The 103297-nt window shown below is 50.0% G+C and overlaps 2 protein-coding genes and 1 long non-coding RNA gene across 3 annotated transcripts; all 3 read left to right on the top strand.

Annotated features, from left to right (window-relative positions):
* The first annotated feature begins 11775 nt into the window (after positions 1-11775).
* LOC133523867 (uncharacterized) lies at positions 11776-14169 on the top strand. The gene has a single exon (XM_061859619.1). It carries the CDS (start codon positions 11776-11778, stop codon positions 14167-14169), a length of 2394 nt encoding a protein of 797 aa, XP_061715603.1.
* Positions 14170-17924: 3755 nt separating this feature from the next.
* On the top strand, positions 17925-93502 carry LOC133523182 (uncharacterized). The gene is made up of 2 exons (XR_009800199.1): positions 17925-18086; positions 93000-93502. It is a non-coding gene; the product is annotated as an uncharacterized LOC133523182 (long non-coding RNA).
* Positions 58446-64418, top strand: LOC133523181 (uncharacterized). Its single transcript, XM_061858657.1, is given in 3 exon segments — positions 58446-60977; positions 61067-61742; positions 61745-64418. Coding segments are annotated over 3 exon segments (5778 nt in total). The 3' UTR covers positions 64315-64418.
* Positions 93503-103297: the final 9795 nt, after the last annotated feature.

The raw sequence follows: 103297 nt of genomic DNA, 5'->3' as shown, positions 1-103297 counted from the left end.
TCCCTGGCAAGGCCCCCCTCGCACTGCTCTGAGTACAAAAAAAAATATATATATTTAAGCCGTAGCCATTTAGGTGGTGGGCACGCAGTGTATGTGTGCATTAAAAGTGTATGTGTGAATTTTAAGCATATTTTTAACTTTTTAGGGATGTGGACTTGTCGATTTTAATCATGTGATATGTCGATAATCACTCTCTCAAGATTACATATACTTTTTTTTTTTTTTTTTTTTTTTTTTCTTTTTTGATATAAGTATCTAGCAGTGATCTACGTATCTAGATTACCTATAGGGAGCGTGCATGAACTGTAGGAGGCAGCACAGGAGCCGTCAAATTTTTGGCGCGAGGCGTAAATGTGACGTTTATTGTTCCGATGTAGCCCACAAGATGGCAGAACCTACTATGCACAAGAAAACACGTGACGTGTAAATGTACATGTTTATGGTTCCGATTCAGGCCACAAGATGGCAGACCCTCCAACGCGCACGGTCCCTATGCTCCCCGGAAACACGAAATTGCTGTCAATTGACACAATTCGAGAATCAGTTGTAATCGTCCGTTAGGCTCAATAGATGTATTTAGCTATCAAAATATTTTCTGCATTACAAAAGACAGACCACAAATATAATAGATACATATTCGTCGTCAACGTCGAGGTTGGCCGTCGCTACTAAAAGTCCATTCGCGTCAGTTGTTGCAGCCCACGTCTGCAAAAACTTAAATAATGCTGAGGCGTGATAACTTAACTTCGACAGCCCAAAAATTGCAGCTCAGAATCGCGACTAATGAAAATTCTTCTGTAAGGCCTATGTCCTTAATGAGAGGATAACAGGATTTTACATCATCATCATCATCACATGATGGAGCCGTAGGTAAAAGAAAAATGGATTGCAGCCACGGACCGGAAAGACTAGTTCCCAACTAAAAACAGTACCATATATTTGTTCCGATGGATTTATTTGAAATATATATTTGCAACGAAGTTAAATAAGTAATAATGATGACCGGTAGATGGCATTTTTTATTCAGTGAAATCGAGATAGAACACGCTATTAAGATTTTCCCAAGAAATACCTGGACATTTGACATTTATAGAGGTTAGGTGAGGTTCGGAGTTAGGTTAGGTTTTGAGTTAGGTTAGGTTTTGAGTTAGGTTAGGTTTTGAGTTAGGTTAGGTTTTGAGTTAGGTTAGGTTTTGAGTTAGGTTAGGTTTTGAGTTAGGTTAGGTTTTGAGTTAGGTTAGGTTTTGAGTTAGGTTAGGTTTTGAGTTAGGTTAGGTTTTGAGTTAGGTTAGGTTTTGAGTTAGGTTAGGTTTTGAGTTAGGTTAGGTTTTGAGTTAGGTTAGGTTTTGAGTTAGGTTAGGTTTTGAGTTAGGTTAGGTTTTGAGTTAGGTTAGGTTTTGAGTTAGGTTAGGTTTTGAGTTAGGTTAGGTTTTGAGTTAGGTTAGGTTTTGAGTTAGGTTAGGTTTTGAGTTAGGTTAGGTTTTGAGTTAGGTTAGGTTTTGAGTTAGGTTAGGTTTTGAGTTAGGTTAGGTTTTGAGTTAGGTTAGGTTTTGAGTTAGGTTAGGTTTTGAGTTAGGTTAGGTTTTGAGTTAGGTTAGGTTTTGAGTTAGGTTAGGTTTTGAGTTAGGTTAGGTTTTGAGTTAGGTTAGGTTTTGAGTTAGGTTAGGTTTTGAGTTAGGTTAGGTTTTGAGTTAGGTTAGGTTTTGAGTTAGGTTAGGTTTTGAGTTAGGTTAGGTTTTGAGTTAGGTTAGGTTTTGAGTTAGGTTAGGTTTTGAGTTAGGTTAGGTTTTGAGTTAGGTTAGGTTTTGAGTTAGGTTAGGTTTTGAGTTAGGTTAGGTTTTGAGTTAGGTTAGGTTTTGAGTTAGGTTAGGTTTTGAGTTAGGTTAGGTTTTGAGTTAGGTTAGGTTTTGAGTTAGGTTAGGTTTTGAGTTAGGTTAGGTTTTGAGTTAGGTTAGGTTTTGAGTTAGGTTAGGTTTTGAGTTAGGTTAGGTTTTGAGTTAGGTTAGGTTTTGAGTTAGGTTAGGTTTTGAGTTAGGTTAGGTTTTGAGTTAGGTTAGGTTTTGAGTTAGGTTAGGTTTTGAGTTAGGTTAGGTTTTGAGTTAGGTTAGGTTTTGAGTTAGGTTAGGTTTTGAGTTAGGTTAGGTTTTGAGTTAGGTTAGGTTTTGAGTTAGGTTAGGTTTTGAGTTAGGTTAGGTTTTGAGTTAGGTTAGGTTTTGAGTTAGGTTAGGTTTTGAGTTAGGTTAGGTTTTGAGTTAGGTTAGGTTTTGAGTTAGGTTAGGTTTTGAGTTAGGTTAGGTTTTGAGTTAGGTTAGGTTAGGTTAGGTTAGGTTAGGTTAGGTTAGGTTTTTTTTTTTTTTTTTTTTTTTTTTTTTTTTAAAGGTTTTTAGTGTCAGTTGTAGACACAGGGCCCTCGCTATTGATACGGGCGACCCTGTGCCCGTAATGACGTTTGTGACAAGTTTGGTGTGGTTTATGCGATGCCGGGTCCGGCATCACCATCAGACGAACAATGGTGATGCTCAGTTTTTGAGACCCGGCGTTGTTGATGTGTTTGAGCTTTTATGGACCCATGGTCCCCGCATTGGGTACGGGCGACCATGGGCCCGGGTTGAGTTTTGTAAATTTTAGTTGTGATTTTATTATGGTAAGGTTGAGATTTGAGAGGTTTTTAGTTGTTGTGATTTTATTATTGATTTAGAAGTTTTTGATTTAGTTAGTAGTTTTAGGTTTTTTGTGAGTTGTTGTGATTATTAGTTTGTCATAATTGATTTAGGTTGGAGGGACCGCAGTAGAGATTAATAGATGCTCACAACGGACGCTGCTGCCCGTCCGTCGGTATTCCCTTAGTCGCCTTTTACGACACCCACGGGACGAGATGGGGTGGTGCTATTCTAACGCCGGCACCACACGGCGAGTTTGAGATGATGGGGGTTTGTTTTTTAAATGGGGGTTGGTTTTGAATAGTAAGTTGATTGGACGAATTGGGACCGCAGTAGGTATTGATGACAATACTCGACGGACGCTGCTGCCCATCCGTCGGTTTTCCCTCAGTCGCCTTTTACGACACCCACGGGACGAGATGGGGTGGTGCTATTCTAACGCCGGCACCACACGGCGGGTTTTTTTTTTTTTTTTTTTTTTTTTTTTTTTTTTTTTTTTTTTTTTTTTTTTTTTTTTGAAAGGTTCGTTGCGTCATTTATAGACACAGGGCCCTCGCTAGGGATACGGGCGACCCTGTGTCCGAGGTGACATTTTCGAAAGTTATAATTGTTTATACGATGCCGGGTCCGGCATCATCATCAGGCAGAGCAATGCTGATGCACGAGTTGAAGACCCGGCGTTGTTGTTTTGGTTGAGCTAATATGGATCCATGGTCCCCGCATAGGGTACGGGCGGCCATGTATCCGGGTTGATTTTTGAGTTGTGATGTGTGATTAAGTTATGATTTTCATGTTGTTTGAGAAACGTTAAATGTTGGTTTGAGTAGTAAATATGGTTTGAAATTTTGTTGTTGATTTTTGATTGTTGTTGTTGTTGATTTTTAAATTGGCACAATTGGTTTAGGTTGGAGGGACCGCAGTAGATATAAATAAATAGAGGCTCTCAACGGACGCTGCTGCCCGTCCGTCGGTTTTCCCTTAGTCGCCTTTTACGACACCCACGGGACGAGATGGGGTGGTGCTATTCTAAACGCCGGCACCACACGGCGGGTTAGAGATGATAGAGATGATAGGGGGTTGGTTTTTAGATGGGGGTTAGTATTCGAGTTTTAAGTTGTTTGAACGAAATGGGACCGCAGTAGATGTTGATGACAATACTCGACGGACGCTGCTGCCCATCCGTCGGTTTTCCCTTAGTCGCCTTTTACGACACCCACGGGACGAGATGGGGTGGTGCTATTCTAACGCCGGCACCCCACACGGCGGGTTAGGTTAGGTTAGGTTAGGTTAGGTTAGGTTAGGTTAGGTTAGGTTAGGTTAGGTTAGGTTGACTCCGAGGTCCCGGCGGAGACGAGCGCCCCGAAGGTGCACACAGAGAAGTCTGTTGCGATAACAGTGCGAGAGTGTCGGGTTTCACTGGAGCGCATCGACAAAGTGAATCCGAGTCCCCACGCGAGCACAACAGTCGGACCCCTTCGTTTACTGGAGTCCGACTCTTCTGTGGCTAGCGTAGAAACGGGGACATCTAAAGGAGGCCACCCCGCCGGTAAGTATTGGCGCAAAAGGGGGAAAAAACGAGCGGCTGGCGAGAGGACCCCAAGCTCCGAGAGCGACCGCGAGTCCCAAAACGGGTCTAGCACACCCACGCGACTTGGGGCTAGGAAATTCCTCAAGGCTGAGCTCCGGGCTGAAAAAGCGCAAGCCAAGCAGCTCGAGTCGGAGAAGGCGCTGATGTCCTTCCTTGCGTCATCCGAAGAGGCGGCGAAGGAGAGAGCTGACCGCCGTGAAAGTGGGCAACTACCTGGCCACGGCCAGGATGCACAAACAATGGTGGCGACCGAATCCAAGGTTAAGGATGCTCTGAGTGCAGTAAAACACGTGATCGCTACGTCAGGTCACCTGAAGGGCACGCACCAGAAGCTCCTGAATCAATCTGTAGCGACCATCAGTGACGCCTTCGAAGTGCTGAGAGCACGCACTGCGACGGAAGAGGTTGCGCGCTTGGAGGCGGCAAACGCACAGCTTACCTGCCAGCTGGCGGAGCTGCGTAGGCAGGTGCAAGAAATACGCAGCCAGCCAGCCGTGGCCACTGACACGGAAATTAAACAGATCGTGACAGAAGCGCTGCGTACGAGCCAGGCTCAATTTGGGGAAATGCTCAACGCTCGACTGGCAGGCATCGAAAGTCGCCTTCTTCCCGAGCCAAGGATGCGACCATCACTGGCCTCTGACCGGTGGGTCGAACAGACGACACCTACGGGAACAAGTGGCCAAGATTTGATTTCCACCCCTGTTCCACTAGGTCCAGCGACGGCAACGAAGACGACACTGGGAACTGAGTCTCAGGCCGCCCACCGTGAAGGAGCACAGAGCGCAAAAACAAAAAACAAGCGCAAAAAAGTTAGCCTGGCTGCCAAGGAGGCAGCTAGAAAAATACCGCAGGCTTCTACTGCACCTACTGCGCCCACTCCTCCTCTGCAGGATGGTTGGAAGAAGGCGATAGGGAGAAAGGCCAAAAAGACGGCCGGGGGCCAAGCAGCTGACGCTCCCAAAGCTCCACGGAAGACTAAACCAGCCGCGACCAAAAAAAGTGAGCCGCAAGGTCCAGTGCCAGCGCGACCGAAGGGTCAAGCAGCGCGCAAGCGCAAGCTACGGCCACCTCGCTCCACAGCCGTTGTCATATCCTTGCAGCCTAAGGCTGAGGAGAAGGGTATGACCTATAAGAGCCTGATCGCAGAGGCAAAAGAAAAGGTGAACCTTGCTGAGCTGGAGATTCAGTCAGTCCGGTTCAAGGTGGCGGCCACCGGTGCACGGATGCTTGAGGTGCCGGGTGCAGAGAGCGGACCCAAGGCAGACAGATTGGCTGAAAAGCTTAGCCTTCTATTTAGCCCGGAGGAGGTTCGGGTGACGAGGCCCACAAAATGCACCGAACTTCGGATATCTGGGCTAGATGACTCGGTGGCAGCCGAAGACATCGCCGCAGCTATAGCTCAAGCCGGAGGTTGTCCAGACCGGGACGTCAAAGTGGGCGAAATTAAGGCGGACCCCTGGAGCTTAGGCACGGTTTGGGTTCGCTGCCCAGTGGCAGCCGCCAAAAAAGTAGCTGTAGCGGGTAGACTGCTGGTGGGCTGGGTATCAGCGCAGGTCAAAGTACTTGATGCTCGCCCTCAAAGGTGCTACAGGTGCTTGGAAGCAGGCCATGTGAAGGCGAAATGCCCTTCCGCCGTAGATAGGTCTGATCAATGTTTCAGATGTGGTCAGACAGGACATAAGGCGAAGGAGTGCTCAGCGACGCCTCACTGCACCATCTGTGCGGCTGCCAACAAAGACGCTGGTCACGTGGTAGGGAGCAAAAGCTGCTCCGCCCCACCTAAAAGGCGGAAGGCCACGGCTAGTGATGGCTCCCGAGCCCCCTCGCAGCCGACCCACCCACCCACTGCCATCGTGGACGCGGTACAGGAGGAGCCAACATTGACTGAGGACTAAGATGGCCACAAGGATACTTCAGGCGAATCTCAACAGGTCCGCCAAAGCCCAGGACTTGCTGGCCCAAAGCCTGGCGGAATGGCAGATTGGGGTTGGGATCATTGCCGAGCCCTATTCCGTCCCACCCAGGGACAACTGGGCCGGTGACCTGGATAGGCTGGCGGCCATTGTCACCAACTCATCCGCCGGTCCTCTGCCTCTTCATAGAGTGGAAAAGGGCCACGGTTATGTCGCGGCATGGATTGGCGACACAATGGTGGTGGGGGCGTATTTCTCACCGAACCGATCCCTGGCCGAATTCGAACAGTTTCTGGTAGAGGTCGGATCGGTGATCGGCAGAAATCGCCCTGGCAAGCTGCTTGTGGCTGGCGACCTTAACGCCAAGTCCAAATCCTGGGGATCGCCGGCGACAGACGTCTTTGGGGCTGAACTGGAGGAGTGGGCTACTTCGACTGGGCTGATTGTCCTAAACCGAGGGTCATCCAACACGTGCGTGCGGCAACAGGGCGGCTCCATTGTGGATGTCACATTCGCCAACGCTACCCTGGCGCGCTGTGTTCGAGACTGGGAGGTGCTGGAGGATGTGGAGACGCTGTCGGATCACCGATACATCCGGTTCGAGATCTCCACTCTTCCGGCCAACCCGAGCGGCCTGGGGCGACCCTGGCGAGAAAATGGCCCTCGCTGGGCAATCAAACGACTGGACCGGGATGTATTTGAAGAGGCAGCCATGGTGAAAGCCTGGCTGCCGATTCCCGAGGACCCTGTTGAGGTAGACGCGGAAGCGGAGGCCATAGGGAGTGCAATGGTGGAGGTGTGTGACGCGGCCATGCCGCGTGTCGGCCCGATTCTCCCAAGGCGAAAAGTGTACTGGTGGTCCGCTGAACTTGCGCAGCTACGCGAGTCCTGCGTATCCGCGAGACGCCGGTACACACACTGCCGGAGGCGGCGCATACGAGACGTGCCCGAGGAGGAGCGCCTATACGCCGCATACTCGGTGGCCACCAAGTTGCTGCAGGGGGCAATCGCCAGGGCAAAAGACCAAGCCGAGGAGGAGATGCTGGAGACTCTAAACAGCGACCCGTGGGGGAGGCCGTATAAGATGGTGAGGCGCAAGCTTCGCCCCTGGGCACCACCACTCACGCAAAGTCTGCAGCCTCAACTCCTCGAGCAAGTGGTCAACGCCCTGTTTCCGACGAGGGAACGTCATACACCTCCGCATATGCCACCCCCCACAGGTAGGGTAGCAGATACAAATGGCGCCCCGGAAGTAACGGAAGGGGAACTGGGGGCTGCGGTGTTAAGGCTTCGAGCCAAAAACACTGCTCCTGGCCCTGACGGAATTCCCGGTCGAGCCTGGGTTCTGGCCCTGGGCCCACTCGAACCGCGCATGAGAGCGCTCTTCAGCGCATGCCTGGCGCAGGGGCGGTTTCCTCGGCCGTGGAAGTCGGGGAAACTCGTCCTACTGCGAAAGGAGGGGCGACCAGCAGCCTCGCCCTCGGCCTATAGACCCATAGTGCTGTTGGACGAGGCCAGCAAGCTGTTTGAGCGCGTGGCGGCTGCTCGACTCGTTCGGCACCTCGTCGGAGTAGGACCGGACCTCAGTGACCACCAGTTCGGGTTCCGTCAGGGCAGGTCAACCATTGACGCTATTGCGCAGGTGAGGACCCTGGCGGACAGAGCAGTGTCCCGGGGTAAGGTGGTGTTGGCGGTGTCTTTGGACATCGCAAACGCGTTCAACTCCTTACCCTGGGCCACTATCAAGGAGGCACTACGGCACCATGCTGTGCCTGAGTACCTGCGGAAGACAGTAGAGGATTACCTTTCTGATAGAGCCGTCAGGTACCCAGCAATCGGCGAGTGGAAGGAGAAGGAGCTGGCGTGCGGTGTTCCACAGGGGTCGGTCTTGGGACCCCTCCTGTGGAACATCGGATATGACTGGGTGCTACGGGGGGGCAACCTGCCGGGGGTCAGCGTGGTATGCTACGCTGACGACACCCTGGTGATGACCCGTGGCAGCACCTTCAAGGAGGCATCGATCCGGGCCACGGCTGGAGTGGCGTCAGTCGTCGCTCGTATCAGGAGGTTAGGGCTAGAGGTGGCCCTGAACAAGTCCGAGGCCCTGTGCTTCCACGGGCCCCGAAAGGGCCCTCCGAGGGGTTCCATCCTACAAGTGGGGGGAGCGGCCATCGCTGTCAAACCGACAATGCGCTACCTAGGCGTAGTCCTTGACAGCCGATGGACGTTCCGGGAGCACTTCAAAGCCCTTGCTCCCAAACTGACTGGAGCAGCGTCGGCGCTCAGTCAGCTCCTGCCCAACGTTGGGGGGCCAAACGTGGGCTGTCGGCGGCTGTACGCGGGAGTGGTGAGGTCGATGGCTCTGTACGGGGCGCCTATCTGGGCCGACTGCCTGACTGCCGAAAACCAAGCCCAATTGCGGAGGCCGCAGCGGGTCATGGCAGTCAGGTTAGCGAGGGCATACCGCTCCGTCTCCCATGGTGCAGCCTGCGTGCTGGCGGGGACTCCACCCTGGCACCTAGACGCTGAGGTTCTGGCCGACGTTTATTGGCGTGTCGCCGAGGCGCGGGCCAGGGGAATTCAACCACTTCTGGAGGAGGTAAGGCAGTGGAGGCTTGACTCCTGCCTACTGCTCCTTCAGAAGTGGAAGGAGAGTTTGGAGGCCCCGAGTGCGGGCCACTGGACCATTGAGGCCATCCGGCCCGTCTTGGAGAGGTGGGTCGGACGAAAGGAGGGGTTCCTCTCCTTCCACCTTACACAGGTCCTCTCGGGGCATGGCTGCTTTGGGAGGTACCTGTCTAGGAGGGCAGGACGGGAACCGACGGCAGAATGCCACGAGTGCGGCGACGCCGAAGATACGGCGCTACACACGCTGGCGGTGTGTCCCGCGTGGGCTGAGCAGCGGGCCGCACTCGTGGCCGTAGTCGGAAATGATCTCTCTCTGCCAGCTGTGGTGGAAGCCATGGTAGGCGGTGAGAGATCGTGGAAGGCGGTAGCCTCCTTCTGCGAGGTCGTGATGACGCAGAAGGAGGCGGCCGAGCGCGGTAGGGAGGAAGATCCGGCCTCCCAGCCAATGCGCCGCAAACGCGTGGGGCGGCGGCGGTTGGCTTACGACCGTCGGCTTCCCCCATAGGGGTACCTGCGGGCGGCAGGCTCGGGTCGCCTGTCGCCTACACAATGGTCCCTGCGCGGATGGGTGCATCATAGGACGCACCCACTGAGGAGGACAGAGAGGCCTACACAACTCTCCTGAGCCGGGTCCGGAGTCCGGATGACCGCTGGCGAGGTCGCGGAAGCGTGCTCTGGCGTCCCTGGGGCCTCGCCCTATAGCGTGGAGGCGGCAAATAGAGGGGTTTTTAGTGGGTAAACCATGGGTAGGGAGTCCCACATAACCACCGGGGCCCGTCCCAACGCCTCGGTGGTATGCGTAATGCATTTTCCCCTCTTAAAAAAAAAAAAAAAAAAAAAAAAAAAAAGGTTAGGTTAGGTTAGGTTTTTTTTTTTATGAAGTTAAATAGTGTCAAGTTTGGCCTCAGGGCCCTCGCTATTGATACGGGCGACCCTGAGGCTGTAGTGACTTTTGAGGGATTTTAATTATTTATACGATGACAGATTTGACATCAAAATACCGAAGTATCGCGATGTTCGATTTGAAAATCTGTTTTTGCTGTTGTGTTTTGTTATGAGACATAGGGTCCCCGCTGTGATACGGGCGGCCATATGCCCAGTGATTTTAGTTTAATTTATGATAATTTATAATAGATATTATAGCTTTTCTCGGAATCACAGAATTACAAAATTTTAAATATGAAGAAACCATTTTCTTGATGAGAAGTTGTTGAGGAGTTGAAAGATGCGTATTTATTATATGTATTTTATGTATTTGTTTAATGTGTGTTTAAGTTAGTCATAGGAGATTCTACTCTCAATGTTGGATTTCGCTGCGATGAGTCTGGGGCAGGTGTGACTTACGGCGGTGTGGTTGGTATCATGCTGTTTGTTGAATTTTTGATTGTGGCTATGGCAGTTGTAGCACTTGGCTATGGTATTCCGATTGGGGCAGTTTTTATACGAATGGGTTTGATCCGCACAGTGAGAACACGGTTTGATTGTTGCCTTGCAGTGGACCCGGGTATGTCCGAACTGCAGGCAACTGAGGCACTGCCGAAATGGAGAGTGCTCCGTAGCGTGCACACGCTGATGTTCGACGTTGAGCCTTCCCTGTTCCATGATGGCTCTCCAGGTGGCAGGCGGGCACTTGAAAACGGCGTTATACAGATTCCCGTTCCGATTGGTGGTGACGAAACACAATTGGAGCGCTTGGTCGTCACACAGGGTTGCCCTCACCGATGGGTTTTGAGAGGCAATTATGTCTACAAGTTGGTCCTTGAGGGTATCCTTGTAGATGCCTTTCAAAATCACCATCGGTGAAAGGGTCCTGGCAGGCTCGGCTTTTATATTTGTGGTGTTAAGCCTCTGAAGTGTTTCGTCACGTTGGTTGGTGTTGTCGAATTCTATGCGTATTTTGTTGTTGGTGGTTAGGTTAGGTTAGGTTAGGTTAGGTTAGGTTAGGTTAGGTTAGGTTAGGTTAGGTTAGGTTAGGTTAGGTTAGGTTAGGTTAGGTTAGGTTAGGTTAGGTTAGGTTAGGTTAGGTTAGGTTAGGTTAGGTTAGGTTAGGTTAGGTTAGGTTAGGTTAGGTTAGGTTAGGTTAGGTTAGGTTAGGTTAGGTTAGGTTAGGTTAGGTTAGGTTAGGTTAGGTTAGGTTAGGTTAGGTTAGGTTAGGTTAGGTTAGGTTAGGTTAGGTTAGGTTAGGTTAGGTTAGGTTAGGTTAGGTTAGGTTAGGTTAGGTTAGGTTAGGTTAGGTTAGGTTAGGTTAGGTTAGGTTGGGGTGCTACGGACAGGAAACCTCCCAGAGTGCCAAGTCCCTTCTCATTCCTCTTGATCCGTGTGATCCGGGGGTAAGGGAAGGGCTCTTGGACGGTGCGCCCCGGGGGCAACGGTAAGTAATCTCTTGTTTCAAGTTATTGCTTACCGGTGCTGCCAATGTCCTGTCATGGGGGGGAACGGGGGGTCTCTCCGCAGGTCCTCTGTCTAGCAGAGGTCCTTGCGGATGGGGCCAGGGGGGGTGGGGTAACCTCTTTAGAGGGACCGTTTTCGGTCAAGAGGGCGGCGGCTGACAAAGCTGTCTTAGTCCTGTTTTTAGTGTTGGGCTTACTTCTTTTGAAGAGCTTGTCGACCTATTGGTCTGGGGAGGGTCTGGGTGGTCATTTTCGGCCATCCAAAATAAGGCCGTACAGAGTTACGTGACGGTCAGTAGTTTCTAACGAAACTACATAGGGGAGTCTACGCCAGCTCGCCTTGAATCCCGCAACCCGCAGCACCTTCCCAACGACCCCCATCACTGGCGGTATGGGGTACGGGTAGTGTTCGCGGCGCGGAGGGCTTGCCTTAATTGGCCGGCCCGCGGGAAGGAAAACCCTTTAACACCCGACAGCGAAGTCGTTAAAACCTCTAGATATCAGGCGCCCTCTAGAGTATATAGCCCACTGCGTTTCGGGATGAGCGTTACCCGCCAGTGAACTGTATTTCGTCTCCTACTCGTGGGAATCCAATGGCAATTTCAAATAAAAAACAAAACCTAAACGGCCCTTCTCAGGGCCACACTGAAAACGGTCCTTCTCAGGACCAAACCGAAAACGGCTCTTCTCAGAGCCAGCCAAAGCGGGACATTGGCAAAGGGATGCTGGTCAAGGGCATCCTAAGATTGAGGGGTGGCGGTTCGCCGTCACGAGACTCGAAGGGTCGATCTACCCGAGGACCAACACCAACAAGACGGGAGATCGGGGAAACTTCGACGGTGCCTGGTGGAAGTACAGGCGACCCCGCGATAGGGTCGAAACCAGGAAGGGCCCCAACTAGGGGATCCCACAAAGGAGTTTTAGAGGCGCAGTCTCCAATCTCGACGGACTGGGAGGATGCTATGGAGGGCCAGGACACGAACGAGGCCCCTTCCATCCCCTCCAACAAGAGGCCCTATGAGGAAGACCAAGACCAGGAGGACCTGGACTATGAGGCTCAACTTAGGAGCGGGCCTAAAATCAGCACCGGTCTGAGAGGTAGGGCCAAGACCAGGGCCAAGGCCGTGGGGAAGAAAGCCCCCAAAGGCCACTCTACCGGCCTGGCCGCAGCCAAAGCCAAACTGAAGGCTCATAAGGAGGACCTTCTCTTAGAGGTTCTGGACAGCGGGGAAGTGAAGGGAACGGTCCTCCCCTTCCCCCCTCTCCAGACAAGGTCTCAGAGGGACAGCAAGAAGAAGGGAGAAAAGGACATGCGGATGCGGACCCCGTCCCCACCCACAAGTTTACAAAGCCGAGTCAGCCCGCCCCCCTACACAGGGTCGGACTACATAGATATAGTGCGGGAGGCGACCAACACGGTTTTGGAGGCCGCCGGAAAATCTGGCAACCTTAATGGGCAAGTCTGGGGGAAGATGAACCAGGCCTGCCGCGACATCTTGGCGGCGGCGGACTGCCTGGCAGATAGGCAAGAGAGTGACGAGTTGCGAGCCTTAAAGGCCGATAATAAAAGAATGCGGGAGCAACTTGCCCAATGCCAGAACGAGATGAAGGCCCTTCGTAGAGCCTTCTCGGAGAGGGAGACCCGGCCCCTAGCACAGGCCCCGGTGGCTCAATTTGACCAGCTCCCGGCGGGCTTTGCCGAGGCCCTCAAAGAACTGAAGGAGGATCTGAAGCGGGACCTCACAATTACCATGGGGAACATGATATCGGCCCGCGTGGGTTATTCCCCAGAGCCGGTACCCCGTCCCCCACTCGCGGCGGACAGGAAGAAGGTGACTGCGAGCCAGCCCGCAACCCAGCCGGAACCTCTGCCTAGGGCGCCCCCAAGGTCAGAGACACGTGCGCCGCCCACCAAACAGCCTAGGGCCCCTGCGGCTAAGCCCTCGGCACCAGCGGCACCAATAGCCAAGAAGAGGGCTAATTCTGCTCCCAGGCAGAAGACGACGAAGGGGCCCAGCGTAACCCCCTCCTCACAGCCGGCATCTACAACTCAACAGCCTGCCGAATCTTGGACGCAGGTTGTCAGGAAGGGCAAATCACGCAAATCCGCCAAGCCTTCCCCCCATCCCGCCGCTCCGACCCGGAAACCGGCACCGGCACCTAGGGGCCCGCGGAAGTTGGTGGCGCCCTCCACGGCCGCAATCGTGGTGGCCCTGAAGCCGGAGTCTGAGGCGACATACGCCTCAATCATGTCTAGGACCACCACATCAGTGAACCTTGCTGACGTGGGTCTTAACCACGTCAAGGTCCGCAAAACAGCTGCCGGAGCCAGGATCATTGAGGTGTCAGGGTCGGACAACGGCAGAGCGGCAGATGAACTCTGTCGAAGAATGACGGAGGTGATTGGAGAGGAAGCCCGTGTATACAGGCCCACCAAATCAGCGGACCTACGTATTTCGGGCCTAGATGAGGCGGCCACTCAGGAGGCGATCGCGGGTGCAATCGCCAAATTGGGCGAATGCACATCTGAGGAAATAAAGGTGGGGAAAATTAGGGCCCAAAATAACGGGGCAGGGTCGGCACTGGCACAATGCCCCATAACAGCAGCCAAGAAGGTCATCGCAGCGGGTCGACTACTAATAGGATGGTCCTCGGCACGGGTAGTGGCGCTGGATCCGACACCAATGAGGTGCTACAGGTGCATGGGCAGGGGGCACACCAGAGCATTGTGCCCATCGCCAGTAGACAGAAGTAGCCTCTGCTTCCGATGCAGCAGGCCGGACCACAGGATAGCGGACTGCAAGGCGGAGTCTGCCTTCTGCTCAGTGTGTCATGCGGCCAAACGTTCAGCGGGGCACATAATGGGTGGCCTTTCCTGCGCACCCCCGCCGGCAAAAGGTAAGGAGGCTCTTCTGAAGACCCATAGAGCCCCCCCAACGCGGAACGCCGACCAACCGGCATGTGAGGGACAAAATATGGAAACGTAATGCCAGTACACCCATATCTAGACATTGTGCAGTGTAACATCAACCACTCCCCTCGTGCTCAAGACTTACTAATGCAGTTCACGGCGGAGCGGGGCGTGTCCATAGCGGTGGTGGCAGAGCCATATTTTGTTCCTCCCCAGACAAACTGGGTTGGGGCCACAGACAGCAGGGTAGCCATATTGGTGCCAGCGGTGGGCGATTTTCCGCCCCTTACGCCAATAGACCGTGGGCGGGGATATGCGGCGGCAAAATGGGGGGAAACCGTAGTCGTGGCGTGCTACTTTTCTCCCAATGAACCGCTTCGTGACCTCGAGCAGTACCTTCAGGAGATTGGGAATATTGTGAGGAGAGCGAGCCCCAGCCAGGTGCTCGTATTGGGCGATTTCAACGCCAAAAGTGAGGCTTGGGGCTCGCCCCGTACAAACCCAAAGGGAGCTGCCCTAAGGGACTGGGCGGTGGCGACGGAATTGGTGGTCCTCAACCAGGGCACCGTAAATACATGCGTGCGACGGCAGGGGGGGTCTATTGTCGACATCTCGTTTGCAACCCCTGCCATCGCCGAGCGTATCACCAACTGGCGGGTCCTGGAGGATGTAGAGACCCTCTCCGACCACCTCTACATCCAAATGAGGGTTCACAACACACCAGTGGCCCCACCGATGCCCGGCCGCAGAAGAATGGTGTTCCCTAAATGGACCATCTCCAAGTTGGACCGCGAGATGGCGGACGAAGCTGCAATGGTAGAGGCGTGGAACAACCCTCCTCCAATCGCGCTAGAAGTGGACGAGCGGGCCTTACGCCTACGCGAGGGTCTCCAGTCGATATGCGACGCAGCAATGCCACGCGCCAGACGACCAACGGCAAAGAGGAGTGTGTACTGGTGGTCGGAGGAAATTGCGGCCCTCCGTATCACCAGTAACGCGTGCCGCCGCGCATTTAACCGGTGTCGACGGAGGAGACACACTGAAGAGGAAGAAGAGGCAGCATATCAGGCCCTCAAAACGGCAAAAGATGCCCTTAACCGGGCAATAGCCAAAAGAAAGGATGAAGCGCGGGAGGAGTTCCTGGCCACACTAGACCGGGATCCATGGGGGCGACCGTACAAGCTAGTACGTAACAAGATGAAGCACGCCCCCCCCATGGACTCTCTGGAGCCGGAACTCCTCACGCGAGTCGTGGAGGGCCTCTTCCCGCCGGCGCCGAACTTTGTGCCGCCAGTAATGTCGGTCCCCCAGGCGGAACCGGACGAACCGACGGAGATCCCCGGAGTCTCTGACGATGAAATGATGAGGACCGACATCCGCCTAAGGGGATGTAAAAAGGCTCCAGGGCCTGACGGGGTACATGGGAAAGTCCTCCCTATCGTCCTAAAGCATCTCGGAAACCGGATTAGGGAACTATTTGATGATTGCCTGAAAGAGGGCCGGTTTCCGAGATGCTGGAAAGAGGGTAGGCTATGCCTCCTCCGGAAGGAGGGCCGCCCGCTGGACAGTCCCGCTGGATATCGGCCTATAGTACTCCTGGACGAGGTCGGAAAGATGTTGGAGCGCATCATTGCTGGCCGCATTCTCCGACATCTCAAAAATACCGGACCGGATGTTAGTGACAGGCAGTTTGGGTTTCGGGCGGGGCTGTCCACGATGGACGCACTTTCCTCTCTGAGGAATTTTTGTGAGGATGCGGCGGGTAGAGGTGAGGGTGTCGTGGCGGTATCACTCGATATCGCCAACGCCTTCGGCACCCTCCCGTATACTGTGATCAAGGAGGCACTTCGGTATCACGAAGTGCCTCCCTATTTGAGGAAAATCGTGGAGCACTACCTATCCCAGAGAGTAGTGCTCTACGAAATGAGAGGGGGCCGTAACGAACGCGAAATGGCCTGCGGTGTTCCACAGGGGTCGGTTCTAGGACCTCTCCTGTGGAACATCGGCTATGATTGGGTAATAAGGGGGGCACAACTTCCCCGCATGTCCACCATATGTTACGCGGACGACACGATGGTGGCTGTGCGGGGAAGAGAACTGGGAGAGACCCTGAGGAGGGCGGCGGTTGCCACCGAAATGACAATCGGCCGCATACGCCTGCTTGGGCTAAGGGTGGCCCTCCCCAAAACAGAGGGAATAGTCTTCGGGGGTAAAGGATGGGTTGTACCCGACGACCTGACCATCCAGGTGGAGAGAGAACCTGTCCAGGTCAAGGCCAACATTAAATATCTTGGCCTGGTCCTGGACAGGAAGTGGGATTTCAGGGAGCATTTTGTCCGACTTGCTCCCCGAATTGTAGGCGCGGCTTCCGCTCTGGGCAGGCTCCTGCCTAACGTGGGTGGACCGAGAGCCCCATGCCGCCGCCTTTTCGCGGGGGTTATAAGGAGTATGGCCCTATATGGGGCCCCGATCTGGGCGGACCGGCTGTCGAGCGACAATAAATCCCTGCTCCGGCGGCCGCAAAGGGTGGTGGCCCTACGAATAATTAGGGCCTATTCTACAGTATCCCATGCGGCGGCATGTCTTCTTGCCTGCACCCCACCGTGGGAGCTCGACGCCAAGATCCTGGCGGAGAGATATGTGTTGAGGGTGGAGGCAAGGGCTCGAGGAGAGCACCTAGACCCAGAAGCGGCAGAGCGGGCAGACCGGGAGGCTAGGGTCAGACTCCGGGAGCTATGGGAGGCCAGCCTGGAGGACTCCCCCTATGGAACACGCACCATAGGGGCAGTCCTCCCTCATATAGAGGAATGGTTGAAGAGGAAAACACGGGGCCCTGTCATACAGGGCAACGCAGGTGGTGACCGGACACGGCTGTTTCGGTCACTACCTGCACCTAATCCAGAGGGAACTAGGGCCCCAGTGTCACGAGTGCGGCGATCCTGATGACTCGGCCCAACACACCTTAGAAATGTGCAGTCGTTGGGAGGAGGAGCGCCGCACTCTAATGAGAGCCATAAGGACGACGGATCTCTCGCTGCACAGTGTCGTTGCAGCCATGCTGGGCAGCGAGAGAAAATGGAAGGCAGTAGTCTCCTTCTGCGAGGAGGTCATCTCGCAGAAGGAGGCAGCGGAGCGGGAGCGCGAAGACGCGGCCGACGCGCCCCCGCTCCGGCACAGACGAAGAGGGAGGGCACGCGCGCAGTACGCTGCCGCGAATCGTGCCCTCCCTCGGTAGGGCCAGTGGGTTGGGGCCCACATAGCACGGCCCTACACGTCTGGGGGGGGAATCAGAAGCGTCCCTGATTCTCCCCTCCATTGGTGCGGGTTCCCCGGCCTAATGCCGGGAAGAGACGGGGGGCATGGTGGTAGAATGAATGCGCGAGCCCATCATGCCCCCACTAAACGTTTGAGAGGGTGTGACGCCGGAGTGAGGTTTAGTGGGTATTCTCTCTCGCCCCTCCCTCGCTAGGAGAGAGGGCCGAGAGAGCGAGTCCCACATACCCTCCCCATATGGCCTTCCCACGGTCGGGGAGAAATGCGTAAAGGCATTCCTCACTCCGTCAACAAAAAAAAAAAAAAAAAAAAAAAAAAAAAAAAAAAAAAAAAAAAAAAAAAAAAAAAAAAAAAAAAAAAAAAAAAAAAAAAAAAAAAAAAAAAAAAAAAAGGTTAGGTTAGGTTAGGTTAGGTTAGGTTAGGTTAGGTTAGGTTAGGTTAGGTTAGGTTAGGTTAGGTTAGGTTAGGTTAGGTTAGGTTAGGTTAGGTTAGGTTAGGTTAGGTTAGGTTAGGTTAGGTTAGGTTAGGTTAGGTTAGGTTAGGTTAGGTTAGGTTAGGTTAGGTTAGGTTAGGTTAGGTTAGGTTAGGTTAGGTTAGGTTAGGTTAGGTTAGGTTAGGTTAGGTTAGGTTAGGTTAGGTTAGGTTAGGTTAGGTTAGGTTAGGTTAGGTTAGGTTAGGTTAGGTTAGGTTAGGTTAGGTTTTTTTTTTTTTTTTTTTAAGGTTTTCTGCGTCGTTTGTAGACGCAGGGCCCTCGCTAGTAATACGGGCGACCCTGAGTCCGCGGTGACATTTGTGATTGTTATTGGTGGTTTTTAGATATCGAATTTGGCATCACTATCTTGGTAATAGTGATGCTCGTCATTTAAACTCGATTTTCTTTTTGTGTTCAAGCTATGGATATAAGGTCCCCGCAGATATACGGGCGACAATATATCCGATGATGATTGTTGATTTAACAAAGATAGTTTTGTTGAATAATCATTACTCGGAATTTACTATTATTATTATTATTAAAACAATTTAAAGAAGATTTAGTGAATTTACAAGGATGTTGTATCAAAGGCGCATTTTTTAACTGTGTTGTTTTATTTTAATGTTTAATCATACTGGATTCTATTGTCTATGGTTGCTTTGACTGCTGTAATACGTGGGCATTTGTGGTCTATTGCGGTATGGTTCATTTCATGCTTAGTGTTGTATTTTTTGTTGTGTTGCTGGCAGTTGTAACATGTTGGGTTATTTTGTTTGTTTGGGCAATTCTTATAAGTGTGTGATTGGTCGGCGCAATGTGAGCATGGTTTTGTGGTTGCCTTACAGTGGACACGTGTGTGGCCGAACTGCAGACAACTGAGGCACTGCTTAAAAGGTGAATGTTCGGTAGCATGAACACGCTGGTGCTCGATGTTAAGCCTGCCCAGTGCCATAATGGCTTTCCACGTCGCAGGCTGGCACCTAAAGACCGCGTTGTACAAATTTCCATTCCTGTTGTTTGTGACGAAACACAACTGGAGCGCATGTTCGTTGCACAGGGTTTCCTTCACCGATGGGTTCTGGGAGGAGATGATGTGTATAAGTTCTTCCTTGACGGTATCCTTATATATCCCCTTCAGAATCACCATCGGTGAGAGGGTCCTGGCCGGCTCAGCTTTAATTGTTGTGTTGGTCAGCCGGTTGATTGTTTCGTCACGTTGTTTCTCGTCTTCAAATTCGATGCGGATCTTGTTGTTGGTGATGGGTTTGACATTCATGGGAGCATAGCTGAGGTTTTTGAACGAAAGTTTGCTACGCAAGGTGCCCATGGCCTCGGTAGTTGTTTTGGAGTTTTCCACCGTAGCTATGAGAGCAGGGTGGGTTTTAGGTTTGTTAAGTGCAGGCGCTGGCGTTTTTAGCTTTTCACTATATGTAGGGCGACTTTGTTCGACAGTGCAGCCCGACTCTGTCCTGCCGATTGTATTCTTGACCAGATCGCTAAGAATCTTTTGTTCCTCGCGAATCTGGTCAAGTTGCACTTGTACAGAATTTATAATGTCCTGATGCACTGGCTCAGGAGGTCTGTCATCAGGGTCGGTTTGGACCCCTTTTGACGACTGGTCTGTGGGGGTAGGTGTCTGCAGCAAAATGTTCCGGATCTGCGCACGCATCTGATTAGCGTAACTCGCGAATATTGCCGGGACATTTTGTGCAGAGATTTTAATTTGCCGCTTATTCTCGACAGTTATGCTGCGATGAGTTTTGGTAGTCTCCAGGTTTTCGAGGATCTGTTTACACTCGAACTCTAGATCGCCGGCTAACTCGTCGATCAGCTCCAACACCGGGTGAATGTTGTCGCGCGCTGGCGACGGAGGACGTGCTTGCTGGGCAGGTGGGCCCGGCAGTGTGGTGGTGAAGAGATCTCCGAAGTTTTCCGAAAGATCCAGGTTGGTTAGACTTTCAGAGCTCATTTTTAGTGATTATTGTAGCTACGGTGAGGTTAAAAACAAATAATGTCGAGTTTTGAGAAACTGAAAATTACAGAAATTCAGCAACAGCACGTCGCTAAGAAAAAACTAATAATGAGAAAAGATAGCTCTTAAAAGGCACTATAAGGAATAGTAAACAACAGGAATTTACAATAAGCCAAAATGAAGTTATGAATTTTAAAGTCAAAAATTTTAAAGAGCCAGAAAGTGTTTTTTGAAAATTTTATAAGAAGAAGATATTGGAAATGACAAAAACTGTTAAGAACTATAAAGGAACAATTAAAAGGAAACGATGGACACTAAAAAGAAGAAAATCGGACAATTAGGAGAAAAGATATGAATTTTCAAAGTTTGGGAATTTTTGAAGATAGTGTGAAAAAGGGGAAAATGGAGATATCTCCGGAACCAGAAGGGTCCCGAAGGTCGGGATAGTCTTAAATGATAGAGAAAAATTAGGAGAGCATATATTCCGAAAATCAGGTAAATGCGGGTATATTAAGTGTATTTGCGAAGGCTTGGTTAGGTTGGTTAGGTTAGGTTAGGTTAGGTTAGGTTAGGTTAGGTTAGGTTAGGTTAGGTTAGGTTAGGTTAGGTTAGGTTAGGTTAGGTTAGGTTAGGTTAGGTTCTGAGGTGACATGCTTGCGAGCCCCCAGCACCCCCCTTAACGGCATGGACGGAAACGCCGCAGGGGAGGTTAGTGGGTATTCTCCTCCTCTCCCTCTGAATAGCAGAGGGGGTTACGGAAGGAGCGAGTCCCACATACCGCCCCCCCAATGGGCTTCCCTCGCCCGGGGGGCGATGATGCGTAAATGCATTCACCCCTGCGATACCAAAAAAAAAAAAAAAAAAAAAAAGGTTAGGTTAGGTTAGGTTAGGTTAGGTTAGGTTAGGTTAGGTTAGGTTAGGTTAGGTTAGGTTAGGTTAGGTTAGGTTAGGTTAGGTTAGGTTAGGTTAGGTTAGGTTAGGTTAGGTTAGGTTAGGTTAGGTTAGGTTAGGTTAGGTTAGGTTAGGTTAGGTTAGGTTAGGTTAGGTTAGGTTAGGTTAGGTTAGGTTAGGTTAGGTTAGGTTAGGTTAGGTTAGGTTAGGTTAGGTTAGGTTAGGTTAGGTTAGGTTAGGTTAGGTTAGGTTAGGTTAGGTTAGGTTAGGTTAGGTTAGGTTAGGTTAGGTTAGGTTAGGTTAGGTTAGGTTAGGTTAGGTTAGGTTAGGTTAGGTTAGGTTAGGTTAGGTTAGGTTAGGTTAGGTTAGGTTAGGTTAGGTTAGGTTAGGTTAGGTTAGGTTAGGTTAGGTTAGGTTAGGTTAGGTTAGGTTAGGTTAGGTTAGGTTAGGTTAGGTTAGGTTAGGTTAGGTTAGGTTAGGTTAGGTTAGGTTAGGTTAGGTTAGGTTAGGTTAGGTTAGGTTAGGTTAGGTTAGGTTAGGTTAGGTTAGGTTAGGTTAGGTTAGGTTAGGTTAGGTTAGGTTAGGTTAGGTTAGGTTAGGTTAGGTTAGGTTAGGTTAGGTTAGGTTAGGTTAGGTTAGGTTAGGTTAGGTTAGGTTAGGTTAGGTTAGGTTAGGTTAGGTTAGGTTAGGTTAGGTTAGGTTAGGTTAGGTTAGGTTAGGTTAGGTTAGGTTAGGTTAGGTTAGGTTAGGTTAGGTTAGGTTAGGTTAGGTTAGGTTAGGTTAGGTTAGGTTAGGTTAGGTTAGGTTAGGTTAGGTTAGGTTAGGTTAGGTTAGGTTAGGTTAGGTTAGGTTAGGTTAGGTTAGGTTAGGTTAGGTTAGGTTAGGTTAGGTTAGGTTAGGTTAGGTTAGGTTAGGTTAGGTTAGGTTAGGTTAGGTTAGGTTAGGTTAGGTTAGGTTAGGTTAGGTTAGGTTAGGTTAGGTTAGGTTAGGTTAGGTTAGGTTAGGTTAGGTTAGGTTAGGTTAGGTTAGGTTAGGTTAGGTTAGGTTAGGTTAGGTTAGGTTAGGTTAGGTTAGGTTAGGTTAGGTTAGGTTAGGTTAGGTTAGGTTAGGTTAGGTTAGGTTAGGTTAGGTTAGGTTAGGTTAGGTTAGGTTAGGTTAGGTTAGGTTAGGTTAGGTTAGGTTAGGTTAGGTTAGGTTAGGTTAGGTTAGGTTAGGTTAGGTTAGGTTAGGTTAGGTTAGGTTAGGTTAGGTTAGGTTAGGTTAGGTTAGGTTAGGTTAGGTTAGGTTAGGTTAGGTTAGGTTAGGTTAGGTTAGGTTAGGTTAGGTTAGGTTAGGTTAGGTTAGGTTAGGTTAGGTTAGGTTAGGTTAGGTTAGGTTAGGTTAGGTTAGGTTAGGTTAGGTTAGGTTAGGTTAGGTTAGGTTAGGTTAGGTTAGGTTAGGTTAGGTTAGGTTAGGTTAGGTTAGGTTAGGTTAGGTTAGGTTAGGTTAGGTTAGGTTAGGTTAGGTTAGGTTAGGTTAGGTTAGGTTAGGTTAGGTTAGGTTAGGTTAGGTTAGGTTAGGTTAGGTTAGGTTAGGTTAGGTTAGGTTAGGTTAGGTTAGGTTAGGTTAGGTTAGGTTAGGTTAGGTTAGGTTAGGTTAGGTTAGGTTAGGTTAGGTTAGGTTATAGGGTTGATTCTCGGTAGATTTTGTTCAAATTTGGTACAGGGGCTTATTTTGACCTTATCTTTCTATGGTATTTCGCGCTTGCTCAGAATCGTCCTGGGTCTGGGACCTCCCATACATTTTTTTTGAAAATTTTCAGTTTTTTGTTTTTTGCGAAAAATGTATTATATTTAGGCACTTGGTTTCCTAGCTACCCCAAAATTTCTCTAATTCTGCATCGAATGACACTTTTTTCAAGAAAATCGGTTAATAAATAAAGATTTTAGACCCGGGTTAGATTATTTTCGCACATTTTTTTGAAAAAAAAAAGTTGTCCAAAAATTCTGAAAAAAATTCTATCTATACATTTGCTTAAATTCTGATATTACTAACGTAATATCTGACTGGTCGAATCTGAAGTCCATTTTGCTCTATCTCTTACCGTTTCCGAGATATAGCGTCCTAAAGTTGCGAAATTTCTTAAAACATTGCTATTCCTGTTTATGCGGCGTCGTTGAATTATTTGTATGGAAATAGTGAAATCCGACTCACACTTGACCCTTTTTCATAGAAATTGGATTTTATGTAATTATGGGTGAGTTTTTAGAGTTTGTATGTTCATATTTGGTACATAGTGACATGGCATAGTCTATATTGACATGATCTGTCAAACTGTTAAATTTGACAGTTTTTGAGAAAAAGTTTCACATTTTGTCATAGTTAAATAGAAATTGTCATTGTTAAGTATTTTTGACCAAAAGTGTCATAGTTGATGTATTTTGACAGTTTATGTAAAAATCTCGAAATTTGACAGTTTTAACAAAAATGTTTACTTGGAATAGCTATACAGCTGTATAAGATGACATGACCAAGTGCAAATTGACAAATTTTATCAAAACTATCATTTTTACAGTTTTTGAGATTTATATTGAAATAAAGTTATTTTTGAGTATAAGATGATATGATCAAGTGCAATTAAAGTGATTGGGGCAAGATTGAAAATATTGACAGTTTTTTGCCAGATTTGGTTCGTGCTTAGAAAAATAGTCATATTATTGTATGAGATGACATGGCCAAGTGCAAATTGACAGATTTAGACAAAATTGTCATTTTGACAGATTTTGTTCTAAAATGACATTTTGACAGTTTTTGACCCAAAATGTCATTTTGAGTTTTTGACACAAAATGACATTTTGACAGTTTTTAACCCAAAATGACATTTTGACAGTTTTTGACCCAAAAAGACATTTTGACAGTTTTTGACACAAAATGACATTTTGACAGTTTTTAACCCAAAATGACATTTTGACAGTTTTTGACCCAAAAAGACATTTTGACAGTTTTTGACACAAAATGACATTTTGACAGTTTTTGACACAAAATGACATTTTGACAGTTTTTGACACAAAATGATATTTTGACAGTTTTTAACCCAAAATGTCATCTTGACAGTTTTTGACCCAAAATGACATTTTGACAGTTTTTGACACAAAATGACATTTTGACAGTTTTTGACCCAAAATGACATTTTGACAGTTTTTGACACAAAATGACATTTTGACAGTTTTTGACACAAAATGACATTTTGTCATTTTTTGACACAAAATGACATTTTGACAGTTTTTGACCCAGAATGACATTTTGACACTAAATGACATTTTGACAGTTTTTGACACAAAATGACATTTTGAGTTTTTGACCAAAAATGTCATTTTGACAGTTTTTGACAAAAAATGTCATTTTGACAGTTTTTGACACAAAATGACATTTTGACAGATATTGACTGACAATGACACTTTGACATGCTGACAATCTGACATTCTGACATACTGACAGTTTCACAGTAAACTCGGTTATGGTGAAAATTTCAAAACTATTTTACACAAAAAGTAAGCATCACAAGTTTACAGAAATAACTATAATACTATTTTTTAGGGACTATAAGTACTATACAAACAAAAAACTATGGAAAAGTTGGCTAGGAAAAATTTCAATTTTGCAATGATAATTACGTCGATTACGTCGATCGCGGTGCTCCCGCGTTACCGTTATAGGGTTAATTCTCGGTAGATTTTGTTCAAATTTGGTATAGGGGCTTTTTTGACCTTATCTTTCTATAGTATTTCGCGCTTGCTCAGAATCGCCCTGGGTCTGGGACCTCCCATACATTTTTTTTGAAAATTTTCAGTTTTTTGTTTTTTGCGAAAAATGTATTATATTTAGGCACTTGGTTTCTTAGCCACCCCAAAATTTCTCTAATTCTGCATCGAATGACACTTTTTTCAAGAAAATCGGTTAATAAATAAAGATTTTAGACCCGGGTTAGATTATTTTCGCAAATTTTTTTAAAAAAAAAAGTTGTCCAAAAATTCTGAAAAAAATTCTATCTATACATTTGCTTAAATTTCGATATTACTAACGTAATATCTGACTGCCCGAATCTGAAGTCCATTTTGCTCTATCTCTTACCGTTTCCGAGATATAGCGTCCTAAATTTGCGAGATTTCATAAAACATTGCTATTCCTGTTTATGCGGCGTCGATGAATTATTTGTATGGAAATAGTGAAATCCGACTCACACTTGACCCTTTTTTCATAGAAATTCGATTTTACGTAATTATGGGTGAGTTTATAGTTTGTATGTTCATATTTGGTACATAGTGACATGGCATTTTTGACACAAAATGTCATTTTGACAGTTTTTGACACAAAATGACATTTTGACAGTTTTTAACCCAAAATGTCATTTTGACAGTTTTAGACCCAAAATGTCATTTTGACAGTTTTTGACATAAAATGACAATTTGACAGTTTTTGACACAAAATGACATTCTGACAGTTTTTAACCCAAAATGACATTTTGACAGTTTTTGACACAAAATGACATTTTGACAGTTTTTGACCCAAAATGACATTTTGACAGTTTTTGACACAAAATGACAATTTGACAGTTTTTGACACAAAATGACATTCTGACAGTTTTTAACCCAAAATGACATTTTGACAGTTTTTGACACAAAATGACATTTTGACAGTTTTTAACCCAAAATGACATTTTGACAGTTTTTGACCCAAAAAGACATTTTGACAGTTTTTGACACAAAATGACATTTTGACAGTTTTTGACACAAAATGACATTTTGACAGTTTTTGACACAAAATGATATTTTGACAGTTTTTAACCCAAAATGTCATCTTGACAGTTTTTGACCCAAAATGACATTTTGACAGTTTTTGACACAAAATGACATTTTGACAGTTTTTGACCCAAAATGACATTTTGACAGTTTTTGACACAAAATGACATTTTGACAGTTTTTGACACAAAATGACATTTTGTCATTTTTTGACACAAAATGACATTTTGACAGTTTTTGACCCAGAATGACATTTTGACACTAAATGACATTTTGACAGTTTTTGACACAAAATGACATTTTGACAGTTTTTGACACAAAATGACATTTCGACAGTTTTTGACAAAATGACATTTTGACAGTTTTTGACCCAAAATGACATTTTGACAGTTTTTGACACTAAATGTTATTTTGACAGTTTTTGACAAAAATGTCATTTTGACAGTTTTTTGACACAAAATGACATTTTGACAATCTGACAATCTGACATTCTGACAGTTCCACAGTTAGGTTAGGTTAGGTTAGGTTACTGACATTTTGACATTTAGGTTAGGTTAGGTTAGGTTAGGTTAGGTTAGGTTAGGTTAGGTTAGGTTAGGTTAGGTTAGGTTAGGTTAGGTTAGGTTAGGTTAGGTTAGGTTAGGTTAGGTTAGGTTAGGTTAGGTTAGGTTAGGTTAGGTTAGGTTAGGTTAGGTTAGGTTAGGTTAGGTTAGGTTAGGTTAGGTTAGGTTAGGTTAGGTTAGGTTAGGTTAGGTTAGGTTAGGTTAGGTTAGGTTAGGTTAGGTTAGGTTAGGTTAGGTTAGGTTAGGTTAGGTTAGGTTAGGTTAGGTTAGGTTAGGTTAGGTTAGGTTAGGTTAGGTTAGGTTAGGTTAGGTTAGGTTAGGTTAGGTTAGGTTAGGTTAGGTTAGGTTAGGTTAGGTTAGGTTAGGTTAGGTTAGGTTAGGTTAGGTTAGGTTAGGTTAGGTTAGGTTAGGTTAGGTTAGGTTAGGTTAGGTTAGGTTAGGTTAGGTTAGGTTAGGTTAGGTTAGGTTAGGTTAGGTTAGGTTAGGTTAGGTTAGGTTAGGTTAGGTTAGGTTAGGTTAGGTTAGGTTAGGTTAGGTTAGGTTAGGTTAGGTTAGGTTAGGTTAGGTTAGGTTAGGTTAGGTTAGGTTAGGTTAGGTTAGGTTAGGTTAGGTTAGGTTTTTTTTTTTTTTTTTTTTGAAAGGTTAGAGAGTGTCGAGTGAAGACACAGGGCCCTCGCTAGGGATACGGGCGACCCTGTGCCCGCGGTGACATTTGTGAAGATTTCTTATGTTTTATGCGATGCCGGGTCCGGCATCACCATCAGTCAAGAACAATGGTGATGCTCAGTTTAGAGACCCGGCTTTACTTTTTTGATTGGGCTTTGTTGTTGGACCCATGGTCCCCGCATTGGGTACGGGCAGCCATGGGCCCTGGTTGATATTCGTGAATAGTTGGTTGATATTTGTGTAGCTAAAATTGTTATTTGATAAGATTATTTTGAAATTTGTTGAAGTTGTAAAGATTTTATTTTTAAAGGTAGGTTTATTGATTTGGGTTGTTACGATATGTTTGTTTAATATTAGTTGGTTATTCGAAAGGGGACCGCAGTAGTTGTTGATAAAATTCTCGTCGGACGCTGCTGCCCATCCGTCGGTTTTCCCTTAGTCGCCTTTTACGACACCCACGGGACGAGATGGGGTGGTGCTATTCTAACGCCGGCACCACACGGCGGGGTTAGGTTAGGTTAGGTTAGGTTAGGTTAGGTTAGGTTAGGTTAGGTTAGGTTAGGTTAGGTTAGGTTAGGTTAGGTTAGGTTAGGTTAGGTTAGGTTAGGTTAGGTTAGGTTAGGTTAGGTTAGGTTAGGTTAGGTTAGGTTAGGTTAGGTTAGGTTAGGTTAGGTTAGGTTAGGTTAGGTTAGGTTAGGTTAGGTTAGGTTAGGTTAGGTTAGGTTATAGGGTTGATTCTCGGTAGATTTTGTTCAAATTTGGTACAGGGGCTTATTTTGACCTTATCTTTCTATGGTATTTCGCGCTTGCTCAGAATCGTCCTGGGTCTGGGACCTCCCATACATTTTTTTTGAAAATTTTCAGTTTTTTGTTTTTTGCGAAAAATGTATTATATTTAGGCACTTGGTTTCCTAGCTACCCCAAAATTTCTCTAATTCTGCATCGAATGACACTTTTTTCAAGAAAATCGGTTAATAAATAAAGATTTTAGACCCGGGTTAGATTATTTTCGCACATTTTTTTGAAAAAAAAAGTTGTCCAAAAATTCTGAAAAAAATTCTATCTATACATTTGCTTAAATTCTGATATTACTAACGTAATATCTGACTGGTCGAATCTGAAGTCCATTTTGCTCTATCTCTTACCGTTTCCGAGATATAGCGTCCTAAAGTTGCGAAATTTCTTAAAACATTGCTATTCCTGTTTATGCGGCGTCGTTGAATTATTTGTATGGAAATAGTGAAATCCGACTCACACTTGACCCTTTTTTCATAGAAATTGGATTTTATGTAATTATGGGTGAGTTTTTAGAGTTTGTATGTTCATATTTGGTACATAGTGACATGGCATAGTCTATATTGACATGATCTGTCAAACTGTTAAATTTGACAGTTTTTGAGAAAAAGTTTCACATTTTGTCATAGTTAAATAGAAATTGTCATTGTTAAGTATTTTTGACCAAAAGTGTCATAGTTGATGTATTTTGACAGTTTATGTAAAAATCTCGAAATTTGACAGTTTTAACAAAAATGTTTACTTGGAATAGCTATACAGCTGTATAAGATGACATGACCAAGTGCAAATTGACAAATTTTATCAAAACTATCATTTTTACAGTTTTTGAGATTTATATTGAAATAAAGTTATTTTTGAGTATAAGATGATATGATCAAGTGCAATTAAAGTGATTGGGGCAAGATTGAAAATATTGACAGTTTTTTGCCAGATTTGGTTCGTGCTTAGAAAAATAGTCATATTATTGTATGAGATGACATGGCCAAGTGCAAATTGACAGATTTAGACAAAATTGTCATTTTGACAGATTTTGTTCTAAAATGACATTTTGACAGTTTTTGACCCAAAATGTCATTTTGACAGTTTTTGACACAAAATGACATTTTGACAGTTTTTAACCCAAAATGACATTTTGACAGTTTTTGACCCAAAAAGACATTTTGACAGTTTTTGACACAAAATGACATTTTGACAGTTTTTGACACAAAATGACATTTTGACAGTTTATGACACAAAATGACATTTTGACAGTTTTTGACACAAAATGACATTTTGACAGTTTTTAACCCAAAATGTCATTTTGACAGTTTTTGACACAAAATGACATTTTGACAGTTTTTGACCCAAAATGTCATTTTGACAGTTTTTGACCCAAAATGACATTTTGACAGTTTTTGACACAAAATGACATTTTGACAGTTTTTGACCCAAAATGACATTTTGACAGTTTTTGACACAAAATGACATTTTGACAGTTTTTGACACAAAATGACATTTTGTCATTTTTTGACACAAAATGACATTTTGACAGTTTTTGACCCAGAATGACATTTTGACACTAAATGACATTTTGACAGTTTTTGACACAAAATGACATTTTGACAGTTTTTGACCAAAAATGTCATTTTGACAGTTTTTGACAAAAAAAATGTCATTTTGACAGTTTTTGACACAAAATGACATTTTGACAGATATTGACTGACAATGACACTTTGACATGCTGACAATCTGACATTCTGACATACTGACAGTTTCACAGTAAACTCGGTTATGGTGAAAATTTCAAAACTATTTTACACAAAAAGTAAGCATCACACGTTTACAGAGATAACTATAATACTATTTTTTAGGGACTATAAGTACTATACAAACAAAAAACTATGGAAAAGTTGGCTAGGAAAAATTTCAATTTTGCAATGATAATTACGTCGATTACGTCGATCGCGGTGCTCCCGCGTTACCGTTATAGGGTTAATTCTCGGTAGATTTTGTTCAAATTTGATATAGGGGCTTTTTTTGACCTTATCTTTCTATAGTATTTCGCGCTTGCTCAGAATCGCCCTGGGTCTGGGACCTCCCATACATTTTTTTTGAAAATTTTCAGTTTTTTGTTTTTTGCGAAAAATGTATTATATTTAGGCACTTGGTTTCCTAGCTACCCCAAAATTTCTCTAATTCTGCATCGAATGACACTTTTTTGAAGAAAATCGGTTAATAAATAAAGATTTTAGACCCGGGTTAGATTATTTTCGCAAATTTTTTTGAAAAAAAAAAGTTGTCCAAAAATTCTGAAAAAAATTCTATCTATACATTTGCTTAAATTTCGATATTACTAACGTAATATCTGACTGCCCGAATCTGAAGTCCATTTTGCTCTATCTCTTACCGTTTCCGAGATATAGCGTCCTAAATTTGCGAGATTTCATAAAACATTGCTATTCCTGTTTATGCGGCGTCGATGAATTATTTGTATGGAAATAGTGAAATCCGACTCACACTTGACCCTTTTTTCATAGAAATTCGATTTTACGTAATTATGGGTGAGTTTATAGAGTTTGTATGTTCATATTTGGTACATAGTGACATGGCATTTTTGACACAAAATGACATTTTGACAGTTTTTGACACAAAATGACATTTTGAAAGTTTTTGAGACAAAATGACATTTTGACAGTTTTTGACCCAAAATGTAATTTTGACAGTTTTTGACACAAAATGACATTTTGACAGTTTTTGACACAAAATGACATTTTGACAGTTTTTGACACAAAATGACATTTTGACAGTTTTTGACACAAAATGACATTTTGACAGTTTTTGACCCAAAATGACATTTTGACAGTTTTTGACCCAAAATGACATTTTGACAGTTTTTGACACAAAATGACATTTTGAGTTTTTGACAAAAAATGACATTTTGACAGTTTTTGACACAAAATGACATTTTGACAGTTTTGACCCAAAATGACATTTTGACAGTTTTTGACACAAAATGTCATTTTGACAGTTTTAGACACAAAATGACATTTTGACAGTTTTTGACAAAAAATGACATTTTGACAGTTTTTGACAAAAAATGACATTTTGACAGTTTTTGACACAAAATGAGATTTTGTCAGTTTTTGACCCAAAATGACATTTTGTCAGTTTTTGACCCAAAATGACATTTTGACAGTTTTTGACACAAAATGACATTTTGACAGTTTTTGACACAAAATGACATTTTGACAGTTTTTGACACAAAATGACATTTTGACCGTTTTTGACACAAAATGACATTTTGACAGTTTGTGACACAAAAATGACATTTTGACAATCTGACAATCGGACATTCTGACATTCTGACAGTTTCACAGTTAGGTTAGGTTAGGTTAGGTTAGGTTACTGACATTTAGACATTTTGACATTTAGGTTAGGTTAGGTTAGGTTAGGTTAGGTTTTTTTTTTTTTTTTATGAAGTTAAATAGTGTCAAGTTTGGCCTCAGGGCCCTCGCTAATGATACGGGCGACCCTGAGGCTGTAGTGACTTTTGAGGGGTTGTGATTATTTATCCGATGACAGATTTGACATCAAAATACCGAAGTATCGCGATGTTCAATTTGAAAATCTGTTTTTGTTATTGTGATTTTAGCTATGAGACATAGGGTCCCCGCTGTGATACGGGCGGCCATATGCCCAGGAATTTTAGTTTAGTTTAAGATAAATGATAATAGTTATTATAGCTTTTCTCGGAATTACAGAATTACAAAATTTAAATATGAAGAAACCATTTATTGATGAGAAGTTGATGAGGAGTTGAAAATTGTGAATTTATTATATGTATGTTCTGTATTTGTTTAATGTGTGTTTTAATTAGTCATAGGAAATTCTGCTCTCAATGTTGGTTTTCGCTGCGATGAGTCTGGGGCAGGTGTGACTTACGGCGGTGTGGTTGGTATCATGCTGTTTGTTAAATTTTTGATTATGGTTATGGCAGTTGTAGCACTTGGCTATTGTATTACGATTGGGGCAGTTTTTATACGAATGGGTTTGATCCGCACAGTGAGAGCACGGTTTGACTGTTGCCTTGCAGTGGACCCGGGTATGCCCAAACTGCAAGCAACTGAGGCACTGCCGAAATGGAGAGTGCTCCGTAGCGTGTACACGCTGGTGTTCGACGTTGAGCCTTCCCTGTTCCATGATGGCTCTCCAGGTGGCAGGCGGGCACTTGAATACGGCATTGTATAGATTCCCGTTCCGGTTGGTGGTGACGAAACACAATTGGAGCGCTTGGTCATCACACAGGGTTGCCCTCACCGATGGGTTTTGAGAGGCAATTATGTCTACAAGTTGGTCCTTGAGGGTATCCTTATAGATACCTTTCAAAATCACCATCGGTGAAAGGGTCCTGGCAGGCTCGGCTTTTATGTTTGTGGTGTTCAGCCTTTGTAGTGTTTCATCACGTTGGGTTGTATTATCGAATTCAATTCGTATCTTGTTGTTAGTTAACGGTTTAATTTTATTGGGTGCGAAATGTTTCTCTCTGAATGATATTTGGCTTCTGAATGCGCCCATTGCCTCTGCTGATGATTTTGCACTATCCACCGTCGCTACTAGAGCGGGGTGGTTTTTATTTTTGTTAAGAGCTGGTTTCTTGACTTGGTCGCTGTACGAAGGGCGACTTTGTTGGACAGAGCAGCCCGACTCCACTCTGCCGATTGTGTTCTTGACCAATTCGCCAAGGGCTATCTGCTCTTGGCGAATCTGGTCAAGTTGTTGCTGGACCGTCTCAACGACGTCTCGAGCCTGTGTTCCCTGCAGTCCGTCATCGGGGTCCGTCTGCACTCCTTTCGACGACGAATCTGCTGGGGTAGGGGTTTGGTTTAAAATATCCCGTATTTGTGCACGCATTTGCTTGGCGTAGCTATCAAATAGGGATGTAACATTTTTCGCTGCAGTTTTAATTTGGCGTTTGTTTTCTATTGTTACGCTGCGGTGGTTATGCGAAGTTTCGAGATTTTCAAATATTATTTTGCATTCTGCGTCTAAGTCTCCAGCGAGTTCATCTATCAAATCCAACACCGGGTGGATATTTGTGGCGTCGTGGATAGGCGACGGTGCACGTTCTTGCAAAGTAGGTGGACCTTGCTGTGCGGTGTATAGATTATCAAGATTATCTAGATTTAAGTCCAATAAACTATCCATACTCATCTTTACAAATGTTATTTTTCAAATTTTTGAAGTTAAAAACAATAAAATGTGAAATTTTAAAAACTAAAAATTACTGAAATTCAGCAACGACACGTCACTAAGATAAACTAATAATGAGGAAAGATAGCGCCTAAATAGCACTATTAGGAATAGTAAGCAACAGAAATTTAAAATAAGCCAAAATGAAGTTATGAATTTTGAAAGCAAAAATTTTAAAGAGCCAAAAAGTGATTTTAGAAAATTTTATAAGAAGAAGATATTGGAAATGACAAAAACTATTATAGGTTATAAAGAAACAGTTAAAAGGAAACGATAGACACTAAAAAGAAGAAGATCGGACAAATAGGAGAAAAGATATAAATTTTTAAAGATTGAAGATTTTTGAAGATAGTCAGAAAAAGAGGAAAATGGGAATATCTCCGGAACTAGAAGAGTCCCGGAGGTCGGGATAGGTGCAAAAGATGGGGAAAAATTAGGAGATCTTATGTTCCGAAAATGGGGTAAATGCGGGTATATTAAGGTAGTTTGCGAAAGCTTGGTTAGGTTCGGTTAGGTTAGGTTAGGTTAGGTTAGGTTAGGTTAGGTTAGGTTAGGTTAGGTTAGGTTAGGTTAGGTTAGGTTAGGTTAGGTTAGGTTAGGTTAGGTTAGGTTAGGTTAGGTTAGGTTAGGTTAGGTTAGGTTAGGTTAGGTTAGGTTAGGTTAGGTTAGGTTAGGTTAGGTTAGGTTAGGTTAGGTTAGGTTAGGTTAGGTTAGGTTAGGTTAGGTTAGGTTAGGTTAGGTTAGGTTAGGTTAGGTTAGGTTAGGTTAGGTTAGGTTAGGTTAGGTTAGGTTAGGTTAGGTTAGGTTAGGTTAGGTTAGGTTAGGTTAGGTTAGGTTAGGTTAGGTTAGGTTAGGTTAGGTTAGGTTAGGTTAGGTTAGGTTAGGTTAGGTTAGGTTAGGTTAGGTTAGGTTAGGTTAGGTTTTTTTTTTTTTTTTTTAGAAGGTTTGTCCGTGTCTGTTGTAGACACAGGGCCCTCGCTAATGATACGGGCGACCCTGTGCCCGCGGTGACATTTGTGAGGAGCATATATGGTTTTATGATTTCAGATTTGGCATCACTATCTTTGTGGTAAATAGAGATGCTCATTTTAAAAATCTGATTTTGATTTATGATTAAGCTTGTGGACATATGGTCCCCGCATAGATACGGGCGGCCATATGACCATAAATGGATGTTGATTTTCCAATTAACATTTTTACATTTGTATATAAAATAGGAATCATATGACGAAGAAAATGACAGAAAATTATTATTAATTAAGTTAAAATTTCAAAACGGAATTTTGTGCAGTAATTTACTTTATTAAGAAAAAATATATTTTTATTACTAAAATGATGAAATTGACGAGGAGATTGAGAGGGAATACTTGTTAACAGTTAGTTATTTAGATTAGAATGACGCTGTGATTGGTGTAAGACATTATTCGTATTTGACTCGGTTGTCAATATTGGTTTTAGCTGCAGTTAATCGAGGGCATTTTTGGTCTATTGCAGTGTGAGTTGTGTCGTGCTTAGTGTTGTATTTGGTATTGTGGGTTTGGCAATTAAAGCATTTGGGGTTGTCAGACTTGTTAGGGCAGGTTTTGTATGTGTGCGTTTTGTCAGCACAGTGTGAGCAGGGTTTTACCGCCGCCTTGCAGTGGACACGAGTGTGTCCGAACTGCAGGCAGCAAAGGCACTGCTTGAATGGAGATTGCTCCGAGACTTGCACACGCTGGTGCTCGATGTTGAGCCGGCCGAGTTCCATGATGGCTCTCCATGTAGCAGGTTGGCACCTGAAGACAGCATTATACAAATTGTTATTCCTGTTGTTGGTGACAAAGCATAGGTGCAGCGTTTCTCCTACGCCGAGGGTAGCCTTCACCGATGGGTTCTGAGAGAGTATAATCTCTGAAAGTTCGTCCCTTAAGGTCTCCTTATGGATCCCCTTCAGAATCACCATCGGTGATAGGGTCCTGGCAGGCTCCGCTTTGATATTCGTGGTGTTTAGCTTGTTTATTGTAGCGTTTCTTTGGTCCTCGGTTTCAAATTCGAGTCTAATTTTTGTGTTGGTGAGTGGTTTTATCTTTGTGGGGGCAAAGTTTTCGTTTTTGAATGAGACTTTAGATCGTAGGGTGCCCATTGCCTCAGCAGTGTTATTTGCGGACTCAATCGTCGCGACAAGCGCGGGATGAGATTTTGGTTTGGGAGCAGCAGTCTTTTTGAGTTGTTCGCTGTAAGTTGGGCGTCTTATCTCAGCGGTACAGCCCGTCACTGCACCGTCAAGGGAGTTCCTGACCAGTTCGCCGAGAGCCCTCTGCTCCTCGCGAATCTGGTCAAGTTGGCTCTGGACCGTCTCAACGACATCCCGTGCCCGGTCCTGTAAACCGTCGTCAGGGTCAGTCTGTACGCCCATGGACGTGATATTGTTGGGTGGAAGCGCCTCTTTTCTCAGAATGCCATGGATTTCCTTGGTGTAGACCTTGAAAATGGCCATGGCATTCTGAGCGGCGACCTTTATGCATCGTTTGTTTTCCACGGTAATGCTTTTGTGAGTTTTGGACGTTTCAATGTTTTCGAAGATCTGTTTCATCTCGTGTTCCAGGTCGCCGCTGTACTCTTCGAGGAGATCCATAATGGGGTGATTGTTAGCGTTGCGCGCCGGCAACGCTTCCACTGCATGGTCTCGCTGGGCAGATGTGCCCTGCGGTGTGGAATATAGATTCTCGAGTCGCACAGAATCGAGGTCGATTAAATTTAAGTTTTCGGCACTCATTATGAGATCAAATTACTATATTTAACTTAAGACAAATATTTTTGAGCGAGGATCAGAAGATTAAATTAACAATACAATATAAACAATTTAAAGACTAAATCAACCTTAAATAGTGTTTTATAATCAGAAAAAGCAAAAATGTTAGAAATTTAAAACTAAAATGTGCAATTCCGGGTCAACGGGTCAATCGTAAGATGAACCAGATATATGGAGAATTAGCGGTGAAGAAGCACTATAAGAGACAGTTGTCAAAAGAAATTTAGATAAGACCAGTTTCAAACTATAAATTTTTAAGACGAAATTTCTAAGTGGCAAAAAGTGATTTTTGAAAATTTTCCAAGAGAAAGTTGTCCAAATGTGCAAAAACTATTAGAAACTATAAAGAAACAATTAAAAGGAAACGATAGACACCAAAAAGAAGAAGATCGAACAGTTGGGAGAGAAGATATGAATTTCTAAAGATAGAAGATTTTTGAAGATTGTCTGAAAAAGAGGAAAATGGGAATATCTCCGGAACCAGAAGAGTCCCGGAGGTCGGGATAGGTGCAAAAGAAGGGGAAAAATTGCTAGATCATATGTTCCAAGAATGGGTTAAATGCGGGTATATTAAGGGTATTTGCGAAAGCTTGGTTAGGTTAGGTTAGGTTAGGTTAGGTTAGGTTAGGTTAGGTTAGGTTAGGTTAGGTTAGGTTAGGTTAGGTTAGGTTAGGTTAGGTTAGGTTAGGTTAGGTTAGGTTAGGTTCCCCTTCGATTGCTGTCACCTTGCCGTGGTGAAGGGGCTTGCGTGCTCCAACGACCCTCAGGGCTATGCCGGATAGGGCCTCCCAAGCCGGACAGGCCTGAGGAGAGGGGCCAGACTAAGAGCAGCACACGGGGGGCGGCTCCGCGTGTCCCTCTGAAACTAGCAGAGGGCACAGTGCGAGACGTCAGGTCCCAGTGGGACGGAGTTGGCGCTCATAACCAAGAGCTGCCATATGTGGCTTAGTCCACCTGGCGCGATGTTGTGGCTACGGCCACCGTCGGGCAACTCGTAACCCGCACTGAGCGGACCGAGGACCTTTCTCACTGAGAGGAGGGTCACGTGGAGTTAACCACTATAAAAAAACCCCAATCCTAAGGTGTGGCTGGCGTGCCGATGGGATGCATGGCTGGGGGGAGCCCAGTCCCAAACGTCAGAAGGGGAGCATACCCCTTTAAAAATAGCAAACAAAATGAGTGGCCAGAAATGGAATAAACTACCCCAGGAGGTTCCAATCCTCTGTGTCACCACAGAACGGGCAAGTGCCCGCGCTGTGGTGACATGCCGCCCACCGTATTCTGGGGGGGCACACCACTCTAGGACGGACTCAAACGACCATGGCAAATGTTTACTGGACATCGATGCATACGGATTGGTTTTAAGATTGCGCGGAGGAGGGGACGAGGATGATGCGACAACATCTCCAAACCCCCCACCGGTGGAATTCCGCCCTGTCCGGGACAACCGAGGGCGTTTTATAAGCCATGCCGTCCCCGATGGCGAGGACGGAGAGGAGCTGGCACCCGTGGGACCGCTAGAATACGTGCGGACTCCCACACCAATCCCCACGAGGGTGTTCTGTGGGAGGAGAGCTCGTGCCGCGGAGGCCATCCTCTCACCTGGGAGGGAGGAGTTCTTCTCCCCCACAAGGGTGGACAGCCGTGACCTGCCCAGTGGGGGAGAATTCTTCTCCCCCCGAGAATCGGACGCCGACATCGGTGACTCCGAGGTCCCGGCGGAGACGAGCGCCCCGAAGGTGCACACAGAGAAGTCTGTTGCGATAACAGTGCGAGAGTGTCGGGTTTCACTGGAGCGCATCGACAAAGTGAATCCGAGTCCCCACGCGAGCACAACAGTCGGACCCCTTCGTTTACTGGAGTCCGACTCTTCTGTGGCTAGCGTAGAAACGGGGACATCTAAAGGAGGCCACCCCGCCGGTAAGTATTGGCGCAAAAGGGGGAAAAAACGAGCGGCTGGCGAGAGGACCCCAAGCTCCGAGAGCGACCGCGAGTCCCAAAACGGGTCTAGCACACCCACGCGACTTGGGGCTAGGAAATTCCTCAAGGCTGAGCTCCGGGCTGAAAAAGCGCAAGCCAAGCAGCTCGAGTCGGAGAAGGCGCTGATGTCCTTCCTTGCGTCATCCGAAGAGGCGGCGAAGGAGAGAGCTGACCGCCGTGAAAGTGGGCAACTACCTGGCCACGGCCAGGATGCACAAACAATGGTGGCGACCGAATCCAAGGTTAAGGATGCTCTGAGTGCAGTAAAACACGTGATCGCTACGTCAGGTCACCTGAAGGGCACGCACCAGAAGCTCCTGAATCAATCTGTAGCGACCATCAGTGACGCCTTCGAAGTGCTGAGAGCACGCACTGCGACGGAAGAGGTTGCGCGCTTGGAGGCGGCAAACGCACAGCTTACCTGCCAGCTGGCGGAGCTGCGTAGGCAGGTGCAAGAAATACGCAGCCAGCCAGCCGTGGCCACTGACACGGAAATTAAACAGATCGTGACAGAAGCGCTGCGTACGAGCCAGGCTCAATTTGGGGAAATGCTCAACGCTCGACTGGCAGGCATCGAAAGTCGCCTTCTTCCCGAGCCAAGGATGCGACCATCACTGGCCTCTGACCGGTGGGTCGAACAGACGACACCTACGGGAACAAGTGGCCAAGATTTGATTTCCACCCCTGTTCCACTAGGTCCAGCGACGGCAACGAAGACGACACTGGGAACTGAGTCTCAGGCCGCCCACCGTGAAGGAGCACAGAGCGCAAAAAACAAAAAACAAGCGCAAAAAAGTTAGCCTGGCTGCCAAGGAGGCAGCTAGAAAAATACCGCAGGCTTCTACTGCACCTACTGCGCCCACTCCTCCTCTGCAGGATGGTTGGAAGAAGGCGATAGGGAGAAAGGCCAAAAAGACGGCCGGGGGCCAAGCAGCTGACGCTCCCAAAGCTCCACGGAAGACTAAACCAGCCGCGACCAAAAAAAGTGAGCCGCAAGGTCCAGTGCCAGCGCGACCGAAGGGTCAAGCAGCGCGCAAGCGCAAGCTACGGCCACCTCGCTCCACAGCCGTTGTCATATCCTTGCAGCCTAAGGCTGAGGAGAAGGGTATGACCTATAAGAGCCTGATCGCAGAGGCAAAAGAAAAGGTGAACCTTGCTGAGCTGGAGATTCAGTCAGTCCGGTTCAAGGTGGCGGCCACCGGTGCACGGATGCTTGAGGTGCCGGGTGCAGAGAGCGGACCCAAGGCAGACAGATTGGCTGAAAAGCTTAGCCTTCTATTTAGCCCGGAGGAGGTTCGGGTGACGAGGCCCACAAAATGCACCGAACTTCGGATATCTGGGCTAGATGACTCGGTGGCAGCCGAAGACATCGCCGCAGCTATAGCTCAAGCCGGAGGTTGTCCAGACCGGGACGTCAAAGTGGGCGAAATTAAGGCGGACCCCTGGAGCTTAGGCACGGTTTGGGTTCGCTGCCCAGTGGCAGCCGCCAAAAAAGTAGCTGTAGCGGGTAGACTGCTGGTGGGCTGGGTATCAGCGCAGGTCAAAGTACTTGATGCTCGCCCTCAAAGGTGCTACAGGTGCTTGGAAGCAGGCCATGTGAAGGCGAAATGCCCTTCCGCCGTAGATAGGTCTGATCAATGTTTCAGATGTGGTCAGACAGGACATAAGGCGAAGGAGTGCTCAGCGACGCCTCACTGCACCATCTGTGCGGCTGCCAACAAAGACGCTGGTCACGTGGTAGGGAGCAAAAGCTGCTCCGCCCCACCTAAAAGGCGGAAGGCCACGGCTAGTGATGGCTCCCGAGCCCCCTCGCAGCCGACCCACCCACCCACTGCCATCGTGGACGCGGTACAGGAGGAGCCAACATTGACTGAGGACTAAGATGGCCACAAGGATACTTCAGGCGAATCTCAACAGGTCCGCCAAAGCCCAGGACTTGCTGGCCCAAAGCCTGGCGGAATGGCAGATTGGGGTTGGGATCATTGCCGAGCCCTATTCCGTCCCACCCAGGGACAACTGGGCCGGTGACCTGGATAGGCTGGCGGCCATTGTCACCAACTCATCCGCCGGTCCTCTGCCTCTTCATAGAGTGGAAAGGGGCCACGGTTATGTCGCGGCATGGATTGGCGACACAATGGTGGTGGGGGCGTATTTCTCACCGAACCGATCCCTGGCCGAATTCGAACAGTTTCTGGTAGAGGTCGGATCGGTGATCGGCAGAAATCGCCCTGGCAAGCTGCTTGTGGCTGGCGACCTTAACGCCAAGTCCAAATCCTGGGGATCGCCGGCGACAGACGTCTTTGGGGCTGAACTGGAGGAGTGGGCTACTTCGACTGGGCTGATTGTCCTAAACCGAGGGTCATCCAACACGTGCGTGCGGCAACAGGGCGGCTCCATTGTGGATGTCACATTCGCCAACGCTACCCTGGCGCGCTGTGTTCGAGGACTGGGAGGTGCTGGAGGATGTGGAGACGCTGTCGGATCACCGATACATCCGGTTCGAGATCTCCACTCTTCCGGCCAACCCGAGCGGCCTGGGGCGACCCTGGCGAGAAAATGGCCCTCGCTGGGCAATCAAACGACTGGACCGGGATGTATTTGAAGAGGCAGCCATGGTGAAAGCCTGGCTGCCGATTCCCGAGGACCCTGTTGAGGTAGACGCGGAAGCGGAGGCCATAGGGAGTGCAATGGTGGAGGTGTGTGACGCGGCCATGCCGCGTGTCGGCCCGATTCTCCCAAGGCGAAAAGTGTACTGGTGGTCCGCTGAACTTGCGCAGCTACGCGAGTCCTGCGTATCCGCGAGACGCCGGTACACACACTGCCGGAGGCGGCGCATACGAGACGTGCCCGAGGAGGAGCGCCTATACGCCGCATACTCGGTGGCCACCAAGTTGCTGCAGGGGGCAATCGCCAGGGCAAAAGACCAAGCCGAGGAGGAGATGCTGGAGACTCTAAACAGCGACCCGTGGGGGAGGCCGTATAAGATGGTGAGGCGCAAGCTTCGCCCCTGGGCACCACCACTCACGCAAAGTCTGCAGCCTCAACTCCTCGAGCAAGTGGTCAACGCCCTGTTTCCGACGAGGGAACGTCATACACCTCCGCATATGCCACCCCCCACAGGTAGGGTAGCAGATACAAATGGCGCCCCGGAAGTAACGGAAGGGGAACTGGGGGCTGCGGTGTTAAGGCTTCGAGCCAAAAACACTGCTCCTGGCCCTGACGGAATTCCCGGTCGAGCCTGGGTTCTGGCCCTGGGCCCACTCGAACCGCGCATGAGAGCGCTCTTCAGCGCATGCCTGGCGCAGGGGCGGTTTCCTCGGCCGTGGAAGTCGGGGAAACTCGTCCTACTGCGAAAGGAGGGGCGACCAGCAGCCTCGCCCTCGGCCTATAGACCCATAGTGCTGTTGGACGAGGCCAGCAAGCTGTTTGAGCGCGTGGCGGCTGCTCGACTCGTTCGGCACCTCGTCGGAGTAGGACCGGACCTCAGTGACCACCAGTTCGGGTTCCGTCAGGGCAGGTCAACCATTGACGCTATTGCGCAGGTGAGGACCCTGGCGGACAGAGCAGTGTCCCGGGGTAAGGTGGTGTTGGCGGTGTCTTTGGACATCGCAAACGCGTTCAACTCCTTACCCTGGGCCACTATCAAGGAGGCACTACGGCACCATGCTGTGCCTGAGTACCTGCGGAAGACAGTAGAGGATTACCTTTCTGATAGAGCCGTCAGGTACCCAGCAATCGGCGAGTGGAAGGAGAAGGAGCTGGCGTGCGGTGTTCCACAGGGGTCGGTCTTGGGACCCCTCCTGTGGAACATCGGATATGACTGGGTGCTACGGGGGGGCAACCTGCCGGGGGTCAGCGTGGTATGCTACGCTGACGACACCCTGGTGATGACCCGTGGCAGCACCTTCAAGGAGGCATCGATCCGGGCCACGGCTGGAGTGGCGTCAGTCGTCGCTCGTATCAGGAGGTTAGGGCTAGAGGTGGCCCTGAACAAGTCCGAGGCCCTGTGCTTCCACGGGCCCCGAAAGGGCCCTCCGAGGGGTTCCATCCTACAAGTGGGGGGAGCGGCCATCGCTGTCAAACCGACAATGCGCTACCTAGGCGTAGTACTTGACAGCCGATGGACGTTCCGGGAGCACTTCAAAGCCCTTGCTCCCAAACTGACTGGAGCAGCGTCGGCGCTCAGTCAGCTCCTGCCCAACGTTGGGGGGCCAAACGTGGGCTGTCGGCGGCTGTACGCGGGAGTGGTGAGGTCGATGGCTCTGTACGGGGCGCCTATCTGGGCCGACTGCCTGACTGCCGAAAACCAAGCCCAATTGCGGAGGCCGCAGCGGGTCATGGCAGTCAGGTTAGCGAGGGCATACCGCTCCGTCTCCCATGGTGCAGCCTGCGTGCTGGCGGGGACTCCACCCTGGCACCTAGACGCTGAGGTTCTGGCCGACGTTTATTGGCGTGTCGCCGAGGCGCGGGCCAGGGGAATTCAACCACTTCTGGAGGAGGTAAGGCAGTGGAGGCTTGACTCCTGCCTACTGCTCCTTCAGAAGTGGAAGGAGAGTTTGGAGGCCCCGAGTGCGGGCCACTGGACCATTGAGGCCATCCGGCCCGTCTTGGAGAGGTGGGTCGGACGAAAGGAGGGGTTCCTCTCCTTCCACCTTACACAGGTCCTCTCGGGGCATGGCTGCTTTGGGAGGTACCTGTCTAGGAGGGCAGGACGGGAACCGACGGCAGAATGCCACGAGTGCGGCGACGCCGAAGATACGGCGCTACACACGCTGGCGGTGTGTCCCGCGTGGGCTGAGCAGCGGGCCGCACTCGTGGCCGTAGTCGGAAATGATCTCTCTCTGCCAGCTGTGGTGGAAGCCATGGTAGGCGGTGAGAGATCGTGGAAGGCGGTAGCCTCCTTCTGCGAGGTCGTGATGACGCAGAAGGAGGCGGCCGAGCGCGGTAGGGAGGAAGATCCGGCCTCCCAGCCAATGCGCCGCAAACGCGTGGGGCGGCGGCGGTTGGCTTACGACCGTCGGCTTCCCCCATAGGGGTACCTGCGGGCGGCAGGCTCGGGTCGCCTGTCGCCTACACAATGGTCCCTGCGCGGATGGGTGCATCATAGGACGCACCCACTGAGGAGGACAGAGAGGCCTACACAACTCTCCTGAGCCGGGTCCGGAGTCCGGATGACCGCTGGCGAGGTCGCGGAAGCGTGCTCTGGCGTCCCTGGGGCCTCGCCCTATAGCGTGGAGGCGGCAAATAGAGGGGTTTTTAGTGGGTAAACCATGGGTAGGGAGTCCCACATAACCACCGGGGCCCGTCCCAACGCCTCGGTGGTATGCGTAATGCATTTTCCCCTCTTAAAAAAAAAAAAAAAAAAAAAAAAAAAAAAGGTTAGGTGGGGTGCTACGGACAGGAAACCTCCCAGTGTGCCAAGTCCCTTCTCATTCCTCTTGATCCTAGTGATCCGGGGGTAAGGGAAGGGCTCTTGGACGGTGCACCCCGGGGGCAACGGTAAGTAATATCTTGTTTCAAGTTATTGCTTACCGGTGCTGCCAATGTCCTGTCATGGGGGGGACCGGGGGGTCTCTCCGTAGGTCCTCTGTCAAGCAGAGGTCCTTGCGGATGGGGCCAGGGGGGGTGGGGTTACCTCTTTAGAGGGACCGTTTTCGGTCAAGAGGGCGGCGGCTGACAAAGCTGCTATGGGTACGGCGGTCTTTTGGGCTGCCCGTGCCAATTCTGGGGCTTGCTTCGTTTGAAGAATTTTGTCGACCTATTGGTCTGGGGGGGGACTGGGTGGTCTTTTTGGGCCATCCGAAATCTGTAGAGGAGGGTCGCTCCAGAAATGGTTGCGACGGGTGCGGCGATGTGCCAAGCGCACTCGACATATAGTCGACGCCGGACCAACCGTTGCTCGTCTCGGGGTCGTAGTCATGTTTTGCGGCTTCGGACAGGCACCGGGGGCCTTGCCTTAACTGGCCGGGCCGCGAGGAAGACAACCTCAATAAAAAATCACCCCTAATCCTAAGCGGCGGAGCACCGCGAGAGGATGCATGGCTGTAGTGGAGTCAGTCGTTAGTGCTTTCCCCCGTTAGTGTACCGGCCGACACTCTAACGGGATACGCTCAGGCTTATCCAGGTGCAAGGGGCACCGCTTGGATGGACCATTTATCCCCCATACTCGTGGGAACTATATGGAAACTGTATTATTAAAAAAACAAAAAACAAAAAATGGAGAGGGAAAACCCAAAATAAAGGGTACAAAAGTGGAGAAGCGCAGCCGGAAGATGAAGGAGAGCGGCGCTGAAAAAATGGCGGAAAGCGTGGCAGACATGCTCGCAGCTGCTGACGAGAGTGAGGATTCAGACTGCACTCTGGTAACCGTCAGATCGAGGTCGAACTCGAGCTCATCCGCGGGCTCTAATATAGGGCGGTTCTGGGCTAACAGTGGCTCAAGAAGAGCCAGCGAAGAGGCTTCCGAGCCATTCTTGGATGACTGGGAGACAGGGGACCCCCCTGAGCCAGCAGCGCACGAAGGTCAAGAGGAAAAGACCAAGCGCTCAAGGGGCCGTCCACCTACGACAGGCCAGTATGTTGGCCTAGCAGCGGCGCAGAGAGCCCTCAACGAGGCAAAACGGGAGGCTCTCGAGATAGAGGCAGAGTTGGCCATTTCAAGTCAGACGAAGGTGGCAAAACAGCTGCGGGACAGACAATTCTCCAAGTCGCCCGCAGTCAGTGAAGACTTGGACCTAAAATCTGCTGAAGACCTTTCCAAGTCAGTGGCGGACCACGTGAAAATTATTGAGAACGTGGCTAAAACTTCAAAGCATCTGAAGGGTACCTATGTGCGTGCCCTTAAACAGGCGGCGCAAACTATCGCGAAAGCTTTTGATAGTTTAAGCGAGCGCACGATCTCGGACGAGACCCGCCAACTGCAGGCGGCAAATAGTCGCCTGCAAGCGGAGATGGCCAGCCTTCGTGTGGAACTGGCCCAACTAAAGGCACAAGTAGAGCGAACGAAGCGGAGGGAGAGTCCTGTGCCGGAGGTTCTGCCTTCCGGACCAGGTGAGGACGCAGATATGTCAGACACAACGATAGACATGCTGCCTGCCCCGAAGGAAAAGTCACCGTCACGCGTGAGCCAACCGACGATCGACCTTTCGCCCGCTTCCTTAGATGAGGAATTAAGGCGTGCAGTTGCTCTCCAAGTGGGAGCGATAGTAAGCGCGCGTCTGGACGGACTAGAAGCCGAGGGTCGTCTGCTGCCGGCTAAACAATTACGACCGACATTAGCAGCAGACAATAAGAAGCAGGCTGCAACGTCCATGGCTTCTTCTGCGGCGAGAGCGACTGCTGGCTCCAGTGGGAAAAAAGTCATAGATGCCACCAAAAAGCCACAGTCTGCTCCAGCTCCTGGAGCTACGAAAAAGGCCAACAAAGCGGCTAAAAAGAAGAGAGGTGGGACTCTGACCCAGTCAGCAAAGGAATCACCCACACCCCGCTCACTTCCACCTGCCCCCGCCACCATGAAAGAGGGCTGGAACGTGGTGGCGAGCAAGGGAACCAAACGGAGGACTGCTCAGCGTGCTGCCCCACCACAGCCCACAGAGAAGGCAAAAGCCGCAAAGCTGAAAGCCCCACGATCAGCAGCCGTTGTGCTTACCCTACAACCGGAAGCCGTGGAGAAAGGTGTCACCTACAAAGAGGTGATTGCCGAGGCTAGGACCAAGGTCCAACTCACGGACATGGACATCCCTGGTGGACTGCGTTTCCGGCGGGCTGCTACCGGAGCGTGCATTCTTGAGGTCCCTGGAGCATCTAGTGGGGAGAAAGCTGACAAACTAGCTGATGCGATCCGGCAGCAGATCGGCACGGAGAAGGTACGGGTGTCTAGGCCATCAAAAACCGTCGACATTCGCGTCACTGGCTTGGACGAGTCGGTTTCTGCAGAAGAGGTGGTCGCTGCAGTGGCTCGAACCGGAGGCTGTGCCATTGACACGGTGAAGGCCGGAGAAATACGTCAGGGTTTCTCAGGGCTCGGCACAGTGTGGCTTCAATGCCCCATCGTGGCTGCAAAAAGGTGGTGGCTGGAGGTCGCCTACTAGTAGGATGGGTCTCTGCACAGGTGAAGCTACTAGAGAAGAGGCCTCTACGATGCTTCCGTTGCTTCAGGAATGGGCACGTAAGGGCGCAATGTCAGGCGGAAACCGACCGGTCTGAAAGCTGCTTTCAGTGCGGCAAAGAGGGTCACAAAGCGGCTCAATGCAATGCCGAGCCGCACTGTGCTGAATGTGCGGCAGCTGGCAAGCCAGCGGGGCACAGAATAAGCAGCAAGGCGTGCACTGCGCCCAAAACGGCCAGAAAAAACAAGAAGACCAACGTTGCCGACGGCCCCCGGGCCCACTCGCAATCGGTTGAGTCGCCCGCCATGGAACAGGTCGCGACCGAGGAGGCTCAAAATATGGCCGTCGATTAAATGGCGACCATCGAATTCTTACAGGGGAACCTCAACCGCGATGCCAAGGCTCAGGACCTCTTCCACCAGAGCATGGCACAGTGGTCGATTCACATTGCAGTGGTGGCGGAGCCCAATAGGGTGCCTGACAGATTCGATTGGGCCGGAGACCTGGACGGAACTGTGGCAATAACAACGCGGAGCGCTGCCGGCTCCAACCCATTCAAAAGCGTTACTAAAGGCCACGGGTGCGTCGCGGCGGTCTGCGGGGATATGGCGGTGATTGGAGTATACTTCTCTCCAAACAGAACCCTTGCTGAATTTGAGACCTTCCTGGTTGAGGTCGGTGCTCTTGTCGGTCGGCTGCATCCTATCCCGGCCATCGTAGCCGGCGATTTTAATGCGAAGCATGCGGCGTGGGGATCCCCAGTGACAGATCCAAAAGGACGTACTCTTTTAGAGTGGGCCATAGCCGCCAACCTAGCTGTGATGAACAAAGGAACGGCGAACACGTGCGTGCGCCAACAGGGCGGCTCCGTTGTAGACATCACGTTTGCGAACACTGCCCTGGCACGCCGTGTTCAGGGATGGGAGGTCCTGGTGGATGTTGAGACCCTGTCAGATCACCGTTACATCCGGTTTGGTGTCTCTGCACCCCCCAGGCTCTCTCTCCCAAGACGGAACGATCCTGTCGAAAACAGCCCACGCTGGGTGCTCAAAAAACTCGACAGAGAAACCCTAGAGTTGGCGGCCATGGTCCAAACATGGACAACGGAACCGGAAGAGGTGGTGGATGTCGAGGCTGAGGCTGAATGGTTCCGCAACTGCATGACGGAGGTCTGCGACGCGGCTATGCCTCGAGTCAAGGCCTTCTCTCCCCGACGCTCCGTGTACTGGTGGTCTCCAGATCTTGCGCAGTTGCGCGAGGAGTGCGTGCTCACGAGGCGCCAGTACACGCGACAACGAAGTCGACAGCACAGAGATGAAGTGACAGAAGCGGCTCTGTACACTAAATATAAAGAGGCAAAAGTGGCACTAAAAGCCGCCATCGCACGAGCCATTGATCGGTCACGAGAGGAGTTTCTGGAGACTCTGAATAGGGATCCATGGGGGAGGCCGTACAAGCTTGTCAGGCAAAAGCTTCGACCTTGGGCACCCCCGCTGACGCAGAGTCTCCAGCCTCAGCTGCTGGACGACGTAGTTGCGGCTCTATTTCCGCACAGGCCTCTGCAACGTCCACCGCCTATGGCTCCACCTAGGGCAGCCGAGAGGCAACGGGAAGGAGAAGCAGAAATGCCGCCTGTCACCGAGGGCGAGCTGGGAGCAGCGGTTTTGAAATTACGGGCCAAGAATACGGCACCCGGATTGGATGGTATCCCGGGTCGAGCCTGGGTCCTAGCCATGGAGGCCCTTGAGCCAAGATTACGTCGGTTTTTCAGCGCATGTCTCGAGCAGGGTCGCTTTCCTGACGCCTGGAAAATTGGTCGGCTGGTTCTGTTGAGGAAAGACGGTCGTCCTGCGGAGTCACCGTCGGCCTATCGGCCCATCGTGTTGCTTGATGAGGTTGGCAAGCTTTTTGAGCGGATTATTGCGAGCCGCCTTATCAAGCACTTAATGACGAGAGGGCCGGATCTGGCCGATTGCCAGTATGGATTCCGCAGGGGTCGCTCAACAGTCCACGCGATCCTGCGGGTGAAAAAACTAGCGGAGGAGGCAGTGTCCCAGGGAGAGGTCGTCTTGGCAGTGTCGTTAGACATTGCCAACGCCTTTAACACTCTCCCCTGGGATTGCATAAATGAGGCGCTGTTGTACCACCAAGTGCCCCACCATCTTAGCCGAATAGTGAAGGCTTACCTGCTACGGCGGTTCGTGGCCTTCCCCGGGCAGCATGAGTGGGGGCGTCGGGAAATGGTGTGCGGTGTTCCACAGGGGTCGGTGTTGGGGCCACTCCTGTGGAACATCGGATATGATTGGGTGTTACGGGGAGCCCTTCTGCGTGGAGTCAATCTTGTGTGCTACGCGGACGACACCCTTGTGACCGCGCGGGGGAAAACTTTCAGAGAAGCCGCTATTCTGGCCACGGCGGCCGTAGCACACACTGTGGTTAAGATACGACGGTTAGGTTTGGAAGTCGCCCTGAACAAGTCGGAGGCTATCTGTTTCCACGGGCCCAGACGGGCGCCCCAGGCCGGGGCTCACATAATTGTGGGGGGTGTCCAGATTGCCGTCCAACCATCGATGCGGTATCTGGGCATCACACTAGACAGCCGCTGGTCCTTTGAGGCCCACTTTGAGCGGCTGACGCCGAAGCTGTTGGGCGCGGCTGCTGCGCTCGGGCGCCTGCTCCCGAATATTGGGGGGCCAAAAGCGTCTTGCCGGCGTTTATACACGGGAGTTGTACGTTCCATAGCCCTGTACGGAGCCCCAGTGTGGGCTGGTGGCCTCAGCAGTAAGAACGTCACCCAACTGCGTCAAGCGCAACGGGTGATGTCTATTAGGTCAATACGGGGCTACGGGACAATTTCCGGAGAGGCCGCATGTGTGCTGGCCGGATCCCTGCCATGGGATTTAGACGCGAGAGCCCTTGCGTCAGTTTTCTTTTGGCGTGAGGAGGCGCGGGCCAGAGATTTCTGGCCAGCACCGCGCGAGATCGAGGCCAAACGCGAAGAGCTCTCTCGCGAGGCGATTGATGAGTGGGTGGACCGGCTGGAGCGGCCGAGCGCGGGTGTCCGGACAATTACGGCGATTCGTCCAGTCATGTCCCAGTGGCTGGAACGACAACACGGCGCTCTCACCTTCCGGCTCGTGCAGATTCTCTCGGGGCACGGCTGCTTCGGGAGATATCTGCACAAAATTGCCGGCAGAGAGCCAACGGAGGAGTGCCACGAATGCGGCGCAGCAGTCGATACCGCACAACACACCCTAGAGGAGTGCCCAGCGTGGGGGCCAGAGCGTGCTGACCTGATTGCCATAGTGGGGCCGGATCTGTCGCTGCCGGCCGTGGTTAAGTCCATGGTCGATAGCGACAGATCGTGGCAAGCAATAAAGACCTTCTGCGAAGACGTCCTCCAGCAGAAGGAAACGGCGGAACGCGCCAGGGAGATCGACCCAACGGCCGACCAACGGCGCCGCAAGCGTGCTCGACGCAGACGGGTCGCACACGACGGCCGCCTGCCTCCGTAGGTAGACCGCAGGATGACAGGCATGGGGACGCCTGCCATCCATAACACCCGCGGTCCCTGAGAGGGCGACCGTACTGGATACGGTCAAAAAGAAAACGAGGCCATCAAGGGCCTCCGGAGGCGGTGCTCCGCGAAGCGGACTGGTGCTGGTGACGCTGTAGAAGTAAAGCGCGAGCGTTCCTACAGCTCACCGCTACAGCACAATGGCGGCAGACGGGGGGGTTGTTTAGTGGGTAGACTTGGGGTCTCATCAGCCCAAAACAAGGAGTCCCACATAACCACTCGGGTACGTCCCCGCACCCGAGTGGTATGCGTAATTGCATTTTTCCCCTCCACAACAAAAAAAAAAAAAAAAAAAAAAAAAAAAAAAAAAAAGGTTAGGTTAGGTTTTTTTTTTTTTTTTTTTTTTTTTTTTTTTTTTTTTTTTTTTTTTTTTTTTTTTTTTTTTTGCGGTGAAGGAGAGAATACTCATGTATACCGCCGGCCCGTACCGACGGTTATGTCCGACTCAGCTGGGAATGGTGCCCAGCCGCCTACGGACTAAAAACTCCTCCACTTCGTGTAGAGTGTAGTATGTTTTTATTAGGTGTGTGTTGAGTGTTACTGGAGTGTTTGTTTGAGTTGAATTTATGGATAGCTGGCCCTCGCTATGGGTACGGGCGACCAGCTATCCTAAAATAGTTGAAAAGGGGGTGCTAAGTGCCGCCCGACCGCCCGCCTCACCCGCCCCTCAACAATGTCAGTGAGTGCGGGCGGCCGCCCGGCCACCGCCCCCTTGCAAGAGAGTTGCGATTTTACAGAGAGATTTGAAATGTTGTTTAGGGACTCTTGTGCCTGCAGCATTCCCCGGAATACCAGTTAATCCTGCAGGCCGCAGATTAAAGTACAGTGAGCATAAACAGTTATAATAAAGCCCTTTTATTTCCATGCAAATTTACATATAGTTTTTATAAAGTAATTAAATTTAGTGTTTTTTTTTTTCTTTACATGGCCCCGCTTTGGGTAAAGCATAAACAGTTACAGTTACAAAATTAAATTATACATACATTAAACTATTGAATTAGCAATAAATAATAGACAGAAACTATATTTACTAAGATATCAAATTAAGATTAGATGAGATATAATTGGTATTGGAATGTAATGGTTAATTATATAATTGTTGTTAGAGCATTAGTCCCCGCTAAATATACGGGCGACTAACGATCCATGAATTAGTAATAGTATGCAGGTGCGGGCACGGCCGCCCGGCCGCCCGTCTCGCGACTCACATGAGTGTACGAGTGCGGGCGGCCGCCCGGCCGCCTATCCGTAGTCACCTAGTAGTAGATATTAATCTTAATTTGATTAAGGCAAGTTACAATGAATTTTTTATTTAATCTTAATGTTATATATTTGAATCGAATGAAGTGTTACATATTTATGAGTTGTCATATTCTATACGAGATTTTATCTTCTTGATCATAGATTGCATTCTGGGGCAGGTGGATGAGGTGGCGCTGTGTGATGTATTATGTTTATTTTTATCTTCAGATTGTTGTTTGTTGTGTGTTTCGCAATTGTGACACTTAGTTTTTGTTCTATCTTCTCGGTGTGGGCAGCATTTAAAATCGTGATCAGGTGAGGCGCAATGAGAGCAGGTGGTGGTTTCGGATTTGCAATGTTTCCTAGTGTGCCCAAATTGCAAGCACTTGAAGCAGTGCAAGAGTGGCACGTGTTCCTCCACGTGTACCCTTTGATGGTCAACGTTAATTTTATTTAATTTAATTATGGCGTTGTAAGTGGATGGTGTAGTCATCAGTACAGCGTTATAGAGCTTAGGATTTTTGTTACCTTTCTTGAAATGTAATTTAATTCTGTTGTTTTCATTGATGGATTCTTTAATTGATTGATTTTGGTTGGTGATGATGTCCACAAGTTCTTCGGCTGGTACGTCCACAGAGACGCCCTTAAGGACGACCATTGGTTTCAGCGAACGAGATACCTCAGCAGTAACTCCAGCATCTACTTCGTTTGTTTTGGAGAGTGCTACATCGCGCTCCTGTCTATTCTTAAACTCAACTCGAACCTTTCCGTTAGAGATGAATTTGGTTGCTACGGGAGCGAAGTCTGTGTCGCGGAAGGTAACACTCTTTCGCCAAGTCTGTAGAGTCTCAGGTGCGCCCTCGCCAGCCTTAGAGGATGTTATTATAATAGCCGGCTTTGAAGTTGGTTTAGGCGGAATGGGTGGCATGGTCGAATCAGTGCTAAGCGACAGCTGGGCAGACCCCGCAACCGCATGGGCATAGGTATTTCGGTTAGGTTAGGTTAGGTTAGGTTTTTTTTTTTTTTTTTATTTAACTGTTTTGTTAATGGGCAGATGGCCCTCGCTTACACACGGGCGACCGTCTACCCTGAAACTATTTGGTGGTGAAATTTTACTGGCTGGGTGTATATGGTCCTCTGATCATGAGGTACTACCGATACCCAGCCATGAGCTATTGCCATGGAGTCGTGCCCCCGCAAATAGGTACGGGCGACATGTTTCCATGTGTATAATTTACTGCTTATGTATTATTAAACTTTTTTAGGCTGTTGACTATTTTGTTGATGAGTGCTGTGAAAGATTCTATTGTTGATTCTTTAGAAATGATTTGGTCTATAGTATAGGGATCAATTTGGAAATTATTGCAAATTATTTCGTGATTGATGCGAGCATAGTCGAATTTTGGACAATGTTTTAGTAGGTGATCTATAGTTTGACAGGTGACGTTATCACAGGGGCATGTATCGTCAGTTGTTATTTTGAAGCGATATAGATATGATTTGTTATAACCATGCCCAGTCAGAACTTGCGTCAATTGGAAACTAATTGGCATGGAGCCGCGTAGTTTCCTAATCGATTCTATATTTGGCAGGTATTGTTTTACATGTCTCCCTGTCAGACTGTCTTTATAGAGTTCGTTATAAATTATGTCGGTATGTCGTCTGTGGTGCAATTTATGGAACGATAATGGGAAGAAGTCATAGTCAGGAGACCTATCTAAAGCCGCTGCGATTTTGGCTGCATGGTCGGCTCGCTCGTTACCTCCCAAGCCGACATGCGCTTTAATCCAGCAGAACTCAATTGTTGTCTTCCCGGACTCTTTGATGTTGTGCAGTATTTTATGTATCCTATTGACGATCCGATTGGTGCTACTTCTATTAGAGATTTCCAGCAAGGCGGACTTAGAGTCCGAGAAGACAGCAACTTTGGGGAATTCCTGTGTCTGAATTTCGTGGCAGGCGTGTTCGAGAGCGAAGCACTCCGCCTGGAAAACCGTGCAGCTGCCATGTAGTTTGAGTTTCTTCGTGAAACTCCTACCGTCGGGGTAGTCGATTATAACAGCTGCACCGACCAGGCCATCGTACTTGCTCCCATCTGTAAACACACGATGCATTTCTCCTTCATAGAATGTGTCCAACTGTGCTTGATTGTTAACCTCTGTAATTGTTATGTCAATTCTGTTAGCCGGGTGTAAAAGCTCCGTTACCGGCACACGCTTATCATATAATATGTCCGCTGATAGGTAGTCAGTTATCTGACAGCGCTTCACATTTTCGGTAGATGCTACTTCCCTGACTTTTAGATGTAGTGGCATAAGACCTGCGAGCGCAATCGATGCTACAGTTGGTAACGTTCTGAAGCCATGTATTATTTTTATGGCGAATCCACGCTGAAGACTTAATAACAGATTAGCCACTTTCTTATAGTTTGTGGCAGTATGCCAGACTTCTGCAGCATAAGTAACAATTGGCTCTATCACTTGTCTGTATATGGTGTTGACGTTTTCAGCGTGGATACCCCATGTTGGCTTTATATACATCGATAGTTTACGGTATATAGCTTGGGCCTTTTTCACTATATACCTACTGTGTTCAATGAAATTCAAACGCTCATCAATGATCACTCCTAGCAGTTTTAACTGGCTGTCGAATTGTATATCCACACCATTCATTTGTATCCGCACAGCCTTGGCCTTTGGGGTAGGAGTGATCATTTTGGTCTTTTGAGGACCGAATTTTAGTTTGTTGATAGCACCCCAGCTGTATACATCATGGAGTATTTTGTTGGTGTTATATTCTAGTTCTGCTAGATTCTTGCCTGAGCATATGAGTAAGACATCGTCCGCGTAGGCCTGGATGTAGTTGCCTGTTGGCAATGTCAGGCTTAATAGTGAGTCCATGATAACATTCCAGAAGATGGGCCCGAGGACTGATCCCTGGACACACCCCCTGGACTGTGTTTTGGAGACTTTTGCGTCGGCATAACTTAGGACCACAGTGCGATTGGTCAGGTAGTTATTTATAATTTTATAAATATTTTTAGGGCATTGTATGTCATGAAGTCTCTCAAGCAGTGCTGGCCACCAGGCATGGTCAAAGGCGCCTTCGATGTCTAATGAGATGGCCAACACTAGTTTACGACTTTCTTTAGCCTGTTTTATGATGTTAATGGCTTTGACTAATGCATCTGTCGATGACCTTTGTTCCCTGAATCCATACTGGTGGTCACTGCATGATGATGTTTTTTGTAAGAAAAAGGTGAGTCGTTTTGCGATTAATTTCTCCAGGACTTTGCCAAACACATTAATAAGACCTATCGGTCGGTATGAAGATATACTGTTATAATTGTCTTTGCTAGGTTTAGGTAGGGTTTTAATGTATGCGCACTTCCAAGAAGTGGGGAAGTGGCTCAGAGTGAGGCAGCGGTTGAATATGTTTGTTGTTAGATCGGGGTAACAGTCTATAAAATGTCTACATATGTCCGCAGTTAAATGGTCGTTACCGGGTGCTTTTTTGGGAGACATATATTTAATGGCCTCCTTAACCTCTGCTGTGGTAAAAGGAGGTTCATTATCGGTTTCTATTGCTTGACAGGTTGTATGAACAAAATTTCTGATTTGTGTGTGATGATTTGTATCTTCATTAGTGCAATCATCAGGGAAGAATTTAGCTATGAGTTTCTCCGCTGTGTCCATTGAAGATGTAGTGTAACAGAATTCGCTTACTTTTAGTGTGGCAGGTGGCTGTGGTTGTGGTTTACTCTTGAGTAACCTGTTTGTTATGGACCACACATCCTCCTTCCCCTGATTATTGCAGAAATCTCTGAAACCCTGGGTCGACGTTTCGCGCATCTTTGCGGTGTATTCGTCCCGGGCATCATTGAGTTCCACAATGATATTGGTGAGATCCTTGTTACCTCTCTTGAGATCTCGTAAACGGTGATGTAAGAACGTAACTTTCTTTTTCAGGGCAGTTAACTCCTCGGTCCACCATGGGATACGCAGGTAAGGTGTTTTAGTTCTTAGAGTCGAGTTGCATGTCTGTATGATTATATTTGTGATATTATTTACGTATGTGTCTAGTTCCGTGTGATTAAGGTTATTGATGTCGATATTCTCATATTCCGATGCCGTCATATTTTCTTGCAGTGTTGTTTTGAATTCTTCCCAATTTGCATTGTTAGTATTATATTTATAGGTGGATGTAGGCGTTTTCTTTTTAACAGTATTACTATGGAGGTTAATTTTAAATTGAATAGCATGGTGGTCCGAGGAAGGCATAATGTCGTAACGTATTTGCCAGGTTTCGATATTATCTATAAAATTTAGGGAAGCCAATGTCAGGTCAATTATGGATGTTCTGATTCTTCCGTGAGTGAAAGTCTCGAAGGTTGGTTCATTGCCAGTGTTACAGGTGACCATATCGTTGTTCAATGCTATTTCATAAATGAGGTTGCCTCGATCATTATTCTTGTTTGAACCCCATGACGTATGCCATCCATTCAGATCACCGCATATAATGTGTGTTTCTTGTCTGTATGTCCTGACGATATTCTCGAGGTGTGATAATGTGTTTGCGGGATCGACTCTGGGTTCTACGTATACAGAAGTTAAATATATTTTCTTATTGTTTCTCAGGACTAATTGGATGGTGACTAGGTTTGCTGTGGTGTGCTGCATCATGCCCAGGCATACACCCAGATTGCGTTTAACTGCGATGCATGCCTTGGTAGGTGTCGTAGTATTCAGGTCAGTCTGTTGGTATATATCATAGTCGGTCATTGGCTTCATTTTAGTACCATTACCTACGTATGGCTCGGTGATGAGAAGTATGTCAAATTTATCATCCATGGCACACTTTTTTAGTTCGTCAGTGGCATGTTGATTTCGGCCAAGATTCCCTTGAACTACAGTGAGTAGGTTATTTTCAAGTGTGGCTGTTTTAGGTGTTCTGAGTCTTTGAGCATTGTGGTATCTGTGTGGTTGCATCTGGCTGCCCTTAGCAATATTGGACCGATAGTCGTGCTATCCGGTCCCATTTTTGCCATTCAGGGCAGCCAGAGTGATAAGCGGGGTGTTCATGGGCCATGCCTAGTTTTTTGCAATTGGCGCAGCAAGGTGCAGTGCTCTCCCTGTGCGAGCAACTGCGTGTGTCGTGTTCCATGGTGCAGTACCCGCATACATTTTTGTTAGTGCAATTGGGAGCTCTATGTCCGTACTCTTGACACCGGAAGCACTGTATTATCGGCGACTGGTCGTAGACTGGCACAATTTGGTAGCCGATTCTTACCTTATTGTCTTTCAGTACGGACCACATTGTTGGGCTAACCTCTATGACCACGTTGTTCGTCGCATTCGTTCTTCCCCTAGAGCGTCGAACGACCCTGATCTGTCTATCAGCCTGAGATATGTTACCAGTGAGGTTCTCATTTTGTTTAATGATTGCCTCTGCGACTTTCTCGTTAGTGACGTCAGGTGTAACGCCAACGAGACGCAGGAGAGGTTTTCTTAGCTGCGGTGTGGTTACCGTAAGGCGCTCCGTGTTCTTCTTAACGGCATCAGCGTACATTTTGCGGTCTTTCTCTGAGTTGCAGACGACGGCGACTTTCTGCTGTTTTGTGACTCGAACGTTGTTAACCGCGATTCCCATTTCAACAACGTCGACCTTCTGCTTTATCTCCTTAGCAATCTCATCACCGTTATGCCTGGGGTCGATGGACTCGATAAGGACTGTGTATCTGGGTTTCGTATTTTGCCCAGTTGCTGTATCAACTTGTTGCCTTTGCGCGAGCCTTTTCTTTTCTCTCCTAGAAAGTACCGGAATGAACTCTCCATCTCCTTCCCCTTCTTCAGTCTCTCCAGGTGAGCCAGCTGAAACAGGGCGCGTCGACTGGGTAGTTAAACGAGCCACCTGGCTTGTTTCTACTCTTTCACATCTTTGGAGATTATAGAGTATTGTTTTTATGTCTCCAAGTTCATTGCGGATGGTGTCTTTTATAAGTTGTGCTGTTTCGATCATTCTTGGTAACTCTTCGATCTTCTGTGTGAGTCCCTTAAGATGCTCTGTAACGCCAGTCAAGGTTGTCCCACTTGGCCCCTCATTTGTTTCTAATCTGAATGCGGGTGCGTGTAGGTTCGACAACCCAGTCTGGGTCCGTGTAGAGGTTGGGCTTCTAGCGTCCTCGAGTGTTTGTCTGATCTCTCTAACTTTCGACGGCTGCATATCATATTTCATGATGTGCTTTGCTTTGTCCAAGGCCTTCCTTATCTCAAACGACGCTCTTGTTATGGCATCCTTGTTTGCCTTATTTACGCTCTTGTCCACGTTGACGGCCTTTTCAGTAAATTTGGCCAGGTGACTGACAACAGAGAAGAAGCTGTCAATGTCGGTGACATCGGACGCAGATGCACCGATGTCAACATGCTCTTCAGGTCTGAGCTTTTTAGTGGTCTTTGTTTTTGGTTTGCTAGGCAGGGCCTGGTTCTGAGACAGCTCTGACAACTGTTGAATCTGTGACAGCTGTGACAACTGTTGGATCTGCGACAGCTGTGACAGCTGTGACAACTGTTGTATCTGCGATTGTGCCTGTGATTCTGACGGCAGTTGTGGTGGTGGCTGTGATGATGGCGGCAATTGCAGCCGCGGCTGCCGCTGCGGTTGTGGCTGCATTTGCAAAGAGTCGATGGGAGGATCGGTTTTCGACGTTTTAGTCTGTGTCACAGTCTCTATGTTTGGTATTGTTGAGTCCTGGCTAAGCAAGAGTGGTTCCATCTCACTCGAACTGTCGATGCCGAATCCACCCTCAGGCCCAGGGGTGCCGGCAGGCTCCGTCTCGGTCTCTGCCTCTTCAGCACGTCCGAGCGTGAAGGTTGTGTTCGTGCTGCAATTCTCCAGCACGTCCGAGACCACATCGATGAGGCTCGCTTCAGTAGGATTTGTTGCTGCGGTATTTAGATCCTCGATACGGTCCAGAACGACTATTGGTTGCTCCTGGGGATCATTTGGTAGGTTTGGAGGAGTGTTTTGAGACTCCTGAGGAGCTTCCTGCGACCCTTGCCTAGCAGATCGAAGACGACTTCTTACAGGTGAGCGAAAAAACCATTTTGAAAACTGTAAGTATGAGGTAAAAATTGGGGGGGGGGGGAAGGTAAGGAAAAATTGAACTGTACAACAAAAGAATTAATTTTTTGACACAAGAAACTGAAAAAACGGTAAGAATCGACTGGTGGGATAATAAGTTATGAAGATTTATATGTAAGTTTATAAGTGAAACAAAGAAAAATTGAAGAAAATTAAAAGTTTTGTTAAAGAAAAGTAAACGGAAAATAATGAGTTATATATCAAAAGATGCGGCTTAGCAAAAGGATTGTTACAAAGAGAAAACGACGTTGATATCTAGTACAGAAAAGAAGTAATGAATTTTTAAAGAAGTAAAATTTTGAGAAAATAGAAAAAATTGAATATCTCGAGAACGGAAGGGGGTAGAAAAGTGGGGATAGTACCAAAAGATAGGGAAAAATTTACTGAATCTATGTTCTAAATTTCAAAATTCTAGGTGGAAGTATAGTCACTTTTAAAAAGGTTGGTTAGGTTAGGTTAGGTTAGGTTAGGTTAGGTTAGGTTGACAGTGTGGTCATGGCAGTCGAGTCTTCTCCTGCGCTGGCTTAGTGCCGTGTTTGTTGTGGCTGGCTGCTCCCGACATGCCTCAGCTAATCTGAGGTGTCAGGGGATGCAGCCGTCTTAGAGGTGGTGCGTTATGCATCGTTGGATGTCGGGCGCTTTGGCGCGACGGCCGCTTTGGCGGCGTGGGATGGCGAGCCTTCAAGGCTTGCGGCGCGGCGGGTCTGGCGGTCACGGTCATGTGGCTGCTGGGTGGGTTTCGGCCTCCCGTTGGGCAACCCGTAACCCGCACTGAGCGGGCCGGGGGCGCTGCTCACTGAGAGTAGCGCTGCGTGGAGTAAACCACTATAATAAATCCCCAATCCCAAGGTGAGCGGATCGTGCCGATGGGATGCATGGCTGGAGGGAGTCCAGTGCCTAGCGTGCGGGGGAGCTCACCCCCGAAAAAAGAGACAACGATGTGGAGCATTGATAATAGAATGAAGGTAGATTGCGAAAATATTCCCCTGGCGGGTCTCCGAAAGGAGGAAGCCCGTCCGCTCACTTCGGTGGGCGGCTGCCCTCCGTATGCAGGGGTGGGCAACAATCGCCTCGTAGGCCGGCACGGTGCCGGTCTCCGTGAACACAACCTTGGCGCAACGAAAATGGACTCTGATACAATTTGGAATCAGGATCTTGTCGAATGGGAGGTGAAGGACTGCGACCTGATGTCGCACTCCAACACCAATGACCTTTGCGAGAACGCAGGAGAGTGCTCAAATGACAATTTGGGCACTTTAAGACTGAGAGGTGGTGGTTCACCGTCGCGAGACGAAAAGGGTCGTTTCGTCCAGAGATCAGCCCCAAAAAAATCCGCAGTGGCCACGGAGGAGCGTCCGCTAACGACGGTGCCCCCCTCGGACGGTGAGATGTCGGAGCCCTCAACAAGTGCAGGGTCACGGAGTCGACTGAGGAGCCGGAGATCGCTCCCGGACATCCAAGTGCTTATAACCCGCTGCGACTCTCCAGCTCCGAAGAGCTGCACAGGGTTTCAGGCTGCAACCGTAAAGGAAAAAGAGACGGGAGCCTGTGTAGGCGAAAAAGAGGCAAATGGGCCAGCTGTTGATGACCGGCATGGAGATGATCAGCCTGAGTCAGACTCAGCCATGAGTTGCTACTCATTAAGTGACAGCGACAGACGATTTTGGCGGAAACGCACTCTGAACGGCTCTGGCTCGGAATCTGACGGGATCGCCGAGAAGAACAAGTCGCAGTCCACATCAAAGCGAGGTCGCGGTCATGCCATAAGCAAGACCCGAGAAACTAAAGCGGCGAGGGAAGAATACCGCCGGCAGGCGGCTGAACACGCTGAGACGGAGTTGGAAAGCATGACCATCCGCATGCGGCCAGCCGCGGAGCATAGAGTCGCGCATGGCACAGAGGCAGAGAGCCAGCTAATGTCGGCTCTAAATACGCAAGTGCTTGACAGCGTGGCTGTGGTGAACAGAGTGGTCGCTACGTCCGGGAACTTGAAGGGTACCTACCAGCGGAAGTTAAAGGACGCGGCCGCTGCGATCACTGATTTCGCCCAAGTGATGCTTGAACGAACTACCACAGAGGAGACCAAGATGCTGCAGCGGACTGTCGCTCGACTGCAAGCGCAGATATCAGACCTCCAAAAGGAGCAAGAGGAGCTTCGGAATGAGCTGCGACTTGCCAGAGCAGCTCCGTCACCGCTGATACCGGCATCTCAGCAGTCGCTTGTGACGCCATCTGGCGCGTCCCAAGAGGAAGCCGAGCGGACAATGATGATGAGGGTGGGCAAAATGGTAAACGCCCGTCTGGAAGCCTTAGAGGACAGGCTCCTTCCAGCTAAGACTGTGCGGCCACCGCTGGCCGCTGACAAAACAAAAAAGACGGCCCAACCTACCCCTAATGTGGACAACAGGCAAAGAGGAACACCTAGTACAGCCCCAACGGTACAACCCGTCGCTGGACCTAGTGGGCTGAACAAGGCACCTGGCAAGACAAAAGCGCCTCCTACACCTTCCTCCACCGCACAAGAGGGCCCCAAAGGCAGGAAGCCAGGAAAGAAGAAGGGCAACAAGACAAGCTCACAGCCTGCCGCAGTTGCGGCCCCGAGAGAGCTCCAACCACTGCCTCCTGCGCCCGCATCCTTGGGCCAGCAATGGACTAAGGTGGTCAGCAAAGGGGCAAAAAAGAAGGCCGCTGCGCAGTCGAAAGCGCAGCCCGCAGAGAAGGCGAAGACCCGCCCTAAATCAGGCCGTCGTAATCTCCGTCCACCACGATCGGCAGCAGTGGTACTGACGCTGCAACCGGAGGCGGAGGCAAGCGGGGCGACCTATGCCAAGGTGCTGGCCGAGGCTAAGGCCAAAGTCAATCTCGCGGACCTTGGCATCTCGGTCCTGCATTTCCGGCGAGCAGTCACCGGTGCACGGGTCCTGGAGCTGCCAGGAGTCACCAGTGACGAGAAGGCTGACAAACTGGCGCAGGAGCTGGCGGAGAAGTTGGGGGAGGGAGTCAAGATCACCAGGCCGACGAAATGTGCCGAACTCCGTCTGTCAAACCTGGATGACTCTGTAACCCCGGAGGAGGTAGTCGCCGCTGTCGCCCGAGTTGGCGAATGTGCCACAGACCGGGTGAAGACAGGGGGTATTCGCCTGGACTATAGTGGTCTCGGCACCGTGTGGGTGCGCTGCCCGGTTTCAGCGGCAAAAAAGGTGGCCGATGGCGGTCGTTTACTGGTGGGGTGGTCCTCGGCACAGGTCAAACTGCTGGAGCCGAGGATAATGCGCTGTTTCCGCTGCCTGGAGTGCGGGCATGTCAAGGCGCAGTGTCAGGCGCAAGTGGACCGCGGTGGACTGTGCTACCGTTGCGGAAAGCCTGATCACAAGGCGGCGCAGTGCTCGGCGGCGCCTCATTGTGCTGTGTGTGATGCGGCGGGCAAGCCAACGAGTCACGTCCTTGGCTCCAAGACGTGCACTGCGTCACGCTCGAGGAAGGGAAATAAGGCTAGCGATGGCTCTCGGGTCTCCTCGCAGCTTTCTCAGGCGGCCACAACAACAACACCCGTGGCCCGCAAGGAGGCGGTAGAGGGAATGGCCTTGGATTAGTAATGGCCATCCGATTCCTTCAGGCGAATATAAACCGTAACCCCAGAGCCCAGGACCTGCTGGCCCAAGGCCTGGCGGAGTGGCAGATCGGTGTTGGAGTCATTGCTGAGCCCTATTCTGTCCCACCTAGGGACAATTGGGCTGGAGATTTGGACGGTCTAGCGGCAATAGTCGTCAATCCATCCGCCGGTTCTCAACCGCTCCAAAAAGTGGAAAGGGGCCACGGATACGTCGCAGCCTGGATTGGGGACATAATGTTGGTCGGAGCGTATTTTTCGCCAAATCGGACCCTGGCCGAATTTGAACAGTTTCTGGTGGAGGTTGGGGCCCTAATCGGCAGAAGCTGCCCTGGCATGGTGCTCGTGGCCGGAGATCTCAACGCCAAGTCCAGGGCGTGGGGATCCCCTGCAACGAGCCCCAAGGGAACGGAGCTGGAGGAGTGGGCGGTGTCGACTGGGCTGGTTGTTCTCAACCGAGGGTCGGTAAACACGTGCGTGCGGCAACAGGGTGGCTCCATCGTGGACGTCACGTTCGCAAATGCTACCCTGGCGCGCCGTGTTCGAGGTTGGGAGGTGCTGGAAGATGTGAGACGTTGTCGGACCACCGATATATTCGGTTTGAGATCTCCACTTTTCCGGCAGACCCGAGCGGCCTAAATCGGCCCTTGCGAAGAGATGGCCCTCGTTGGGCGCTCAAGCGCCTGGACCGGGACATACTAATAGAGGCTGCTGTGGTGAAGGCCTGGTTGCCAGTCCCTGAGGGCCCAGTCGAGGTTGACGCGGAGGCGGAGAGGATGGGAGGTGTCATGGTTGAGGTATGTGACGCGGCCATGCCGCGGATCGGCCCAATCCCCCCAAAGCGTAAAGTGTACTGGTGGTCCGTAGAACTCGCGCAGCTGCGAGAGTCGTGCGTTGCTTCGAGACGCCAGTATACTCACTGCCGGAGGCGTCGCATCCGAAACGTGCCAGAGGAGGAGCGGCTATATGCTGCATACTCGGTGGCCACCAAGCTGCTGCGGGGGGCGATCAGCAGGGCAAAGGAATTAGCCGAAGAGGAGATGCTGGAAACTTTAAATAACGATCCGTGGGGAAGGCCGTATAAAATGGTGAGGCGCAAGCTTCGCTCCTGGGCCCCCCCACTCACGCAAAGTCTCCAGCCGCAGTTCCGTGAGCAGGTGGTCGGTGCTCTGTTCCCAACGAGAGACGAGCACGTACCCCCACCCATGATACCTCCAAGGGGAAGGGTAGCAGATGTGGGTGAGGCGCCGGAAGTAACGGAGGGTGAATTAGGGGCAGCGGTGCTACGGCTCCGAGCCAAAAACACTGCCCCTGGCCCCGACGGAGTACCCGGTCGGGCCTGGGTTCTGGCCTTAGGCCCGCTTGAGCCACGCTTGAGGGCGCTTTTCAGCGGTTGCTTGGCGCAGGGACGGTTTCCTCGTGTGTGGAAGTCAGGGAAACTTGTCCTTCTGCGGAAGGAGGGGCGACCACCAGACTCACCCTCGGCCTATAGGCCGATAGTGTTACTGGACGAGGCTAGCAAGCTTCTGGAACGCGTGGTGGCTGCTCGTCTCGTACGTCATCTTGAGGGGGAGGGTCCGGACCTCAGTGTCCATCAGTTCGGTTTCCGTCGGGGCAGGTCCACCATTGACGCAATTGCGAGGGTGAAGGATCTGGCGGACGAAGCAGTGTCCCGGGGTCATGTGGTTTTGGCGGTGTCTCTTGACATCGCCAACGCATTTAACTCCCTGCCTTGGGCTTGCATCAAGGCTGCACTGAGGCGCCATGTCGTGCCAGAGTATCTGCGGAAGACGGTGGAGGATTATCTCACCGATAGAACCGTCAGGTACCCTGCGCGCGGTGATTGGGAGGAGAAGGAGCTGTCGTGTGGCGTTCCACAGGGGTCTGTTCTAGGACCACTCCTGTGGAACATCGGATACGACTGGGTGTTGAGGGGGGCCAACTTGCCGGGGGTCAGCGTGACCTGTTACGCCGACGATACTCTGGTGACGGCTCGCGGCAGCACCTTCAGGGAGGCATCAATTCGGGCCACGGCGGGAGTGGCGTCGGTTGTGGCCCGAATTAGGAGGCTGGGGCTGGAGGTGGCTTTGAACAAATCTGAGGCCCTGTGTTTCCATGGGCCCCGGAAGGCCCCTCCGGCGGGTTCTAGCCTAATAGTGGGGGGAGCGTCCATCACGGTCAAGTCGACAATGCGGTACCTGGGCATAGTCCTTGACAGCCGTTGGACGTTCAAAAAACACTTTGAGGGCCTTGCTCCCAAACTAATAGGGGCGGCGTCGGCTCTTAGCCGACTTCTACCCAACGTCGGCGGGCCGAACGTGGGCGGTAGGAAACTGTACGCGGGGGTGGTGCGGTCGATGGCCCTGTACGGCGCGCCCATCTGGGCCGATTCCCTGACCGCCGAAAATAAGGCCCAATTGCGAAGGCCGCAGCGGGTAATGGCGGTCAGGATGGCGAGGGCGTATCGCAGCGTCTCCCACGGGGCAGCGTGCGTGTTGGCGGGGACTCCGCCTTGGGACCTCGACGCAGCGGTGTTAGCTGATATTTATTGGCGTGTCACCGAGGCGCGGGCCAGGGGGGTCCAACCACCTCTGGAGGAGGTCAGACGGTGGAGACTTGACTCCCGTCGAGTGCTCCTCCAGAAGTGGAAAGAGCGACTGGAGGCGCCTAGCGCCGGCCACTGGACCATCGAAGCCATTCGACCTGTCCTGGAGAGATGGATCGGAAGAAAGGGGGGGCTCCTCTCCTTCCACCTTACCCAGGTCCTCTCGGGGCATGGTTGCTTCGGGAGATACCTGTGTAGGAGGGCGGGACGGGAACCGACAATGCAGTGTCACGACTGCGGCGACGCTGAAGATACGGCGTTACACACGCTGGCGGTGTGCCCAGCGTGGGCAGAGCAGCGGGCCGCACTCGTGGCTGTAGTAGGTAGAGACCTTTCCTTGCCTGCGGTGGTAAGAGCCATGATTGGTGGGGAGAGGCGATGGGAAGCTGTAGCCTCCTTCTGCGAGGACGTGATGGCGCAGAAGGAGGCGGCGGAGCGCGGCAGGGAGGAGGATCCGGCCTCTCAGCCAATGCGCCGCAAGCGCGTGGGGCGGCGGCGGTTGGCATACGACCGCCGATTACCCCCATAAGGGTACCTGTGGGCGGCAGGCTCGGGGACATCTGCCGCCTACACTAGGGTCCCTGCGTGGGCGGGCGCGACGTTTATCAACGCGCTCACTGAGGTGGAGGGGTGATTCCACGAGTCGAGTCCGAGTACGGACGGTCGCTGGCGAGGTCGCGGAAGAGTACTTCGGCGTCCCTGGGACCTCGCCCTATAGCACTGAGGCGGCAACAGAGGGGTTTTAGTGGGTAAACCATGGGTCTCATCAGCCTATATGGGAGTCCCACATAACCACCCCAGGCCCGTCCCCGCGCCTGGGTGGTATGCGTAATGCATTTCCCCTCTTAAAAAAAAAAAAAAAAAAAAAAAAAAAAAAAAAGGTTAGGTTAGGTTCCACGGACCTCTTCTTCCGATTCTCCCAAGGCGAAAAGTGTACTGGTGGTCCGCTGAACTTGCGCAGCTACGCGAGTCCTGCGTCTCCGCGAGACGCCGGTACACACACTGCCGGAGGCGGCGCATACGAGACGTGCCCGAGGAGGAGCGCCTATACGCCGCATACTCGGTGGCCACCAAGTTGCTGCAGGGGGCAATCGCCAGGGCAAAAGACCAAGCCGAGGAGGAGATGCTGGAGACTCTAAACAGCGACCCGTGGGGGAGGCCGTATAAGATGGTGAGGCGCAAGCTTCGCCCCTGGGCACCACCACTCACGCAAAGTCTGCAGCCTCAACTCCTCGAGCAAGTGGTCAACGCCCTGTTTCCGACGAGGGAACGTCATACACCTCCGCATATGCCACCCCCCACAGGTAGGGTAGCAGACACAAATGGCGCCCCGGAAGTAACGGAAGGGGAACTGGGGGCTGCGGTGTTAAGGCTTCGAGCCAAAAACACTGCCCCTGGCCCCGACGGAATCCCCGGTCGAGCCTGGGTTCTGGCCCTGGGCCCACTCGAACCGCGCATGAGAGCGCTCTTCAGCGCATGCCTGGCGCAGGGGCGGTTTCCTCGGCCGTGGAAGTCGGGGAAACTCGTCCTACTGCGAAAAGAGGGGCGACCAGCAGCCTCGCCCTCGGCCTATAGACCCATAGTGCTGTTGGACGAGGCCAGCAAGCTGTTTGAGCGCGTGGTGGCTGCTCGACTCGTTCGGCATCTCGTCGGAGTAGGACCGGACCTCAGTGACCACCAGTTCGGGTTCCGTCAGGGCAGGTCAACCATTGACGCCATTGCGCAGGTGAGGACCCTGGCGGACAGAGCAGTGTCCCGGGGTGAGGTAGTGTTGGCGGTGTCTTTGGACATCGCAAACGCGTTTAACTCCTTACCCTGGGCCACTATCAAGGAGGCACTACGGCACCACGCTGTGCCTGAGTACCTGCGGAAGACGGTAGAGGATTACCTTTCTGATAGAGCCGTCAGGTACCCAGCAATCGGCGAGTGGAAGGAGAAGGAGCTGACGTGCGGTGTTCCACAGGGGTCGGTCTTGGGACCCCTCCTGTGGAACATCGGATATGACTGGGTGCTACGGGGGGGCAACCTGCCGGGGGTCAGCCTGGTATGCTACGCTGACGACACCCTGGTGATGACCCGTGGCAGCACCTTCAGGGAGGCGTCGATCCGGGCCACGGCTGGAGTGGCGTCAGTAGTAGCTCGAATCAGGAGGCTGGGGCTAGAAGTGGCCCTGAACAAGTCCGAGGCCCTGTGCTTCCACGGGCCCCGAAAGGGCCCTCCGAGGGGTTCCATGTTACAAGTGGGGGGAGCGGCCATCGCTGTCAAGCCGACAATGCGCTACCTAGGCGTAGTCCTTGACAGCCGATGGACGTTCCGGGAGCACTTCAAAGCCCTTGCTCCCAAACTGACTGGAGCAGCGTCGGCGCTCAGTCGGCTCCTGCCCAACGTTGGGGGGCCAAACGTGGGCTGTCGGCGGCTGTACGCGGGAGTGGTGAGGTCGATGGCTCTATACGGGGCGCCTATCTGGGCCGACTGCCTGACTGCCGAAAACCAAGCCCAATTGCGGAGGCCGCAGCGGGTCATGGCAGTCAGGTTAGCGAGGGCATACCGCTCCGTCTCCCATGGTGCAGCCTGCGTGCTGGCGGGGACTCCACCCTGGCACCTAGACGCTGAGGTTCTGGCCGATGTTTATTGGCGTGTCGCCGAGGCGCGTGCCAGGGGAATGCAACCACTTCTGGAGGAGGTAAGGCAGTGGAGGCTTGACTCCTGTCTACTGCTCCTTCAGAAGTGGAAGGAGAGTTTGGAGGCCCCGAGCGCGGGCCACTGGACCATTGAGGCCATCCGGCCCGTCTTGGAGAGGTGGGTCGGACGAAAGGAGGGGTTCCTCTCCTTCCACCTTACACAGATCCTCTCGGGGCATGGCTGCTTCGGGAGGTACCTGTCGAGGAGGGCAGGACGGGAACCGACGGCAGAATGCCACGAGTGCGGCGATGCCGAAGATACGGCACTACACACGCTGGCGGTGTGTCCCGCATGGGCTGAGCAGCGGGCCGCACTCGTGGCCGTAGTCGGAAATGATCTCTCCCTGCCAGCTGTGGTGGAAGCCATGGTCGGCGGTGAGAGATCGTGGAAGGCGGTAGCCTCCTTCTGTGAGGTCGTGATGACGCAGAAGGAGGCGGCCGAGCGCGGAAGGGAGGAAGATCCGGCCTCCCAGCCAATGCGCCGCAAACGCGTGGGGCGGCGGCGGTTGGCTTACGACCGTCGGCTTCCCCCATAGGGGTACCTGTGGGCGGCAGGCTCGGGTCGCCTGTCGCCTACACAATGGTCCCTGCGCGGATGGGTGCATCATAAGACGCATCCACTGAGGAGGACAGAGAGGCACACACAACTCTCCTAAGCCGGGTCCGGAGTCCGGATAGCCGCTGGCGAGGTCGCGGAAGCGTGCTTTGGCGTCCCTGGGGCCTCGCCATATAGCGTGGAGACGGCAAATAGAGGGGTTTTTAGTGGGTACACCATGGGTAGGGAGTCCCACATAACCACCGGGGCCCATCCCAACGCCTCGGTGGTATGCGTAACGCATTTTCCCCTCTTAAAAAAAAAAAAAAAAAAAAGGTTCCACGGACCTGCTCGGGTGTCCGAGTGGGCGGGGAGGTGAACCCCGACGTGGCGCGTCCCCAGGTGGTGGATAGGGGAATGCCCCGTCTCGTCGTCGAGCCGGGGTAGGACGTAGTCCCGCGAACCAAACACCGGGGGGGGAATTGGGGGGCTTTCTGCCCGAGAACGGCTCTCCACGCGTCCTTCTGAATAAGCAGACGGCGCAGTGGATGAGCAGTGAGGAGGAGACATGGGAGCGATGTGGGGTGTCAATCGGGTCGCTGTTTTGCGCGCGAACTTCCGGGGACCCTCCTCCCGTAGGCGCTGGAGGGGGCTGGGGGGGCCTCTGACGCGGCATGGATGTGTGAGGTTGCCGGTTTGGGGAGCCTTCTGCTTGTCTGACATTGCCTAGCTGTCTGGAAGGATTGTGCATTGGGCTTCTGTGAAACCCAAGAGCAGATCCATTTCTCCGGGCGGGTCGGTGGTGTTAGCGAATCGGGAGGCTCGCGCATCGGATGCCGCGCGTATTGGTGGCGCGTCTGGGGGACCTTCGGCCTCCAATGGCGGCTGCGGGGGGACATATCCCGGATCTTCGCCCGTAGAGCGGCTCCTCGATTGATACCTTGAGAAATGTCTGCGTAGCTGTGCTAGTGTTCCCCGGGGCTATGCCGAATAATGCTCCGCACATCGCACAGGCCTGGAATGAAGGGCCAGATGCGGGCGACTCCGCGTGTCCCTCTGAGTAGCAGAGGGCACAGTGCGAGACGCAAGGTCCCTGTCGGGACGCCGATGGAACCCGCTAGTAATTTCCTCTGGCGGGGGGAGGAGCACGTGGAAGAAAACCACTATAAAAATCACCCCAATCCCAAGGTGTGTCTGACGTGCCGACGGGATGCGTGGCTGGGGGGAGCCCAGTCACAAGCGTCAGGGAGGGGCATACCTCCTTAAAAATAGCAAACAAAATGAGTGGAAACGAAAATGGAGAACTACCCCAGGAGGTTCCAATCCTCCATGTCGCCACAGGACGGGTAAGCGCCCGTGCTGTGGCGACATGCCGCCTTCCGTATTCTGGGGGGGCAAACCACTCGAGACTCCGAAACGACGACACTGGCAAAGACTTCATGGACACCGATTTGCAGAGTGATTTGGTTTTGAGGCTGCAGGGAGGAGGTGATGGGGAGCACAGTGGTCCGGCAGAGGCAGAAGCCTCCACGAGGCCCCCTAAAGATGGACTTAAGTCTCAAAGAGATGCCCAGGGGCGCTTTGTGCGCCATGTTGAAGACGTGCCTCCAGGGCTGGCGGTGGATTCTGTACGCTCCCCACCCGGACCAGCAAGGGTGCTCGGTGAGAGACGTAAAGCCGTAGTGCGAATAGAACGCCTCGCAGAAAGGGTCTCCTCTCTTGGCAGGGAGGAGTTCTTCTCCCCCAGGAGAATAGACGCGGGTGGCCTCCCTGGGCCCGAAGTATTCTTCTCTCCGGTGCAAACCGATGGGGAAACCGCCGAATCCGACGCTTCGCTAACTGCCGAAGGACGGAAGAGGCAGCGAAGTAGCGGTAGCGACACGGGAGCATCGCAGAGCGGCGAGGCTTCTGATCTAGCGGAGCGAAGAAAGTCCGCCTCGGGACCTTCCAAGCGAGGAAGAGGCCGCCTACCAACCACAACACGCCACGCAGGGCTGGCCAAGGAGAAGGCTGAGCTCCTGGAGCTGGAGCAACAGGAGCGCGAGCTGCAGGCCGAAGAGGACCTTAGGGCCGCGTCCAAAAAAGTGACGCTAAGACGGCTTGCCCGCCGTCCGGAATCGTTTGGGACGACAAGCGGGTCAGACGACGAGGAAAACCGCACAGCCCTGGCCCTGAACCAGCAGGTGCGTGACAGTCTGGGGCTTATCAAGGAAGTGGCCTCCAAGTCCAAAAACCTAAAGGGCACGTACCAACGTGTCCTGAAGGAGGCGGTGGTCGCGATCCGGGAAGCAGTCGGCGAGTTGAGGGGCCGGACTGTCTCCGATGAGACGAGGAGGCTTGCCGCCGAAAACGCTCGACTTAAGGCGGAAATGGCCGAGCTCCGTAAGGAAATGGGCGACCTGCGTGCTAGCCTTGGGCAGCGCCGCGAAGGGACGCGCCAAGAGACGGCAACATCACCTGCTCGGGAGCAAGGCGACTTAGAGCGCAACATTGTGGCCAAGGTGAGTGCCATGATGGGTGCAAGGTTGAGCGCCGTGGAGGAGAGACTGCTTCCACAGCAACCTACCCAGGCGTCGACTGGTCCCACGCCTTCCAAAGCAGGAAGCTCCCCCCGCGGTCGCACCCCAGCTCCTACCAACCCACCGGGGGCGAAGCGGACCGCGAAGAAGAAGAAAAAGAAGGAGGGGCTCAAAAAGCCTCCTACAAGTGATCCTGGCCCCGCTTCCCAAGTCCAGCAGCCTCGGTCTGCCTCTGAAGAGGGTTGGACGACTGTGGTCAAGCGGGGTAAGAAGAACAAAAAGAAGACTGCCGCTGGAGCAGCGACGACTGCGACGGCGCAAAAGCCGGCGGCACCGCGGAAAGCACAAGGAGGGAAGGATCGCAATAAGGGCAAGGCGAAATTGCGAGTCCCGCGGTCAGCAGCCGTAGTCCTCACCCTTCAGATGGGAGCAGAAGAGAGGGGCGTCACCTATAAAACGGTGATTAGGGAGGCCAAGTCCAAAATCTCCCTGGACGGGCTCGGGATCAACGGTCTGAGGTTCCGTAGGGCAGTGACAGGGGCAGCAATCCTGGAGATCCCAGGCCCAGCCACCACCAGCGGCGACAAAGCAGACTCCCTTGCTGCCAAGCTGAGGGAGACGCTGAATGAGGCCGACGTCCGGATAGCTAGGCCAGTAAAATGCGCGGAGATGCGCATTTCCGGCCTGGATGACTCGGTCTCAGAGGACGAGCTCGCCGCTGCCGTTGCGAAAGGTGGAGGGTGTGCCCTAGAGGCAGTGAGTGTTGGCCGGATCTCCCGCACGCCAACAGGCCTGGGTACAGCGTGGGTTCGCTGCCCCGTAGCAGTAGCCAAGAAAGTCGCGGAGGGGCGACTTCTGGTCGGCTGGGCTTCGGCTAACGTGAAGCTACTGGAGTCTCGTCCCCTGAGGTGTTACCGCTGCCTGCTGCCTGGCCATGTTAGGAAGGGGTGCACCTCAGAAATCGACCGCAGCGACCAATGCTACCGCTGCGGTAAATCCGGCCACCTGGCCAGGGACTGCACCGCTGCACCTCGCTGCACTCTGTGCGCTGCAGCGAGTAAACCTGCCGACCACAGTGCCGGCAGCAGTACCTGCACGACGGGGGCCAAAGCCCCGAAACGCGTGTTCCGGAAGGAGTCCGGCAAACCAGACACCCCTGGAGCGTCAAAGCCTCCGGCTGTAGAAGAGGGCCCGATTAACAACGCTCCAAAATGACAGAGTCAGTTAATCGAGTCCTCCAGGCGAACATAAACCACTGCCCCGGGGCTCAAGATCTCCTCCTGCAGTCCATGGCGCAGTGGTCGATAGATGCCGCCGTGGTCGCCGAGCCGTACTATGTCCCTCCTAGGCACAACTGGGCTGCGGACCTGAATGGCGTGGTGGCCATTATAACAAAGGCAGGGGCAGAGGGCATACCGCCCTCTTCCACCTTGGCAAGGGGTCAAGGCTATGTGGCTGTCCTCTGGGGTGAAATCGTCCTGATCGGGGTATATTTCTCCCCCAACGGAACAGTCCCCGAGTTCGAAGCCTTACTCGGCCATCTAGCGGCTCTTGTTGGGCAGATCCAACCGCGCCAGATAGTTGTCGCGGGAGACTTCAATGCCAAATCCACGGCTTGGGGCTGTCCCGCGACAGAGATTCGTGGAGACCTTCTGGAGGAGTGGGCGACGATGACCGGCATGTCGGTTCTGAACCGAGGGTCGGCCAGCACCTGCGTACGCTGGCAGGGAGAGTCCATTGTGGACGTCACGTTCGCGACCCCGGCACTCGCGACCCGTGTCCGTGACTGGAGAGTACTAGAGACAGCGGAGACATTATCAGACCATCTGTACATCCGGTTTGATGTTTCCACGTCCTCCGGAGGTGCGACAGGCACGGATCGTCGTCCGGATGGTCGTGCTGCGACCTCTTCCCCTCGATGGGCCCTGAACAGCCTAGATCGTGAAGCGGTGGAGATAGCGTCCCTCGTCCAAGCCTGGGCAACATATTCCGGGCCTGTGGAAGTCGAGGAGGAGGCAGCCTGCATTCAAGAAGCCATGACACAGATCTGTGACGCAGGCATGTCACGAGCCAAGCAACGCCCTCCGAAGCGTCAAGTGTACTGGTGGTCCCGAGAAATCGAAGAGCTTCGAAACCGCTCCAACAGGGCGAGACGTCAGTACACACGGTCCCGCCGACGAAGGCAGACCCGAGACGTTGAAGAGGAGACGCAGCTGTACAGCGCCTATAGAGAGGCGGTCAAGGCGTTGCAGCTCTCCATCTGCGAGGCGAAGGCGAGCGCCAGAGCGGAGCTTCTCGAGACGCTAAACCGAGATCCATGGGGGAGGCCGTACAAGGCGGTCAGGGGCAAACTACGCCCCTGGGCCCCCCCCTTGACGGAGAGTCTCGAGCCTCGACTGCTGGAGGGGGTTGTTTTCAACTTGTTCCCGAACAGACCGGAACACCAGCCTCCAGCAATGCCACCTTCCCATCAGCTCGTAGGGTATGAGGTTGCGGAAGTCGGGGTGCCTCCGGTAACGGAGGCAGAGCTAGACGCAGCCGTGATGAAGCTGAAAGCTAAAAACACGGCACCGGGTCCAGATGGGATCCCGGGACGCGTCCTGGCTCTGGCGCTGCGGGCCCTGGGGGAGAGATTCCGCGGGCTGCTGGACGCCTGTCTACAGTCCGGCCGTTTTCCGACCATCTGGAAAACGGGCCGGCTCGTCCTCCTTAAAAAAGATGGGCGTCCCGCAGACTCTCCATCAGCCTACCGACCGATTGTGTTGCTCAACGAGGCTGACAAGCTCTTCGAGCGTATCATCTGCTGCCGCCTCGTCAAGCACCTCCGGGGAGTAGGACCTGACCTGTCCGAATACCAGTTTGGATTCCGAGAGGGTAGGTCGACCGTAGATGCGGTCGCGCGCATCAAAGCCCTCTCGGATGAGGCGGTTGACCACGGTGGGGTCCTCCTGGCGGTGTCCTTGGATATCGCCAATGCCTTTAACACCCTGCCGTGGTCGTGCATTAGGGAGGCACTGAAATACCACAAGGTGCCCCCCTATTTGTGCCAAATAGTTGGGGCCTACCTTTCGGAGCGGTGTGTGGAGTATCCGGTCCGGGGCGGCGGGCTGACAAGGTGGGAGACATCGTGCGGTGTTCCACAGGGCTCGGTCTTAGGGCCGCTCCTGTGGAACATTGGGTACGACTGGGTGCTGCGGGGGGAGCTTCTCCCGGGGTCAAGTGTGACTTGCTACGCAGATGACACGCTGGTCACGTCCCGGGGGGACTCGTACCGGGAAGCGGCACGCCTCGCCACCGTGACGGTAGCACAGGTGGTGAGGCGCATAACGATGCTGGGTCTGGAGGTGGCGCTGCACAAGTCTGAGGCGCTCTGCTTCCACGCTGCCCGGAAGGCGCCACCTGCAGGATCCAGCATCGTCGTTGGTGGCACTCGAATCGAGGTAGAGTCCAACATGAAATATCTTGGACTCGTCCTTGATTCCCGCTGGAACTTCCGCGAGCACTTTGTCCGCCTGACCCCCCGACTAATGGCAGCATCGGCCGCACTGAAGAGGCTGATGCCCAACATCGGGGGGCCGGAGCTTGCGAGCCGCCGTCTTTATATGGGGGTGGTGCGATCGATGGCCCTGTACGGGGCGCCAATCTGGGCGGGGAATCTGGTGGCCAAAAACATCGCCCTGCTGAGGAAGGCTCAGAGGGCGATGGCCATCAGCGTCGTACGGGGGTATTGCACCACCTCATATGATGCGGCGTGTTTGCTAGCAGGAACGCCTCCTTGGGATCTGGAAGCGGAGGCCCAAGCGTCTCTGTACGAGTGGCGCAGGGACCTCCGGCTCCAGGAGTACCATCCTGCGCCCAGGGAATTGGAGATGCAGAAGCTCCTCGTCCGGCAGTCCATCGTCCTCCAATGGGAGGAAGAATTAGCTGGACGCGAGGAAGGACACAGGACTGTCGAGGCGGTCCGGCCGGTCCTACAAGATTGGCTGGAGAGAGAGCGGGGCTCGTTAACCTTCCGATTGGTGCAGGTGCTCACGGGTCACGGCTGTTTCGGGAGCTACCTGCACCGGTTCGCAAAACGGGAGGTGACGGCCGAGTGTCACCAATGCAGCTGCGCCGAGGACACGGCGCAGCATACCCTGGAGGAATGCCCAGCCTGGGCGGGGCAGCGCCGCGACCTCGTGGCTGTGGTGGGGGACGACCTCTCCTTGCCAGCCGTAGTTAAGGCTATGGTTGCCGACGAGAGGTCGTGGAAAGCGGTCCTCTCCTTCTGCGAGAATGTAATGTCGCAGAAGGAGGCAGCGGAGAGGGAACGGGAGGCCGACCCAGCCGCCCACCCGATCCGCCGCAAGCGCGCAGGGGCCCGGAGGAGAGCGTATGCCCGTCTCCTCCCCCCCACCTAGAGAGGTCTGGGCAGCGGCGCGGGGGCGTCGCTGCCCATTACATAGACCTCGCAGAGAAGGCGCGCGTGGTATGCCCACGTGCCTTCTGAGGAGGCAGGGGTAAGGCCATCTCAAGCCCCCCCAGGAGAAGGGCCCGCCGCATGTGGTAGTGGCGGGCGGCGCCGGCGTGGTCACGGTTGCGTACTTAAGAGATCCCGTGGCCACGCCCCATTGGCGGCGCGCAGGCATACCGTTGGTTTTTTAGTGGGTAGAGGCGCCTTTTGCAGAGTCCCACATAACCCACATGTTCTCCCCCGGGTGTGTGGGTATGCATAAAGCATTTTTCCAACGAAAAAAAAAAAAAAAAAAAAAAGGTTAGGTTAGGTTAGGTTAGGTTAGGTTAGGTTAGGTTGGGGTGCTACGGACAGGAAACCTCCCAGTGTGCCAAGTCTTTTCTCATGCCTTCTGATCCTAGTGATCCGGGGGTAAGGGAAGGGCTCTTGGACGGTGCACCCCGGGGGCAACGGTAAGTAATATCCTGTTTTAAGTTATTGCTTACCGGTGCTGCCAATGTCCTGTCGTGGGGGGGATGGGGGTCTCTCCGTAGGTCCTCTGTCTAGCAGAGGTCCTTTCGGATGCGGCCAGGGGGGGGGGTTACCTCTTTAGAGGGACCGTTTTCGGTCGAGAGGGCGGCGGCTGACAAAGCTGCTTTGGGTTTGGCGGTCTTTTAGGCGGTCCATGCCAATTTCGGGGCTCACTTCTTTTGAAGAATTTTGTCGACCTATTGGTCCGGGGGGGACAGGGTGGTCTTTTTCGGCCATCCAAAATAAATGAGTGAAGCCGTAGTTGGTAGTTTCTAACGAGACTACGTAGGGGAGTCTACGCCAGCTCGCCTTTAATCCCGCAACCCGCAGCACCTTCCCAACGACCCCCATCACTGGCGTTATGGGGTACGGGTAGTGTTCGCGGCGCGGAGGGCTTGCCTTAATTGGCCGGCCCGCGGGAAGGAAAACCCTTTAACACCCGACAGCGAAGTCGTTAAAACCTCTAGATACCAGGTGCCCTCTAGAGTATATAGCCCACTGCGTTTCGGGATGAGCGTTACCCGCCAGTGAAATTTATATCGTCTCATGCTCGTGGGAATCAAATGGCAAGTCAAAATAATAAAAACACAAACCTAAACGGCCCTTCTCAGGGCCACACTGAAAACGGTCCTTCTCAGGACCACACCATTGAAGACGGAAGGATGGGCGCTACAAGCGCCGGAAATGAGGGAACAGCCGGCGGCGTTTCTGAACTGAACGCGACGCCTTCACGGCTACGCCTGCGGGAATGCCGAGTCTCGCTTGAACGTCTGGACGGAGTGATGGACACAAGTGCTCTCTCGGACAACACAGACACGGATTCGAGCCTATCAACCGTGAAAACGAGGTCTAGATCTGGATCTGAATCCAGTTCCTCATCGTTTGGCCGATTCTGGGCTGAAGAAAGTCAAAAGAGGAAGCGGACAGAGCTCTCGGAGCCCAGTGATGAAGAGCCGGAGGCAAAAAAATCTGCCGAGAAACCCAAATCAAAGGGTAGTCCCATAACAACTGGGAAATATGCGGGCTTGGGCAAGACCCGAGAAGCTTATAAATTGGCGAAGGAAGAATTCCGCCGGCAGGCGGCCGAAAAGGCTGAGGCGGATTTAGAAAATATGACCATCCGCATGCGGCCAACCGCGGAGCGCAGAGTTGCGCATGGTACAGAGGGAGAGAGTCAGCTTATGTCGGCTCTAAACGTACAAGTCCTCGACAGCGTGGCTGTAATAAACAAAGTAGTTGCTACTTCCGGCAACCTGAAAGGTACCTTTCAGCGGAAGCTAAAGCAAGCGGCCACTGCAATAGCAGACTTTGCCGAAGTGATGCTCGAACGCACCACCAGCGAAGAGACGAAGCTGCTGCAGCGGACTGTCGCTCGACTGCAAGCGCAATTAGCAGACCTCCAAAAGGAGCAGGAGGAACTAAGGAAGGAACTGCGACTCGCAAGAGCAGCTCCATCCCCGCTGTCACCGGCCTCACAACAGTCGCTTGCGACTCCATCTAGCGCTTCCCAACAGGATGCGGAGCATACGATGATGGTGAAAGTGGGGAAAATGATGAACGCTCGTCTGGAAGCCCTAGAGGACAGGCTTCTTCCAGCGAAGACCGTGCGGCCTCCACTGGCCGCAGATAAGGCAAAAAAGACGGCCCAACCTCCCTCTCAGGTGAACAACAGGCAGGCTGCAGCAACATCTCGCACAGCCCCGACGGTACAACCCGTCGCTGGACCGAGCGGGTTGAACATATCGACGGCACCTAATGCTCCGCAACAGTCTTCTGCTCCTAGTAGTGAGAGGAAGAAAGCGGCGACAAAAAAGGGAAAGAAGAAGGGAAAGACGACTCAACCCGCGCAACCACCACGTGAGCCTCGTCCATTACCGCCTGCTCCGGCCAACGTGGATGAGCCCTGGACAAAGGTGGTTAAGAAGGGAAAAAGTAAAAAGGCAAAGGGTCCTCCGCCGCAGAAAGCAGCTCCTAAAAAGGCCCGCAAACTGCGACCTCCACGCTCAGCGGCGATTGTCCTCACGCTGAAGCCGGAAGCTGAGGAGGGCAAAACTACTTATGGGGACATTTTAAAGGAGGCCAGGACAAAGATCGACCTAAACGAGCTGCAGATTCAAGGAGTTCGGTTCAAGAGGGCAGTCACGGGGGCGACCATTATCGAAGTCCCTGGTGCAGCCAGCGGCGAAAAAGCAGATGCTCTCGCCGACAAATTGAGGGAGAAACTAAATAATGAGGTGGTCCAAGTCTCTAGACCTACAAAAACCGCAGAAGTGCGCATCTCAGGGCTAGATGACTCTGTCACGCCGGAAGAGGTGAAAGAAGCCGTGGTCAAAATGGGTGGGTGCCACATAGACCAAATAAAGTGTGGCGAAATCCGTAGGGACTTCTCAGGCCTGGGTTCTATCTGGGTTCGTTGCCCCATTACGGTGATTAAAAAGTTGACCGACAGTGGCCGACTACTTGTTGGATGGGTATCGGCAAGGGTACAACTGCTGGACCAAAAGCCCATGCGCTGCTTCCGCTGCCTCGGAGCAGGCCACGTGCGTGCGCAGTGTAGGGCTCAAGAGGACCGGAGCGACTCATGTTACCGCTGCGGCCAGTCCGGCCATAAGGCGGCCACGTGTTCTGCCACGCCGCACTGCGTTGTTTGCGCGGCTGCCAATAAACCGGCAGAACACACGATTGGAAGCAAGACGTGCGCTGCTTCCAAAATCAACAAGAAGGGAAAGAAGAATAGCGATGGCTTCCGAGCCCCCTCGCAATCTGTCAACCGACCCGCCACCGATGCGGCCGAGGACGAGCAGGCAGCGCTAATGGAAACCACATAATGGCGTTACAATTTGTGCAGGTGAACCTCAACCACGCCCTTGATGCTCAGGATCTTCTGTTTCAGAGCATGGCGCAGTGGTTGACACACGTCGCTATCGTCTCTGAGCCCTACCATATCCCCCAAAGGGACAATTGGGCTGGGGACCACGATGAATCGGTGGCGATAATCACGCAAACAGCTGCTGGCTCACCGCCCTTTGAAAAGGTGGAAAAAGGGAAGGGATTTGTGGCCGTGCTCCTCAGTGGCATCACAGTGGTCAGTGTATATTTCTCGCCCAATAGGAGTGTGGCCGAATTTGAGGCCTTTTTAGTAGAAGTGGGAGCGGTTATCGGTCGCTGCGAGTCGCGTCCAGTGCTTGTTGCGGGCGATTTTAACGCCAAGTCTGTCGCGTGGGGATCGCCAGCAACGGATGCAAATGGGCGGGAACTAGAAGAGTGGGCGGTTGCGAATGGCCTGGTTGTTGTTAATCAGGGGTCAGTCGATACATGTGTGCGACAGCAGGGTGGTTCCATCGGGAGGTTTTTTCGTGAGGTGTTATTGAGCTATTTTGGTGAAATTCGGAACTTAGACTAAAACAATTTTTTGCTATCCATCCCGGTTACTGAAACAGCTCTTACTTGACGACTTGGCGATATTTTTGGACTTTTCGATTTTTTTGACTTGTAGTGTTTTTGTGCGGTTTTTGTTTTCCGTTTAAAAATTTCTATCTTCTTTTTGTTTCTTTTTCTGTTCTTTGTTTTAAGCTTATAATTTTTCATTTCTTTTCTTCTTTCTTCTGCCGTTTTCCCTGCAGCGCTGGGACTTTTGTTTCCGGAGTTACAGGGAAAACAAATCTTTGTTTTGAAATTTGGAATCTTGTTTTTATTTTTGAAAAAAAATTGTATCTTCTTTTTTCTTCTACTTTCTTGTTTTTTAGCGATAGGGTAATTTAGGCAAGGTTAAGACCTACCTAGAGACGGTCTACTTGTAATTTTCTGACCCCAGGGTCAGGAGTTATTAAGGAATAACTGAATTGCTATTCTCGTTTTTAGGCGCTATCAACTACATTCTTTAAGTTTGTAAATTTTCAAAAAAAGATAGCGTCTAAACCCGAGTAACTAGTGTTCGGGCGTTTCGGGATTCGGATAGGGGAGGCTAAACTCCGTATTCCTGCCCGTGTCCCGAAATTTTTGGACACTTGGAAGTGGGGGAAAATAATTTTTATTCCCCAAATCCGTAACTTTGTCAAGTGTGGTACGGATCACGCTTGACCGATTTTACGGAAAACGCTTGTGGGGTCGTTTCCTTCATGGGTAAGGAGGGGGAAACTCCGGATCCGGGGGGGGATAAAGGAGGAAAAGGGAGGGTGTTAAGAAAAAGGGGGGGTAACCAGCGTTCGGAGGGAATGGGGGCCAATTCGGAGTCCCAAAGGGAGGTGATTTCGGAGATGAGCCAGGATGGAGAAGAGACTGGAAGGGGGTACATTGGGGGGGGGGATGACTCCCCCACCCCTACTTTGGGAAGATTTTGGGCGGGTGAAAAGAGGAGTGTAAGGCGCCTCTCACAGACGTCTTCTGACGAGTGGGGAAGCATCGTGGAATTCGATGATGCGAGGAGTCTCAACCAAGAAGGAACAGGGGAGGAAAGGGGAAGAAGGGAGAAAAGGGGCAGAGAGGGCCCAGACAGTGCAGGTGAGACCCGGGTGCGCAAACTAAGCACTGCCCGCCGGGGCCGCGGTAAAGGGCGCTATACGGGGCTCAGCGCCGCCAAAGCTCAGCTTGAGGACTACGAGACAGAAACGGAGACGGAAGCTGTCTACAGTCCCAAACCAAAACGACAGACGGGCAGGCGGTCGCGAAGCCCGATACAGACGGAGGAAACCCCAGAGGGGTTTGAAACCCCTGGAGGCCGCATCAAGGCCCTTGCAGAGAACATCATCAAGGATGCGGCCAGGAGCAAAAACCTCAAGGGCGAAATATGGGGTAGCATTAACGCTGCTTGCAAGGGGTTAATAGAACTCGCGGATTCGATGGAGGAGTCAGAGGTTGTCCGCTCACTGAAAGCGGACAACGAAAGAATGCGGAAGGAGCTGGGGCAGCTCCGTCTTGAGACGAAAGCGCTGCGCAAGGCTTTCTCTGAGCGCAAACAGACGGAGCCAGCAAGGGAGAGGACTGAGATGCATGCCCTCCTTGAGGAATTGGGCAACCTCATGGACGTCCGCCTGGGGAACTTTAGGAGCGAAATGTTCAAGTCCCTGGGCAACATGATGAATGCCCGCCTCGAGAGCGTGGAGGGACGGCTGCCCCCGGAGCCCATCCGCCGACCACCGTTAGCGGCTGATAGGAGGAGAAGGCTCCAGGAACAAGAGATGGACCTAGACCAGACGGTACATCAAACTGAGGTACCTAATCCCCCAAGGCCGCAAAATAGTAGCAAAGGGGCATCTCAAACGGCGTCATTCCAAGCTCCAGGAGGGGCGCCTCGAGTGGCCGAAGTGCCCCAAACGCCGCAGACACCGGCTGGGCAGACCCAAGCCACCAGGCCGGTACCTAAACCAAGAGGCAAAAAACCACAGCCGGTGGCCCCAGCTCCTCGGGTACCAAGGAGACCGGCTCGTCCAAGTGTGCCGCCACCTGCGCCCCCTGCTCCCCAACAGGAAGGATGGACTACGGTGGTCAAGAGGGGCAAGGCCAAAGCCCCTTCCCAGCCCCAACAGCAGCAGAAGAACCCGAAGAAGGTGGCAGCCCCTAAATTAGTGGCCCCAACCATGGCGGCGGTCGTCGTGACCCTTAAGTCCGACGCCCAGACGGACTATAGGTCGGTCATGGAAAGGGCCACTACACTTAAATTGGCGGAGCTCGGCGTTGACCACCTCAAAGTTCGGAAGACGGCGACAGGGTCGAGAATCATCGAGGTCCCCGGGGCGCAGAGTAGCCAGGCGGCTGATAATCTGGTGGAGCGGCTCCGGAGCCTAGTAGGCGATGTGGCCGATGTTTACCGGCCAGTAAAAAAGGCAGAAATTAAGATCTCCGGCTTTGACGAATCCGTCACCCCGGAGATCTTAAAAAGGGAGGTGGCCGCCAGAGGCAGGTGCCCAGAAGACCAGGTGACGGTCGGGGCAATAAGAATGGCGGCCAACGGGACTGGTTCGGTCATCCTGCGGTGCCCACTAACAGCGGCCAAAGTGGTTGTCACTGCAGGACGTATCGTGGTTGGATGGTCAGCGGCCCGTGTGGAGGCCCTTGAACAGTTGCCTCTACGCTGCTACCGCTGCATGGGGACGGGACACACGAGGCCTTTGTGCCCGTCCCCGGTTGACAGGACCAACTGGTGCTACAGGTGCAGTAAACCAGGTCACAAAAGCCAGGACTGCACCGCGCTGGCCCCCTGGTGCGTAGTGTGCCATCATGCCGGGTTAAAGGCGGGGCATGTGATGGGCGGGAACGCCTGCAACCCCCCTCCAGTCAGAGGGAAGGAGGCCCACTCTGCCGGCCCCGCAAATGCCGCAGCGGTTGCCCCCCAGAATAGACCTGATAACCGGACGGAACAGCAGCCCATGGAAGACTAATGCCTCCAAGGCATAATTTAGAGTTGCTCCAGTGCAACCTAAACCACTCCCCACGTGCGCAAGATCTCATGATCCAGCACATAGCGGAGTGGGAGGTTGCTGCGGCTGTTGTTGCGGAGCCGTATTACGTCCCGCAACAGGCGAATTGGGTGGGTGACAGGGCTGGCACGTTGGCCTCGGTGGCCATTGTGGCCCGGTCATGGGCGGTCGGCCCCTCTCCAGAGTTTCTACGGGCTCTGGTTATGTGGTGGCCAAACTGGGGGACATTTTATTGATTGGGGTCTACTTCTCCCCAAATAGGCCACTACATGAATTTGAGGCCTACCTGGAGAGGCTCGGTCGGGCAATAGCTGGGTTGGCGCCCTCCCCCATAATGGTCCTGGGGGATCTCAACGCCAAATGCGCTGCCTGGGGCTCCCCCAGGACCGATCCTAGAGGAGCGGCACTTCTCGATTGGTTGGTCGGGCTCGGGCTCGAAGTGGTCAACCGGGGCACAGCAAACACCTGCGTGCGCCTGGGGGGAGGTTCTGTTATTGACATAACATTAGCCTCCCCGGTGGTGGCAGCACGCGTGGTGAACTGGCGGGTGCTGGAAGACACGGAGACCCTATCTGACCATTTATACATCAGAATGAGGGTCTCCAGAGCCCAGCAAGGCCAACAACCGAGGCAGGCAAGGGGGAACGAGAGACTCGTGAGGTGGAGCTTGGCATCCCTAGACCGGGAAGCAGCCAGAGAGGCGGCCATGGTGGAGGCCAGATGGGGACGCCGGGCGCCAGAAGAAGCCAGTGCGGATGACTTGGCTCATGGTTTCCGAGCCTCCCTCATCAGGACCTGTGACGCCTCGATGAGGAGAGCGGGCCCGCCCAAAAGGAGAAAGGCCACTTATTGGTGGTGCCCTGAAGTTGCCGCACTCCGGCTCTCATGTAATGCGGCAAGACGGCGCTTTACACGCTGCCGTAGGAGGCGGCATACGCCAGAGGAACTGGAGGCATTCCATGTGGCGCTAAACGAGGCCAAGAAGGCCTTGAATCTCGCCATTGCCCAAGCGAAGGATGCGGCGCACGGGGCCTTTTTGGCCTCTTTGGACCAGGATCCGTGGGGACGGCCATATAAGCTGGTGAGGAAAAAGCTCCGCCAAGCTGCCCCTATAGAGGCTATGGACACAGGGACCCTCCAAAACATATTGGAGGGACTGTTCCCACCAGCCCAGGAATTTGACCCGCCTGCTATGGTGGTCCCCATGGAGGAAGAGCCTATAGTTCCGGAGGCGGTGCCCCCTGTGACGGAGGGCGAAATGGCCCACGTCGCCCACAAAATAAGGGCCTGCAGAAAGGCCCCGGGCCCGGATGGAGTACACGGGTTAATAATCCCGGTAGTGATGGAGTACCTTGGAGACTGTCTCAAATCCATTTTTGACCAGTGCCTAAGGGATGGACAGTTTCCAAGGTACTGGAAGGAGGGCATAGTGTGCCTTCTGCGAAAGGAGTCCAGGCCGGCGGACTCCCCATCAGGATGGAGGCCCATCGTACTACTGGACGAAACCGGGAAGATGCTTGAACGCATAATAGCGTCAAGGATCAACCGGCACCTAGTCCAGACGGGCCCCAACCTTTCGGACCGCCAGTTTGGATTCCGGAATGGCAGGTCCACAATGGACGCACTGGGGGCACTTCGGGCCTTTCGAGAGGATGCCCAGAGGAAGGGAGAGGGTGCCATTGCGGTGTCTCTGGACATTGCAAACGCGTTTGGTACCCTCCCGTACTCAGTTATTCGAGAGGCCCTGAAATACCATGAGGTGCCCCCATACCTGCGGCGTGTTGTTGACCACTACCTGACAGACAGGGTGGTGGTTTGCAACACCCCTCATGGACGGCTGGAGAGACGGATGGCCTGCGGTGTTCCCCAGGGGTCTGTGCTTGGACCCCTGTTATGGAACATCGGCTTTGACTGGGCCATCCGTGCAGAGCTACTCCCCCGGATGGCCCTCATGTGTTATGCTGACGACACAATGGTGGCCGTTCGAGGCAAGGAGCTGAGGGAGGCATTGAGGAGGGCGGAGGTCGCGGCCGACCTCATAATCCTGAGAATCCGCCTCTTAGGACTGCAGGTATCCCTCCAGAAGACGGATGCGATAGTCTTCGCAAAAAGAGGATGGAGGGTGCCTGCGGGTGCCTCCCTCAGAATCGCTAGAGAGCAGGTGCAGGTGAGGCCTCACATAAAATATCTAGGCCTCACACTGGACAGGAGTTGGAACTTCGGGGAGCACTTCCGCCAAATTGCTCCCCGAATAGTGACGGCAGCCTCAGAAATGGGTCGGCTGCTGCCCAACGTGGGAGGACCGTCGCATGTCTGCAGACGTCTGTATGCCGGAGTGGCCCGTTCAATGGCTCTATATGGGGCCCCGATCTGGGCTGACAAGCTGAATGGGGAAAATAAAGCCCTGATACGGAGGCCCCAACGGGTGATAGCCATACGCGTCTGCAGGGCCTATGTGACGGTCAGTTGGGCGGCAGCGTGCGTGTTGGCGGGCACCTCCCCTTGGGAACTGGATGCTGAGGTGCTCGCTGACGCGCACAGGCAGAGAATCAGGAGCAGGGAGACAGGCGAATTCCCTGCCCCTGAAGAACTGAGGAACATGCGCAGAATGGCGATCGGGAGGATGCGAGACAAATGGAAGGAGGTCCTGGAGAACTCCCCCTATGGAACCTACACCATAGGGGCAGTTCTCCCGTCGCTCGAGGGCTGGCTGGATCGGATGCACGGCAGGGTGGGGTATAGACTGGTGCAGGTACTGACCGGACACGGATGCTTCGGGCACTACCTGCACAGGATCGGTCGTGAGCCTACCCCAGCCTGCCACCAATGTGGTGAGACGGACGACACCGCCCAGCACACCCTGCAGGTGTGCAATCGCTGGGGTGTGGAGCGTGATGCTCTGGCGGTTGCCATTGGCACCAATGATCTCTCGCTGCACAGCGTCGTGGCGGCCATGTTGAGCAGCGAGAGATCCTGGGAGGCGGTGGTCTCCTTTTGCGACACGGTCGTCTCGCAAAAGGAGATTGAGGAGCGAGAACGCGAAGAAGACCCGAATGCGCATCCGATCCGGCGCAGACGAATAGGAAGGAGGCTTAGGCGGTTCGTCAACGCGAACCGTGCTATACCCCAGTAGGGCAGCGGGTGGGGGACCCGCACAACACGGCCCTACATGGGAGGGGGGAGAGTCAGTTATGCGTTTGCTGACTCTCCCCAAACTGGTGTGAAGTCCCGGTTCATCCGGGTCGGGACCGCCGGGGGGGTGCTGAGGTGACATGCTTGCGAGCCCCCAGCACCCCCCTTAACGGCATGGACGGAAACGCCGCAGGGGAGGTTAGTGGGTATTCTCCTCCTCTCCCTCTGAATAGCAGAGGGGGTTACGGAAGGAGCGAGTCCCACATACCGCCCCCCCAATGGGCTTCCCTCGCCCGGGGGGCGATGATGCGTAAATGCATTCACCCCTGCGATACCAAAAAAAAAAAAAAAAAAAAAAAAAGGGTGGTTCCATCGTCGACGTAACATTTGCTAATGCTGCTCTGGCTCATCGTATTCAGGGTTGGGAGGTGCTAGAGAGTGTAGAGTCCTTATCTGACCATCGTTATATACAGTTCAGAATCTCTGCACCCCTAGGTACAACGAGCGGTCCAATCAGTCAGTCCCTGCCAGGTGACGGGCCAAGATGGGCACTAAAACGCCTAGACAGAGAGGCATTGGTTCTTGCTGCTGAGGTCCAGGCATGGAACCCGATTCCGGCTGGTCCAATAGAGTTAGAGGTGGAAGCGAAATGGCTTGGCGAAGCGCTGACGAAAATCTGCGATGCTGCGATGCCCCGAGCTAAGCCTCTTCCTCCCAGACGTCAGGTCTATTGGTGGTCTCCGGAGCTCGCACAACTCCGAGAGTCATGTGTTGCGGCGAGGCGTCTATACAGTCACCAGAGAAGGCGTAGGCTCCGAGATCCTGCCCGCGAGACGGAACTGTATGCAACTTACAGAGAGCGTGCAAAAAGCCTGAAGATTGCTATAAAGCAGGCAAAGGAGGGCTCATATCGGGAAATGCTCGGAATGTTAAGCAATGATCCTTGGGGGCGACCATATAAGATGGTCCGAAACAAACTTCGCCCCTGGGCTCCCCCCCTGACGCGAAGTCTTGACCCGGATCTACTGCGAAGTGTGGTGGAGGCGCTGTTCCCGGCCTGTGATAACTTCATACCGCCGGCAATGGCACCTCCCGCAGGAATCGAAGGTGGTGCGGAGGAGATACCTGATGTGTCTGGTGACGAACTTGGGGCAGCTGTGCTAAGACTCAAGGCAAAAAAAACAAAGCTCCTGGGCCTGACGGCATACCGGGTCGCGCCTTGGTGTTGGCCAGCAACGCTCTGGAGTCACGAATGCTGCGAATGTTCTCAGCTTGCTTTCAACAGGCCAGGTTTCCACGGCAGTGGAAGACAGGCAAGCTGGTTCTCATAAAAAAGGAAGGACGCCCGGCAGACTCACCATCTGCCTACCGCCCAATAGTGCTGCTTGATGAGATCGCCAAGCTCTTTGAGCGCATCATAGCCAGCCGTCTCATCAAGCACCTCGCCCGTGTTGGACCTGACGTGGCAGATTGCCAGTTTGGTTTTCGCAGCGGCCGTTCAACAGTCGGCGCCATTCAGCGTGTTAAGACTCTTGCTGACGAAGCGGTGTCCCGAGGCGAAGTCGTATTGGCAGTGTCCCTCGACATTGCCAATGCCTTTAACTCCTTGCCTTGGGGTTGTGTTAAGGAGGCGCTGCGATACCACCAGGTACCAGAATATCTTAGACGGACAGTAAATGCGTACCTCTCGGACAGGTCTGTCACTTACCCGGGTAGGGAAGAGTGGGCAGGATACCCGATGTCCTGCGGTGTTCCACAGGGGTCGGTTCTAGGGCCACTCCTGTGGAATATTGGGTATGATTGGGTCCTGCGAGGCGCAAATCTGGGAGGCGTAGATCTCACCTGCTACGCCGATGACACCTTAGTTACAGCTCGCGGGAAAACCTTTAGGGAGGCCGCCATACTGGCAACGGCTGGAGTCGCTCACGTCGTCGGTCGAATTCGGCGACTGGGACTAAAGGTGGCCCTACAAAAATCGGAAGCGTTATGCTTCCACGGGTCCCGAAACGCGCCACCGCAGGATGCGCATATAGTGGTGGGTGGAACCCGGATCGGCATCGAGTCCACAATGAAATACCTGGGCCTAACACTCGATAGCCGGTGGAAATTCCACGCCCACTTTCAGCGCCTGATGCCGAAGCTACTGGGAGCAGCTGGCGCTTTAGGGCGTATACTCCCAAACACGGGGGGGCCCAAAGCGTCATGTCGACGGCTATACATGGGGGTCGTAAGATCCATGGCCCTGTACGGAGCCCCAGTCTGGGCTGACATTTTAAAGAGGGAGGAGATAGCCTTACTTAGGGCGCCTCAAAGAGCAATTACTACCAGAGCTATAAGAGGGTACCGCTCGATTTCTTATGAAGCGGTATGTGTGCTGGCAGGGTCTTTACCGTGGGACCTGGATGCGAGAGCCCTCGCAGCGGTTTACCGTTGGCGCGAGGAGGCGCATCACAATGGAGACTCGCCAGCACAGAGAGAAATTCTAGGACGACGTGACGCAATTCGACAAGAAATGGTGGAGGTTTGGGAGCAGAGGCTGGCGCACCCTAACGCAGGCCATCGCACCGTCGAAGCGATTGGTCCGGTTCTTAAAAAGTGGCTAGACCGGACGCATGGCGTGTTAACCTTCCGGTTGACTCAGATCCTCTCGGGACACGGATGTTTCGGGAGGTATCTTAAGGACAGAGCCGGAAGGGAACTGACCGCAGTATGCCACCACTGTGACTGCCTGGAGGACACGGCCCAGCACACGTTGGAAGTGTGCCCAGCCTGGGACGAAGAACGCCGTATATTAAGCACTGTAGTAGGCCGTGACCTCTCGCTGCCTTCCGTGGTCCGTAGCATGGTGGACAGTGACAGGTCATGGGGGGCTGTGCTGGACTTCTGCGAGGCAGTCATGGTGCAGAAAGAAAGGGCGGAGCGCGACAGGGAAGACGACCCGGCTTCCCAACCGTTGCGCCGAAAGCGTGTGGGGCGGCGGCGGCTGGCCTATGATCGCCGACTTCCCCCTTAAGGGTTCCTGTGGGCGGCAGACTCGGGGACGCCTGTCGCCTACACAAGGGTCCCTGTGATGGCTGGCGCGCCGAAATAATGATGCGCCATTAAGGAGGTAGAGGGAACAACGAATTTCCTCCAGAGTTGTGTCCGGAATTATTCGGACAGCCGCTGGCGAGGTCGCGGAAGAATGCTCCAGTGTCCCTGTGACCTCGCCTTTTCAGCCTAGAGGCGGCAAAGAGGGGTTTTAGTGGGTAAACCGTGGGTCCCATTAGCCCGTACGGGAGTCCCACATAACCATCCCAGGCCCGTCCCCGCGCCTGGGTGGTATGCGTAACGCATTTCCCCTCTATAAAAAAAAAAAAAAAAAAAAAAAAAAAAAAAAAAAAAAAAAAAAAAAAAAAAAAAAAAAAAGGTTAGGTTAGGTTAGGTTAGGTTAGGTTAGGTTAGGTTAGGTTAGGTTAGGTTAGGTTAGGTTAGGTTTTTTTTTTTTTTTTTTTTTATTATGAAGTTAAATAGTGTCATGTTTGGCCTCAGGGCCCTCGCTAGTGATACGGGCGACCCTGGGGCTATAGTGACTTTTGAATGGGTGTTATTTTTTATGCGATAACAGAGTTGACATCGAAATACTGATGTATCGCGATGTTCGATTTAAAAATCTGTTTTTGCTGTTATGTTTGAGCTTATGAGACATATGGTCCCCGCGGTGATACGGGCGGCCATATGCCCCGAAAGTTAGTTTTAATTTATGTAGATTAATTGCTTTTATTGCTCTTCTCAGAATTACAGAGTTACCAAAATTGTGTATATTATATAACCAGAATTATGTATATTTATTAGTTATAGTATTGTGTTCTAAATTAGTCATATGAAATTCTATTTTCAATATTGGATTTCGCTGCAGCGAGTCGAGGGCATGTGTGATTTACGGCGGTGTGGTTGGTTTCATGCTGTTTGTTGAATTTTTGGTTGTAATTGTGACAGTTGTAGCACTTGGCTATTGTATTACGATTGGGGCAGTTTTTGTACGTGTGGGTTTGTTCCGCACAATGAGAACAAGGTTTTATAGTTGCCTTGCAGTGGACCCGGGTATGTCCAAACTGCAAGCAACTGAGGCACTGCCGAAATGGAGAGTGCTCGGTAGCGTGAACACGCTGGTGTTCAATGTTGAGCCTTCCTTGTTCCATAATTGCTCTCCAAGTGGCAGACGGGCACTTAAAAACGGCATTATATAGATTCCCGTTCCGATTGGTGGTGACGAAACACAAATGGAGCGCTTGGTCGTCGCACAGGGTTGCCCTCACCGATGGGTTTTGAGAGGTGATTATGTCCACAAGTTGGTCCTTGAGGGTATCCTTATGGATCCCCTTCAAAATTACCATCGGTGAAAGGGTCCTGGCAGGCTCGGCTTTAATGTTTGTGGTGTTCAGCCTTTGAAGTGTTTCGTCACGCTGGTTGGTATTGTCGAATTCAATGCGAATCTTGTTATTTGTTAAAGGTTTAATTTTGTTAGGTGCGAAGTTCCTGTCTTTAAATGAGATTTGGCTTCTGAATGCGCCCATTGCCTCGGCGGATGTTTTGACGTTTTCCACCGTCGCTACCAAAGCGGGGTGGTTTTTCGTTTTAATAGGGGCAGGCTTTTTTAGTTGTTCGCTGTAGGAAGGGCGATGATGTTCAGCAGAACAGCCCGACTCTGTTCTGGTGATAGTATTCTTGACCAGTTCGCTAAGAGTCTTTTGCTCCTCGCGAATCTGGTCAAGTTGTTGCTGGACTGACTCGACGACGTCCCGAGCTCTGTCCTGTAGTCCGTCGTCGGGATCTGTCTGTATCCCCTTTGACGACTGGTCTGTGGGGGTGGGTGACGCATTTAATATGGTCCTAATTTGAGCTCGCATTTGTCTTGCGTAGCTGGCAAAAATTTCGGTGACGTTTTTCGCTGCGGTTTTTATTTGTCGCTTGTTTTCCACTGTGATACTGCGATGATTGTGTGTGGTTTCTAAATTCTCAAGTATTATTTGTGATTCTTGCTCCAGATCACCGGCAAGCTCATCGATCAGCTCTAGCACCGGGTGGATATTACTGTCGCGCTCTGGCGACGGAGAACGTGCTCGCTGAGCATGAGCGCCCAGCGGTGAGGTGTAGAGCTGATCGAAGTCTTCCATGTTAAGGTTGAGGCTTTCATTGCTCATTTTTACTATTTTATATTTTTAATTTAAAATAACACTATAATACTACAATTTACAATATTTACACTAATAATGAGTCAAAATCTAAATCAAAATTAATTACAGACGTAAAAAAACGAGGAATTTTGAAAATTGAAAATTAAAAGATTTAATTACTCGGCAAGGAGACGTCGGCAAGTTTGCCCAAATACAGAAAAAGATGGCGCTAATTGAGATCTATAAACAATCAAAAACAAAACAAAATTTATGTGGACCAAAATTAAAATATAAAATTTTGAAGTTAAAATTTTTAGGGCCAAAACAGGTATTTTGAAAATTTTGTGAGAAAAAAGTAGCTAAAAGTACAAAAACTAAGTAGAATAAGAAGGGGAAAATTTATTAGAGACGATAGACACCAATAAAAGTAAGATCGGAGTGATAGGTGAAGAGTTACGAATTTTTGAAATTTAAAAATTTTAGGAGATTCAGCAAAAAAGAGGAAAATGGGAATATCTCCGGAACCAGAAGGGTCCCGGAGGTCGGGATAGTCTTAAAAGATGGGGAAAAATTAGGAGAGCTTATATTCCAAAAATGAGGGTAATGCGGTTATATTTAGTATGTTTGCGAAAGGCTTGGTTAGGTTAGGTTAGGTTAGGTTAGGTTAGGTTAGGTTAGGTTAGGTTAGGTTAGGTTAGGTTAGGTTTTTTTTTTTTTTTTTTTTTTATAGAGTTAAAAGTGTCAATTATGGCCTCAGGGCCCTCGCTAGGTATACGGGCGACCCTGTTGCCGTTGTGACTTTTGCGAGGCGTTAGTATAATTGTGCGATGCCAGATGTGTCATCGCAATCGAGAAAATCGTGATGCTCAATTTAAACATCTGGCTTTGTTGTTATGCGTGGACTATTAGGACATAAGGTCCCCGCTATGATACGGGCGGCCATAGGTCCAAATCTTGTGTTGTTTTATGTGAATATTATTAGAGATATTATTATTTATTACTCGGATATGGCTGTTGTACTTTAAGGTGGAATGACAGAAGTTAATTGTAATACATGAAATATTGTGAAGCATAGATGAAGAAACTTTATTAATTATACTGAATTCTGCTCTCTATATTTGTTTTCGCAGCAGCGAGTCGGGGACAAATATGGTTGACTGCGGTATGATTTGTGTCAAGTTTGGTTTGAAATTTAGTGTTGTGACTGTGACAGTTATAACATTTTGCAATGTTGTTGCGGTTTGGGCAATTTTTATAAGTGTGGGAGTGGTCGGCGCAGTGAGAGCAGGGTTTAACTGTGGCCTTGCAGTGGACCCGAGTGTGCCCAAACTGCAGGCAGCTCAAACATTGTTTGAATGGCGAGTGCTCCTCAGCGTGCACACGCTGGTGTTCTATGTTGAGCCTCTGTAAGTCCATTATGGCTCGCCATGTTGCGGATGGGCACTTAAAAACCGCATTATATAAATTGTTGTTGCGGTTATTCGCAACGAAGCACAGCTCGAGCTTGTTGTCTCCGCTCAGGGTTTTTCTCACCGATGGATTCTGAGAGGTAATTATGTCCACTAGTTCATCCCGAAGGGTATCCTTGTAGATCCCCTTCAGAATGACCATCGGTGAGAGGGTCCTGGCTAGCTCGGCTTTGATGGTGGTAGTGTTGTTCAGCCTGCTGATCGTTTCGTTGCGATGATTTTCTTGCTCGAATTCTATTCTGATTTTGGTTTTTGTAAGGGGTTTAATTTTACTGGGTGCGTAGGGTTTGTCTTTGAAGGAGATGTTTTTCCTAATAATAGTCAGTGCCTCATCTGACGTCTGAGCATTTTCAATTGTAGCGACAAGTGCGGAATTAGTTTTTTGTTTTGCCGCAGCGCTTTTTAGCTTGTCACTATATAGGGGGCGAGCTGGTTCGGCTGGGCAGCCCGATTCTGCACCGCCGATTGCAGTTTTGACCAGTTCGGTGAGGGCTCTTTGCTCCACCCGAATCTGGTCAAGTTCTGCCTGGACAGTCGCCACGACGTCCTTAGCTTGCTCCTGCAGTCCGTCGACGGGGTCTGTTTGCACCCCTTTTGCCGACTGGTCTGTGGGAGTGGGTGTTCGGTTCAAAATGTCACGTATCTGCGCACGCATTTGGTTGGCGTAACTCGCATAGAGTGACGTGACATTTTGTGCCGCGACCTTGATCTGCCTCTTATTTTCGATCGTTACGCTTCGGTGGGTTTTGGTCGTTTCTAGGTTTTCTTGTATGATCTTGCATTCGTACTCAAGGTAGCCGGCTAGCTCATCGAGCAACTCCAGCACCGGATGTATGTTGGTGTCACCAGCTGGTGACGGTGTGCGTTCGCGCTGGACAGGCGTGTCCGGCGGTAAGGTGTATAAGTTGTCGAGGTTGTCGAGGTTTAAATCTGATAAGCTCTCGAAACTCATTTTTACTAAGCCAGCTACCCAAGGTGGGCCGGCTGCTACACTTGCGTAGGTGATTCTTCCTTCCTCCATTTCCTCCCTCTGTTTCTGGATTGCTTCTTTCAGTTTCTCCATTTCTAGGTTAGGTTAGGTTAGGTTAGGTTTTTTTTTTTTTTTTTTTTTTTTTTTTTTTTTTTTTTTTTTTTTTTTTTTTTTTTTTTTTTTTTTTTTTTTTTTTTGAAAGTTTTAATGAGTCAATTGAAGACACAGGGCCCTCGCTAGGGATACGGGCGACCCTGTGCCCGAGGTGACATATGCGAATGATATTTGTGTTTTATGCGATGCCGGGTCCGGCATCACCATCAGTCAAACAATGGTGATGCTCAGTTTTTGAGACCCGGCGTTGTTTATGTGTGTGAGCTTTGATGGACCCATGGTCCCCGCATTGAGTACGGGCGGCCATGGGCCCAGGTTGAGATTTGCGAAATTTTAGTTATGTTTTAGGTTGTTGCGTTTTTATTAGTTTTTCGGTGAAATTTGATTTGGTTTGAGTTATAATTAGTGTGAAATTTGCGAAATGTTTGATATTGGATAGAGAGTTAGTTTTGATTTTGAGTTGGTGAAATTGGTTGTGGTTGGAGGGACCGCAGTAGATGTAAATAGAGGCACTCAACGGACGCTGCTGCCCGTCCGTCGGTTTTCCCTTAGTCGCCTTTTACGACACCCACGGGACGAGATGGGGTGGTGCTATTCTAACGCCGGCACCACACGGCGAGGTTAGGTTAGGTTAGGTTAGGTTAGGTTAGGTTTTTTTTTTTTTTTTTTTTTTTTTGAAAAGTTTGTTGCGTCATTTGAAGGCACAGGGCCCTCGCTAGGGATACGGGCGACCCTGTGCCCGAGGTGACATTAGTGAGGGGTTTTTAGTGAGTTATGCGATACCGGGCCCGGCATCACCATCAGACGAAAAGCAATGGTGATGCTCAGTTTAGAGGCCCGGCGTTGTTCTTGTGGTTTAGCTATAAACGGACCCATGGTCCCCGCATTGATTACGGGCGGCCATGGGCCCAGGTTGAGTTTTGTGAGGTTGAGGTTGATTTTTAAGATAGAGGGTTTAATTTATAGAAGAAGGGTTGATTTGAGTTTTTGAGAGTTATGTTTAATTGTGTTTAAGATAGGGGTTTAAGATGGTGGTGGAGAGATGGTTGAGATTTTAAAATTATGAAATTGGTTGTGGTTGGAGGGACCGCAGTAGAGATAACTAAAGGTACTCGACGGACGCTGCTGCCCGTCCGTCGGTTTTCCCTTAGTCGCCTTTTACGACACCCACGGGACGAGATGGGGTGGTGCTATTCTAACGCCGGCACCACACGGCGCGGTTAGGTTAGGTTTTTTTTTTTTTTTTTTTTTTTTTTGAGAGGTTTATAAGTGTCGATTGAAGACACAGGGCCCTCGCTAATGATACGGGCGACCCTGTGTCCGCGGTGACATTTCGAAAGGCTGTTATGGTTTATACGATGCCGGGTCCGGCATCACCATCAGTCGAAAGCAATGGTGATGCTCAGTTTAGAGACCCGGCGTTATTTTTGTGATTGAGCTGTTGAACCCATGGTCCCCGCATTGAGTACGGGCGACCATGGGCCCTGGTTGAGTTTTGTTGAGTTGAATTGTGTTGCGAGATATTTAATTTGTAGATAACAATTGGTTATTGAGATTTGCGATTATTGTTGGTTGTTGAGTTGTTAAGATGATGAAAGTTTGATTTTAGATGGGGGTTTAATTTGAAATTTATAAGTTGGTTTTACGAGTTGGGACCGCAGTAGGCGTTATAACAACACTCAACGGACGCTGCTGCCCATCCGTCGGTCATTCCCTTAGTCGCCTTTTACGACACCCACGGGACGAGATGGGGTGGTGCTATTCTAACGCCGGCACCACACGGCGGGTTAGGTTAGGTTAGGTTAGGTTAGGTTAGGTTAGGTTAGGTTAGGTTAGGTTAGGTTAGGTTAGGTTAGGTTAGGTTAGGTTGGGTTAGGTTAGGTTAGGTTTTTTTTTTTTTTTTTGTGTTAAAACTATAAGTAGTTCCAACGGCCCTCGCAAGGGATACGGGCGACCGTTGGACTTCAGTCAGGTGTTTGGTTCCCGCTAAGGATACGGGTAACCATTAATATTTATCTCGTTGTACGGTGAGGATTTATACTGTTTATTTATTTACTATATGTAGGTATTACTGTTTATTAGGTATTGTTGAACTTTTTCAGTGTATTTACTATATGATTGATTAGCGTTTTAAAAGATTCGATTGTTGCTTCTTTCTGTGTTATTTGATCTATGTTATATGGCTCAATGTTGTTTATGTTACAGAGTACTTCATGGTTTATGCGAGAATTCTGGTACCGCGGGCATTGTTCCAGAAGATGTCTCATGGTTTGCGGAGTGACGTCATCACAAGGGCATTCGTTGGAATCAATAATGTGGAACCTTTTTAAATATGTTTTGTTATACCCATGGCCAGTGAGCATTTGGGTCATTTGAAATGTAAGTTCAAAATGTTGTCTGAATTTATTTATGTGTTCCAAGGTAGGTAGCCATTGTTTTAGGTGTGCTCCGGTTGTGCTGTTTTGATACGTGCTGTCTATTGCTTTGGTTGCATCTACTCTGTGGTTACGTTTATGGTATGACAAAGGGAATTTCGCATAATCTGGTGTTTTGTGTTGGGAGGCTGCAGCTTTGGCAGTCATGTCTGCCTCCTCATTGCCGAGGAGGCCCACATGCGCCTTGATCCAGCAAAACTGAATGGTTCGTCCCTGTTCTCTGATGGCTACTATGGACTTGTGTGCACTGTTGATTGTTGCGTTAGTACTGTTACGATTGGATATTTCATGCAACGCGGCCTTTGAGTCGGAGAAAATGGTTGCTTGTTCCAGTCCGAGCACGTGGCACATACTGCATGCCTCTTTATTGCCAGGCACTCGGCCTGGAACACTGTGCAGCTATTATGCAGCTTGAGTTTTGTTCGTTTACTCCGACCATCTGGGTAGTGGATGATGACCGCCGCCCCCACTACCCCGTCATGCTTGCTACCATCTGTGTATATACGGTGCATGTCAGTGGAGTAGTAGGGTTCGAGGTCATCTAGGTTATTTATGTCATGCAGTTCTATGTAGGGGCGCCGAGCAGGATGTAATAACTCTGTGACCACTGCACGTTTGTCGTAGCTGATATCACTGGGCAGGTAACTAGTCTTTTGCGTACGTTTAACCATTTCTATAGACGCCACTTCTTTGACTTTTTCGGGTAGGGGTGTTAATCCCGCCAACGCAATTGATGGAATTGTAGGTAGAGTTCTGAAGCCATGGAGTATTTTGATGGCAAAACCCCGCTGTAAGCTAAGGAGGGAATCACAGACCTTTTTGTAATTGGTTGCTTGTCCCCAGATTTCGGCTGCATAGGTAATGATGGGCTCGATTACCTGCCTATAGATGGTGTTTATGTTAGCAGCGTGTACGCCCCAGGTAGGTTTTACGAATATGCATAACCTTTTATAGATTGCTTGTGCCTTTTTTATGGTGTATCCTACGTGCTGAATAAAATGTAAGTGCTGGTCTATAATAACTCCGAGGAGTTTAAACTGGTTATCAAATGGGATGGGTGTATGGTTCATAAATATTTTCGCCGCTTTGGCTTTGGGAGTATTCGTAATCATCTTAGTTTTCTCTGGTCCGAATTTTAGTTTATTGTTTATACCCCAATTGAAGACTGTATTTAGAAGACTGTTAGCATTATTTTCTAATTCCTGTATGTTATTCCCAGAGCAGATCAGTAGAATGTCATCTGCATACGCCTGGATGTGGTTGTCATTTGTCATGTTGAGTTCCAGAAGGGTATCTACGATAGTGTTCCAGAAGATGGGTCCAAGGACTGAGCCTTGGACACATCCCCTGGTTTGCACCTTCGTGACAATTGTGTCAGAGTAATTAAGTGTGACTTTCCTATCAGTTAGGTAGCTACGTATGATTAGAAGGATATTATTGGGGCAGTTTATCTCTATCAGCCTTTTGAGTAGTGCGGGCCACCATGCATTATCAAAGGCACCGGCAATGTCAAGTGAAATCGCAACGACTAATTTTTTGGCATTTTTGCTCTCTTTTAGTTTATTTATTGCGCTGCTGAGGGCGTCGGTAGTGGAGCACTGCTCCTTAAATCCAAATTGTTTATTGTTACAGGCATTGTTAGTTACCATGTGATACGTTAGGCGTGTCGCTATGAGTTTTTCTAAGATTTTCCCAAATACATTGATTAGACCAATGGGTCGGTAAGCTGATATTTCTGTATAATTTACTTTATTTGGTTTGGGTATTGTTTTAATATATGCTGTTTTCCAGCAAGTGGGAAAGTAATTGAGTAAGAGGCATCTGTTGTATAACTTAGTTATAGCTTCTGGGTAGCATTCAATGTAATTTTTGCAGATATCAGCTGTGAGGTTGTCTACACCTGGTGCTCTTTTTGGGCTCATATTCTTGATTATATCGGATATTTCATGTGTTGTGAATGGTTGTTCATTGTTTACTATTTCTGGTTGTGTGTTATTGTTATTAATGAGTGTTCTTATTTGCAGGTGGTGTGGGCTGTCATCGGCTACGGAGTCGTCGGGGAAGAACTTCTCAGCGAGCATATCAGCGGTGTTCAAGATCGATGTGGTGTAAGTACCGTTATCTCTTTTCAGGGTTGCTGGCGGCTGCGGTTGTGGCGCACTTTTTAGTATACGATTAGTAACGGACCATACGTCGTCTTTGCCCTGTCGATTGCAAAATTCCCTAAAGTGCTCGGACGAGGTGGTTCGGATTTTATTAGCATACTCCCCTCTGGCTTCGCTTAGTTCTTTTAGGATATTGGTAAGGTCTTTTTTGCTGCGTTTGAGATCTCTCAGTCTGTGATGTAAAAATATGACTTTTTTCTTCATTGTGGTCAGCTCCTCGGTCCACCACGGAATCTTATGGTGGGGTGCTTTTAGTGTCAGAGTCGCATCGCATGTTTTTTGTATTACGCTAGTCATAGTATTTATGTATTTGTCTAGTCCTGTTTTATTCAGTTCGTCAATATTTATTATATGAAAGTTACTTCTTTCTATATTTTCTTTTAGTTTGGTTTTGAAATTGTCCCAGTTAGTTCTGTCAGTGTTGTATTTATAAGTGGATTTTGACTTTTTCTTGTTATTTCTTGTTAAATTTGATTTGATTAAGAATTCGATTCCGTGGTGGTCCGACGATGGTATGAGTTCGTGATTAATTCTCCAGTTAAGGATATTGCTTGCTGTGTGGGGAGTTGCGAAGGTAAGATCAACTATTGAGCTCCGATCGTGTCCATGCGTGGTGGTCTCAAATGTGGGGTCGTTACCCACGTTACAGCTGATTAGATCATGGTATACAGCTAGATCATACACCACTCTCCCTCGGTCATTATTTTTAACAGAGCCCCATGCAGTATGCCATCCGTTGAGGTCCCCGCACACGATGTGCTCCCTGTTTGAATTTTGTTGGAGGAACTGCTCAAGGTGCGTCATCGTGTTAGAGGGATCCTCCCCTGGTTCGACATAGATTGAGGAGATGAGCAGCTTTTTGTTATTATTAATATTGTTGCTGGCTGGTGTTAATGTTAATTCTATCACCGCAAAATTCTTGGTTGTATATTGTGTGAGTCCAATATAGTTGCCAAGTTTTTTCCTGACTGCAATACATGCTTTTGTTCTGTTGCTGTTGTCAGAGTGCTGGTAGATGTCATACCCCTCGATATTAGTGACCAGTGTTTTGTTGTTGCTCACAAACGGCTCCGACATACAGACAACATCAAACTCATTTTCTTTGAGGCTTTGTAGCATTTCTTGCATGGCATTGTGTCCTTTGCCCAAATTACATTGTATAACAGATATGTGTTGGTTGCCTTTTGTGTTTCCTGCAGGGAGGCCCTTAGCAGTACCGGATGGACATTCTCGCTATCCGGTCCCACTTGATCCATTCCGGGCAGTCTTGGCTGTATGCAGGATGGCTGTGATCACCGTTGCTCCCACGACAGTTTGTGCAGCAAACCACCGAGGAAGCTTTAGGACAGTTGCGTGTGGCGTGTTCCTCTGCACAGCGCCCGCATTTGCTGCTTGCTGTGCAGTTGGCGGCGCGGTGACCATAGCCCATGCAATTATAACATTGCATGACCGGTGAGTGATCGACCACGGGAACAGATTGGTAGCCTATCTTCACTTTCTGTTCAACCAGTCGATTATACAGTTGTGGGCTAACCTCTACAACAACATTTCTCAGAAGATCGTTGCGCCCTTTAACACTGCGTATGTGTCTTATTTGCCTGTCTTCTTCACTGAGGCCGGTCATAATTTTAGGGTTCTGTTTAACCAGGGCATCCACTGAGCGCTCACCTGCGTTATCTTTAATAACTCCAATTATTTTGACACAGGGGTTCCTGAGTTGCGGGACCCCGACTGTGACACCTGTGGTTTTGTTTTTAATGGCGGTGCTGAGTACAACCCTGTCCTCCTCAGTCTCGCATTGAATGACAACTTTATTTGTCTTGGTGTGCCGCAGGCCCTTGATTCCTACGCCCAGCTCGACCAGGTCAACCTTATCCTGGACCTCTTGCAATGCCTCCTTACCTTCTTTGCGAGGGTCCAGTGACTCCAGTACCACGGCGTAGCTGGTATTTACAGTGTTATTGCTGTTTCTTTCTCTGGTCATTATATTGGGTGGTGCATTCTGTGTCGCAACAACGGGGGTCGTTGCCAAGGTTAGGTTAGGTTAGGTTAGGTTAGGTTAGGTTAGGTTAGGTTAGGTTAGGTTAGGTTAGGTTAGGTTAGGTTAGGTTAGGTTAGGTTAGGTTAGGTTAGGTTAGGTTAGGTTAGGTTAGGTTAGGTTAGGTTAGGTTAGGTTAGGTTAGGTTAGGTTAGGTTAGGTTAGGTTAGGTTAGGTTAGGTTAGGTTAGGTTAGGTTAGGTTAGGTTAGGTTAGGTTAGGTTAGGTTTTTTTTTTTTTTTTTTTTTTTTTTTTTTTTTTTTGCGGTGAAGGAGAGAATACTCATGTATACCGCCGGCCCGTACCGACGGTTATGTCCGACTCAGCTGGGAATGGTGCCCAGCCGCCTACGGACTAAAAACTCCTCCACTTCGTGTAGAGTGTAGTGTGTTTTTATTGGGTGAGTGTTGAGTGTTACTGGAGTGAATGATTGATTTCAATTAAGGGATAGTTGGCCCTCGCTAGGAATACGGGCGACCAACTATCCGAAAAGCTTTAAGGGGGCGCTATGTGCTGCCCGACCGCCCGCCTCATGACAGGGTCAATGAGTGCGGGCGGCCGCCCAGCCACCGCCCCCCTGCTAGAGAATTGTGAATTTAAAAAGAGATTTGTAATATTATTTATGTTGTGAAGTACTATAGCCTGCAGCATCCACCGACAATACCAGTGAGTCCTGCAGGCCACAGCGACAGTGCGTAGCAAAAACAGTATTTTGGTCACAGGTTAAACATTATACAATTATCAGTTAATTAGATACTTAAATTATAGGGTTTACAATTGAATTGTCACACAGTTTAATAATAGTCATTTACAGAATATTTATGATATGTCATAGTCGATACGAGATTTAATCTTACAGATCATGGATTGCATTCTAGGGCATGTGAATGAGGTGGCGCTATGAATTGTGTTATATTTATTTTTCTCCTCAGTTACTTGTTTGTTATATATTTCACAGTTGTGACATTTGAGTTTTGTTTTGTCTTCGCGAAGGGGACAGTTTTTAAATTCGTGGTTGGGTGCGGCACAGTATGAGCAGATAATATCTTCAGATTTGCAGTGTTTTCTGGTGTGACCAAATTGTAAACATTTGTAACAGTGGAGAAGTGGCACATGTTCTTCCACATGTACTCTCTGGTGGTCAACGTTGAGTTTGTTCAATTTTATAATGGCGTTATAAGTGGATGGTGTGGTCATGAGTACGGCGTTGTATAATTTGGGATTATTGTTGCCTTTTTTGAAGTGTAACTTTATTCTATTATTTTCATTAATGATTTCTTTTAGTGACGGATTCTGTTTGGTAATAATATTTACGAGTTCTTCAGCTGGTACATCCTCGGACACACCCTTGAGGACGACCATGGGTTGTAGTGAACGGGATGCTTCAGCAGTAACTTCCGCATTGACATCTTTCGTTTTTGACAGTGCCACATCACGCTCTTGTTTAGTTTTAAACTCAACTCGGACCTTGCCATTTGATATGAACTTAGTCGCTACGGGAGCGAAGTCTGTATCGCGGAAAGTGACAGTCTTCCGCCAGGCCTGTAGGGTCTCCGGTGCACCTACGCCTTCCCTGGTGGAGGATATAATTATTGCCGGCTGAGATGTTTGCGTGCTGGGTGTGGGTGGTGACGTTCTGGGTTTAGCGGCTATAGAAGAGTAAGTGATTTTAGGGTTAGGTTCGTTGTTGTTGCTTGTCAGTTTTAAGTCTTGTTTCAGGTCCTGTTTAAAGTTATTTAATTCCTCTCTGACAATGGATGAAACGGCGGCTTTGAGTTCAGATCTGTCTATTGGGTGTTCATTTCCTCTGCTTAATGCTTTGTTAAGAATGTTTTTAGTTGATATTGAAGCAGAGCTTAACTTCGTACACAGCGTCAATATGTTTGCTTCATATATGTCAGCGTCTGCTTTAAACTTTGTGCACGCTTCCAATATATTCCTTTTATTTTCTACCGTGATGCTTTTGTGATCCCTATGGGTAGTTAAATTTCTCTCAACTAACGCGACAAGAGAATATACGTCCATTGTGAGTGCATTTAATTTGTCTTCAATCTGTGTGAATAGCTCTTTCTCTCCGCCCTGTGACGTTTCTAGCACTTGAGCTACCTCTTCAGCTTCGACGCTGATATCACACATGCCTGTTACTTCGTCCATTGTGGTTCAATATGTTAAATTATACAGTTGCGATTACATACACCATAGTCTAATTGTTTATATTAAGAAAACTGAGCTTATCACTAAAGTAATCTTTTATAATTAATTAGTTTTACAAAACTACTTTTAAAAGTGTATACATAAAGCAATATGCATACATTAACGTTTGGAAAGAGTTTAAGGTCAGATTTCTAAATTTACAAAATTTCGGATTATATCTAAATTATACTATATGCAAGTTTGAGAGTATGGCAAAAATAAAAATACAAGTATTTTATGTAATAAGGTTAATAAAATGTTAATGTTAAGTTAGATTATGGAAGTGAAAAGTTTAATTTACAGTCTTAAATTTAGAAAACATGAAAATCTTATTTGTGCTGAAACTAATCGGTAAATATTTATGCAAACTATCTACAAACTATTTTTTAGTGATCATAAACTAGGAGCGAGTATAAAATTTGGAAAAAAGTAGACAGGGAAAAAGTCGATTTTCAACTTACGTAATTATAATAAGGCGTATTGAAGGACTTGTATCACTAAAAATTAATTTACAGAAAAACTATCTAATTTAAAAATCTAGAATTTGGTACACTTATTGCCTATTAGATGGCCAATCAAACGGTGTATTAAAAACTATCTGAGTTTACTTCTAGACACGAGCGGTTTAGGGTCAAAGTTCAAAATTTGCAAAATTTTCAAGTTAAATCTAAATCTATCTAAATTATACTACATACACGATTAAGAGTATAGCTAAAATACAAACACAGATTGGTTATGCAATAATATTAATAAAAAGTTAATGTTAAGTTGGTTTTTGGAAGTGAAAAGTTCAATTTGCTGTTTCAAATTTAGAAAATTTTAAAAATCTTATTTGTGCCAGAATTAATACGTTAATATATATGCAAATTAGCCAGAAACTACTTTTTAGTGACTACAAACAAGAATTGGAAACAAAATTTTGAAAAATGTATTCAGGAAAAAAGTCGATTTTCAACTTACGTAATTATAAAAGACGAGTGATTTGGAGGGCTTGTGACACTAAAAATTACTTTCCACAAAAACTATCTAGTCTAAAAATCTTAAATTTCTAACACTTATTGTCTATTAAATGCCGAACTGAACGGTGTATGAAAAGCTATATGTCATCACTGAAAATCACGAGCAATTAAATGTTAAAGTTTACTAATTACAAAAACTTAAGAATTATTTCAGAAAAAGTTGAATAAAATCTAAACTACTATACTTATTTCAGTTCCAAAAACAGTTTTAGGGTTCTGATGATTAAGGGCACACAATGGCAGTGCCAAAAACAGCCGCACGATGTTGTATGTCAGTTTTAGGTTATTGCGTCATTCCGGTTATTTGCGATTTTTTCAGCGGTTGTTTATGACAGACGGCTGAAATTTTCACAGATTGTAAATTGTTCAAAAACACATCCGGCAATATATAGTTTATGGTAGGTTACAGATCTTATTTATGAATAAATCACGTTTTAGTCTATTTTTCTTCGGCACTTGAGTTTTAGTTAGTGAATGTACTTACATCGTATGTGTCCGGTTAAAACTATTGTCACCACTAATTAACACAATCACCATAGAGTATATAAATACCAACACAAAGATTCTGACACTAAAATTGTGATCACCACAAGGTTTTTAACTGGCCGCAGCAGAGTGTCTGGCACTATTTTGCTCACTGCACTTCACAGAATAATCCGATTTTCAAAGTTTTTATATGAGTGTATAGCTGGAGTCAGCGCGCACAATTTGATATATAACACTTGTATGTTTGAGTTAAAAATCCCGCAACTTTGATTTTTCGAACGCGGAGCGACGTGGATTCGCTGCCTACGCGTTGGCGCTGCGCGCGCGACACGGTTAGGTTAGGTTAGGTTAGGTTAGGTTAGGTTAGGTTAGGTTAGGTTAGGTTAGGTTAGGTTAGGTTAGGTTAGGTTAGGTTAGGTTAGGTTAGGTTAGGTTAGGTTAGGTTAGGTTAGGTTAGGTTAGGTTAGGTTAGGTTAGGTTAGGTTAGGTTAGGTTAGGTTAGGTTAGGTTAGGTTAGGTTAGGTTAGGTTAGGTTAGGTTAGGTTAGGTTAGGTTAGGTTAGGTTAGGTTAGGTTAGGTTAGGTTAGGTTAGGTTAGGTTAGGTTAGGTTAGGTTAGGTTAGGTTAGGTTAGGTTAGGTTATAGGGTTGATTCTCGGTAGATTTTGTTCAAATTTGGTACAGGGGCTTTTTTTGACCTTATCTTTCTATAGTATTTCGCGCTTGCTCAGAATCGCCCTGGGTCTGGGACCTCCCATACATTTTTTTTGAAAATTTTCAGTTTTTTGTTTTTTGCGAAAAATCTATTATATTTATGCACTTGGTTTCCTAGCTACCCCAAAATTTCTCTAATTCTGCATCGAATGACACTTTTTTCAAGAAAATCGGTTAATAAATAAAGATTTTAGACCCGGGTTAGATTATTTTCGCACATTTTTTTGAAAAAAAAAGTTGTCCAAAAATTCTGAAAAAAATTCTATTCATAGATTTGCTTAAATTCTGATATTACTAACGTAATATCTGACTGCTCGAATCTGCAGTCCATTTTGCTCTATCTCTTACCGTTTCCGAGATATAGCGTCCTAAAGTTGCGAAATTTCTTAAAACATTGCTATTCCTGTTTATGCGGCGTCGTTGAATTATTTGTATGGAAATAGTGAAATCCGACTCACACTTGACCCTTTTTTCATAGAAATTGGATTTTATGTAATTATGGGTGAGTTT

Source organism: Cydia pomonella, chromosome 12 (assembly GCF_033807575.1).
Source record: "Cydia pomonella isolate Wapato2018A chromosome 12, ilCydPomo1, whole genome shotgun sequence".
NCBI lineage: Eukaryota > Metazoa > Arthropoda > Insecta > Lepidoptera > Tortricidae > Cydia > Cydia pomonella.
This window is presented reverse-complemented; position numbering and strand designations above follow the sequence as displayed.

Bases quoted from the DNA above. Each gene is read 5' to 3' on its own strand.
- LOC133523867 (XM_061859619.1), top strand. From the start codon at position 11,776: ATGGCAATTTCAAATAAAAAACAAAACCTAAACGGCCCTTCTCAGGGC.